General features: G+C 37.9%; 8 protein-coding genes, 1 long non-coding RNA gene and 1 pseudogene across 12 annotated transcripts; 7 read left to right on the top strand and 3 right to left on the bottom strand.

The window, feature by feature from the left end:
- Positions 1–1,405: 1,405 nt before the first annotated feature.
- drd2l (dopamine receptor D2 like) lies at positions 1,406–25,850 on the bottom strand. 2 transcript variants are annotated; one of them, XM_044357963.1, is made up of 9 exons: positions 25,481–25,850; positions 24,711–24,974; positions 13,061–13,465; positions 11,103–11,212; positions 8,786–8,922; positions 5,020–5,237; positions 3,781–3,864; positions 3,203–3,557; positions 1,406–2,481 (listed from the first exon to the last, which is right to left on the bottom strand). In XM_044357963.1, the coding sequence occupies exons 3-9, from the start codon at positions 13,436–13,438 to the stop codon at positions 2,285–2,287; spliced, it is 1,479 nt and encodes a 492-aa protein (XP_044213898.1). In that variant the 5' UTR covers positions 13,439–13,465; positions 24,711–24,974; positions 25,481–25,850; the 3' UTR covers positions 1,406–2,284. The 2 variants fall into 2 exon arrangements, with proteins under 2 accessions (XP_044213898.1, XP_044213897.1); XM_044357962.1 differs by lacking the exon at positions 25,481–25,850 and having other exon boundaries at positions 24,711–25,038.
- A 4,535-nt stretch (positions 25,851–30,385) lies between these two features.
- LOC122987310 lies at positions 30,386–32,399 on the top strand (annotated as a pseudogene).
- Positions 32,400–34,411: 2,012 nt separating this feature from the next.
- xrcc1 (X-ray repair complementing defective repair in Chinese hamster cells 1) lies at positions 34,412–56,328 on the bottom strand. Of its 3 annotated transcripts, none has more exons than XM_044359683.1 (18): positions 56,246–56,328; positions 55,808–55,962; positions 55,151–55,243; positions 52,634–52,741; positions 52,365–52,523; positions 51,875–51,952; positions 51,051–51,174; positions 50,696–50,802; positions 50,138–50,300; positions 49,799–50,042; positions 48,927–49,043; positions 42,136–42,217; positions 41,352–41,460; positions 38,180–38,228; positions 36,738–36,874; positions 36,350–36,440; positions 36,135–36,210; positions 34,412–35,568 (listed from the first exon to the last, which is right to left on the bottom strand). In XM_044359683.1, the coding sequence occupies exons 2-18, from the start codon at positions 55,856–55,858 to the stop codon at positions 35,461–35,463; spliced, it is 1,896 nt and encodes a 631-aa protein (XP_044215618.1). In that variant the 5' UTR covers positions 55,859–55,962; positions 56,246–56,328; the 3' UTR covers positions 34,412–35,460. The 3 variants fall into 3 exon arrangements, with proteins under 3 accessions (XP_044215618.1, XP_044215617.1, XP_044215616.1); XM_044359682.1 differs by having other exon boundaries at positions 56,154–56,307; XM_044359681.1 differs by having other exon boundaries at positions 55,808–56,307.
- Positions 56,329–57,412: 1,084 nt separating this feature from the next.
- LOC122987463 (sialic acid-binding Ig-like lectin 5) lies at positions 57,413–62,409 on the bottom strand. The gene is made up of 8 exons (XM_044359358.1): positions 62,176–62,409; positions 60,925–61,323; positions 60,050–60,361; positions 59,696–59,959; positions 58,599–58,871; positions 58,109–58,211; positions 57,849–58,011; positions 57,413–57,716 (listed from the first exon to the last, which is right to left on the bottom strand). The coding sequence occupies exons 1-8, from the start codon at positions 62,216–62,218 to the stop codon at positions 57,546–57,548; spliced, it is 1,728 nt and encodes a 575-aa protein (XP_044215293.1). The 5' UTR covers positions 62,219–62,409; the 3' UTR covers positions 57,413–57,545.
- A 747-nt stretch (positions 62,410–63,156) lies between these two features.
- On the top strand, positions 63,157–68,128 carry LOC122987465 (NLR family CARD domain-containing protein 3-like). The gene is made up of 8 exons (XM_044359360.1): positions 63,157–63,250; positions 63,452–63,801; positions 64,231–64,308; positions 64,447–64,497; positions 64,624–66,433; positions 66,692–66,778; positions 66,972–67,139; positions 67,277–68,128. The coding sequence occupies exons 2-8, from the start codon at positions 63,474–63,476 to the stop codon at positions 67,596–67,598; spliced, it is 2,844 nt and encodes a 947-aa protein (XP_044215295.1). The 5' UTR covers positions 63,157–63,250; positions 63,452–63,473; the 3' UTR covers positions 67,599–68,128.
- Positions 68,129–81,767: 13,639 nt separating this feature from the next.
- LOC122987302 (neural cell adhesion molecule 1-like) lies at positions 81,768–84,524 on the top strand. Its single transcript, XM_044359096.1, has 2 exons — positions 81,768–82,182; positions 84,202–84,524. Exons 1-2 carry the CDS (start codon positions 81,882–81,884, stop codon positions 84,522–84,524), a joined length of 624 nt encoding a protein of 207 aa, XP_044215031.1. The 5' UTR covers positions 81,768–81,881.
- A 9,256-nt stretch (positions 84,525–93,780) lies between these two features.
- LOC122987301 (B-cell receptor CD22-like) lies at positions 93,781–95,693 on the top strand. The gene is made up of 3 exons (XM_044359094.1): positions 93,781–93,961; positions 94,098–94,409; positions 95,398–95,693. The coding sequence occupies exons 1-3, from the start codon at positions 93,865–93,867 to the stop codon at positions 95,691–95,693; spliced, it is 705 nt and encodes a 234-aa protein (XP_044215029.1). The 5' UTR covers positions 93,781–93,864.
- Positions 95,694–98,118: 2,425 nt separating this feature from the next.
- Positions 98,119–99,165, top strand: LOC122987726. Its single transcript, XR_006404574.1, has 3 exons — positions 98,119–98,184; positions 98,894–98,966; positions 99,076–99,165. It is a non-coding gene; the product is annotated as an uncharacterized LOC122987726 (long non-coding RNA).
- Positions 99,166–107,027: 7,862 nt separating this feature from the next.
- LOC122987300 (myelin-associated glycoprotein-like) lies at positions 107,028–111,364 on the top strand. The gene is made up of 5 exons (XM_044359093.1): positions 107,028–107,076; positions 107,314–107,661; positions 107,762–108,109; positions 109,028–109,142; positions 111,337–111,364. The coding sequence occupies exons 1-5, from the start codon at positions 107,031–107,033 to the stop codon at positions 111,362–111,364; spliced, it is 885 nt and encodes a 294-aa protein (XP_044215028.1). The 5' UTR covers positions 107,028–107,030.
- On the top strand, positions 111,343–116,214 carry LOC122987639. Its single transcript, XM_044359626.1, has 4 exons — positions 111,343–111,639; positions 112,348–112,426; positions 113,199–113,298; positions 113,400–116,214. Exons 1-4 carry the CDS (start codon positions 111,408–111,410, stop codon positions 113,820–113,822), a joined length of 834 nt encoding a protein of 277 aa, XP_044215561.1. The 5' UTR covers positions 111,343–111,407; the 3' UTR covers positions 113,823–116,214.
- Positions 116,215–116,833: the final 619 nt, after the last annotated feature.

Genomic DNA, 116,833 nt, shown 5'->3' with positions numbered 1-116,833 from the left:
GTGCCTCTTAAACTAATCAACATATCTCATTTGTTTAATCCAAACACAAAAACTAAGGTGTAAAACTGACAAGTTGTAGTTTCACAGGGTTGTTAATGCTGCATTCACATCTCCTTGGGAACTGTAAATACGGGCAACTGTTTTGGAAAAACCTGAGAGTCAACAATCAAGTTGTACTGTAATTCTGAGGCTGAGGTTTCTGGGATTTCTGACGGTTATGATATCTCCCATTTGCTGAAAAGAACTACACACATGTCAATAAACCATTGGCAAAATGCTGCAAAATCCAATATTAACACTATAATTAATTCAAGCCAGGCAACCAGTGAAGACTCCAGGAGGTCACTGCTCCCAGTCAACTACACTACACTACAATTTTTTTGTTTTTACACTTCAGTATTTTTTTTTTTTTTTTGGTATTAAACAAACTAGATATAATGTGTTAATTAGTGAGCTTTTGCGATGCTGGTGAGCTTTTCGTTTTTTTTTGGATGGTGCCTAGCTAGCTGTTTCCTGTTTTTCACCCTGTTTAAAGTCTTTATGCCAAGCTAAGCTAATCAGCTGCTGGTTATGGCTTCATATTTAAAAGACAGTTAAATATGGCAGTTATATCTACACAAAATCCAATATAATCATGATTCAGGCCAGGCAACCAGTGGAGACTCCAGGAGGTCACTGCTCTCCCCCTGTAAAACTACATTTATTTTTATTTTTTTATTATTATTGAACAAACTAGGTATAATGTGGTGGTGCAGATGCTTTGGACAGAGCCAAGCTACCTGTTTCTAATCCTAACCCTGTTTCCACTCTTTATGCTAAGCTAAGCTAATTAGCTGCTGGCTGTATCTTCATATTAAACAGACATACAGTACATGAGAGTGGTTATGGATCCTATTATAAATTATGTTTTGGCTGAAATTCTTTTAATAGTATCAAATGGCATTACAGCATAAAAACTATTGTAACATGAATTACAGCAATCAAACCAATGTTCTAGCCATGCTCAGTGACAGGAGGTGTTTTTAGATAATCAGTGAGAGGAAATCAAATTATGAAGCACAACTTACCTAAAGGTTTTGGGAAAAGATACATAAAAACACACATACAAGCACAACTCCTCCAATCTCAGTATTGAAAAACAGGAGAAAATCCCTGTGGCCCTGTGGCCAGGGAAGGATGGAGAAGGTTTTGAATAGAAGGCTTGCCCAAAATCCGCGTGTGTGGAGTCCTGTCTGAATTTCCTTTACTAAAAATACTACATATATTGAGCAATACTGAGGGTAAAAAAACACCCTTTGGAATGAATAAAGTTGCATCTTATCTCATATTTTAATTATGATGATGATTATTTCAAAATGAAACAAGCAATGACAGAAAATGTTTTATTATCATCATTATTCGTTAACCACTAAGATGATTATTTACAACACCAAAATTTACATGTATTCACACTTATTTAATGCAAAAAAAATGTACACATTACATTGGATGAAAGCTATCTTCACTCTCTACTTTTTTTGAATATTCCATCAATATGCCATCAATCACCAAATCAATAACTCTACCTTAATGTAACAGTGGGTTGTTAAAAAATGTGAAAAATGTTCGGAGCCTTGGGCATGAGAATAAAAATAAAAGTTTTGTGCTGGATCCTTATGTTAACTTATTCCAGTCCTCTGAGAACAATGAGCACATACAAAGAAGAAACAGGACGTTGCTTGTCTAGATTACAAGAAAATACAACAGCCAGAGTCCAACACAAAACAAATCTTCAAATAAATTGGAAAAACAGTCACGTCTCAGCGAGTCTCACATATGTGCAGCGGGCTCTCAGTTGGGATGCTGCGGAGAGATCCTCAATCCTAACATATTCCCTTTTCAGAGTGTATGTACATAACACAGTGCATGTCTCCTTTTCCATACATATCTCTAGCTTGTTTGTGTTTCTTGTAGCTGTCTTTTACTTGTCTCACATTCTGGACTCCTTCTTTTGTGATCATCTATGTGTTTTCATTCCTCCCATATCGCATGTTCTCTCTTTCTTCAGCCCTGTCTGAGCTGCTCGTTACATTTCACTTGTCTCTAATATTCACCCAGCTGGCTTGAACCACTTTGACTCAAAAGTCTTCCCTGTGCATTGTCTCATCTTCCTCTTCCTGTGTATAAAAAACTGCTCCTACTTATTTCTACTTTCTCCACTACTCTCTCTCTCTTACCTCTGCTCTCAAACAAACGTCAGGCTTTATGTTTTCTTGACAGTTGACGTTTCTCATCTCTCTGACTCTCAGCAATGTAGGATCTTGATGAAGGCTTTGCGAAACTCAATGTTGAAAGTGGTGTAGATGACAGGGTTGACGGCACTGTTGAGGTATCCCAGCCAAGTGACAGCGCTGTACAGCGAGGGTGAGATACAGCAGCTCCTGCAGTGAGCTCTCAGCACGTGGGTCAGGAAGAAGGGCAGCCAGCAGATGATGAACACACCTTGGAAACAGGGACAGAATGTGGATTAGCAAAAAGTTGTTGTTTCCTGCTCCAAGAAGACTCAGAGTTTAATGAAAAATTAACAGGTGATAGAAAGTGAACAGGAAAAACTGGTAGAAAATGCAAGTTAGATTATGCGCCAGTCACTCAAAGTAAGAACGAACAAAACAAATAAGCAAAATTGTTAAACTGAGTGTTTTACACTAAAAAGGGTATTTTACAATCCTACTTTACCAAAGATCTTCATGTTATCGATTTATTTTCTATCTGAATTTATAATCAAAATAAACATGGATAAAATCCTCATCAATGAAAAATAAACATCTAAAAGTCAAAAGAAAAAATAGTTATCTGAACAAAATATGTGAAGTAATTTGAGATGGAATTTCACATTTCACAAATTAAATTATGTCACATTTGCATGGGATTATTGTTCACAGTTGCTGCAACACAACATAATTGCCCCTAATAATATTTGTCTTGTGTGACTAAATCTTAACGAGTACACACAAGTTCATTGTCTCTATCTGATTTGAGAATATATGCAATTATTTTAGTATCTTTACTTATTCATGAACATGAGTTTGTTTGTATATCACTCAGGCAACTCCGAGTGAGCACACACACACACCCAGAGTGACAGACTACAAGTGTACCGAGTATGTGTACATGCTCCGAAGATGAACATCTCATAAGTTAGTCTGCACTTTCCTCCGCTCACCGAGTACAATAGCAAGCATCTGCGTGGCCTTTCTCTCCTTCTGCTGTGACAGCCTCCCTCTCACCCTCTCCTTGCTGATCCCCCATTTCTCTCTGCCTCCGCTGCGCTCCCTCCATCCCTCACGTCCCCTCATGCCATCCTCGAGGGTGGGGGGGCGAGGCGTCAAGGCCGATCGTGTCACGGTTGAGGGAAGAACCGGGGCGGGTCCAACCGAGATGGACAGAGAGATCCTGGCCCGTCCAGAGTGGGAGGAAGTTTGGGGAGCAGGGGCAGGAGCAAGGCTTTGCTCAGTCTGTGGCAGGAACTGACCCGGCTCCACCTCGAGGGGATGGACCACTGCTTCCTTCACTAGCGTCTGACTCACAGAGAAGGAGGAAGATGGGTGAGGGGGGTAGGAATGAGGGGCCAAACAATGTTGTGGATGCTTGGTTGTAAAGATGAAATGAGGAGGAGGAAATGTAACTCGGAGGGACATTTATGGATGTGAAAGGTAGAATGGGAAACAGGGAGCAAGCAGAGCATCACTGTAGATGCAGCAGATTTGTGTGTTGCTGAATTGATTCGGTTAAAAGACTCACCACTTTCTTGCGCTGGGGTGCAGCGGTGGCGGGCCTCAGGATCAGGGCGCACAGCTTCACATCCTCCGGTTGTGTACACTTATTCTGAGAGCGAAGGTGGCAGCACATAGAAAAAAGAGAAAATATACTAAAGAAGATACCAACTGATACCGGATATTTGAGGTTGATGCTTTTAGCTTAAACATAAACAAACATTTTTGATAAGAAACACTTAAATTTGGTTAGATTTTTTGTTACATATCAGCCAAAATTTACACTGATAGAGATTTGCGATATGTTAAAATCATACAATATATTGACCATGCCAGTGTATTGATTGGGCTCTGTTTTAAAGTACATATATAGTACACACTGTATACTGTAAAAGAAGACAGCAGATAAAATACATGTCAAGAAATCCCAGAGTAGTACTCTTCCTGCTTTTACTGGCCAGATGAACAGTGGCCTCGGTTTGCCCTCTAGTCAGCTCTAGAGCTGAACAATCATTTCTGATTTTCTTTTGTAATTTAGTTTCAACTACTTTAAATGTCAAGTTTAAAAAATGTCTCTTACTGTGGAGACGATTACCTGATATTGTTGTTTTAGCCTTCAACCTGACTTACTCAACAAAAAATACAAACAGGCTCATCAGGCCAGTCATTACAAATTCAATTTGTGCAGCCAGACATTGTTCAAAACAAAAGATATGTATTTTAAATTATAGTGGAGATCCCAAAGTCTCCAAAGATACCAAATATTCCAGGCTGAATTTGAGGGAAATGTTTACAAAATTGTGCATATGACTTTAGGTATATTTCTATTTAATGGACTGGTGCAGCCATAAAAACACTTGGGTTTGTATATTTCATTGAGTGTAAATGTCATGTAGGTTCAATGAAGAGCTGGAACAGGCTGATACAGAATATTTGATGGTTCCAGTGTGTCAGTGGTAGCAACAAAGATTTTTAAAATACAATATGATGGCAAAGCAACCTTACACTTAAAACAGCTTTTGAAGTTTCAGAACTGATATCAGAAAGTTATTTAGCTCCATTTTTCAAAATTATTATAGTCTTCATCACAACTTTTCTGATGATACAATCAATGTTGATTTAGGCCAGTGGGTCAACATCCATCAATGGCAAAATGATTGCTGGACAAGAGAAGGGAGAACACACACAGTCTGTGGAGTGAAGTGCTTAAAATTAATCAAGAGATTTGTTCTAAGTCAATTTGTTTTCAGCTGATTTACCACTCTACCTTCCTGTGTCGATGACCTTCTCCGGCTTCAGTCCCGCCTTGAGCATGGAGGCCATGTCTGCGCGGCGGTGCGGTGCGTCTGCCTCGTTTGCGCAGCACCACACAGATCTGCGCATACACCAGCAAAGTTACAATGAAGGGAACGTAGAAGGAGGCAACAGATGAGTACACGACAAAGGCTGGGTCTGCAAAGGAGCATGTGGTGCCTTCGCGGCTAGCTGGAGGAGAGAAAGAAAAAGAGGGAAATTACGAGAAAATGTACAGAAATAATACTAGACTATTAGAGACTATTATAGAATACTACAAGATGTCAGTGCTTTTTATGGCAAAAGATCTTGTTTTAATCAGAAATATGTCAAATTATAAAAGCAAAACAATGGAAATGTTGAGGTTGAAAGTCCATTATTGACCTTGGAAACAGCAGCTGAGAAAACAAATTCACCACATGGTCCATTTAATAGCTGTCCTGGAGCTTTTGATCGTATCACACAATCTTCTGCAACAGATGGAGTTTGCCCAGTTGTCAGAGAATTGCAGATGTTTAACCCGCCCTCTGGCTTTTGATGGATGAAGTTGACACATTTATTTATTTCATGTTGCAGCAAGTTACACTATGGATAAATAAATAAATAAATAAATAAAATTATAAATAGATAAATGTGTGAATAAATAGATAAGTATATAAATATATATATATATATGTGTGTGTGTGTGTGTGTGTGTGTGTGTGTGTGTGTATGTAAAATGAATGAATAAATAAATGAATAAATACACAAATAATTTTAACATTTATATACTTAATGTCTCATTTAATTTGTGATTTATTTATTTCCAGTGACAATTAAGTATTAAATTCCATAATTTTTTATTGATTCATTTATTTAAGAATTTAATTATATAATTATTAATGAATTTATATTAGTTTCAGCCCTTAAAAGAACAGCTATTAAACTGACCTCGTGGTGAGATTGTTTTCTCAGCACCTGAAACACAGTTTTTATGTGATATAAACTTTCATACACATATTTGAAATGCAATTTGATCATTTTAACCCTTACACACCGTTCAGGTCAAATTTAACCAAGAACATATAAGAACATATAAGAATTAAAATATTTTAACTTCTTTTTGTGCAGCTGATGCACATTTTTGTACATAGAGTGTATTCCAGGTTAAATTTGACTGATATTTATTTAAAAAAATGTAAAAATCACCATTCAAAAATATTGTTGCATTCTTCACATTCAATAAACATTCATTGAAATCATGATGGCTGTTATGTTCTCCTGTTTTAGGTAACATAGGACCATAATATAGTGTTTTCCTCCATAAACAAATCTCTCTCTGCTCCCGGAAAGCTTCATTAAAGATTAATACCAAATTTGTTAAGGACTGATAAGGTAATTATGAATGAAAAACATATTTGTGGTTCAGAAGTTTGGTGTAGAGACTAATTATGAGGGGGTGCTGTGAAGGGTCAGATTATGAACAGTATGTATGGGTTAAGTACACTGACACGGAAATTTAAGAAACAGTTTGATTTGACATCATACAAAATCCTGCTGTATTTGGACCCACAAGTGAGGCCACTGGATGTCAACTCTCACATTACAGCTTGTTTCCTGCTAGCTCTCAAGTGCTTTCCTTTGAGTTCAATGCAAGCACATTCAAAGCTTAAGTCCCTGCTCAAAGCTGCCTTCATTAAGGCAGAGGTTAGCAGCTGAGCATCTTCACTCTTGATCCTTTTGTGAGTCAACGAACAAATCGAGGATTATGTGTGCCCACTTGTTTGCCGGGCAGATGTCGCCTGTCACTGCCTCAATGAATACAACATATGGAAATCTTACTGATTGGTCTGTGTCTGTGCTAATGGATATTTAAGTATAAAGCATGCCAATTTGCTGTGTGCTAAGGTTTGTTGGTCGAGCAGACGTACGGGATTTGTTTACTCTCTCGTCAAAGGTTGATAATCAAATTCAGGGACAGATGGACCAGGATATTGCAGAGGCTGTGTGTGCATAAGAAAGTGTGCACGGTGCTCTATTAGTGACTTGAGTCTTTCCTTTAAGACTCTAAATGACACCTCAGAGGATGATGAAGCATGAAGACACAACACTACTAAGTTTTGAAAAACCTGTTAACAGCTGTGGGCTAAAGTAACTATGAAGGACCCAATCTTCAATTTTACATGAGCATAAGTTAAAAGAGGAGGCATTTCTTAACATGCACTGGTGTAGAACAGGCCATGTATGACCAAGCAGCAATCACTTTATCTACATTTCTTCCAGTGGTCTCTACAGTAGATACTGGACTCGCAACCATAAAAATGGAGGATCCCCTACCCCCCCAAAGAAGTTTATTTAAACCACTTTGATGTGATGTGTGATAATGTACCTTGATTATGGATGTGACATGGTTTCTCTACTGAAGTTTGAAAAGTTTTATTGTCCACCTACTGTTCTCTGTAAACTTCAGAAGTGCTTTTCACAGTAAATAACATTGTTAAATATCAATATATCATAGGTAAATTATAGTAACAGTAATGGTCTCGACACTCAGTTGTCTTGGAGACTTGACCAATGGAATTTCTATCATGTCTTAAAACTGGTCACAGTGTCAACTAGGAAAATGTTAAAGTCATTAACCAAGATGAAAACAAGATGTGGCTAAAAGCTCTAGAAGATTTCCAGTGTCCTAAAAAAATTTCACTAAACCATGTTTCCTATATATGCTGTTTATTCCTGTCACAGACCTCCAGATTACCAAAGCTTCTCTCTGTCATTTCCCTGAACAGTTTGTTGCCATCAAACTCTCATTTGTCCTGCTATTTAAAGGACAGGTTCACAATTTTAACGACAGTCAAGTGCCCATATGGGTTCATTGCTAGCTATAATCATTCCTCCTGTTCATACTGGCAATTAAAAGATCCCCTTCAAATGCACTTTCAATGTAATGGGGTGATAGTGATGTGGGCTAAAATCCACAAGCCTCCTTCTGTGCAAAAATGCAGTTCAAAGTTTATCTGAGGCTTATATGAGTCTGAGTTACTCATATCAAGTAGATATCTGCCATATTTACAGTCTTTTTAGCATCAAATTCCCTCTTTGTGTTTCCTCAGACAGTTTCCCTGATGAGCTGTTGTGGCAGTATAGTAACAAAAAGAGGGACTTAAAACATTAAAAGACTGTAATGTTGAAATGTATCTACCTGACTCATTTGGATGAAGATTCATATTAGCTTCAGATACATTTTTAAATACATTTTTGCACGGAAGGAGGCTTGTGGATTTTGTCCCCCATCACTTACACTGTAAGTGCATTATTAAGGGATCTTCTAATGGTCAGTATGAGCAAGAGGAATGATTATGGCAAGAAAAACTTATTTCAATGTTAATTTGGGAAACTGACTACTGAGGCATTTCATTCTATGACATTTATTACAGCTACAGCTATCTAGGCCTCTAGAGCCCTTCTGGTGACAAAAGCTCCTGCTAAATTAACACGAACATGATTATATGAACATGAATAAACCTATCTGGAACAATTCTGACATAGTTTTAAGTTATTTCACTGCCGGTGTGCACAAAAAGGGGTCCTGGCTTTAGGGAAAACACTGTTTACACTTCCAGTACCACCTGTTTTGTAGAAATGCATGACTGAATTTCACTGTCCCACTTTCTAGACTGTACAGGCCTGGATTTTTCTGACAACACCTAAATGAATAAGTGTGGAGTAACTTGAGAGGAGGGATCAGATGGTGCTGTTACCAGTGTTGTTGAGTCCAAACAGTAAAGGACAGGAGATGGCAAAAGAGAGGAACCACACCACAGCAATCATCACCGCCACCCTTCTCCTGGAACTGTATCTAGTGTTGTAGAGCATCGGCATGGCCACTGCTGTGTATCTGCAATAGTACATACACACAGACACATAAACAAACAGATAACACATTAAAATGCCTCTCACAAACTCATGCAGTTGGACACATTCGTCAATACAGAATAAACACATATATGTGCATCTTCATGTTCACACATACTGTATTTTAAACCAAATTCAGGCAGTTGATAAAGAGCACAGACAAACAAATTCCCAGTTTCCCCTTAAACAGACAAAAGCTGTCAATGCCTGTTTCACAGCCACAAGGACACAAAACACACAACTGCCAGCATGTCAAAACCAATTAAAAGTCATCTGCTGTAAGTGGAGGTGTCAGCAGTCATCTTCAGTGAGCTGCTGTAATCCAGGCTGTGGGCAGAGGGTCACGGACACAAACACAGAGCTTTAGTTACCCAAGACTCTACAGATGAAACTCAGTTTTCGATAGATTTAATTTTCAGGAAGTCTTTGTTGTTTTAGGTGTTCAAATCTGCAATATATTATCTAGGAGTGTTAGAGCTATACTTGTGTTTTTAAAGTCTCTCCCAGCTGGAGGGCAATAGGGACAATAATGCATTTTAACTGAATTTTGTTGCAACATTAATTATTAAGAATTAAAAATGTGTAAATCTTGATGAAGAGGAAACTGTGCATGTCTGCCTTGCTTTGCCATACATAAGCAAAATTAAGAGTCTGCAGCCGAGCTAGCAGCTCTGTGAGGCTGCACCTAGGCACAGCTTTGAGCTAAATGCTGACATGAGCATGCTAATATGCTCACAATGACAATGATAAAATGCTGATGCCATACATAATGTTAACATGTTCACCATCTTAGTTTAGCCTGTTAGCATGCTAACATTTGCTTATTAAAGCCAAACACAAAGTACAGCTGAGGTTGATGGGAATGTCAGTAGTTTTCCTGATGTTTGGTCATGAACCAAAGTATTGGACAAATTGAAATTGTAACCACCGAAGTTATTAGAATTTATCCCGCAGGGGGAAGTGACGTCTGTACCTGTAAGTTTAATGGCTATCCATCCAATAGTTGTTGAGATATTTGACTAAAAAACAAAAATGTCAACCTCATGGTGGCGCTAGAGGAAAAGTCAGGAGAAACCAAAATAAATAAGGATTCATCCTCTGCGGACCATGAATTTTTGTACAAAGGTTCACGGCACCCGACTGACCGAACAACATGGTCATCCCTGGAGCAATGCCACTAGCATTGGCTAAAATCAGCCTAATTACACACTAATTAGAGACACTAAATATGATTACTTTTTTAGCATTTATGCAAATTTTTGTAATGACTTTATATCTCCCAGTATTGGAGGACTATGTATAAAAAGAGCTACATTTCCTTGATTCTTCAACTGATGTGAATATAAGCACCCTCAAATTAAACATGTCAGAAATTCCCTTCAACATGCTGGAGCATAAAGTCCAGACAGCTTTCTGCCTGCAGCATATATTTAAAGCTTCGACAAAGCAATTAGACTCTATCCTTAGATATTGCAACAAATTACAGTCTAAACTGCTGCAGCCTCAATGTGTCACTTTGTCAGAGGAATTAGGACGCAGCTGCAGACAGCCTGCCCGCTGGGTGTCTGGTCCCATGAAGAGGGCATCAAGTAGGATGCCAAATCATTGAACATAGTGTCCTTGATCCAAGAAAAACAAAATGAACACTAATGACAGCAGACATTGTAAAAGTCGTAGTACAACCCTGTTATTGCGTGCTGAAAGACAAACAGATGACTACAGTATGCAAGGCCTCTGTCCTGCTGCTTGATGACAACTGGATGATGGATGCATCTTTAAAGTTTTTAGTGGACGCCTATGTATATGTGTGTGTGTGTGTGTGTGTGTGTGTGTGTGTGTGAATACAGGGATGTGCGTTGCCTGCTCTTTGTTTAGCCCCCCTTTGTTGGGCCCCACCTGCACCAATCAAGATCAAGTTTAGGGGAGAATACACGGTAAAGAAATGGTCTTGGTTCTGGATACAAATATTTCTCATCAACTAACTTCTTCTCTTGCTACAAGGGAATTTTGGAGAGAAATATTAATTGTGATAGAGAAAGAAAGAAGATGAGAGTGTGTGTTAAAAGTCCAATAAACAAGACGATACACATCAAGTAAAGAGAAATACACCCCGCAAAGTAAACTAAAGAGCAAAGTAAGAGTAAAGTTAAAGGAAGAATGCACCTGTCGATGCTGATGGCACAGAGGTTGAGGATACTGGCGGTGCACATCATGACGTCCAGGGTGAGCAGGATGTCACAGTGGATGAGACTGAAGCGCCACTCCCCGACCACCTTCAAGCAAAAAAAAAACAACAACTGAACTTTCATTTTAAAGTTCTGCACGTTTCAAGGACTTAAATTTCTTCTCTCATTTTGTAAATTTTATTCAGTGTTCAATAAAATGTGTTAGAGCAGCATTAATATTAACAAGGCTGGATCTCTCAGTGGTATATTTAGTATTTAATTAGACTTTTTCTTTACTGTAAGCCAACATGATTCACTTCTGAAGTGACCCACTTTACCCACAAAGAATGCTGTAATTATTGCTTTCCCCCTGAACATTAATTGTTCATCATATGTGAGACATTTTTTCGTAATTCTCAGACTGAATCCATTATTTAAGGATTTTTATTCTATTCATTTAGGTTTATGAGCCTCAGTTGAAACAACTGCATTGATTATTGGCACTGATAGTAGAGACTAATGGATTAGGGAATGAACCTACAACTATTTTGATAACTGATTTATGGTTTGAGTCACTTTTCAGCCAGAATGCCAAAGATTTTTCTGGTTTCAGCCTCTCAAATGTGATTATTTGCTACTTTTTTTCTCTAATGTGAAAATAAAGTGATAATCTTTGGATTTTTTGACTGTTTATTAGACAAAACGTAATTTGAAGATGTCACCTTAGGCTGTGCAATTATGATGAACAGTTTTTACTATTTTATGATATTTTATAGACAAATTGATTAGTCTAGCATTCAAAAAAATAATCCTAAATGTTAGTTGCAACCCCGGTAGAAACTGTGATGTAGTGAGTGGAGCGGTATCTTGCAGGAGCTAATATGAATGTTACAGACACTGGAAAAATTTGCTATAATGCAGGCAGAAAGTGGACAGCTGCCATCATTACTGTAGTATGAAATTGAATACAAGAAAATATGGTAAATTATTATGGGCTTAACCTTGCATGTAAATGCATCATCTTCTCATACACCATATGCCATATAAATACAGTACTAGATAATGTTAATATTCCGGTTTGTCAGCTTCATGTCTTTTGTCTGTTCTCTGTATTTGGGCAAGCTGTATAGTTGGTTACAGAGCTGAACACAATAGTCAATTAATCAGTTAGACAGTTGACAGAAATTAAATTGACAGCTATCTTAATGATCAATTAATAATTTTTAAGCAAAAATACCAAACATTCTCCAGTTCCAACTTCTCAGCTGGGAAAATTTGCTACTTTTTCTTTGTCTTAAGTGATAGTAAACAAGCAATTTGATGAGCACCTTGGACTGTAGGAAACTGAGATGGACATTTTTAGCAATTTTCTGACATTTTATAGACCATAATTGAGAAAATAATTGGCAGATTATTTGATAACAAAAATTATTGTTACTTGCAGACCCAGCTGGTTACATAAATTTTGTGAAAACATGAAAACACTAAATTGCCACACTTAATACAAATCTGTTCTGTAGCTGCGGCTCTGAAAGCTGATATTCCTGCATCTGTTTCTATGGCAAATTACATAAACTTAGAGAAAACAGGGACTCAACAACATTTTTATCCAATTTTTTTCTGACTGCATCAAGTTTTTTTCTTGCTCAAAAAATCGAAAACAGAAACATAAACAAAATACAGTAAAAATAAAGGAACAATCAATTTCATGTACAATTACACTGAATATTACAAATTATGTTTACATCTAATTTTGTATTTTTATCTTCTAAATTCTGTGTATATTGTGTTTATAGTTTTTATATTTAATTCTCAACTGTTTGGTTATCTATGGTGGCCGGGAGGGAACACAAAGTGAGAATTTTATTGTACAGTGCAGTGTTCTCTGTGCATATGACAATAAAGATTTGATTTGATTTAAAAACACACCATGTACACAAACAAGCACTCACACACCTCCATGTAGACGCCCCAGGGCATGACCAGCGTGGCCAGCAGCAGGTCGGACACAGCCAGGGAGACAATGAGGTAGTTAGTGGTGGTCTGGAGAGCACGCTCCCGCGACACCGCCACACACACCAGCACGTTACCAAACACCACGCAGAAGATCAGGAGCACCAGCAGCACCGCGTAGAAGTTGTATGGAGGAGAGGAGGCTGATGGCGAGCTGGTACAGTTAGAGGAAGTCAGTGAGGAGGAGGAGGAGGAGGTGGTGGGGAAGGATATGGGGGAGTACGAAGGGTCATGGGTGACAAGGATGGAGAAATTGTGCTCAAAGGACAAGAGAGGAAAGGAGGGACGGGAGGTCTCATCTGACTCATTCAGTAAAGTCATGATCTCGCTCCAGTGGACATGGCCAGTCTGAAAATTGATCACAGAAAGAGAGGAAGAAAAGAATAATGACACTGGGACCCTTCATGGATCATTGTGCACTCAATTCAGCGTTTCACAATAGATCCAACAAAGATTAGCTTCCAAGTGTGACAGCAGAGGAAAATGAAAGAAAAGGTTATTGTGGCACCAGTATCTTTGGTTTCTTAGCAGGACATGCATACAGACATTACAACACTAATTCTGTCAAGGTTACCTGATTTAGTCTAAACCACTGACTGACAGAAATAAAAGATCTCAGATCTCAACAGGTTCCTTTTCACCTCTGGTGCTCTTAAAAGGTCAACTGAAAGGAAGTAACTCAAATTCATGGAGAGGGGAACAACTGTCACTACACATAAATTCTGTAAAACTTGTAAAACTCAGTTAAAGTTCTGCAGTACTTCAAACAGTCAACAGACTCAACAGGTTGGTTACACAAAGCAACTTCTTCTTCTCGCAAGATTTTATGTTTCAACCAGTTGCCTGGCATCTTCTCATTTTTTTCTGCTGACATTGACACTAAAGGTGCCCTGTGTTTCTTGTAAACAAACAAAAGTTATCTATACATTAACTACTTCTCACCAAAATGCACCGTATGCATCCTTGAGGACTAACAAATGTGTAGAATGCCTTTCCTTCTTCATAAAACATTTGCAACACCAACTTTAAAAAAAGTATTTTAAATTGTGCATGTTTACATCCATGTTTGCGTTCTAGCAGTCTCGTTCTTCTCTATGTTTGTTGGTGCATTACTGCCACCAACTGTGGATCAGTGGAACAGCATGAACCCAAAGGCAGGATATGAAGTGCATTACTAATGGTAAAAACTACAAAGGGTACCATTAATCTGCGTACTTCTTTGTATCAATTATAATTTTAATTCACTGCTATGTGCTTTTTGCATTTATTATTCACTGACTATTATCTTTAAGCCAAATTGCCCCTCTGGAACATAAAAGCTCTACTCCACTCTAATCTAGAGCACAAATGTGGCTATTGCTGGTGAATAATTGATTTAGAGTGAGTTAAACCTGAATTAACAGATTTTTTTTTGTTTTTGTTTTTTTTTTCTTGGCCACTTGGGGGCAGTTGTGAACAGCATTGACATTTCATAAACTTTTAAGGTGATACATTGAATTAGTTAGCAAACAGTTGCTCATTTACACATCCAGCAGTTACAGAGCAACATTATCATTTGGATCATTTGAAGTCTTTCTCTGTCCACCTGGTGAAAATAAGTCCAATAATCACTCTTCATTAGCTCTGTTTTTGATGTCTACCAACTCCTGAGGGAAATATCTGGCTCTTTAGCTGCTAAATGCTCCACTATGTTCACCAGCTAGTTCTTAACTGTGTTCTTTTGGCATTTGGTGTTGAGCAGATGGTTTTTTAGAGCTTTTTCTCTGAAAACAGCTGCGTCCTACAGCTGAAAATGACACTATGATAGCGTTGAAAATGAACCAAAACAGTAAAGTTGCAGCTGAACAGCAAAACAATGAGCTGAAACTCACTATCCGAATAGCCGAGAACTGCAGAGTCGCTGATAGTTCTCTGTAGGTTCACTACGAGCAACGCCCCTCACATTACACACTGTCATTTGATAGATTAAGGACAGAATTTAGAGAGCAGTTCTCATGACCAATGACAAAGCAGAAGGCAAGTGACATTTGCAAACTCTCTCTCTCTCTCTCACACACACACACACACACACACCTGTTTGGAAGCTTGGCCAGGTCGTGCATGAGAATAGAGACAAACAAGTCTATTCATACTTTGGGGGGGTGTGGGGGAGGGGGTTATTGCTTCAGCATACAGATAGACCGTGGAGAAGTGGATTATGCTGTAGCAGTGGTGGTCTTTGGGTGTTTTAATACTTTCTTTTCACCATAAAAACCTGTCAGTATTTGATTCCATTGGAACTGCCAAATCCAAGCTGACTGCAGCCTCTGTTCTGCATGAAAGAGCAAACATTTTACAGCAACATTTGAAGAGAACATAGAAGAGAGGGGATTGCTTGATACTCAAAAGACTCATTTTAAATACATTCAGAAACTGATTTCTGTGTATAATTTAAGGAAAGAAATTTGACATTTATAGAACTGTCACCTTATTATTCTGAGTTAAAAATCAAAAGCTAAAACCAATGAACGAAAAAAGCCACAAATTTGTGGGCTGGCTTTGCGATGCAACATTTGCAAAGATCACCATTAGTGACCCGCTGCTGAAGGTTTTTTTATGTTTCGGCAGAGGAGACGTGACGAGGATATCATAACTTTTCTTCCCTCTCTCTTATCTCTCTTTCCTTCTGTTCTGACACACTCGAACAACTGGGCTGTATAATAGCATGCAAAAAGCTGAATTAAATATTTATCAGAGACAGGAAGTTGAAACAGATGACTGACTCACAGCATCTCTCCTGTATGAACTTTCCTGTCAGTGCCAAGGTCGTGAATGAATTCAGTGAGATTTTCGCCACCTTAACACCACCTACACACCACCTACACACCATCATGTCTTACAGTATATATCGCTTGTCTTTCTCTGACCCTGTAATCTGCATTTCTAATCACTACATATCCAAGATGGGTTGACAAATCAATAAACTATCCCACCTGTTGACCACCACCGGCCACAGTCCCTGAAGAAGACATTATTCTTTGTGGCACATGTATTGATTTCACACTGTTAGGCATTGATTTGACTCAGTGGAGGACTTGATGTGGAGTAGCAAAGACATCATTATTGTGGTGGAGGTCAGTCCAATCATTACAGGGGGCAGCAGTGTGCAGAAGTGAAGGGCAAGACCTGCGTTCAGCTGGAGAAGCTCATTTCAAGCCTCCATGAAGGCAAGTGTCCAACCGCTGAAGTGTCCTTCAGTAAATGGCTAGCTGGCTAATTTCAGCTGGTTAAAAACTAAAATAAAAACATTAACAACAAGAAGGCACCAAGAGTTGTCAACGCTCTGCCAAAAGCTGCACAATTGTGTAAATGTGTTATTTTAACAAAAGACAATATTTAAATAATTTAAATCATCAGGATGGGCATCAAACTTCTACTACAAGATGTTTTTTGTTGTTGTCATTCATGGGAAAAAAGCAAAAATCTTCAGACCATGTTAAAAAATGCAAAATTACAAAAAGTCAGATTCTGTCTGTTGATTAATCAATTTATTAGTTTGTAACTATTTTGGAAGTCTTCTTTGTCTGACATGGAAGTTGAAGTCCCCCTCCACTGAAAAAGTGTTTTGCTTATTGTTAGTTCAGTTGGATGTTTGAGCTTCACTGTGCAGAATGATGCATGTGCAGAGTTTGACACCAGAAGGCTGTTTACACATTCATCTGCTGAAGGGGGAAGTTTATTTATTTATTTATCAGAGTTTGAGCCACGCATCTCATTTTCATGAATTTTAACAAGGTTATTGTACTTGTGTGTGTAAAAACCAAACCAGACACAAATTTCTATTCAAAGCAGAGTATCTTTTACTCTTTTTTTAATTTTTTTTTATTAAAACATGTCTGGAGGGACTCTTTAACAATATCTCTTTGGATTTTGCGCTTTTTTCACTGTATTAATATATATTTTTACTTTTTATAGACAAAACAAAAATTGATTGATTAATTGAGAAAAAAGTTGATAGATTAATCAATAAGGACAATAATTAGCAGTTGCAGTCCTAAACTGAATCACTTGGTCCTTGGCAAAAAGCAAAACTTTCAGCTTGGGCTGCAACAAATTGTTATATTCACATTAAATTAAACCGCTGATTGTTTTCTCAATCTCGGTTAATCAATTAATTGTCTATAAAATATCAGAAAAGAGTGAAAAATGTCCATCACAACTTACTTGTTTTGTCTGACCAACACATCAAAACCCAAAGATATTGAATTTACTATCACATAAGAGAAAGAAAAGCAACAAATCGTCATGAATGACAGCTGTACCGAGGGAAAGTTTGGCATTTTTGCTTGAAAATGATAATTAATCAATTATCAAAATAGCTGCTGATTATTTTTCTGTTGGTCATCTAATTGATTAATCAACTAATCATTGCACTGATTGTTTCACTGAAATTTGTTAACATGTTTTTGAGATATCACACTCAATAGCGAAAAGTTAAAAAAAACAAACAAAAAAAAAAAAAACCCAAAACAAATAAGACCAAAAATTCATTTTTTGGCAGAATTTCTTTTCTTTTCTCTTCTTTCTTTCTTTTTTTAACAAAAAGAAAACTTGAGCTATACTAAACTAATTTCACCTCAGTTAACTTCATAAATGAGTTCAAAGATGTCAAAGATGAAGAGAAAGATGCCCCAAAGACAGAGTACCAGACCAGGAAAAGGCCGTGTGCTAACAGAGTATTGTGCTTCACTAAAGAAGTCAGTAGTAATCAGCAGAGGAGAGGATGAAGTCTTCAAACTGTACTGGGTCACGCTTTACCGAAAAGCAAATTAGTTTGTTAGTATAAAATAAAACCTATCAGAAAAAAAAGATCAGATTTGGAGCTAATATAATATTACGATTAATTTGATCATAAAAAAACTCTCTTATACAAAATTCTCCACACATTCTCTTTATAATCCAAAATAAACAAAGTAATCTCAGCTAAGGAATAGACCTTGTGGTGACATTAATTTGCCAACAAAGAAATCTCTTTCTTGCATTACAACTAAAGTCAAACACTGTAAGCAAACTGGAAAGTCCAAAGACTGAGAGATCAGAACAGAGAGGAGCATCAGCTGTGTTTAGTTTTGTTTGTGACCTTCAGAAGTGACACATTAATGAAGTGGGCGGTGAAAATCACCATGTGTGACAGAAAAACCAAGATCAATGTTTGAAATGTCTCACTGATGTACAAACTGGAACTGTCTCATCCCAACAATAATGACTTAAGGATAAAAACAGTCAAAAGTAATGTGTTGGTTGTGAAAGTGATTAAAAATGCTATCAAAGTGTGTTATGTCCAAATGGATGGTACATCATTTAACAGCCTTAGAAAAAAACAATTTATTCCAAATAAGGAAAAGTAGAATGATTCCTATAAATATCCCTGGAGCTTATTTCATTCATCTCATAACATTGCAGTCATGCCAACACACGCAATATAAATGCTGCTATTGTTTGTCAAATTCATGCATAACATTGTAGCATGTCCTCCAAGATACATTCATTTTGTCGTAGGACAAACTAACAAGATGCTGTAGGGAATGCCGAGGCTCAAATTTACCAGTACTGATTTATTAATACTGGGTCACTGAAGACCAAACCTGTAAACTGTAAATCAATTAAACTTTACAATCTTTTTCTAAATCAGTATGGGCTTTTCTATTTGGCTGATTTACAGCTGTGTGATTTACTTTTGGTTCTGCTGACACGGTTCAAACAGGTCTGTGGTGTGAACTCACCGGAAAAATGACAACGCTGGTTTGTTTGCTTCAACGCTTAAAGTGACATATGTTTACATTTTCCTAACAAGTGACATCATGGAGGAGGTTGGAGGGGGTGGAGGGGGTTACATGTAAATATTGCCTGATTTTGACACTGGAGACCACAGTTCACAGCCTGTTTCCTGACAGTCAATGTTGGTTTCTTTGAACCATTCTCATAACCTGCCTTATAGTTGCAGCGATAGATGCATAAGAAAACACTCTTATGAATGATTTTTGTTACTCATATATGTCGTTTTCTGCACCAACAAACGACCTATTTTGTTGTTTAGGTATGCATACATGTTGGTCAGGGATCATTTTACAGCATATTCATTTACTAAATAGATTAGACTCCATAAAAGTTTGCTGCATCCGAGTAACAACACTGCTTTTTAAGTTTCTTGACTCAACCTCAACATGTATAATTTCTACTGGAAGAAATATGCAAGCAGAAAGTAAAGTGAGTGTTCAGATAATAAATAGGTCACCCTGTTTGGCTCTGACAAGCATTAGGGTGACACCATGAGCAGTTTTTATTGATTGTAAAGGGAAGGCCATTATATCGGTTTATCGGTTTCCTTTCAAAACAAGGTGCAATGATCACTGATCTGAGACGTCAATTCAATTTCACACATGGCCACTAAAGCAAAGCTGCATAACTGCATGTTACCGCATGCCGTGTCATGTCTGACACTGTGCATACACAAGTGCAACAGCCGGGTCTCTGAGATCATGGCTACAAATGTCATTAGATTTATTTTGGTGTAATTCTTAACGTCAGATTTTATGGGATCATATTGCTGTTTGGACAGAGAACAGCACTTAAGGAGAAGTTTTCACTGCATCTGCATTATTTTTTCCCCTTTCAATGCAAGCATCAACACTTTCATGTCTGTTTTTTAGCCATGCTAGTGGCTCTAAGGGTGGCAGACCACCACTGACATGAATCTTTTACACACCCTCATGGTTTGGTTCTGAAACAATTAATCCTAACGACTTTTTCTCTGTCACCATTTGTTAACATTTTGGTTTTCATTTACATGTCTTGCCATAAAAATTGGCACTGACATTAATGGTCCCCCTCAGGAATAACTCCCTTTACTTTTCATCTGCAGTACATTTGTAATAGTACTTCATTTCTCCAGTACTTTGATTTATGTTCTGCAAAACAACAACAACAATGTATAATTTTGCGAGCTCCTACTGAAACGATTTCTTTAATTGAAAACATAAATCCCACATATCCTATTTGCTCCCTGTGCTGCATTTTTTTTCTGATTGCCCTTCATACTTTCAGTCACCATGAATATTGCTTCTCATTCTTGCTCATGCCTCATTAAGGACATAGAAGTTTCTGAGTTATGTGAATGAGCAATGACCTCAGAACTATGTCCCCCAAACTTCTGTGGAATGAGCTTGATGTGTATAATGCAAAAGTAGAAAAAGACAAAACTTTCTCTGTGGGGTAATTAAGTCAGAATCAGGCTGGAAACTTGTCCAATTAATTTACAATTAATTAATTTTCAGTTACCAGTGAAGCTTTAACCAAATAAAAGACAGATTTACCATAACCTTAACCAAAGTTGTTCATTGTTAGATAACTGTTAAGGAAAAGCTTAAAGTTTTACGAGACTGTGTTGTCCAAACAACAACCAGTGAGACACTGCCCAGATGTATTCCAAGGTATAGATTGTTGTGTAATTAAATCAGCTCTTCTGATGCAACTTATTTGACGCTGTTGCTCATTAGAACCTTAATTTACTTTGCACAGATTCACATTTATTATGGGTAGAGCAAAGTCTCATTTGAGTCTGAGCTACATGGAGCCATGACATCACTCAAGAATTCATGGAGACAGATATAAAATGTAATGAGAGAGCAATGCTGCATGCAAAAGTTGCATCTTATTCAGAATAAACCAGCGGAGACAACGTGTTTGCAGATAAAAAGGTGTGATGATACAAAGGTAGAGCTCTTTAATGATACAAATATGCTTCTTCTTTTATTTTTAATAGAAGCGATCTATTAAAAATAAGTGGAAGTGAAAAATATCTTAGTTTACATAACAATATTTGGTGGTACATTAGTTTGATGTTATGTGGGGAACATGACTCAGTATACACTTTAATAAGTCTTTGTTTTTTTCATTAAGACATTTGCCTTCAAACAAAGAACTGAGACAAAGTCAATTTACCACTTTTACTTCACCTGCCCCCACTACTGCTTCAGGCTACACCGCGAGTCCATCATTTGTTTTTCTAGCCTGCACATTTAAAATGCATTGGGTTAAACACATGATGAAACAAGGATTGTCTTTGTTGGAAAACCGTTTTGCAATATTTTGCACTACTGCACAGAACAAATACATCAAGGGGTGCATAATATGCCAAATGGAAATTCTGTAAATTGAAAACGCTGAGCACTCTGGCCCTGATTAAAAAGAAAATGCAGAAACGAAGCAGCTGTAGTTGATATCGATATCATGCCTTGTGCTTTTTCAATGTTAAAAAATAATAATCTCTTATTTACCCTTCAAGAGTCAAGCTTGTGATTTCTTTTTGTGCTTTGTAATTACTCTACAATTTCCTGTTTTGATTTCATTTTCTTATACAAATGACCCCACACTCCAATCCTGTGTTATCCGGTGCCCTTTTTTTTTTTTTTGGGCGTCATCCAGAAATCCTGTTCTGAATCTCCCTTCAATAACCTCCTCCAGCCACCCTCCCTCCATCCTCTCCTCTTATCTCCTTCTCCTGTTTAATCTCCTGTTTCTCCTCCTCTGTAGCTCCTCTCTGGAGACACTTGACAGGTCTATTACGTTGTTGGCCTTGTCTGCCCCCAATACCATAGGAAGAAAAAAAAAAAAAAAATACAGAACACTCCTTCAAATTTTACCCCGGCTCTGCTAAGGCTATGAGCTGGCCTACAATAAATCTTTCATTTCTTTCATGGAGAGGCAGGAATGAGTCGCGGCCATTGGGAATGATGCGGATGTGCGGCTGCAGTATAATAAGCTCTCTGCTGAGTTCAGGGCAGAAAATATTTACTGTTGTCTCACACTTTGCAACCTCATTTCTTCTCTCGATCACTCCCAGAACTCTTGGTGATACCTTTAACAAGCACCCGGCCACTTTTGGAAACAAATAAAACTACAGGATGCCGTATTTAGTTGTTCTATATCAATGTGATATATCAATATATCACATGAAAAATTCATAAGTGTAAAAATACACCTGTTTTTTTTCAATCAATCAAACAAGACAGCATTGTTTCCTCTCAACTGAGTTGCTTTGAGCAACTGCAGCAATTCAGAAGTACACCTGTGATATTATGTGTTTTTCCCTGAGCTGCTCTAAAACTGCACATCCCCCATATGGTTATATACACTCAATCAGCAACCTGTGAAGCACCATAGCTCCAATTATGATGAAATGACACCTTATACTACACCCACAGTACATGACTTCCAGTGTTAATGAAGGAGAAGGATAGATAAAAAGAAGAGTCACACCTTCTCATCACAAAACTGATTGAAGAAAAGGTTGACTGTGTGTTTCAACTATTACGGTAAAGTGCAGGCAAGCTATTGAGACAGTTATAAATAAAATATTAGTTTGCTTCATCTAAATCGCTCCTGCAATAGATAATCTGCCAAAAAAATGATCAGAGAGATGAAATGAGCTCCAGAGCAGAGAGGGAGTGAGGATCCAGTCTGTGACATATGATGAATGTTTTCTGGTGTTATAAACTAATAGAATCTGTCTCGTGATTTGAGTATCTCATTGACTGATTAACAAAATATAGAGGAAATCACTTCAGCACCGACTCACATGAGGAGACCTCAACCCCGGGGGGTGGTGCTCCAAAACCAACCGCTAACATATTTTATTCAGGAAGCAATTTTGCATTTTCTCCATCTTTTATTTAAAATGAGAGAGACTGCAGATTTTGGGATTCAGCTCCAAATGGTGTGTTCTTGACGTGTGCAGCTTTGATATTAAAGTCAAGTTAAACTAACACGCTATCACACACCAGCTGTTGAGGAGAAAGTGTTTCAGTGTGGCATGTGATAATAGAAAGAAAACTGCAAAAGCCAGTTTGATTCACCCTATCTGCTGCTGGACAATTACCTATAGATTCAGAATGACTACTTCTAGTAACAATTTGGATCAAGATACAGATGGTATACACATTAAAAGTCAGGGTTGGCTGCTTCTACAAAGTAGAACATGGATATCAGTGCCAAATATGTTTACCTTGCCTGTTTAAATTCTACAGTTCAGTCTTTTTTCCTTCAATTGAGCTTTATTATCTTGCGAGAAAACGTCCAAACTACACATAAGGGCAATTAGGAGATTTGTGGCCACCAGAGGGTATCACAAATGAGAACTATATTAAAGGTAATATACCTGTGTCCTCAATCCAAATTGATGAAAGGTGATTTTATTATTTCATCAATGCATCATTACTCTGAATCTTCAGTGGACAACTATGCAATGTACACAATACAATGTGAACCATATGAATGTTTGTGCAAAGGGGAATTGTGCATGTTTCTGGAGTATCTCCACAGAAACGTAACCAGACCAAGGGGAGTAATGAAATTCAAACTTTTTAGGACCTCTAAGGGACAGAGGTGATATAAAAAAAAAAAAACAAAACAAAACATTTTGATTCTTGGGTCTAACAATAAATGTGTCCTTCTCACAACCTCTCAACATATACGGGCAGAAAATTAAAGTGCACTACTCATACTGAACAATATTGGACTTGAGTCTAATGATATATTTTTGTAAAGTGTATATTTCATAAATTTGTGGTCCATACTACTGTTTTTTCTGTGGAGTGTAGTTTTATGTTGTTTTTATTTATGGGTATTTATTTCTTAAGTTTTTTGTGATCAGTATTAGGATGGGATGGACACTGCAGTTTCCATGTTTTTATCAATGAATAAATTGAACCTCGAACCCCTTACATGTCTGTTTTACACCGTATGTTGTATTTAATTTTGGATTTGTTGTGTTTTTTTTTTTAACTGAGAGTGTCTTAAAATTTTCACTGTAAGCTTCATGTTGTTCTTACAAACATAATGATAAAACTAACTGTTTTGTACCTGTTGTTAAGTCCTCAGTATTAGAGCAACAATTAATCGATAAATTGATTAGTCGATCAACAGAAAATGAATTGTCAGTTGTTTTGACAATTTAATTATCATTTAAAGTAATTTTTTAAGCAAAAATGCCAAACATTTGCTGATTCCAGCTTATCAAATGTGACGATTTAATGCTTTTCTTTGTCATATATGACAGTAAATTTAATATATATGGGTTTTTGGACAGGTCTGGTCAGACAAAACAAGACATTTGCGAAGGTCACCTTTGACTCTGGGAAATTATAACATTTTTATAGCATTTTATAATATTTTCTGACATTTGATTAATCGATTAATTGAGAATAATTGACAGATTAATCAATAATAAAAGTTGTAGTATAGTATCTATAAGAATTGAATTCTTTACAAATACATTTGCCAAAAAATATTTTTTCAAACACAGAGCTGTCACTTAAGCATCACATTTACAAAGTCTCATTTTTTGTTTAACTACAGCAGAAAGTTGTCGATTCATCCATCACCAGAAAAAAAGTCAAATAATCATTAAAACGTTAAAAAAAAAAAACCACAGTAACAAGTTCCTCACAGTGAGTGTAGGCTACATGCTCAGGGATTCATTTAAATTGACAGAGATCCTACTATAGCACCAAAAATCTGTTTTTCAACCACTTTGAAGATTTTCATCATCACTTACCCTCTCCTGGCAGAGCTGCTTACATCCAGGTCCGCTCTCCTCTCAGGGACACCAGGGGAGAAACCAGCGGTCAGGCTGCAGCATCCCATCCACAAATTTACAGCCGAGCCACCCACTTTGACCTCAGTGAGTGAGTGTGAGGTCCACACGCCGCTGCTCAGTCATATAGTTCCCTTCCTATGTGGTGTCGGTGTCGGCGAAAGAGGCCGAGTCGGCGCGGCGGGAGTCTGATAGATGAGCCGCGGAGGAAGACGATGGAAATAGCTGAAGGAGCAGAGAAGAGGAGGAGGAGGTTTCACGCAGAGTTTCGGTACACTATAGGAGAAAAAAAAAATATCCAGAGCTGCCGCTGAGACAGCCCCGTAGCCAGAACAAATTGAACGGGATAGCATTCAGGTTTTACTGGGGGCCGGGCTTTAAACATAGTTGGAAACGTATAGCCTACTTTTACAGGGGAAAAATGCCAATACCAAAAGAGAACCCCTCATATTAAGATAATGCTTAACAACGCGTGCTTTAATACAAAAACACATTACAAACTTGCTAATTACATACTTAACAGAAATAGGATTCACGTGAATCGCGATGCATTTTCTAATACAAACATAATGAACAAAAACAAGAATTTTGCTGGGCAAAAGCTGATTAATTTGACCAAAATACCACATCATAACAAGCCTGAACACTGTTGGCCTAAATTTGAACCACAGCTCAGTGAACTCGACCTCACAGCGAGGTCACAGTTTCTAAACGCACTCCTCAACACTCACCTACAGTTTTTTGAACCACCGGTGTGGGATCTCCTGAGGACCTTCTTCCATTCATTCAGGCATTTGCATGTGACGTCTCTCTCCAAGGCCAGCTGCGCCCTGCGCTCATGGCGCATGGACCGACGGTGGTCAGTGGAGACATTCCTCAGGAATATTCACACATGGCAGTAAACGCACAAGTGTTAATCCAAGTTAATCCAAAATCATAGCAGCCACTACAATTGGCATGGCTTCCAGCGTTTTGTGGTAGGCTATTTTTAGAGGAGTTTTTGTGTTGTCCATCTCTCTTTTGCCTCCAAACCAAACATTCTGTTTCAATGATGGTTGACTTTACTTGATCAGGTCTCTCGTTTCCAAGATTATCTAGAGGCTGAAGTAGTGGTCCACTGACAGTTACACCCGAACTGACAACAGCGGTTAGGCTCCAGCCGCAGGGTTTACATTAAATGGGACATATCAAGCCTATGCTTTTCCTTATTTTCAGTCATATAATGTTATAATGTCTGATTTTCATATTAAACAAAGCCCAAGTGTCAAATAATGAAATAAACTTATGTAGAAGTAATCCTTGTGTTCAAAAAGCATTAGCTTCAGACTGCTCTGAAGGCTTGGTTTCCAACTGTTTTTTCTACTTTCAGCTGGAGCTGACGTCTGCTCGTCACGGATTTCTTCATATGGTTATATGGTCATCTGCCCCACACACCAGTTCACTACTCCTCCCCTAACAATAAAAAATTCTTCACAATAAAAGTCTCCCCTTATTTAGTCATTTAAAAGCTTTTAATATTAAGCAGTAAAGCGGGAAATGTTGGGTTTGCATCAGCGGTAACTTACCACGACTTTGATACAGCTGCCCCTCGGCAGGCCTCAGTGTAGGCTCATCAGAAGGGCAGCCTTAAAGAGACAGGAGCTAAGACTGCCTGTTAAGAGACAGAGGCTGAACTGAAGGGCTGCATAAAGGGCCAGTATAAGATAAATAAGGAGTTTTCTGAACTGTGAATCATGCAAAGCTACTCTAGTGGAGTTCAGAAATAACAATATAGAGCTAGAAATGAGCATTATAGGTCCCCTTTAATGTTAGCTTGGCAAACTAACAATTAGCTTTAGTTTGTTTGTTTCCCACAAATCATCCAGTTGTTTAACTGTTCCAACAATTTAGTTATTCATATCCTTCAAATACCTGATTTAATTTAGTCATCATGCTCTTGAACTAATAAATTGTCCTCTCAAATTAAATTCTTAATTCTCTGTCTCTCACCAAAGCACATTGTGGCAAAGTTAATTTGTAATATATCTAAGATCCTATATTGTTTACATCCCTGCTTGCTTGCAAGCAGTCTTCTTCTTCCTCCCTTGTTATGTTTGTTGGCATTTGTTGCCAACTGCTAACTTGATCAGCAGAATGGCATGAAACCAAGGCAGGATGCTTGGTTGTGCGTGCACACAATACAAACTAGTGATTACTACTAGTGGTTTTTTTTTAACCACTAGTAGGGCCAGTATAAGATAATTGATACAGCTGCCGAGGGGCAGCTGTATCAAAGTCGTGGTAAGTTACCGCCGATGCAAACCCAACATTTCCCGCTTTACTGCTTAATATTAAAAGCTTTTAAATGACTAAATAAGGGGAGACTTTTATTGTGAAGAATTTTTTATTGTTAGGGGAGGAGTAGTGAACTGGTGTGTGGGGCAGATGACCATATAACCATATGAAGAAATCCGTGACGAGCAGACGTCAGCTCCAGCTGAAAGTAGAAAAAACAGTTGGAAACCAAGCCTTCAGAGCAGTCTGAAGCTAATGCTTTTTGCACACAAGGATTACTTCTACATAAGTTTATTCCATTATTTGACACTTGGGCTTTGTTTAATATGAAAAAAACTCCACAGGGCACCCTTAATTTGTCCCCTCCCATCTCTCTTGTGCATGGCACTGTCAATGCACCTTTGCAAAGGTTGTCAAAGACAGTAAAAACCTAAAGTATATTCAGGTGTCTGAGTCTAAGATCAAAATAAAACTGCATTAAATGTAGATCTGAAACATTTAAGTCAACTAACTGATTTGAGGAAGTTAACCAGAAACTATTTTGGAATCATATGGAATCACTTTTCCCCAGGCAAAACTACCAAATATTACCTGTCCAGCTTCTTAATTGTCTTTTCTTTGTCTTATGTGATACTAAATTGAATATCTTTGAGTTTTGGACTGTTGGTGGAACAAAAACAAACAATTTGTAGATGTTGCCTTGAGCTTCAGAAAATTATAAAAGGCATTTATCAATATTCTATGACATTCTATGAGATTTTATAGACCACACGATTAATAAAGAAAATAATTGTTAGTTGCCCTAACGAAATATAAATTATTGATGACAAGGGAGTGGAGAGGACAATTAAGGACATGCTTAAAGCCATTACTCTGAGGAAATGACGAGTGATTTAGTAGTATGGATTACTTAAGTGAGGGAACAAAATTGTGCTGAATGCACTTGTTTGAGGGGATAATTTACTAATTAATAAAAACACTGGACACTGGGCCCCATACAAGCCAGCTTCTCATCACAGTCATTCTTAGTTTATACCTGAAAATCAATCAAACCTCATAAAACTCCTCTTCATTAATGACAAAAAAAGCAAAAAACACAAGTAAGTTATTGCACACTGAGAGGCAAGTGTTTTTTTCTTTTACGTGATTATCCAATCTATTTACAGTACATTTCTGGTAAATGTTGGCTTTATACTGTACAAAATATAATTTTAATAATCATTTCTTTATATAAACATTATTTGACAGTAATTACACGCAACTCTCCAATATATTTACAGGCTTTTAACAAAAAACACTGTCAGGGCAGCATCTCACAAATATAACAAATGAAATTGTCAGCACTCACAAATAAGTGTATATCACTTTTTTAATGATGCACAGCAGAAAAAAACAGAAAGGTTCCAGCCCTCGGCTTTCCTCAGCATTAGGATGGAACATAGGATACAACAAACATACATTTTATGACCATTTGGTTTTGACATGTAGCCCCAACACCAATATGTTGTGCATCAAGACCTAAATACAATAGCTCTCTTTAGCCTCAAATAGCCTATACGTGGCAAGTTCTGAGGAATGATGGCAGTGTACACACAATATATAAAAAATATACCTCTGAAAAAGAATGTCAGACGGATGTATTGGATAGTTGCTTGTAATTACTGTCATATACTCCTTTTATACAGTAAATCTCATACATTAATTGGAAAAGTCTGTAGATATATTGGATAGTTGCTTATAATTACTTTCAAATAATGTTTATATAAAGTAATGATTATTAAAATTGTGTTTTTGTAATTTACTGAAAATAGATGAGATAATCACATACAATTAAAGCCTAAAGCTCTCAAGATAGCTTTAATGTTTAATGTTAAAGGAGGGTAATTTAAATATAATTTTACATACTTTTTGTGTTTTACATCCAGAAATTTGTGCTTTGATTGGGCAGCCTTAAGGATAAACTGGATAATTCTATGAATTTCTTCAATATTTTTCATTTTTTGGGCAGATTTATACATTTGTTTAATATTCTAGCAATATTTTATAATGAAGGCTCGAGTGGGCATGGCTGGGGACCCTGGGCCAGGGGCCTCGACGGGGCCCCTCAAGAGCCTGTAAGTCTCGGGTCTGTTGTTGTTGTTGTTGTTGTTGTTGCTTCTTCTTCGGCCGTTTCAGCCAATAAAGTGTAGACTTACATGCAAGTGACTTGACTTTAAAGGGTATTCAGTAGCTGTTGTTAATTGAAACTGACTGTAGTCCTCACTATTAGTAGTCACTTACACAATAGTGTGTTGACCAGTATGTCATCCATTTTGCAGTTTACAATAAAAATCTGTAAATATGCCACATGTGAAAATTCTGCTAAAAGCACTGTAAAATAACAGTAATGTGTATTACCGTTAATTTGCACTTTTCACAAGTAGCTTTTGTGCATTGCATTGTGGGAGAATATTATCCATCAATAGCACAAACAAAAATCAACCAAAAGTCAATTTTCTCACATTTCCATTATGAACACAATAAACACTTAAACCTGCTATATACTGAATGAATGATCCAACTGTGGTGAATGAGGAATGAGCAGAATACGCTGAATGAAACTTGTTGACTCTTTTGTCCCCACAAGGGAGCTACAGTAATCAAAGCTGGACAAAATGAAAAGTAATAGTGGACTGTGGTGAGACAGCTCCAGGAACATCTAAACACAAAATAATTAAATTTTTGAAATAAATACTGTAAAACAATATGGACATTGTTTTCTTGTATGAAAGCAGTATACTATAAAGATCAGAAGATACTGTATTATATGCTGATATAGAATAGACTGGTTCAACTAAGGTCTTTTCTCAATCAATGCACCATACAGTAAGCTCAAATGTCATACACAGTAGATTGCACAGTCCCAGGCTAAATCAGTCCACTGCATTGTAAAAATGCTCAATTTTCAAGTGCAACAATGTAATTAATTGCATAGTCTCATTTCCTTTTAAGTGCAACTGCGTGTTTTATCCTATAACACCAAAGGGTCAAAGTCTGCACAGTGTAACTCAAACATCTAAGTGAAGGAATGAGAAGAAAAAAATATTTAAAGTGGATGGGGACTTAATTATAACTTAATGGTGTCTCAAAATCATACAGTCAAGTGCATGAAAGTGTATTTCAGTATATTTGTAATTGCACTAATTATATACTAATTATATATTATCAATAGGTTAAGTGTATTGTTAGTATGTTCAGCACACTTTAAACTTTTTGGGGGGTGGGGGGTATTGGTAAATATTAAATGAGAATTTTATTTAAGTATATGGTAACTTTTAAAATTACTTTCTGTACCATAATATTAGGGTTGACTATATTTCTACATGATAACCTCATATGGTAATGAGTCATATTTTGGTCTTTTAATTTTCTGATTAATTTGTCTAACTCAATATTGTCAAACTTTTCATCCTTTCACAATTCTGTTTTTAAGCCCTTGACCATTTCAGATGCAATCACAAATCTTAAGATGTTTTGCGACAGGTTGAAAAGCAAATTTCAATGAGTTTCAGCCAAACAATATGACCACACGGGCAGTGTGACATTGCTTACACAAGTCTTGATGTGAAATAAAATGAGAAATGAAAAACACCTCTTCATTTCTAAATTGAAATGAACAGAAATTATATATTTCCATGGTAACAAACAGCTTAGTGACAATGAATCATTAATGTAGCATTCTTTAATGTTTTTGTTTGTTTGTATGTTTTGAAATGAATTGCAAACATCCATAAATATGATACAGATGAACCCTCCACCCAACCAACTTGTTTTTCAGAAATTGATCTTTTTGCCCTGGCGATGAACATGATGATGAAGTCAACTGAGCCAGGGTGTTGGGGCCCCTGAACCCAATCAGGGATCAGCCAGCCACCAATCAGGGCCTTTATGGACGACCTGACAGTCACTACGGAGTCTGTACCAGGATGTAGATGGATCCTGCAAGGGCTGGAAAAGCTTATCCAGTGGGCATGGATGAGTTTTAAACCAGCCAAGTCCAGATCACTAGTGGTGAAGAAGGGCAAGGTCACCGACAGCTTCTGATTTAACATCGAAGGGAAGCAAATACCAACCATCTCTGAGAAGCTGGTGAAGAGCTTGGGCAAGGTGTTTGACAGCAGCCTCAAGGACTCTTCATCGGCTCAGTCCACCTGCCAGCAACTGGATAGCTGGCTAAGAGCAGATGACAGATCCGGCCTCCCAGGCAAGTTTAAAGCGTGGATTTACCAGCATGGCATTCGGCCAAGAATACTATGGCCGCTACTTGTTTATGAGGTCCCCATGTCCACTGTGGAGACCTTGGAGAGGAAGGTCGGCAGCTGCCTCAGGAGATGGTTGGGGTTGCCCAGAAGTCTCAGCAGCATCACCCTCTACGGGAACAGCACAAAGCTCTGGTCGCCCTTGAAGTCTCTGGAAGAAGAATTCATGGTCACATGGACTTGAGACGTGCTGATGTACAGAGACTCAAGAGACCCAAAGGTGGCCCAGGCTGGAGTGGTGGTGAAGACAGGAAGGAATTGGAGAGCTAAGGCTGCTGTGCTGGATGCTGAGTCCCGGCTGCACCAAAAAGATCTGGTGGGCATGGTGACTCATGGCAGAGCGGGCTTGGGGCTGTTCCCAACACCTCGGCAAAGGGAATGCGACGGGAAGGAGAAGCGGAGGCAGATTCAGGAGGAGGTGAGGGCTGCAGAGACAACAGGGGGCCTGGACAAGGTGGGAGGAGGCAATGGACAGGAAAGTCACCTGGACAGACCTCTGACAGGCAGAGCCACATCGCATCACCTTCCTGATTCGGGCAGTGTATGATGTCCTGCCCAGCCCGGCAAACCTCTTCACCTGGAGAAAGGTGGAGACCCCAAACTGCTCGCTGTGCTCAGAAAGGGGTACGTTGGAGCACATCCTGAGCTCCTGCCTAAAAGCTCTTGGTGAGGGCCGTTACACCTGGCGCTATAATCAGGTGCAGAAACCGATTGCAGAAGCCATCAGCAAGGGTATCAGCAGCTGCAGCTGAATGCGAAACACCACCAGCGCAATAGCTTTTGTCAAGGCAGGAGTGCAACCAAGGCCAGGACACAAGACTGAGGCAGCAGGGATCCTGTCAACAGCCCGGACTGGCAGCTCTTCGTGGACCTGGAGAAACAGCTGAGGTTCTTGCAACACATCATCAGCACCACCTTGAGGCCAGATATACTTCTGGTCTCCAAGGCTACTAAGAACATCCTCATAATGGAGCTGACGGTGCCTTGGGAAGACTGTTTGGGGGAGGATCATGAAAGGAAGAGGACCAAATACAAACATCTAGTCATTCAAGATGTAACATTCAAGACCATTAAGTAATTCAATAATCCTGTTAAAAAAACTATAATATTCCATTATATGATTTTACAAATTACAGCCTTTATTTTACAGTGAATGTTTTTCATAAAAATAGTTTACTGTGTTTTTATTTATACTTTATACTATTTATTTATACTACATTTACACTTAATGTAGAAAAAACAAAAAAAATGTAAAATAATACAGTAAATTTCTGTGAAATAACTTTTTTTTAACTACATATCAACAAACTTACTGATGAAAACAATGCCAAGCCAAACTGTATTTGACTGACATGAAGATGGCTCTGGCTCCATTCATCGAGGTTCATCTCTTAAAATGAGATTTTTTTGAGGCTCACAATCATCAGATGCTTGTATTCACACACTGGAACTGTCCTGATAAAGCCCATTAAGACAAAAGGTGCTAAATACAAAATGAAGTAACTCCAAAAAATTATTTTACTTTGCATCAAAGGTGGGAATTCACATTTATATCTATACATTTATCAAATATGCTAATTTTAGGTTTTTTCCATTCTTAAAAATCTGTCATTTTAAATACTTTTCTCCCACTGCAGTAAAGTTATCAAAATTTGACTTTAAGTAAGAGTCAAACTTCTTCCATTCAAGCAGGTTTGCAGTGTTTGACCTGGCACACCCCCTGAAACACCGACAGCCAGCAGGTTGCCTTCATTTGAAATTGCAGGAGCATCTGACCCTTCCGAGGGAAAATATTTCAGCTCTCAGAGGCACAATTCATCAACTGAACTGACATAGAAATCCTGGCTATGCATAAGGTGGCTATTCATTAATACTACACTGACATGAATATCCAGCATGAATAACCTTCCACTTGTTTTTTGACATCACATGGTATCGGCATGATGTCAAGTGAAAGATACCTAGAAATATAGCTCCAGCACAAATGTAAATTTGAACCCAGTATAAGGCTGATTTCACATAAACTGTTTTCTGGTAACAAGTGCAGTTGCAGTCCATTGCTTTATGTATCGTGCTAATATGAGTGTCTTACAACACTGGATCAAAGTAGATGAAAACACATCTCTATAAAAATGATCTTAATTAATTACAAACATAAAATACAAAATAAATCTTCACACCATCCAAGTCAGTGCTGTGGGACACACAAAATGATGAAGGGAAACAAACTGTCAGAGAGAACATATAACTAAAATCTTAGGATAATTAAAGAAACACATGATTAGACACATTGACTGTGTGCCAGTGATAATGAGGATTAAAGCTAGAGTCTAATGCTGTTTGGCTATCTTAGCAAGGTTATTGTCAGGCAAGGTCATTGCCAAGATTCACTGGAGACATAAAAATGCTAAAAGCAAAGAATAAATCAGACTGGAAGAGATCAAGGTGACAAGAATAAGGTAGAAACTCTGCTGTTTGAACAAAGCCAGCTTGTCAAATGATACAATTTCAGATGCAGCCCATCCCCCCTGTCATCTTGAGGACAGATATGCATTGAAATGAAATATGACATATCAGTATATCACTGTTATCTGCCATAAATTTTCCTGCCTCCATAGCTAAGTGGATTTGACCTTGCTCTCACGTTTATGAAGAACAAATCAGTGCCTGATATAAGGTTTCAGGAAGCACTACTGACTCATACTTGCTTGTGTGTGCATGAATTTACCTCACACAAGAAGTACAATAACACACTTCAATGCTTGGCTACTAATGCATCCTTGCTGAGAATCCAAACCTTTTCATCTTCCCCGCAGCCTCTCTCCCCTGTAACCACTCCTCCTTCCCCTGTCTCTCGTCCACATTCCATCTTTCTAATCCCCTTGACTGAAGAACAGAAGACACAGTGACTCCAGGGTGCAAAACAGGAGAAGTAAATTAGAGAGAGAGAGAGAGGGCTAGAGATGAAGAAGGAATGAAAAGGATGAGAGTGCCTCTCAAGCTGCAAACAGAGAGTAAGGTATAGGAAGGGATGAGGGCAGCAGAGTACACAGATAGCTTAATGAATAAAAATGAAAGCAACAACATTAATTAAAAATCTATTTTTTTTATTTAGACAAAATAATTAAGAACTGTAAGAAAAAAAGAAAGAGACTTAAACAAACTGCTTTTATACAAGCAAGCAGACAAAACAGACAAAAAGCCCAACATTTCCTCGTGACTTAAATAGGCAATTTGGAAAATTTGAGTTACGCAAAACACTGACATCTGTTTTACGTCCTCTCATTTGTCGAGCCAGTTCATCTCTTGCAGTACTTATTCCACAGACATGAATAAAATCAAATCATAAACTCAGATTTATCAAACTTATACACACAGAAATCCATCACTTTACCACTCACAGCAGTTAATAAAATAAAAAGGAGAAAAAAAAAACAAAAACAGTTCCGCCGCATTTGCTTTCATTTCTTGAATTAAGCTGTCCTGATTTTTCAAATTTGTTGGCTGCAGCCTTAAATAACTGGCACCTTTCACCTGACTTTGGGCTGGTCTCATAAAACTCTGCCGCTCCACTTACACAAGTCAGAGTCTTATCAGCACCGCTGGCAGTCAGGACATGGTGATAACTCATTTCCAGACAGAGCCTGAGGTAGCCGAGGTGAGTGGCTGCAAACTGCAGCGCAGGAACTGAGAAATTCAAACAAGTCCTGAATCAGAGAGAGAGAGTGTGTGCTTTGTTCAAAAGGCCGGCTGGCTGAGCGGCACACTGATGAGGATGTTACTTTGTGGCCAAGCTAAGACTAACAACCTTCAGGTAAAAAGCTAATCATAAATCCAAACCTAATCCTAACAATAACTTTAACACACACCATTTAAATAGACATGTTTCTCTAGCTTGGCCAAAAGGTAGGAACATCTGTAATGAAAGCATCAAGGACTCAAGACATTTCATGAATAGCAAGTCTAAAGTCAACATAATATAGTCGGGTTATTGCTTCTTCTACGTGAAGTGGTGAATCTGAAGGAAAAAAAAAACAAACAAAAAATATGTCTATGGCTTTACCCGTTGCTTCTTCATCAGGATGTCAAGTGTGTCTGTGTGTCTGCACACAACCCTGTGTATAAATACAGTATATTGTTCAGGGGACGACAGAGTAGGGTTGATAGGGAAGCATCTTTTGTCGCTCATTGATTGCGTAAATCCAAGCAGGTTTGACAAAGTTCAGATTGCTGTTCTCCATCAGCGCCTGTGATGGAAATGAGAGTGAAAGCGACAAGAGCAGACAGAGGTCATCAAGTGTTCTTGTTGAATCACAAATAGACAGGAAAAAGTATGAAGCCTTTCAAAAAACTGAAAGCTGAGATTTTATAACCAAAAATACTAATTCAGTTGCTCACAAGGCCCTTGAATGTCTGCAAACTCATTCTGACCCACAATTTCAAACACTCGAAGGCCACTTGGTCCCAATTCTGCTGCATTTTCACTGTGGGTGCTCAGGTTTTCAAATTGCTTCATTACTTTTATTTGATTATACCTTTCAAAATGATAGTAAGTACTTACTGATAAAAAGAAAATGACTAAGTCATCCAAGTGCTGGTAGTGTTTGGTGTGACCTGTACAAAGAGTTTTTTTCTTCTGAAAGATATTTTCAGCTGTACAGTTGGTATATTTGAGAAACACAAGTTTCCTGAAGCCATAACCTTCACAAAATCGACTTCTCTTTATAGCTTGTTGTTAGACATCATTATTTGTCTGTGGCTGCCAAAGAAATGCTGACGCAACAAAAGAGAGAAAGAAAAGACGTCAACTCACGTCTTCAAAGGAGTCATGCCACCCTTCGCTGGTCACCACAAACTGCACCTTCTCCGTCATGTAGTCCTCCATCACTCTGGAGCAGAGACAACAGTGTGTTTTACAGAGAATGAATTGCAAAGATTTGCTTTTCATGCTACTTTTTTTTCCACAGTGCATTCCCATGACCGATTAAAGCTGTAGTGTTATTTCCAGGATTGATAAGTCTTTCTCACCCGTTAAAGGCAACGATGTACCGCAACAGTAGGCGCCTCTCATTGTTGGGGAATTTACCATAGAGGAAAAAGTGCTTTCCGGTCAGGAAGTCTGGAAGAAAACAGGAAGAGAAAGAAGAAGAGTGCAATTGATGACTACACAATTTGTAGAGGTAGTAATTATAGGCACTCTTTGATAAAAGGGCAAAGCATCCAAGAAAACAAAGAAAAACAACACACACTTTGAGCATAGTGTGAGTCATTCCTTAAAAGCAGAACACTATCCAATTAGTTTTTGTCACTGTGTGCAAGGTCTGAAATAGAAGGGAGGACATCTCTTCCTGTGACGGGAACAGGAACAGACAAAAGAGACAGGAGGACACACAGATAAGAACAAAGAGAGACGTACCTGGTAGATCAGGGATGGGATGATCCTCTTCAGCTTCAGCGTCTGTGTTTTCATCTGTCGACCCCCCATATGGATCCTCCTCTTTCACCACCTTCCCCTGTGCTGCTGCTTTCTTCTGTCTGCTCTCATTCTCCACCCTATCACAAGTACAGAGAAGGTCTCTTGAATGAATTCATTACATCTTTTATGGGACATTATGTACTCATGTTCATCAGGCCTGGAATTAAGTCATTTTTAGGGCAAGGCCACTTTGCCCTTTGATAAACACAAATTTATTGGGGCATCACGGCCAAAACGTAGGGCACCAAGGCCATACATGCCTGCCTCTTAAAAGAAGAAACCTCCCTGCTTGTCTCCTTTTTTTTGGTCTTGTCCTAGTGCTTCTTTGAACAGTGATCACAGTTACATTGGAACGAAACTAGAGATCTCCTTTCTATGGCGATAATGAACCTTTGTCAAAGGAAGAATTAATTATTGTTGCACTGTTATAAAGCACTATACAGGGCGTCAGCTAAATGCCTCAAATGCAAAAAATGTTTAGTTTTGTTGCTGTTATTATGCAGTAAAGGCTTAATATGACTAATAAGAGTGGAGTAATTAACTAAATCCTCATCAAGTAGAAGTAAGATTAACAAATTAAGATCATACACCAAACAAACAAATCATAGATCATCGTACACTGAGAGGCTTATGCCAATACTCATTAGGAGTTTGTTATTAAATCATCAATGCGACTATGTGAACGACTCATTTTGCCACAGGCTTCAACATCGTCTTGCTTGAGCATCAAGATAATCTAATTGTTGTTCTTTATTTATCTCACTTGTGACTTAAACTTTTGCAGAATATTCACAAAAGCCTCTCAGTGTGTGATAATCTACTTTTGTTTTTGTATAAGTAAGGTTACTTCTACAGCTTACATTACAAACTACTTTAAACCTGCATTAATTGATTTACTTCACTTGGAGGCAGCGCAACAATCTGTGAACACAACACTGACAAATGATCCCCTTATAAAGCTGAGTGTGTTAGCAAACAGTTTCCTATTTACACAAAAAGGAGACACATTCTCCTTCTAGCTCTGTTTTGCTTTCCACAAACTGTCTCTTTAGCTACTAGATGCTGCACTACGTTCATCAGCTAGTCAATAACTTCAGTCAGTCTGGTGCTGGGCAAGTAGTGTACCATTTTTTTTTTTTTTACAGCATGAAAGCTGTGAATAAAAACAGTTAAGGGCTGTAAAACCAACACAAAGCGCTGAAAGATGCTAAAACGCACTGTAGAGCGGAAAGGAATTGTGAGTCCGGTAATTATTCTCTGCAGGACTCAACACTGGACTCACATTACATTACTACTGGAATGACAAGAGAAAGGAGATGGAGTGAATGACCACAGCGATCAATATTACAAACAGCATCATTGACATCATTTGTTCTGTTTACCTCTGAAGCTCGTCTTCTGTGTCTACAGCAGAATCATCATCGTCACCTCCTGTGAAATGAAGTGTTTATTTGTCAATACAGTGAAATGTAACAAGGAAACTGAGAGGTCAGACTTATTTCGACAATAAAAAAGGCCTTTCAGGAAGGCCTTTCTCTGAAATTACCATCATTGCACTCTGGCCCTAATCTTAAAACTAATTAAGTGTGATCCTATAATGTCAGAGAATTATAGTTTTATCATGTTCTCTACAAAACGCCTTGAATCTTCATTTTTGTTATGCATATTGTAATGAGAAAAATGCCAGGTGAATCTGCATTACTATGAAACATATCAGCAGTTCAAAGGATGTAACCTCGTTACAAACACTTTCCATTATCATACATCCTGTGCAGTTGTGGGGGGGGGGGGAGAAGCAACTCTTATTAAAATGCCGTCTCCCTGTATGCGTTAGGTAGGTCAGTGTTTGTTGTGTCTCCTCACTGATGCACTCCGCCACTTTACTCTTGGCCTCACATTAACATAGAAATGAGAATCATGCACAAGTCCCTTCACATTGATTATGTCTTGCCTCCATTCTTCCTTCTCCTTCGTACCGCATCTACAGTATGTTGTTCCTTGTCCTTTTCACGGTGGCATTGTCAGCTCATCCATTTCCAAGTGCTTCATAAAAGGTGATTCCTTTTGTCTAATCCCTGGGCTCTCACATTGTCGCCTTGCCCCTCTCAATTCATTCAGTCCTCTTCAGCTCCAGTACTACCCTCTCTCCCTGTCCAGTTATTTGACCCAATTGCAATGGATGCAGACACTTCCCATGAGTCATATATATATATATATATATATATAAAGCCATTTGGTTTGTGATTTCTTTCTCTGTGACTGAGAAATGATGTTCTCCTGTCTCTCCTAATTTACTCTCATTGCATTTTATTTGTGGTTGGTAACCACAGGCTGTATTTAAGTACAGGGGTGCTTTGAGCTAAATGCTAAAATGAGAATGTTACATTGCTGATGTTTAGTAGGTATAATGTTATTCATGTTTACCATGCTCACCTTCTTAATTTAGCGCAGTACCATCTGCTAATAAGCACTTAACTTAACTCTGGTGGAGCCAGATGAAAAGTGAGGGGTTCACCAAAGGCGTGAGGGTGGGGGGTGGCAACAGAGTGATGAATAGGACAACATTACTAATTGAGATCGTTTTGTGGAAAGCTACATTTTATGCATAAATTATATATTCATTTCCAATGTGCTCCACTGCAGCCCAAGCACTCTTCCCTCCTCCCCCTTTCTACACAGTCTTTTCTGGGTCTGGCTTTTTATTTATTTATTTACAGACTGTACCCTATATTTGGCTATTATTTGTATACCAGCCTTTATTAGAGAATTTACCATACACAACCTAGGATGTCAATCTTAAATTCAACCTCACTTTTAAGTGAAAAAGCACAGAAATAAATAAGAAGCCCTACACGACTTACAAAAGAATGTCTGCAACCTTCTACAACCATGATAATTTAATTTTCTTTGTTTGTTCCTTTCCATTTGCACCGCATCCTCTCCAGCTCAAAGTGCCTCTTTGATCTTAGCTGCTATTCCTCCATTTCCTCTACTTCACCTTTTCAGTGGACTGACTGCCTACTTCTTCCCCTATCATTTCACCCTGTCTGTCTGCCTGTCTCAGGTGAACTTTGGCTATAAGTTTATTGACCGACACAGTTTAAGACTTTGTAAGGCTGTCACCTTGTAAATCACTTTTTAGAAGAATTATGTGCTTTGTCTCTAACACTCAGAGGCCACTGTATTAGGTGCACCCTCTCATTAATGCAAACATCTAATCTGCCAATCAACTGGCAACAACTCAATGCATAAAAACATGCAGACATGGTCAAGGGGTTCAGATGTTATTGTTCAGACCAAACATCAGAACAGGGAAGACAAATGTGACTTTGACCGTGGAATGATTGTTGGTGCCAGACAGGGAGAATCTACCTGGATTTTCACGCACAACAGTCTCCAGAGTTTACAGAGAATGGTGCAAAAAACAAAAAACATCCAGTGACCAGCAGTTCTGTGGCTGAAAATGACTTGTTAAAGAGGGATTTCAGAGACAAAAGACCAGACTAGTTCAAGCTGACAGAAAGATCACAGTCTCTCAAATAACCACGTCTGGCAACCATGCTATGCAGCTTAACCCCGTGTCTAGAGAGCAGGTGTCAGATGTGTGTTTCACACACACATCACACGCAACAGATAGGCTCTGATTGTAATCTATGCAGCTGTGCGTATCGGCTCCGTGCAGGCTCGTGTCTCAGCCGGATCTCACAGGTCTAACCGCAACCTCAAGTGTTCATTTATTCTTCAAGTCAATTTTACACACGTCACTACAGTCATGTGTCTTGGGCTCTGAGTGCTTCCACCACGTGGGTGACCTACGCTCAACACTGCACTTGAATGCCTCCAGTGTAGACACACAGAGGGAGCAGTCGCCGCCGCTGCTGCTGCTGCTGCTGCTGCTGCTCTGCTGACATGCTGCTCATGCAATGTTTGCTGTCTAGACGTTGGGTAAGACTCTTGCACTTACTAGGCCCCTTATTACCAACTGAGCATTGTCTAAATGCCACAGCCTGTATGAACACTGTTGCTGACAATGTGCATACCTTTATGCTCACAGTCTACCCATCTTTCACTGGCTACTTCCGCACTATGTCACAAGGTACACATTGTCAGAAATTTGTTCCACGAACATGACAATGAGTTCAGTGTATTCCAGCGGCCTCCACAGTCACCAGCTCTTAAACTAAAAGAGCACTTTTGGGATGAAGTGGAATGGGAGATTCACAGCATGAATGTGCAGCTGACAAATCTGCAGCTACTGCATAATGCTATCACGTCAACATGGACCAGAATATCTAAGAAATGTTTCCAACACCTTGTTGAATCCATGCAATGATGAATTCAGGCTATTATGGAGGGCAATCCAGATTTGAAAGGTGTATTTAATAAAGTGGCCACTTAGTGCATCTCAACAAAAGTTTGTTTAGTACACAAATAAATAAAGAAAAGTCCCGGTCACGGAGTATTTTTGGCTGAATATTAAACTGAGCTTCAGGTAACGTTCAGTTAATCGTTTTCCATAGTGAGACTTTCTATTAAACTACATTTGATGCAAACCTGGTTCATCTACATCAGTGGAGCCGGCATACTCATCATCTTCATTCCTCTTTTCTGGTGTCTTTTTGGGGGTGACTTTTTGGGGTTGTCTCTCCTGTTTCTGTGGAGTCTGCAAGAACAGTAATCACAGCACGGACAGAGTGATCAAAGCTAATTGACTTACAAACTGGAAAAAGGATTTTTCATTTGATAATTTTATAAGCTCAGTTAAAGTCAAACTATGCAGGATTGTATATGTATAGACTCCTACAAAAATAATCCCTCTCAATCAGCACTTATGACTCACTAGAAGTGTGTGGCAGTGTATATATCTACAGAGACTCTGCCCTCTGCCTGTATTTTCTTATTATTTTGCTGTGTTCGGGAACGTTTCTGGGTGTCAACCTTTTGGCAGTGAGCGTGTATCACACAGCCAATAACAGCATTCAGGGTGTGAGGTCGGGACTCGTAGTGTCATGACCAGGTTATATTGCTGTCTTTGTCTCTCTCCTCTGCTCTCTGTTTGTGCCTGTTTGACCGAGGACAGGGTTGACCTCCACACACACACACACGTCGAGCAGAGAGGCCACAGCGGACAAGATGAAGTGTGCGCTTCGCAGAGGGCTGTGTGTGGGTGTGGGTGTGTTTATTTGTGCTTCAGAACGCAACCACCAACGCTGTTCTCTCTCTCTCTCTCTCTCTCTGGTGTCGTTTAGCCGGGGAGGAGGGGCCAACTTTGACTGTTCTGTTTACAAAGTCAAACCAACAAATCCTGCATAGTATGCCTTTAAAAAAACAAATTTACCTTTGTGTACATTTCCTCTTCACTTTGGTCGTCCTCCTCCATTTCGCTCTCTGAGCTTGACTCTGCTCCATCCATCAAATACCTGGAGGAAGACAAAAAAGGGGTGAACAAAAGTGTCAGGATGATTAAAAACTGGAGGGAAAAGAACGCCTGCACATTATATCTTGCTCCTGTGAGAGAAAATTGAATAATAGGTTATCATTTGATATATTTCTTGTATATATATCATACATGTAACAGATAGTGTTTTAAGTTCAGTTTAGTGTTAGTTTCTCTGTGCTGTGTCTATTCTAAACTTAGTTCTTTGCTGTGTCAGATGAGGCAGTTGAGTGTTTAACAGTTAGTTTATTCTGTTGTGCTTTTATCTGGGCCAATGATAAGATAAACCATAGTTATGTAGATGTTTATACGTTCATCCGATAAGCTTTTAGAGGATAGTGTGGTTTATTGTTAATTTAATATGGTAGTGAGGTTATTTTGTGATGATACTTGGTGCATGCTTGAGTGCTGTCATATATGGTTGTGAAGACAGACTGTTCCTACCTTAGTTGAACTTTTGACTTGTGTTTCTATCTGAGGGTTATTTGCTGACTTGTAAGGTTAATGAACAGCTGTTTTCAATTCTGTACAAGTAGTATTTAAGGGACTGGCTAAGTGCCAACTTTTCAGACAAAGAAAAGATAGCTAGGTGGTATGTATCTTTGTCTCCAGGAATACGATGCATCATACTTGTGATTGTATTATTTGATTACATTATTTCATAACCTGACAATGCTCTCTTTGTGTGTTTATTGAGTAATCAGCGATTTTCCATTACACTCCCAATCAGCTTTACATGTGTAATGTTTCAAACTACAGTGGACCTTTGTCAGAGAATAGTGGAACGAAAACAAGGTTCAGAGGGAAGTTAATATTTTTCACCAATATCCTGACATTTAATATCCTGATGTTTAAAACATTACCACTGATTGTATATTAAATACTTTGAAGCTTGCATGCTGGGAGACAAGTCTAATCTACTGCAGGGTGGAGAAAATAAATAACAAAACCAACCATATTCCTGAACAGTTTGGCAAAAAAAAAAAAAAAAATAGGGACACTTAAAGCATGACATGTCAAAAGTGTTTATAGCTGTTCTGAACAACCTCACTCGAAGGCAGAGTGAAAAGCCAGCCAAAAATGAAATGGGCAAGATACGATAATCATTTAAATGTGGGGATAATGGTGCACACTTTCAGACAATCAGTCCTGGAAGGCAATCACACTGTTGCACTCAAAGACTGACAGAATAAGTTATGTTAATAATGAAAAACAATAAAACCATGTGTACTTCCTCTCCTCCATACATCTGGCTAATCACTGCATTAAGTGGGTTTGAATATCAGATTGTTGGTTTCAGAAATTTGCAGAAATCGTTAGATTCAGTTCCCTCTAATTCTGAAGTTGGAGAGGTGTTTGCAAGCCCTTTGGTTGAAGTCTACCTTAAAACTTGGTTTTTAAAGCACCACTAAGTGATCTATCTATTCTGTAAAAAAAAAAAAAACAGATATCAGGAAATCATATAAGTTGATCAAGGCTGAAAATATTTTCCAAGCTTAGTATACATTTTAATCAACATACATCTGCTTCGTAGTGCTTCATAAGGGATTCACTATTCACCGCCATCTTTCACAACTAGTTGACCTTCCTTTTAGGCTAAATACATATCCCTCCTCTTTGACTGGTGAAAGAAAACTCTAAACCCAAACATGACTCCTAATGTAACCTACCCAACTCAAAATGTATATGTCTTTCCTACAACATCTGTTTAGTAGATCATGTCTAGTTGGGCTCATATTTGAGACAACTGAAGCAATGAAAGAAAAAAGAAATTTGCAGAGAACTTTTAAGTGAGTGTCAGTAAAGTCCAGTGTACTGGTCATTTTAGAGAGCAAGACATTGCAAATTAATGCTTCATGTCTTCAAATCTATGCTTTTAGTGACTCTATTAACTAAAAAAGCACTCATGCACAGTATAAGATCCAATACCTCTGTCAAGGCTACACAATCCCTCCAATTTGATATTTTAATAATAAAAACTTTTGGAAATTCTTAATTTGCATCTAGACACAGACCTGCATCAAAACAGAGTGATAGATAATTTTGACTTAAGTAGATGCAATATTTAATGAGAAAATAAGAAAACCCACACCAAAAACCAATCACTTCTTCTTCGTCAAAGGAACATCAAGCGATGACTTGATTAGACAATCAAATAAAAATCAGTGAAAGGAAGAACAGAAGAAGCAGAAAAAAAACCCATAAAAGATGAAGGGACTATGCGGTTAGAAAAGAGACCGTGACTGAATCAGTAATGTTCGTTGCAAAGGTTAAGAGAGTGTGGGGAGAGATAAAAAGCTAAATGTCCCTATAAATTCCAGAGAGAATACATAACAGTGGTGATAATCATACAGGAAATGGATCACACATGCGGAAGTAACAAGGTTCAATGAAAATGTGACATTTCTCCCCACCCTCTCCATATATTCCTTCAACTCACTATAAAGTCACCTGGACATAAGTGCAGAGAGTTGAAATACCAAATACCAGTAATCATTTCCGCTGACACTGTGGCGAGACATTTTACTGACATATGCTTACTTGTTTCATTAAACTCAGTGCCCAGGAAATTGGAAAATGAAAAGGCCACGGTGGTTAAGGGGAGTATTACAGAATCTATTGCTTTTAAGTGCCCTTTCCTCAAAAGCAGACCTACAAGTTCAATCTACTCTGCTTTAGAGTGTACTGGAGACACATTTGATTTGTTTGAGCGGGTAAAATCAAATAGCACAAAGACGTTGTTTTAACAGTGTTGACAAAATAATCAATGTAAGTGATGAAAATCTACTGTTCTAGTATTTATGACTGAAGCAGATATTTTATGGCATTTTTTTCATGTTGAAGCCTCTAAACTAGAAGTCACACATACTTAAAATGCTACTTATATTATCTGTTGATGGTTTGTTTTAGGTTTTTTTGTCTTTTCTTCCTCCTCTCAGGTTTCTGTTAGTTGCGCTTCACTTCTAGATCAGATAAACCTGTTGGGATTTTGTGTGAAATCAGTATAATCATGTCTGCTTTTACTTCAATGTACAGATGATAATGTAAAGTCTTTCAACACAACATAAATGTTGTATGTTAACTACTGTAGGCCACAACTAATTATCATTTGTCATTGTTGATTTATCTATTGACTTTTTTTTGGATTCATCTAAAAATGTCAAAAATATTGACAAACATCTATCACACATTCCCACGGTGACATCTTCAAATTGATTTTTACTGTCTGGCCTTTAGTTCTATTCAAAAATTAATTAATTTGCAAAGCAAACAAAATCACTTTCATTTGGAAATATTGCCTAAATTATTGATTCTCAAAACAGACAATATTGAAAATCAACTGATCATTTCAGCTCTTATCTTCACTGTGATAGATCAACTATCTGCTGCATAATTAAACCAGACTATAAATACAGACCTAGAAATGTGTGTGATATATTCCCTTTAAGTTTGTAGACAGAAAAAACACTGAAAAAAAAAAAAAACTGGAGTGATGCCAACTAAGGTGTATATATACACATTTAGTTATAAGCACCTATGAGACCTTTTTAATTGTTCATTAATGTACAGTATTTGTCAACAATTAAAACTTCTCCTATGAACATATTTTATATGATTACAACTGCATTTTACTATATTGTCATTCATCATTGTGTATACACCAGCCTACTCTTGAGGAGTTATACAGAAATAGTTGACAAATAAATTAATAAATATTTGTATCTGCCAAAAACTACATTATAGTGTGTTATAAACCATATTTGAAATGTTTTAAATAGGTAGTCGCATGTTATCAGTTTGGGAATATTACACCAGCTGCTTACTGCCAATCATTGCTCATCAAATTTAAAAAGTATTGTGTTTTTTTTTAGATGTTCTGTTTACTACTGATGATGATGTCAGCCCTTAAAACACTTTAGGCGTAGTACACCTACAGACTAAAACTTGCAAGTTTTATGTGCTATAGATTCTTTACTATGTGATTGTGCTGATATTTCAGCTCTAACACTGAGACTCTTTCCCGAGTCCCTGTGGGATGCTGAAACAGAGACTGTGTTTTAATGAGAAATGTGTTTACTTATTCAGGTCTATTGTGATGGGACGTTGTAGAGCTGCTTGAGTGGTTTCTGCTCTCCTCTCTTTCTGTCTGTCTCTGGATCCTCACTGATTGGGTAATGACTACGGAGAAAGCATTTCTGGGGTGCTTGGCTAATGTCACAGTCTCATGAATATATACACAACTACACAGTACACGCTTGAATGGCGTTAGTGAAGCTGTGCATTTGTCTCCAAATGCTCGGTGACAAAGTGTGTGTGTGTGCGTGATGGAGCAACAGTTTGAGAGAGTGAGTGTGTGTGTGTGTGTGTGTGTATTTGTTTGGGCACTTGTCATCATCAAAGTAAGTGGTCCTTTTAATTACCCATAGCAGATGCAGCTTTTAAATAAAGGGTACATCATCAAAGCTGCACACTCCACGCACCGCACAATAGCGGTGCCGGGCAGGGGAATGGATTATTCTGACAACAAGAGAGAGGGGGGAGCAGAGAGGGAGGATAGGGATGAGGGATCCTCTGCGCAATCAGATATTGACTGAGAAAGGCGAGCGTGAGGGAGAATGACGACACAGGCCGTAGTGAACTTCTGCACTCCTTGAGACTCTGAAAGAAAGGACCTGATTATATAAGATCATAGTGTAATGTGCCATTGTCCTTAAGCTGTATTTATTTAAAAAGCTTTACAAGCCTCATATGCACACTGTGGCTGTCCACAGTAATCCCATCAAAACATAAATCTGACTGCTTTCATTTCTGGTTTTGAAGACTAATGTGAGCAAAAATTGATTTCTGTGCCCTCGGTCTCATTACCAGATGTGTCCTGCTGGAACTGGATGACGATTATCTCTTTTAAATGACAGTCACATCAAAAAGGAAAGAACACTAATGACATATTTGTGACATCCGTATCTATACTTGTAACTCAAATAGGGCTGGAACCTAAAGATTATTTTCATAATCGATATAGATGATATCTAGATTATTGACATCAGCACAGGCCAATGTCAGGTCCATGCACTTCATTCTGAAAATGAGGAGTCGTTTTCAAAGCTGATGTCATGTTTTTAGACCGCTTGTTTTGTCCTGTAAAAGTCACGTTGGCAATGTGATTGTTTTGGGCCAATTAATAAGTCAAAATTGAACTTAATCACATTTCTTTTTAAGAATAAGGAAATAAAACCGGTTTTAACTTCTAGTGCAGGACAATAGAGGAAAAACTTCACAGTAAGGATCACACTATCTGCCACTGAAGCCCAGCTAAATACTTAACATCAGGACTGGGACTAACGATTATTTTAATTATGGATTAATCTGTTGAATATTTTCTTGATTGACTGATTAGTTGTTTGGTCTATAAAATGTCAGAAAATGGTGAAAAATGTCAATAATCATTTCCTGAAATGTCATCTTTTGCCCCAACCAACGGTAAAAATATTCAGTTTACATTATTATATTCAGTTTCGGGGTGAGCCTTCCTCAAGGGCCAGCAACCATCATCATCGTTCATGCAGATACGCTATCAATCAACTACAAGATACACTTTAAAATCCACCGCTGAAGCCGCCTGTTAGAGAACTGTGAACACTCTCTTTCCTCGATGTCATTACTTTCCAAATCACAGCGGTGAGAAGAAACAACGATATTTAAAGCTCCCTCTCGTTTGCTCGGTGTTAATATCACGTGAGCGTTGCAGCTCTAGCCCGGTCCTGCTTAAACAAAGTCATTATGGAACATTTTTGCAACATTTGTGTGAAAAACCAAGAGCCTTTACTTTTTGCCAGTTGAGGCCAGCAATTTTTCTGATTCTATGTTTGCTTAAGAACAATATAAACTGATTCATTTTATTACAGTCAAAACATTTACAGATAATGTCGAATCTACCACAAAACCAGTTCTTCAAACTATTTAAATTGTCTGAATTCAACAGAAGCCTGAAACTAACAAGTTCAGTAACACTGGAGTGTGGGAGCCTGCTCCCAAATTGATTCATCTTCATGCCAGACACAATTATTACGGAAGCGACACAAATGAAGGAATTCCTTAAATGATAAAGCAAAGCCTCATACAGTATAAGACAAGTACAATATTAATCCAATTAATTAGGACCTTTCCTTCGCCCGAGATGAGTATCCTGCTCTACATTATTCAATAGACGCAGATTCATGTGGAGCGATGACAGAAGACCTTGATGTTGCGAAAGCTCCCCCTGTAATGAGGCATATAATTAGACAGCTGCTGGAGCTGTCTGGGCTGAATTTGTGATCACAGCAGGCATCAGCTGCTCAAGGTTACAATGTTCTGCGTAGCAAGTGGGCATCACTGCTGTGAGGGGTGTATTTTTGGGAGGTTTCAATCAGAGTGAGTGCTGTGCACAGATTGCGCTGTGTAGAGGTACAGACGTGGCTTAAGAGAAGTTATTAATCAGATATGAATTCATACACTGGACATACGACCCACACTGAAACCAGGCTGTCATCCTGTGGAAGTGTCCTTTAACAATGCCAACCAAGCAGCCTGCAGGCCCTCCTACAGGTATAAATCCTATACAAGCATACTCTATACAGTTTCAATTTGCTATTGCTGCCGTAAAACCATCTCTTTTCACTTGTTTGTTTTATATTCCAGCCCTCTCTTACCGCTTGTAGGAGATCTTCTGTTTCCTCTTATGGCAGTCCATCACCCATTCCTTCCGTACGATGATGCCCCCTGCTGATTTCACCTGGCTGTACTTGGGGGTGTTAGCGAAGGCACAGCTGGAGATTAATGGGCCAAAAGAGACATGCACGCACACACACACACACACACACACACACAAACACACACACACACACGGCACATATGGTTACATCACTAAAGAGACGCTAACAAGGACATAATTCTGCTCTGATAGTAGAGATCAAGATGCAATCAAACTAAATTACTGTGAGTGCTAACAGGGGCTGTTACACAATCCTGTAATCTGCTTCAAAGATAAAAATGAACTACGAATAAAAATCTCTGTTGGAGGACATCTCTAGAACAACTATGAGAATCATTTGAAAAGCATTTGTTGTTCTTCATATTAATGTAAGTGATTTGGTTATTTATCAAAACTATTTCCTACGCTCATTGTGATATTTATTTTGTCCATAACACGCAGCTGTCTTAAGTGAAAGTAACTGAAAAAGTGTATATTGGTGCATTAGGGTCAGAGGTCCCGCAACTTAAAATATCTTTATACCTCAGAAATGAACAGGATTTTATCTTTATGTTTTTTATTTCTACTGAAAATTATTTTCCCTGAAGAGACCTGTAAACAATCTACTTCATCCACTACATAAAGTTGCCTTTCTACTAATCTCTTTTTAATCTTATAGTCTGCCTTCATCCTGCAGTTTCACCATTTATTGATCTTTTGGCTTATCTGCAGCTCTTTTGCATTTGCATCCCATTTATCTCTTCTTGAGTAAACAGTGTGCCCTTGCAGCAACAAACTTGTGATGTGGTGGGAATGAAAAACACGGCTTACATAAGGTGTGTTGAGTCGGGTGTCCAGTCAGGCCGGTATTTGGCTCCCATGTCCAGAGCCTTTTCCCTGAGCTCCCCTCTGAAGGGGTTTTGGAAGCCGCTAAGGACAAACACCACCCCCTCCATCATCCGGTTGAATGGAACTTGCTGTGCACTCTGGGATTTGGATTTCTGTTGTTTGGGTTTGGGCTCAGGTTTGGACTGACTCTCCCTCTTCTTGTCAGCGGACTTCTGTGCTGGTGAGGCTGGCGAGATCAAACGGAAAGTCAAAGAAGTTTTCAGTTAAGGAATCATCTGTAAGCCGAGATTCAGACAGTAAGAGTGAGTTTGTGGGTGTCACCTTTTGAGGTGCTGGGGCTGGGAGTGCTCGCTGGGTTGGGTTTGGGTTTGGGTGTCACAGCTTTGCCCTCAGGTGAAACAGCTGGGCTTGTTTTCTTCAAGGGAGGAGGGCCGGAGGCAGACTGCCGCTCTTTGCTGAACTCAAATTTCCTCTTTGCTGGTCGCTATGAGGAAACAATTAAAGTAAGCGAGTAAAAATATGCACAATGGGCGCCTGTAAATTTAGAATAGATGCATTGGAGGAGATACTGTTGGATGAAAAGTGGCACAAACAGTCCACACTTTCATTTAATGCTAGGAGAAAGTCATCTAAAAAAAAATTACATTTAATAAACCTCCCTCGAGCACAGACAAAGTGTGGAAGACAAGTTTTTCCATTTGTAAAATAAACCTGAAACTTTGCAGACTTGGTGTTGTAGTTAAAACTCTCAATAACTATAAATCACATGCTGCAACAAGCTGCCAGCGTGTCACCTTCTATAAGTTTCTCTCAGCCTTCCTGTTGTCTGAATAAAGCAAAAAAACATTAAGTGAGGAAAATGATGGTGATGTTTAGCACCTGTGGTGAGTCAGAGCTGGGGGAGGAAGCTTGACCTGACGTGTGGGAGCTGCCACCAGCCTGCAGGGCAGCAGCAGCGTAACTCAACTTGTCACTCTGAGGAGACACTAAAGAGAGAAAAGTGCAGAGTGGTGATGAGTGGACACAGGAGATTTATTCCTACAAAGTAGCATAATCATAAAGAATGTCTTTGAAATCACCTCGTCTTGTCTCCTGGCACACTTAAGAAGCTTTAAATATAAATCCAATAAGTGGTCTGGTGGTTTTATTATTATTCACAGTTATTACCACTTTATTATTATAAGGACTTGGAAGAATTTAAGTGGGCTTCAGCAGCTGGTAAATTTAAATTCACCTTTGAGTGAAGAACTGGACTTTGTTGCATTATCCCGATTGAAGAAAAGACTGCCAGGTTGTAGGCTGGACCCGGATGAAGCAGATTCATCCTTCAACCTGAACTGCCCCAGCTTTGTCAGTTTCTGACAAGGGAGAAGGAGGACAAGTTTAGTGCTGAAAAAAAAGATATACTGGAGTGATCTGTCTCTTTATTAAAGATTAGAGTTTTCAACAAGATGAAGGATTTCATAAGTTGTTAAAAAAATGTGTGGAGTTTAAGAGTAGATTAAGGTTTCAGACACCCTATAGTGACATGCCGGGCCAGGTCTCAGCACTGGATGTTAACCGAAGCTTTAATGAAAGTAAAACATATAAATACTACATAAGTTCATATTAAAAGGTAGCATCATGTTTAATCTTCTACTATTATGCTCACACTTTTTATTACGATTGCTGGTGGTCTGTCTGGTTTCTCCAACTGGTTTGTTCTGTAAGTGGTAGGAGCATCTGGGTATCGAACCTCAAAGACAGTGTTTGCACCTGAACAAAATGTGTCGTAACACCTTTAAAGTGTCAAGTCGGCACCTAATGTCTGGTCAGATCTGTAGTCTAATTTACATATTTTTTGATCAGGTAGTTTCTAAATTAAAATCATAACTCTGCCAGTTTTAGACTATTTATGCAGAATTCCTGTATGGCTTCTTTTGTTCAGACAACAATTAACACTGAGGATTTTGGGGGTTTTTTTTTATAGAAAAATATGTTTTATTTCTCAAAGTAAGGTATAGTATCAGTGTTAACAATATCCTTATGGTCACTTGAACAAGACAGTGCATTACTTACTGGGGAAGCTGTTGGAGGAGGATCGTTTTTGTCAGGCGGTGAATGGAACTTGACAAAGGCCAGTCCGTATGCTATATTCTATTAAGTACACAAAAAAAATTCATCTCATACTTCATTTCACAAGCAGCAATGGAGATGTGCTTATTAGTGCACTGTTTATGTTCTTTTCACAGAATTTACCATTAATTCAGTAGTTAACGGAACCACAAAACATGAACAGTATTTGCTCTACAGGTACAACCATGAAGCTTGAGTACACATAGTTTGTACAGCAACCGTTTGAACTGTATGTAATGTCATTTGCAACAGTGCTGTGATTTATAAAGATCTCAATTTTAAATACATATATTGTACTTGCTGGTAATTCTGTTGATTAGGAGTTAGATGGAGTCATGATTTACACAAAGCTGAATTAAGTTTTTATTTTAATGGGCAAAGTTTTTTACTAAATGCAGATACAACTACAATTCCTGGGTGATCAGGTCCTTACTTTGCTGTATGGCTGGCTGCATACAATCTTCACTCTGTCCCACTTCTCCTGTGCCGTGCTCTTCTGCAGCTGGTTGGGCCCAAAGAAACGCACCCGGTTCATGTTGGTGCCGTTACGGCTCTCCGTGGGGGACATAAAGGAAGACGTAACCAACAGAACCTAAAACAAAGAGGGAGAGATTGAAGAATAAGTCGAAAAATACGGAGTAATGAACAAATGAGGATGCCTATGAAGTGAGATATTTTCATTGGTTTGGTTTACAAAAATACCTCATAGTCCTGGTCTTTGACAGCCGAAGAGTTCCCGACTAACACCTCAATGAAAGCTGAGCCTTCATTTCCGATATCGATGCTGTGCACCTGCTCCTCCTTCTCGAACTGAGAGAAAAAGGACAACAGTTAAAATAGCTTACACAACGTATGAAAAAGATTTAACAGAGTAGCTGCAAGAAGTGACAGTATCCAACTAGTCCCTCTTTTGAACATGTTTGTGCAAAGGAAATAAAAGAGCAAAGAACAACTGTTCCTAAATGATAGTACATTGTAATACACAATATAATGCTCATGCAGTTTTAAAGCTGAACACCTGGGGCAGAGAAGGCACAGTTACTCTTCATTATATGAACAATCAGCAAACAACTAGCAGCACCAGCAAGCAGAGGTCTAATATCTCAAATGTAACCAAATATAATGTAGATGAGCATAGTATGTTCTTGTCTCCTAGGAGCTAAAAGCCTCACAGCAGCCTTTTGAATAAGCTAGAAGCAGGAAACTGACTAAGCTATATCTTATCTCCAAATAATAAAGACAACCGCAACTGTATTCAAAATCAGCTGTGTTCAAAAAGAGGAAATAAAATTACAACCAAAACCAAATCAAAGCGGAGGAAGGTCTGCGCAGTAAGATAATGCAGACAAGGGGGTTCCCAAAAGGATAAAAATATATCTACAAAGGAGAAGTGGGAAGCAACTTACGTAAATGCCAACGTTTGTAATTACGTTACATTACCACACAAATGCGCTATGAGTGCAACTGGCTTCACACAAATAACAGAAAAACATGACTGCACAACCATTACCACTTTGCTATCAAAAGGCAGGTTAGAGGTTAGAGAGTAGAGTTAGAGAACACAGTGGTAGGCAAATAGTGGCCCGCAGACCCAAATTGGGCCCTCCAACTAAAAAATATTTAACGACAGCTGATGTTTTTCCCTTTTATAGATTAAAATCTTTTACATGACTCTTCAGAAATCTACAACAGATAACAATGTAAACACAAGGCTCATGTAAATACCAATAAATATGACCTGTTAACCTCTTATAAATTTACAAGATGAATAACACATGTACATAACATGGCCTCTCTGAACAGAACAGATTTGTGTCAGTATTTTCCTTCCACCACGAATTAAGCAGGCCACTGTGAGGAAAAGCAATTAATAATAATCAATTACATTTCTAACCTCATGTATGTTCATGATGTTTATGTACATAAGATGCTGTCTCTCTGTTTGCTCTCACTTACTAAAGGAAATTATGACATCTGTCCTCAGAAATAACCCTAAAGCTGTTCTTAAAATTAATGTTATTCTTGAATTAATTAATATAAACAAATGAACAAAACATATTAGGCCGTGTTTTCACTGTGCCTGTAAAACGTCGGCCCCCAATAAATAGTGAACAACTTCTTGTTTTATATTCTGTCAATCAGCCATTACTAGCCATCTTACTTTGAATACATAACTTATGTAATAAGCTAATACATAACTTAATAACTCACTTAATAAGTGAACAAAAATCCCTGTTAAGAGTGCGGGGAATGAGCAGAATACTTGGGGCGACAAAGAAGAAGCTAAGATGAATGAATGAATGAAAGAAAACATTATGTTGTAAGCACCTAAAATCTGAGAGACACCAGCATTTCCCATACATAGGCTCTACTTAGGCAATCAAACAGAATAGGTTTGCAATCAAAAATAGATTTGAGAGTAAAACTATCAACACTGCAATCAAAAAATGTTTTATTGCAAGTAAAATACATTTGTGATTAAAATGCAAATCAAAAACTTTTGTTTGCAAATCCAGATGTTTTGTTTAGACCCTGGTCCCTCTGGTGGAAACGCAGGTTGAGGAACTGAGTTCATCAAAAGGTTCTTAGTCCCTGGTGAAAGTTCCTGCAGTCGAAACGCAGCTGCAGTGGGACTCCCTTTTATTGCTAAACTGTCAGAACATCTAACCAGTCTCAAGTCTCAAGGAGTCAGCATTTATCACCATCCGTTCAACACCTTAACATCTCTATTGGTACTCTAAAGACAGAACCCTCCTGAGAGGAAGACTGGAGTGGTATATGACATCATCATGACATCACATGTGACAGCTGTGGGGAACACTACATCAGTGAAACAGCAAGGACCCTGAACAAGAGGCTGAATCAACACCAGAAACAGACATCAGCTGTCTGAACAAACTCCATCCACTGATGAAGGCCAAAAGATGTGGGTGAAAGCTCTAAAAACCTTCCCAATAAGAGAATAAATAAAAATAAATCTTTACTTGACTAGTTTATTACTGAACCCACCCATCACACGCCGCGCCACCCACTACCAGAAGTAAATTCTCAACCTGTGGGAAACACTATTTGATTAGGCTTAGCTGGATCACTGGGTTTTCAGGAAACTCAAAAGCTTGATTAAATGCAATCAAATAAACTAAATAACACCCAAACAACACTTTGTGTAACCACTGAAACCTATGATTTGTGTGAGTATGAGGGGGAAAAAAAACATACCTGTAAAATTACTGATGTTTGCTTCTCCCCGGATCTTGCTGCTTTCCACTTTCTGTAGGTGTCAGAGCTCAGCAGGTTGTCTGCTTTGTGAGTCTGTTTGACATTACAACAAACAAAAGTGAGTGAACACTAAAAAAAATCACTTGGTTGAAATCTTACCCGGTTTGGGTCAATATAGCACCAACACAATACTGGGTTAATGTTACCCAGAAAGCCACTCAAGACAGGGGGTTGTTTTGACACAGTTTTGATGTTATTTTTTATTTTACTGTTGGGTTATTTACACAAACTAAAGCTCTACCCTACTCTTTTAAACGTAAATTGCACTGTTAATTATTGATTGTCAATCATTTGTGTATCATTTTAATGTCATATGCACATTGTTTAGTACAAGAAACAATACATTTGTGACAGTTTTAGCTTAAGCTTTGTGTGTTGAACACTTAGTCAAAATAACAGATCGGTTAAGTTAACCTAATGTTATAGTGCTATATTGACCCAGACTGGGTAGAAAAAATGGACCCAGTGATTTTAAGTGTGTGTAAGGAAGGCTCACATTTCAAAAAATAGCTTGAATCAGACCAAAAGGACACAAGGATGGCACGTATTTCTGCATATTATGTCTACAATGTCAATACAAGTGACAAATGAACTTACAGTGTCCTCGGTGGTGCAAGACACAACGTGCTTGAGTTTGATTTCTGGCATGTTGTTGTGGACTCCTGACTGGTTTAACACTGGTGTATCAGCTTATGTGAAGTCAAATAAAACAACCAACCGCTTGGCTTTCCGCAAAGCGTTATCGTAACGACCTAGCACGACAAAACTGTTAAATACTTTCAATGGCAGTGACTGTAGCAAAAATATTACTTTGTTGCAAGTCAACGTCCGACAAACTGCTGGCTAACGTGATAGCATGCTAGCAAACAATAGGCAGAGTGAACAAAGGGCTGTTACGCATAAATCTTTCACACAGTTATGTACTTGACACATAGCCGCTTACTTTGGGATTATAGCAAACACCAGAAAGTACATATCAATGCTTTTACAGTAATTTTAAGTTAAATGTACGTGGATGCGAACTCATTTTCCCACCAAAAGCCTGATGTATGTATCGTCCTGTGACGCAACTTCCACATGACGTCAGTTCCTATAATATAAGAGCTGCTTCTTCTTCGTTTTCTTCTTCTTCTACTTCGTTTTCTTCTTCTTCTTCTTCTGCGATTCAATCAGCGCGTTACCGGGGTAAGGTCTCCACCAACCGTATGCACTTGTAAAAAATCCTATAAATGAGGCCAGCTTGAACAGTATTTGAAGATATGATTTAAACACGTACTTAAAAAGTAGAAATACAGCAATGAAAAAAAATACTCCATTACAAGAAAACGTCTTTAAGTAAAAGTACAGAAGTATTACCAGGTAAATTTCAGTAAGTATTAAAAGTAGCTGTTTTGCAGAAAATGGGCTGTGGCTATATTAAATACGTTTAATAAAGTAAGTTAAATTATTATCACTGATGAATCAGTGCATAGGCACCATAGATAGATAGATAGATAGATAGATAGATAGATAGATAGATAGATAGAAACATTCCATTTATGTTTTCCAGTTCCAACATTTAACATTCTTGATGCTTTCTCCCTCCAGAGGAACTTAAAACACTTTCTGAAAATCACTTTATGTTAGACAGACTTCATCTTCTGTCACAAAAGCAATGAGAGCAGCCGACTGGTTAGACTGAATCAGATCTGAGGGTCGATGCATGTGTGCGTCATAGAACAGACACAAGATGAAGCCCCTTTTTAAAAAAACATTTTCATCTTTTATTTTAAAAAAAAAAAAAAAAGAAATTGTTCAATATGGAGATTATGAGAAAGATACACTACTACTAGATTACATAGTGCATTGCTGTGAAATGCTGGTGTCATATATATGTACAGTATAAACTGAGCAACATAAATTAATGTAAAACCATTAGGGCTGCAACTAACTATCATTTTCATTATCAATTAATCTATCGATCGTTTTCTCGATTAATCAATTAGTTGTTTGGTCCATAAAATGTCAGAAAATTGTGAAAAATGTCAATCACTGTTTTCTAAAGGCCAGGGTGAGGTCTTGTTTTGTCCACAATCCAAAGATATTCTGTTTGATGTCATAGAAGACTAGAGAAACATTTCAAATTTGAGAGGCTGAAATCAGAGAATTTGGACATTTTTTTCTAAAAAAATGATACAAATGATTTATCGATTATCTCAGTAGTTGGCGATTAATTTAATAGTTGGCAACTCATCGATTAATTAACTAATCGTTGCAGCTCTAAAAAACATTAATTCATCATCAGTATGAGAATGAATCATATAAAAGTGAATCACTTGACTTCTCCACAATGATTTTAGAGGATCTCCAGGTAGATGGCTGTCTCAGCATCAGCCGCAGAAGTACCCTGCACCTCCCTTGTGCCTCTGACTCCCAAAGCACCTCGTCTGTCTATACGTCCAACCTCTCCACCTCTTCTTCTCTCCCCGACTCGCCTCTCCCCACCTCTTCTGCCCATGGGACGGATCTGAAAAAGGGACAGCTTTTGTTAATCCTCAAATCTGGGAATTAAGAGATTTAGAGATTTTTATCTACAGTATGCAATACCCTCTCTTTCCAAGGACATGACTGCCACTCAAAAATTATGTTAATCAAATACCTGCTTAGTACGGACGAAAAGAGGTGTGCAGTTCTGGTATACAAGTTGGTAGCTGCCATTGGCGTAGATATGGGTCACCTCTGTGCAGTTAATGTAGAGGGGCATCCGGTCCTGATAAATTCCCATTCCTCCAGGGTACACGGCTGGACGTCTCAGAACATGTCTGAGAAGATCAGAACAGAGACTGTATGTGAATCACATGGTAAACATTTGTGACAAGATTAAATGTTAAATTAAAAGGGCTGATTTGCTTCACGTACCTTCCAGCTCTCTTACGGCAGCAGTAGAAAATAAGAGATATAAGGAATATGACCAGGCAAATGGCCACAGCAGGTACCACCGACCACAACAGAGCTGCTGTCTCTGTATATGGACAAAAGAGCAGCAGAGCATTAGTATATGATGTGAAATTATAATGTTTGTTGCTCAAGCTCGAAGGCTTCACTTACTGTACAGATATTTCATGATAATAATCTTTATTCTTTTTACAAAATTTAACATCATAAGAAATACAATATACAGGAATATGAAAAATATGAAAAAGCTGCACTCATAGTTCAAGAAAGGCAAAACATAAGGTTTTCTTTGCAGTGTTTCCTAATTCACTCTTCAGCGTATTCTCTTCTACTTAATTTTTCAAGCTGCAGACATGTTGCACAGAGGTTTCAGCACCAGCCCTACATCTGAGTGAATAAACAAGAGGCAGAGCTGTTGTGTTCTTTGTTAAAAAAAACAGCACTTTGAACACACCGTCTCCTCCCTGCACCAAAATCAGGGAGTCGTTTCCAAGTGCATTGAAAGCGAAGCAGATCACTGTCTGAGGTTTGTCCATGTGGCCCCTCAGAGTGGCTGTTAGCGTGTCAGACTCTGATGTTACCGACACGTTGTAATCACGAGGTGGAACAGTTCCATTAACGCTCCAGGTGACTGCAGGTCTTGGGTTGGAGTCAACCAAACAGCGACAAAGCACCTCCAACTCCTCTACAACACAGGTGGAAGACAGCCGGAGGATGACTGGCTTATCTGGAGGAGAGAAGAAGCACTTTGCCTGAAACTCTTTAAATTTATTTACTTGATACTATAATTCATAGTTTATTTTTTATTCACAGACTATTGTAGCTCTGTTTCACGATAAAGTGTTTACTCTGTACGTATGGGACCATTTCTCTGTTAGTTGGGTATTTTCTGAGTGTTAAGATTTTCCTTATCCAGAGCTGAAGTTCAAAGGAAGTGTTGTATATTGGACACACTGTAAAAAATGACTTGACTTTACAAGGATAGTACGAATAGTAAGGAAAACATTTATATTACTGACACATTAAATGACATAGCTTGACATTGTGGGAAATTTTCTTATTTGCTTCCTTGCTGAGATGAAAAGATAGTATTCATGATTGTGTGGTAAATACAAAGCTACCAGTTGGATTAGCTTAGTTTAAGGACTGGAAAGAGGGGGAAACAACCAGCTGGGCTCCATCCAAGAAGCCAGGCTGTTTCCCCCTGTTTCCAGTCTTTGTGCTAAGCTAAGCTAACTAAGCTGGTGGTAACTTCATATTTAATATAAAGATGTGAGGCCGGTATTAATTTTCTCATTTAACTCCTTGAAAGAAAGTGAATAAGCATATTTTCCAAAATGTCAAACTAATCCTTTAAAGCTCTTCTCCAGTTACATTTTGGCTCCATTTACAGGAAAAAAATAGGAACACAGAAATTTTTTTTTTTTTTCAAAAATCTCTTATAACACCTTAACAGCCTTGAATATCCAACATAAACAGGCTAAGTGTGTTGTCAAACAGTCCAAATGTATGTGTGGTCATTGGAGGAAGGTCTACAGAAAGTAGGATTACATTGTATGTTCAACGGTGTGGGCCGGGATTCTCCTCGCCCAATCAGGTTCTGAGCTGAGCAGCGGACCTTCATGTCTCGGGTCACATTGTACACACGGACTGTCTGTGTGCGCTTGTGGAGGTGCACCGTATGGCCGTATTGGCTGTAGGACCAGTGGTACTCTGATGCTGGTGGGTCAGCTTTACATGAGCAGACCAGCAAAGCACTGCCCCCCTCCTGCACTGTCAAGGACTGCACCTGAACCTTCACATCTTTTGGTGGAACTACAGAGCATAAACAAAAAAAAAAAAAAGTGAGTTTTAAGTGTAAACTGAGCCAAGAAGCACAAAGATACATGTCAAAACTATGCTTACATGTGACATGCAGATCCTTTGACGTGGCCATTAATTTGGCTCCTGGGTAGCTGACCTCACATCTGACTCTGGGTTTCACCCGGTGTGACACAGTAAAGGACATAGAAGCCAGTAACATCGGCCTGTGGGCCTGGGGGTAGAGAGTCTGTACTTCGCCGGGCTCACTGCTGTTCAGCTGCGCTCCCCTCTCCCAGCGCCACCTGAGGGCAGGAGGTCTTGAGGGGCAGTGGTAGCTAACGGTGCAGTTTAGGGTGACCAGCTGTCCCTCTGTGGCTGACAACGTGCCGCTGACGACAGGAGCCTCAGGAGTGTCTGTCAGTGAGGAAAACATCTGTAATCACTGTGTTTCATTACTGTTGTGTATTTCATAAAAGACAGTGGAAAGGCCACATGTCCCAGATTATGTAGGTACAGAAACTATTTGATCAATCAGCCCATATGTGATTGTACTTACTACTCTTTTTTGTCTTCTTTATTACATTTTTAATGACTGTTTCTATTTTTTTTAAATTTAATTTACTTTTTTGGACAAAATGCAAAAGGTAGTTGTTGACTATTATTGCTCATTCAATCTGAAAAGTGTTCAGCTTTAGTTATTTATTGCTCTGTTAGGCAGACACATCTGTACTCCATGCACTTCTGCACTTTGCACGTTGCACATTGACAAGTAATAAATATTATTGACTAGAACCTTCATCTAAGCTTTTTTTTTTTGGCTGTTGTGTGCCACTCAGTATCATGTGTCGGATATTCTCCACTGTGTGTGTTTTGTACTATTTATTATGTACTATTGGATACTCATACATTATCTAGCTGATAAATATTCAAATATTTATAAAAGGAGAAATAGGAAGTACAGGGACTCCCCCACTTACCCACAACATCTAGATTGAAGCTCCTTGGCTTCCCCCAAAGTAAGTCATCACCTCTCTTTAGAGCGATCTCAAAGACCCGCGAGTCATCCAGGCTGATCCTTTCGATCTTCACAGAGCAGTCCCCATCTACGATTCGCCCAATGAGGGATGTCCGGCCTTGGAAATCCCTGCTCACTTGATCTCTGTCCTCGCTGTTAAAAGCAGTGCTGCGGAGAGGGAAGAAGTGGCCACCACCTCTGAACCTCAGCCGGACATCCACCCTCTCCCTCCTGCCCTTGTGAGGATGAGGAGCTGCAGGAGTGAAGGAGCAAGGAATCACCACGCAGGAGCCCACCAGAGCATGGACACGCTCAGGGACTGAGGGTTCAGGAGATAAAGCCTGGACCCCCCTCCACAAGGCTGTTGTTGTGATGGAGAACAGAAAATGATTAATAACAGGATCTGATGTAACTGGCGCATTGTTAATGGGAGACAGAGGGTTTGTTATTGAGCTATTCTGCCATAAAATTGTGCCTCATAATTGTGCTATTAACGTTCTTTGCATTTATATTTTTTCAGTTTGAATTTGACCACTGTGAAGCCAAAGACAATTTCCCAAATGCATGGACAATTAAAAAGTTTCTATTCTAAGCTATAGGGCTCTCACTTTCAGTCATGGAGATCTTTTACAAAGAAGAAAGAAAGAATCATTAAGAATAAATTTCGAGTCATATTAGACGTTAGATGCTGAAGTTCATGACGTGTGGCATTTAAATGCACTGTCTCGCAAGTATTTCGCAATATAAATATTTTTAGAAAAGGGAAGAGGGCAACTGCACTTTTGGCTCTGGAACTATCGCACTACTACAAGCTTTTTACTCAGTAGATATTATGTGGTTAAAAACTGAAATAAGAAAGATCGATTGTTATGTTACTTTAGGCACATTTGTGTGTCTAAATATATTTGCACATTTTCATCAACCTCATGGATAAAATACATTACCATCTGATGAAAAACAAGCAACAAAACTCTTATACAGTTCTTATGTTGCAGAAAACAGAAGAAAGGACAACAGAGAAAAAAAACAACCTCTCTTACAGTAATAATTATGGGAATAACAGTGGTATCCATGGTAACAAGTCATAACTTATTGACATCAGTCAATGTTGAATGTCCATGAAATACATACAAAAATCTGAAGCAAATGCGTTTAAAAAAAACAAAACAACAACAACAACAAACAAACATACATAATGGATTGTGTTACTCACCAAAAATCAGAGGACACACGAGAAAGACAGTGTCCGCATGCATGACTGCAACCCTGCTCTGCCAGCACAGACAGAGGGGAGATGAACAGTGGAAAGAAGAGGGGGAAGTTGTATTGTTTCATTGCGCTCCTGGTGCAATGTACTTCACTTTGATGCCTCCTCTTAACCATCCAATATCTTAGTATTCATTATATCCCATATTATATCCCAAGTACCCCGCTGCCTCATAATGTAATTTCACAATCAATAACGATAGGCAACTTTTTAGTCATTTAAACATTTTAAAAGACTCAAATTATCGCTCATATGGTCAAACTAGGAATTGTTTGCTAGGGAAAGAAAGACCTCAGCAAGTATCTGTGAGACAACACATGACAATGGGTGAGTCACCCTCATGCTGTTAGCCATTTCCTCAAAGGCTCCCTGATTCCTTTTGTCTGTACGAACCGACCTCACCAAACCACTGCAGTGTGATAAAAGTGATGGTGACATAAGTTCAAAAGAAAGCTGAATAAAACAGATTAATGATTAACTTTTCTGCCTGATACTGATTCATTGCTGTTCTGTTGATGATAACTGTCCCTCAACATAAGTGCTGTAAGTCATCAGTGGTGAAAATGATGAAAGTACAAGGGAAAAGTCTCATGCTAAAACATTTGTATTTCAACAAGCGATTGTATAGAATAGTTTACTGGTCAAACAATCTGTTTAAATACACAAAATACATAAATATCATAAATATATGGTTGTTATATGACAGACAATTTCATTTTTCAGGAAAGTTTGTCTTGAATATGTGTATTTTTCTTCATATTGTGTGTTATCTCCAACATGACACCTTGGGATTGGCATGTTTCTGCAAGATCAAACAAACCGTGTAATCAGAGACAGGGACAAAGACTTTTTTTCTTTGAACTATGGACCCTTTGAATTGCTACCTAAGTCATGCCACTCCTCCTCCCTGCACCTTAAGAGAGAACACACACAGCTTTCCTGCCAACACTCATGACTGCAATGGCAAAACAAGACGAGAGGGAAAGCAATACAGTATGCAGAGATAAAATATCCAGTTAAGGTAAGTATTAAAATTCAATTTGCTGTTTGTTCAGAATTCGTTATTGTTTCTCTTTTAGTTTTCTGTGTGCGGGCGTGAGAACTGTAAAGTCAGCAGTATTCAAAGTTACAGTCTGCTCTTAAGACAGTGTGGTAATCCTTCATTTAAAGCTCTAATCATTATTAGAATAACATCTTGTACTGATTTTATTCTTCTGCACAGTCTAGCAGCATTTTCTGAAGCCATGAAATCAGCTCAGCAGCTGCTCCGGTCTCAGAGAGACTTGCTGCTGAACTGGACTTGCGACCACCCAGCACCCTTGCTGCGGTGGCTGCGTGATGCTGAGGTGCTTTCCTTTGACCACTACTTGTCTCTGCTGGAGAGGTCACCTTCCAATGCTGTGGCCCAGGCTCTGGAAACAGTGTGTGCCACTGAGGAGAGCAGCCAAAAATTCCTGCAGGTGCTGAGGGAAGTGCAGGATTATTACTGCAGGGATCTGCAGGTCTGGGTGGAGAGACACTGCATGAATGATACTGTCAGTAAGCCAAAGCCTGCACCTGTAAAAGTTGAAGGTGAGGCTGTTTTCATATGCTGGTGATGACTGTGCCTGATTAGATTAAGTTTTTATATAACCAGATGCAATTGCAGTTAAACTGGAAGGTGAATAACATTATATTTCAAACCCTGCATGTCCACACTGCACTGAAGACAACGAAATTTTACTGCTTGAGTAACAGGAACATACAGAAGATCATTAACAGGGTTCAATTAAGTTACACAGTTACACTGTGATACCATGCCAAGTAATTTTTGCTGACTTTGGCTATGAAGCAGTATAAACACTAAAAGAATAAAAAATGCTCAGGCAACCTGTGAATAATTTTAAACAGTTTTAATTAAATGCATGGTCTCTGAATTTGTGTCTAAACAAAACTACACTGTGTATTATCACATATATTATATAATATGTTTTTACTTTACAAATCCAATGATATCCACAGACAAGAAGCCTAAAGGCCCCTTTGCTAAACTGTTCAAAGGAAAGAACAAGGGATTCACGGTGACTGCAGAGGTCACAGGTATGACTTTATTAAGTTGTCAAAAGCTGGGTTTTAAAACTTTTCTTTTCTAATGGGTTAACTTTCTATAATAAAAATACTTAAAATTTATGAAGGCAACTGTGTACCCAAATAAGTCATGTTTTCATCATTATCCAGCTAAAGAAGAACTTAAACATTGCAGGAGTGTAAAGTTTTCCAACACTCGAGGTATGTAAATATCTTATTTGAACTGACAGAAAAAGGTCAAAATATTTATTTTAGACAAAATTGAAGAATGATTAAATTCCATTTTTCTGATATGTTACTGTATCATCTTCTTGTCTTTCATTGCAGTTCCCATTTCTGCCCATAAAACCACCTTGCTGAAACGCACAGAGCAGTTAAAGTGTTACTCAGAGGGTGAAGGGGTGGCTTCAAACTCAGCCTCTCACATCGAGATCCGCTACACTGACCTTTTTGTGACAGAAGATGATGACTTAATCGGCAGCAGCCAACATGAGTACTTTGATCTGGCAAGCAGACGAGCTCGCATCTATGTCCACCAGGCTTGCCAACGCATCCGCCCTTGCGATCTACTGAGCTCCCAAGGAACATCGGCACGGCCACTGAAAAGGGTCAAAGTGAAGGGTATTGCTGGTATCGGAAAGAGTGTAGCAGTACAGAGACTGGTATATGAGTGGGCGATTGGGAAGAACATGCGTGAATTCACCTGTGTTTTTGACCTGCGCTTCAGAGAGCTCAATCTGATTGAAGCACCACTGAGTTTATTGGAGCTGCTTGAAGACCGGTTCCGGTACCTGAAGGAAGTTTTACCTGACCTTTTCGCATCCCCAAGCTCTTTGCTCTTCATCTTAGATGGACTGGATGAATTCAAATTCCCCTTAAACTGGAACAGTCTTGGCAAAGACATTGATGTGGGTTCGAAAGTGCCAGTGTCAGAGCTGATGGTGGCTTTGATAAAGGGAAGCCTTCTTCCAGAGGCCTCACTTATTCTCACAACAAGACCATCGACTGAAGCTCCAAAGCGTTTCTTCCAGAGATGCTGTGTGGTGCTGGGCTTTGAGGAGGACCAAGTGAAGGAATATACCACCAAATTCTACAAAGACAGTAATGTTGCAGGAAAAGTCTATGATTACATCTTGAACAACGACAACCTCTTTGTGCTGTCCTTCATCCCTCTTTATTGCTACATCATCTGTACCGCTATGGCCGAGTTCTTCTCTTCAGGGCCTCAAGAAATTGGTGACTTAAAGTCTCTGGAGCTCAATCCACCCAGAACAGTCAGCGAGGTTTACTTCTGCTACCTGTTTACAGCAGTTAAGCACCATGCACTGAGGGGGAGAGCAGAAAGAAGCACCCCTAGATCTGAGGTTCTCTCACTAGCTAAGCAGCAACTGACCAACCTGGGAAAACTGGCTTATGAAAACCTTCTAAAGAAAAAGATCATGTTCAACAGAGGTGATTTGGAGAACTACGGCGTTACACCCGCTGATATTCAGAGCACCTTTCTCTGTCACATCCTCCAGTCTGTCAAAGAGGAGACAGTGGAGATGTTTTCTTTTTTCCACTTGACTGTTCAAGAACATCTGGCTGCCCTCTACTGTGCAATCAATCTCTTCAGCCAGGAGGACATAATCCAGGCTCTGGATTTCTGGTGCTTTGGAGTACATCCACCATCCTCTACTGCTGTACCCCTGCAGAACATAGACCTCAGCATGGACAAACTGGAGAGCCTCCAGATGTTCACACGCTTCTTCATGGGAATGCTTCGAGCACGGCTGGCAGGTCAGCTGGATGGCCTTGTTCTTCAGCCCATGGAGCAAGAGGATGACATCCCTGCCAGGCTGGGTTTGTGGTTCCAAGACCAGTTTAAACACAGGGAGCTGGAAAACCAGACAGCCCTGAATCTTCTACACTGCTTGATGGAGTTCCACATGGACGAAGCCACCAGCATCGTAGCACCAGAGATCAAGAAACTCAACCTGTTTAAAATGAAGCTGAGTGTTGTGGACTGTGCAGCGATACACTATGTACTGCAGTTCTCTCCACACAAGTTGCAGGAGCTCAACTTAGGCTACTCAAACATTGGCAACAGAGGACTCAACAGGCTGGGGCCAATCCTACATCGCTGTGAATCTCTCTAGTGAGTAACTGATTTGATCATGGACTGTCTAGATAAATAGGTAAGGATTACTATCTGACTACTGATGAAGTCAAAAATCGACTTGGGCTGATGCCTCTCTGTGTGGGGTTTGCATCTTCTCCCCTGTCTACATGTTTGTATGTCTGTAAAGACTGGTCTCTGTCTTCTGCCCAATGCTCCCTCATAAGCTTGATTGAAAATTAATGAATGGACTGCCAAAAACAAAGTCAACCTAATCTTTCTTCGATTCTCTTTCAGTCTGAGATACAACTGCCTGGATAGGCAAGCAGCTATTTTAGAATCTGCAGTTCTGAAATCAAACGAGTGCCATGTGAAGCAGCTCTTGTAAGTCACTACAAGTATTTATTAAGATGATCATAATATCACTTTTAAAAATATACATTAAAGGCTAAGAACTATGAGGGCATAAGTGCCATAAAATGCAAAAAGTAGCACAAAAAACTTGTAACTTATGCACTTACACAACTACCACTACTTGTATTTTACTGCAACATAATTCCTCTACTCATTTATGCAGTATGTGTGGCAATAACCTTGGTCCAGAGGGGGGTTTGGAACTATGGAATGCTCTGGAGCAAAATAACACTGTGGAGGAGCTCTATCTGGACATTACCGGCATCACAGAGAGAGGAACAGAGAACATTGTCAAATGCCTCAGCAAAAACACTGCTCTGAAAACTCTGACGTAAGATTAAAACACACTAACTTCTGCTCAGTGTCCTCAGAGTTATAATGTATGAAAACACTGCCATCTAGTGTGACCTACTGTCCTGTCCTAATAAAAAAGAATTACTCCTAACTGCTTATTTTTTCCTTCCTCAGTATTGTTGGAAATGACATCGGAGAGGTGGGAAGGAGGAGGCTGAGGGAACTGGAGCAATGCCGACCGGGACTCCGGATTATTACAAACTTTGTGGATGACCTTGGGTTACTTCAGGCCTACCTGGACTGGGTGGAGGAGATCCAGGCTGACCGGGACCAGATGGAATCTGTGAAGAACGTAGACGCCCTGCAGTCGGTGCTAAAGGGGCTCAAAGTCGCAGGAAAGGTGGAGAAAGGAGAGAACGCAGAGAAAGCCAAGGAGCTTCAGACAAAGATTGAGGAGTTGCTGAAGTCTTCCACAGATCTGATTGGAGGAAGATGACCACAAGTTACTTGGCTTTTTTTTTGTTAGGGTATGGCACCATCTGAAGATGCAAATGGTTTCCCAGCATCCACCATGAGTCGACTAACATTTTGACTTCAATCTAAAAAAGTGGAATTCACATTAACCCTGATGTTCTATTTGGATTCCTGAAGACCAGAGTCCTTTTTCACAACTCAAAAAACATACTTACAATTGTTTTATCATCTTGATGTTTCATGACTTTGCTTACTTTCATGTAAATTGCTGCTACATAAAACTACGAATCACTTCTGTTTGTAACCTCAGCTGTAAAACATGGTTAAATACAATTGATTTTCATATTCTATATATGTGCCATTGGTGTTGGCAGTACTTTTCATGCAGTAGTATCTCTCACAAATCCCAAATAAGTCTATAGATTCATGTTATTAGAATTTTTCACCCTTTTTCATGTGAGGTCTACAGGGATCTAAGTGATCCCAAACTTAACTAACATCACTATGTAGAATAGCATACTGTATGTCTTTTATGCGTGAATGGCTTTTTGGTAAAAAAAGATACATATACAGTATATATGTGTACCTTTGTTCATGCATACCCCATATAACATGGAAAATGTGAAATACTGTATATACTTTATGTGCAAGCCTAATTTGTGGCAAAGGGAAGGGTTACCATTACAATTCTTTTTTTTTTTTTAAATAATGGGATTTAATAAAGTCACAAGAAGAAAAACATATGTCCGATGTCAAAATCATTGTAACACACCTAGTCGCGCTTGTGCAATCTTTTCAAAACAATTCCTGTAAGCTATATGCAACCTCACTTCTGAGGAACTTTACTTCTCTTTGCGCCTTTCATCTAACAGCTCAACAGACCTGATGAAAATGTAAGTCATTGAATTTCAATATTGATAGCATTCATTTATTAAAATATGACAGCAAAACACTGATTCATTACGCTTTAAATGATTATACTGTATATTTGCAAAATAAACTTTTACATCCTCAGTAGATTGTGGTTTTGAAAATGTAACTCCTAAATACTGTATGTTTGTTACCTAAAATAATTATAGATTTCAAACACAACAGTAAATAAAATAAATATACAGTAATACTTGTCACCTTTTTTTTTTAAGCAAATTTCTTCCTGTTTTCATCTTGTCGCCATGATCAAATCTTTTAGGAAAAGTCTGTCAAATCTGCAAGAATGTTTTAAAATTAGCACTTGTTAATTTCATTGTTGTTGTTTTTCCACCTTGGTAAAATCTTGATGTGTGAGTTCAACAAAAGGATTTTCCATCTGAGACCCTACTCTGAAAATCATGTTACTTAAAGGATATTTGTCTTTATTTAAACTCGAAAATCACGGAGGGCAAAGCCCCCCTTTACAATGACATCGAGCAAGAAAGAAGACAATCAATAAAACAAACATATAAATAATAGAGTGACAACAAAATCAATTAAAAACAGGTACAAACAGAAGTTAAAAGGTTTGAGACTGTGGATTTAAAATGACCAAGAGTTACCAATGAATTCTTTTTTTTTTTGAAAATTGTTTTTTTTTTGATGAAATGTACCACACACAGACTGTTCCATCTGTAATCTCCAGACTGTTTTAAACTTGAGTTTCTGCCTCTCCTGAACAACAAAAATGGCCAGAGCTCCGAATCTCTTTCTAATTGGCTACCTGCTGCAAGGTGAGTTGACATTCATTCACTTATGGACTAATAAAAATCAAAACTCTAAACTGTTGCTCAACCATGCAAACTACAGTACAAAATAATTCTGTGATAAGTTTCTCAGTAAATGAACACATCTAAGGACCTCTGAGATTGAAGGCCATAATAGTTACAGTTATCACTTCCTATGATTTTATGGATATTCTATTGGGCCAAGATTTTAGAAAGCTATTGCAGAAGTGCTATCACTAGTGTTAAGTTGTACATACTCTTCTTCATCAAGATTTGTTTTTTATGTTTCAGGTGCCCTGTGTCAGGTGTTTAAGGTCATTGTTCCACAGTCAATAGAGGTTCTGAGCGCATCCTGTGTGACCATCCCTTGCTCCTTTGACATAGAAAGCAGAGTTGAAAACGATTTAGATAACACATGTAAAGCAATATGGAGAAATCAAGAAAGGGATGTCGTGTTTGATAGTAGTGAACAAACTACAATTAATGGAAAATTGAGGGGAATACTGACAGAAAAAGACTGCACCACAACCCTGAATAACATTGGTCCTGGTAAAAGTGGCATACATTTCTTCAGACTGGAATGTGACAAACTGGGATATAATTTTGAAGACCATGGCGTAGATATTGTGGTCAAAGGTATGTTTTAATATCTGTGTACTGTGTGTGCTGACTGTTTATGTTCTATGTTTTTAATCCTGTTTTTGAATTTACTGGGATTTTCAAATCAAATAATGAAGCATAAAGTAATGACTGTATATTTACATGTGCCCTCGCCAGCTGATCCTCCCAATCCGACTCTGACTCCGTCCACACTGGAGATGAAGGAGAGAACCTCAGTGAGTTTGACATGCTCTGCTCCAGCTCCCTGTCTGTCTCATCCTCCAACTCTGATATGGACCCCCAGACTGGGTGACAGTCTGGACACACTGCAGGAGAATGATGACAAAACTAAAGTCAAAACCTCTGTTCTGACCTTCACCGCTTCTCACCTCCATCACGGAAAGGAAATCTACTGCACTGCTGCATACAGTAAATCAGATGGTAGCACTCAGTCAACCAATAGTGGGAATTTAACCCTCAATATTTCATGTGAGTTAATTTGTCATCAGTGACAATTTGTGATATCAAGATTGTTCTGTAGGGTTGTGAAATTTATTTTTTACTTGTCTAATTTGTCTGTTTGGGAAACAGCAATCTACATGTCAATATGCCCACAGTAAATTATGAAAAGTAAAATCACTCATTGTGAAGAATGGATGTGTAAGCAGTACTTTACTGCTGCAGATGGTCTTTAGGTGATACCATTTCAACTTGACTAACTTTTATGATAGCAGGGAATATTCATGTATTATATGTGGTTACTGAAAATTTCTGATTTGCATGTCTGAATGACCACAGGCAACATGGTAAGATTTTTCAGGTCCATTTTATAATACTCACATACCAATATGTAATTTGAAAGAGCATTGTTCATTGTACTCATTCCCTCTGTTAGCCATATTAAGTGGGTTATTTCCAAAGTATTTCTAGTATCTTTGAGTTTTGATAACCTGTTTCCTTACCAAGCTGTGGCAGATGAACAGCAACAAAACAAGTCTACAGCCATGCTAGCGGCTCTGCATTAGTTTTAACTATTAACTTTACATTTCTGACAGTTGCTCCACAGATCCTGCCATCCTTCGGTTGCACAAAAGCTGCATCCCAAGTCAACTGTTCCTGTGAGACTGTGGGAAACCCTTTTCCCATATTGGAGTGGGATTTGGATGGGTTACCTGTCAACCACTCTGAAAAGTTTGTCGTGAGCTATGAGACTCTGATTCAGAATGTCACAAGTCTGAGGAGCATCATCTCTATGAAACAACCACAGGAGAGGGATCTTCACATCTTGGTCTGTCGCAGCTTCAGCTCTCTGGGATCTGACAGTCAGCAATTTTATTTCTACAGACTTGAGCCTAAAACATCTGCAGAATATCAAGGTTTGTCTTTGTGCTGAATGCACATTTAATTTATTAGTTGGAAACCATCAGGAGTTCTTGAAATTGTTGAACATCTTTGTCTACTGACTGTCCTGTAAGCCCCAAGCAGTGACATATTTGCATATTTTATGTAATATGTAGGCTAGTTTTAACACACTAATTTCAGCATCTTAAAGTTAGCATTTGTTCGTGATGGACTTGTCAAACTTTGATGCTACAACATGATTAGACAAGTTCTGAGTGACAGGGAAACACCACCAGTCACTATAGGATTATTAAAATATTGTATTGATTTTAAACATTTCATGTCCATAAAGGCATTTGAAATATAATAAAGTCAGTTTAGAGTCAGTCCACCCCAATCAGCCCCATTTTTTTGCCATTAAAATCACTGCTTTGTTTTAAAACCCCTCATGACTTATAATGTCATCTTTGGCTACATTTTTTAAATATTCACATCATGAAAATGTATAAATATATTTAAAAAATGTTTAACATTTTCTTTTGTTTAAAAACTTTCTTTTCAAATCAAACATTTTTTAAGACATTATTGTGTGATTGTGTATGAATGTCTGGTATGATGGAGGAGGCCATTCATCAAGTAATCTCTTAACCATGACGAATTACCTAAAATACAGATCCATCATATTTATGTATTGTGTTTAACAACATGCACAAACCACCAAGTTACTTGAATGTCCAAACCTAAACCCCAAAATACCAAATATATTTCTGATTCTGATTAACCAATGTTACCTTCTATTCTCTCTTGTTCAGGTGGAGTGACGTTGCCAATCTTAATCGCCACAGTCGCTGTTCTAACAGCAGCTCTAGTGTCTGCTCTGCTGTTTGCCATCTGGTAGGGTAACAGCTTAGGAATGTTCAGACTACACATACACAGTAAAATTAATGTTGTTAATTTAACTCTATGTAGTGTTTGCCAGAACAAATGCTCTGTCAGTGGACCACAGTGGTCTCACAACAAGTCAGCTACATTAAACTGGCCCTGCAAAATTAACAGTTTACCAGAGAAACGCACCGTGTATAAACAAAATAATTAATATAAACACCTCATGAAAAAGAACAAAAAAAAATCACAATCAATGTTTGACATTGCTTTCCATCAAGACTAGTTCATAAATGATCGCGCCTTTTTAGAGGTAATGTCAGGTGTAAAAATAATGAGCTGTATTTAATCAGTCCTAACTAGAAATTCACCTATTATAACCACATTTGGACTTCAAGATGTGCTGATTGGAGTCTGTCTACCCTCAGTTTTGACTTCCTTACTGATCACACTTATTCATTCTGTCAACTAATACATGAATAGGCTGAAAACCAAAGTTGAAATGAATATGTCTGTGTAAGTTGAATGGGGCTTCCTGCTGTATTTTTGTCAGGGCTCAGAGGACCTACTGCACAGGTGACGCCAGCATTGCTGTGATAAACCAAGGCCTGACAAGTGAAGAGGGAAATGAGGTACAGACAGATTTTTTTCATTTAGGTGTATTAAAAAAAAATAATCTGGCAGAATATATGTGCCGCTAATGTTTATTTTTCAATTTCAGGTGTCTGACAAACCAGAAGAGGACATTTATGACAACACAGATGTGCTGGAAAAGGCAAATGAGCTAAATACCCATCAAGAACATGTACAAGTCACCAGTAAAAGCTCCAAGAAGGAGAATGAGGAGGAAGGTGATGATTTGACTTACTCTAGTGTGATTTGGAAGAGCAAGAGAAAGGGAGAACGCTGTGGGAACAGGAATCTGTCTGGTAGCTCCTTTCTAGAGGAGGAGAGGTGCATAGAGGGAGGCACATGTAGAAATTCTGTGACCAGCACCCAGGAGATGGCCAGCCTATATGGTAACATGGGGCCAAGAAATGACACAAACGAGGCAGTGGATACTGTATATGCCCAGGTTAAATTTAGAGATGAAAATACTATGCAATAATAGATAACGGATCTGTATTCTAATACTGTAGCTTCTTATAGATTAAACAGTAGCTTAAAGGATAGGTTCACAATTTTTCAAGTCTGTCTTGAAACAATAGTCCGGTGATCACATGGACATTGAAACAGGTTTTTGCTTGCTGTAATCATTCCTCCTGTTCATACTGACCATTTGACGGTCTCCTCAAATGTGTTCACAATGTAAGTGATGGGGGACAAAATTCACAGTCCTCATTTTGAGTAAAAATTTATTTAAAAATTTATCGGAAGATAACATGATACTTCAGCAGTCTGAGCTACTCATGTAAAGTGGATATCGGCCACAGTTATACTCTTTTTAATAAAAAAAATCCCTCTTTGTGCCTCAACAGACAGTGTTTTCCTGTTTAGCTACAGCTGCAACAAAAAGAGGGAATTTGGCAATGACAAGACTGTAGGTCAAAGCCTATATGGCTGGACTGTGTATGAAACGCTAGAGGGTTTTTATTTTGAAACGATAAATACAGGAAGTGGTGACAATGAAGTGACGACAATGAAGTTACACCACTGGTCGGCTGACCAGTGGTGTAACTTCATTACACCATAACTTCATCAGTTACACCATCATCGCTCAGTCTGTCACTCAGTCAGTCAGGGACAGACTTAAATTTAGTCCGCTGCGGTCCAGCCAGACAGACAGTGACGTAGTTTGTGTAGTTCACCTTACTCTGCATTTTTAAACTTTGTTTTATTTGAAGATCTTTGAAAAAAACAATTTCCCACAATCTTAGTTATAATATATAAGTTATAATTCACACAAACATTAAAATATTGTTTAAGTTAAATTATTTATTTAAAACTGAGTCAACTTAAAAAACACATCTGAATCATGCTTTTTTTCAATATTGTATTGACTTCATTGAACTTTGGAAATTTTTCATAAGAAGATGAATGTCTTTGGACTGTGGGAGGAACCCACGTAGACACGAGAAGAACATACAATATACAACTCCACACAGACCTTAGCTGTGAGGCAGCAGTGCTTACCATTGAGCCACTGTTTGAGAGAGATTTAAACTGTAGTTATCATTTGATATATTTCTTGTATTATATATTTTTATCTATATTTGTTGAGGCAGCAAAGTTATTTGTATTTGTATTTGAATAAAAGTGGAAAGAGACTTAAAAATCCTATTTTTGTTTTTGTTACACTTTTTATTCTAGAATATTAAAGTGTTACAAGAAGTGTTCATGAATAAACTACCTTACGAAGGAGCGAGAGTCTCCCAGATCATAGATGACTGCGCTGATTACTGAGCTAAAACTTTACTCATCGCCTCAATGCAGGCAGACCTCTACCTATTTATACACCCATAACACAGAGACAGTGCACCGTGTAACGCGTAGGGAAGAACTTCAAAGGTGATTCTTGCTTTGCATTTTTCATTTATTGCCTATTTTTTACAACCTGATTTTGTGGAAAGGAGAAGGGGAGCAACAGCTCAGCTTTATCTCTGGAGAAAAGCCCCAACTCCGGGAGTGATGTCCAAATTAGGAAATGTGCGTCATGCAGCAGGTGGATGTGACACCCCTCGTTGAGACCCGCTGATAGACATAACAGTGGAGCAGAGGAGAGAGACTGAGATACAGAACAAATCATTTTTAAAATATTTGCATGAAACAAATATTCATAAAAAACCCACTATTTGCGGTTTGCTGAATAATGTATTTGTATATGCCCCTATTATATATGTTACAAATGTTGTATGTTTGCCTGAGCCAGTGGTAGGACAGATTATAGTTATGTACATACAGATTCTATGTCTCTTTAATGCCTTGATTTGACAAGCCTTTAGAGGATAGTGTTTGTTCTGCAATTCAATGTGCCAGCAATGTCTCTTTGTTATCCGATGTTGCTTTGGTCCACATTGTGTGCTGTCATTCTGGCATACATGGTTGAGAAGAAATCTTACTCCTAAACTAGTTGCACTCTTGACCCTTGTTTCTATCTGAGGGTTGTTCATTGACCTTTAGGTTAGCTATATTTATTTTTGATCCTGTACAGGGGCATTTAAGAACCGGCTGAGTGCCAACTCACCGGGGATAAAAGGTAATTCTAGGTGGTATGCGCTCTCTCTCAGAAATATGATGCATTGTACTTCTGATTGTATTATTTGATTACATTGTTTCAAAATCAGACAATGCTATTTTTGTGTGTTTATTAATTCTATTCCTCCACAGGCAATGGTAGAGTAGCTGCGAATTTTAGAAAAAAATAACAGCAATCACTGCTCCCACCTGTAAAAAAAACCCAACAATTCTTACCCTGGCGTTGGAATAAAGAGCTGCTGTTCTTGCTGGCACCATGGAAAAAACAGATGCAATACTTGCTCAGACCCTGGAAAAAGCTGCTGCAACCTGAAGAAGATTTGAATAGCTGTGATATAACAATACAGAGCTAGAAGCAGACCCAGCTCTGGGGTTAGTTCCTGCGCCAGGGCAAGAAGAGCTATTATCTCGCTGGTCATAGTGGAAAAAAAAAATGCAATTCTCACTCGGGCCCTGGAAAAAGCTATTGCAGTTCTTGCTTGGGCTAGGTCAAAAGAAGTGTAAATCCTTTCTCTGGGCCAGAGGATAAAGGTGAATGTTGCTGCCCTGCTTATGGAAATAACAGTTGATTTGGCTATGAAATAAAAAGCTGCAATCTTTGCCTGAGCAGTGGACAGAACAGCTGTGGTTGCTCTTGACACTCTGTCTGCAGAATCTGGCTCAGGACTTCTGATATTTCCTTTGGTTCTCTCATACACGGAATTGGCACAAGACTGGCGCTGGAGTAGAGACAGGTTGCCAGAATCACTCCTGCTGAATATTGAATGGTTGCATACAGAGGTGCTGTCCTGCATTTCATCATTCAGACAGTCTAAACCTAAAGAATGGCTTTTGGCATCCTGATGCAGCAACCTGAGATTAGTGTAGCTTCCAACCTCAGAGCCTGACTGTGCTGTTGACACACACTCATGATATGCACCCGGTCTGTCGCTTTCCTGATGGCAAAATGTCCCACTGTGGCTATCTAGCTGTAATCGTTAATGTGGTCTTGTCACTTAAACAAAATATTCATATTTCCTTTGATTTCGCATGGCCCACTCAAGTTGTTCGGTACTGCGTGCTGTCTGTACACCGACACAATCAATACCATGGACAGAGCTCACCAGGAGCCATGAACTAAACTGTATGTGCCCCAATTGTACTTTTTACTGTGTTATGGTCTTGTATTTTGCTTGTTTGATTCATTTTCATCATTAGCTCCACTGAAAGAGACCATTTCAAACCAATAAAGATGTGACATAACACACGTAAATGACACCATTGTCTTTATATAGCTTTTGACCTAACTCAATTATCATTTCCTGTATTCTTATGCCATCATTTCAAAATCTAAAACATTGGTGCTGAATGAAGGCTAATATATCAGACATTGTCAATGGAAAGTCCTTAAATGGACTCTTTTTATATTTTGTTGACTTACAATGAATGTCAATATAATTTAATGAAACTGATCAAGACAAGAACAACTTAACTATCCAAGTAAAAACAAATTAAATTTAATACATATAAGGTCCAAAAAGTGATGATAAAAAATGTGCATATCAGTGACAAAAAGACTTTCCAGACTAATCAGTGACAAGTTTATTGCAAAGTACCATTCTTGGGAGGAATGCAAGGCACCAAACATCCCTCAGAATACAATGACTTAAATGACAAAGTAGCAGTAAATCTGCCTGAAGCAAGTTGTCTTGTCACATCACAATGTAACGTGATGTCATGAAGGAGGCCACCATGAAGACTATTGCAACAGGGCAGGGTTTTGTGGCTAAGATGGGAGATTCTTTACTGACAACAACTGTTACCCAAGTGCTTCAGTTGCAGGTTTATGGCTGTTGAAAGAAAGTCAAATGACATCTGAGTTAGAGTTTGCCAAAAGGCTTGTGGGAGACTGAAACAAAGTAGAAGAAATAAGGTTATAAGGTCTGATGAGACTGAAGATGAGACTGAAATGATTGAGAGCCATGTTGTCTGTCACTAATTTTAAGGATTACTGCCATCACAGAGAGAGGAACAGAAAACACTGTAAACCTCCCGATTCAGCAAAACCACCTCTCAGAGGACACTGGCATAAGAGAAAAACACATCACCTTCTACTTAGCATTAAAACATTAAGACATCGCCATCTAGAGTGACTGAATGGTTATTTCCTCCTTTATTAGCACTGTTAGAATAACCTCACAGAGGTGGGAGGGAAGAGGCTGAGAGAGCTAGAGCAATGCTGACCAGGTCTCTGGTTTTAACAAACTAAGTGGATGACCTTGAATTATTTCAGGCCTACCTGTGCTGGGTGGAGGAGAATTAGTTTCTGTCAGTGGAACTGTCAATTCAGTTTTAACATTGACTAAAAGGCATGTGATGGCAAATCTTGATGTGTACTACTAATCCATTTGATTATCTGTTCTTAATGTGATGGAAACAAAGTAGCATCATCAGTTATTCAATTCTAAAACAAAGCCAAACAGTTTTAACTGTATGATTATGAACAGAGATATAAGTGCAGTAAGAACCACACGTGTTGTGGTTCTGTTTAGTAATATCTAGCAAAAATTCTCACATACTTTCTACTTTTGCGTGTTCCTCATTTTCAAGTCAGTTCTCAAAGATTATTTGAAAATACAGCCACACAACTTCTCTTTGCATCTTCGATCCATCTGCTCAACAAAGCTGATGAAAATGTAGGCTACATCAAAACTTAAATATGACACAACTTCATTAGAATTTAACAGATTCTATATAGGCCAAAACATTGAAAAATAATAAATTCAGAGCAGTATAAAAATGTATTTATTTTATGGCACACACACACACACACACACGCACACACGCCCAAACACACAAGAAATTTTGAGCAATAGAGTTTAAGAGAATGACTGGTTCAAATGTGCCTTCCTACCAGCTGATCCTCCCACATTCAATTTTCACTCAGGCTTTAAATGGATGTAAAACAGATTAGTTCAGCAATTTATAATTATTTTCAACATTGACTAATTTGTCAGTGATTTTTCAATTAATGGAGTTACTATTTTTAAATGAAGTGATTATTTGTTTAAACTATATGTCAGAAAATAGAATGTAAAAATAGTGAAAAATGCCCTTTACAATTGATTGCTTTACAGTTGAAAATTTAAAAGATATTCAGTTTACAATGATAGAAAACTGAGAAAAGGAGAAAAGCCTCATACTTGAGCAGAGAATGCACCTGAAATGACTTGAAGAATCAGTCAATTACAAACTTAATGATTCAGTTTTCGATCAGCACTAAAACACAATTCAGAAAGGAAGATTAAGTTTTCATAAACATTGATAGAAATTTAATTTCATAGAATATCTCTATGTGTACAATTAGACTGATTATCAGTCAGTTTTAATGTGGTAGAAACACCATCAATTATTTCAACTCCACAAAAAAAGCCAAAACATTTTTCTTGCATGCTATTATTAAATGACTACAGTAACTTTGACAGCATATTTAAGAAAAACTCTGCGATACAGTTCAGCTCTGGGGTGTAATATGAGCTGCAGAGATCAAAGTAAGATATAGTGATTCGAGAGTTCCTCATTTTCAAGTCTAGTTGTGCAGGCTTTTTTTAAAACGTAACTTCACTTCTGAGGAACTTGACTTCTTTGCAGACATCAAGAAAACGTAAGTCATGACTTCAATATGGCAAAACTAACTATTAACACTGAACATGAAGACAATATGATTTTCTCTAGACATAAACTTTAATTCATAACTTTAAATATACTCCTCTGAGTATATTATTTACCTAAAACAAAGACAGGCTTCAAAACAGTTTGAGTGTAATGTTCATCAAATGTCTCTCACTTTGTTGCATATCACTTCCCATTTTCCTCTCTTTTGTCATTTCATGCTCTGCATCTTGTTAAGTATAACAGATGTTTTTCCATATGTCATGAATGTTTTTTTCCATTCTATTTTATAAATATTACATATTTAAATAGCTGAACGTTTATCTCTATGTTAGGATTAGATGGCAACATTGGCCTTCTCTCGAAACTCACCATGACCACAGTTACTAAATTAATCCGTCAATATGTCACATCAGCACTTGTAAACTAATATTTACAGTGTTCATTTTAAAAGCAGTAATGTACCAGTGTTTTCTCCAGTGAGTGAACAATTAGTTTGCTGTATCATTAAGTTTTCAAGATATGCATAACCACTAAATTTAAATTCATGACATTCAGTTGAGAATTTTGAGAGTCCAATAAAATGCTCTGTGGAAAAACTTTATTATGGTGGATATTTATTTCCTTTAAAGCTATTGAAGATCAGTAATATATAAATAAAAAAAATTTTCTGTGACCAACTTGCTGTCATTCATTTTCACACAGAGCAGCACAGCAAACATCTATACACTAACCAATGTTTCAAAATGTGACATTTGATACTGAGCTTTAAATTAACCCTGCTCTAAGATTCAGAGGAAGTTAAACAGATGAAAAAATTCATATATTTGGTTCATTTCATCCCTGTGTCTCCAGACTCCATCTCTCCAAACAAAGATGGTTCGAGCTCTGAATCTCCTTCTCACTGGCTGTCTGCTGCAAGGTGGGTTGAAATTCATTCACATCTAAAATTGGCAGCTATTTTATAAGAAACTGAATTTAATGATTTTTTTTACTGTTATTTCTGTATCTAAAAATCACTCTGAAATCAAAGCAAGGTATAGCTTCATTCATTAACTTGTGTTGTTGTTGATAAACTGTATTGCCAAGATTTCAGAAGGCAGCAGTAGAGCACTAAAACTGCCTTGCTGTGATAAAGTATTTCCTTGTTTTGTTTTTCAGGTGCCCTGTGTAGGGAATTTGAGGTGTTCATGCCAAAAACTATAAATGTTTTGAGTGGATCCTGTGTGACCATCCCCTGCTCCTTTGACATAAAGGATGAATATGACAAAAACTTAGACAGCACATGTAAAGCTATATGGAAAAATAACAATGAAATCATATTTGATAGCAGCACTCCACAACAACGTACCATCAAGGGAAATTTGACAGGAAATTTACTAAAGAAAGACTGCAGCACAACCCTCAATAACATGCATCCTGATTACAACGGCAACTATAGATTTAGACTGGAGTGTAACAATGGTTTGAGATTGACTTTTAATAACAAACAAATGAATGTCACAGGTAGGTTTGATACCAATCTACTCATGTAGAGCTGCTTTGACCTCATTGTATTTACTGCAGCTTGCAAATCAAATGGTGAAGCTTAAAAAAATGTATGTAATGACTAATGTAGTGTTCAAATGTGCCTTCGAATCAGCTGATCCTCCCACACTAGCTCTGACTCCATCCACACTGAAAGGGAAGGAGGGAACCTCAGTGAGTTTGACATGCCGTGCTCCAGCCCCCTGTCTGTCTCATCCACCAGCTCTGACATGGACCCCCAGCCTGGGTCACAGTCGGGAGACACTGCAGGAGAATGAGAACAAAACTAAAATCATGACCTCTGTTCTGACCTTCACTGCCTCTCACCTCCATCATGGAAAGGAAATCTCCTGCACTGCTGCATACAACAAACAAGACGGCAGCACTGGACCATCTATTAGCAGAAGTGTAACAGCTGATATTTCATGTGAGTTGTTTCCTCCTTTGTCAAATTGTTACATTACAACTGACTAGAACTATTGATTCAGTTTAAAGTCTAATTCATCAGTTTTAAACAGGAACCAGGAACCAAGCACATAATACCCAGCAGTAAACTGTAATCCAGGGTCTAAAGAAAGTGTACTCATTGTAAAGAATTGTTCCTTCCAGACCGTTACATTACTAATGATTTTATGTGGACACAGTAATTTAATGTTATATATATATGTATATATATATATATTTATATATATATATATATATATTTTAATCCATGTTGGTAGACATAAAATGCATCACTACCAGTGCACCAGTGTGGCAAAGTCACTACACACACCAGATTTAAAAACTTGAAATACAGAGAGATTTACCTGGTGGTGATAGGCTTAATCAGCATTTTGTGAACTTGTTTGATAAGGGCTTGAATGTAACAGACGTTCATATGTAAAAGTCCCGCACTCCAGCTCTAAAGGTTCTAAAGTCAGTGGCTTGTTTTTCTGCAAGGCTGAAAATAATCTTGGAGTTGGACGATCCAACAACAGTCAAAATGATGTTCAATGTATGTATCATGTATCTGAATATATTTCTATCTGAATAGGACCTTGCCTGAATTTACCACTATTATGCACTTTGTTGGCCATTTTAGGTCACCTACCTATTGATTTTTATTTTATTTTTGGACTTAATGAGTTGACATGAACAACATTATTAGCTTTGGTCTTTGTGAGGCTAAACCATTTCCATAGCAGACACAAATTGAGTATAGACCCTGCATTAATGACATGCATGCAAATTTACAGGTGGGAGGACGTGCAGAAACATACAAGCAATAAGTCTAGCTGTTGTTGTTTACTGTAACCCCTGTGAAATTCTAGTATCATGTTGGTTAACATTACTTGACTCTAAAGCTTTACTCGGACAAATGCTGTATAGGGACAGATATCAGAAAATGCAATGTAACACTAACCAATAACATGAATTATTCATATAACATACTATTCATTATCCGTGTTTCAGATTTGCCCCAAGACATCACAGTGTCAGTCATTCCCTCTGGTTCAGTACCAGAGGACAGCAATGTGACACTGACATGCAGTAGTAATGCCAACCCAGCAGTGAGGAACTATACCTGGTATAGTGCTGACGGAGGCCAGGAGATTTTCATGGGGACTGGAAGTTTTTTAAAGATTAAAGCTCCTAAAGCTTCTTTTTTCTGCAAGGCTGAAAATGATCTTGGAGCTGGACGATCCAAGAACAGTCAAATAGATTTTCAATGTATGTATCACATGATTCAAAAGTTTTATTTTACGTAAAGCCAGGCTTATTTATTTATTATGTAAATTGATTTACAAATTCTACAATTAATATATAAATATGTCCATTAAATGTTTTATTTAGTTTTTTTTATAGATCTCTTGATTTGATATACTTAATCATAGATTAATTTGTAAATTATATAAATCAATCTCTTACAAGTTACAAGGGCTACAATGGGAATCATCATTACACTCAAAATCAAGATCACAATTTTCTCCCACGATTCTTAAGGACAGTATTTTCTTAAGACAATATAAATAAATATAAATAATAAATATAATAAATAAATAATAATAAATATAAATATGATCATTGGTCACCGGTAAAGGACATGCTGCTTTTTACTTAAAACAGACAGCTCAACTTCTCGTTAACTCTTTAGAACACTTTTCTATTGTGTTTAAAAAATAAGAAAAATTGTAACTAATAAACAGCTCACCTGTGGCCAGACATAGCTTGTGCTTGGAACATGGAAGTCTAGTCCAGATATGAAGAGAGACTGTTTTCACCGTAGGGCTGGGCAGTATATCGAATTAATTTGATTCATTCATGTTGTTTTTGCACAATGTGTAAAATGTCTACAATGTGACGAGTTATTGCTATGTACAAAAAGGTTATTTTTAGTCAAACATAGATGGTAGCTGGCTACATTAGCTGTTTTAAGTCACAACATTCCTGTAAACTGTGACCTGATTAGTTACACTACATCACGTAGGTCTATTGGAGGACTCGCAGTATCTACACGACACAACCATTTTAGTACATGACACACTCAGTTTGCAGGACTGTCGTGATTCAAGGTGGCTAGTTGTCTCTGGCTATCTCGTAGTGAATTTAACACTCACATATACAAGAGGGACAGACTGAAAATGACTCTTCACAGTGGTTTATCTCAGTTTGTGTTTGTTGAGGAGGTATCATCTCTGGTTACAAGAGTTGAAGCACTGGGAGTCAACTGACCAGTTTCCAGTTTCTTCTTAGCAGACTGCAGATATCAGGCTGATGTCTAGAAACACAAACAGTAACAGATCAATTAGTGAGTGGGCTTTTCTGCCCTGTCTGTGCTGAAACTGATTATTAAAGTTGATGCCCATGCTCTACTTAGTTGAAGCATCTGGTACTGACAATCTATAGCTGTATGGGATAACCTGTATTTTATGTATAATGATGATAGCCTTGCAGGTGGTGCAGGTCTTTTATTATTCCTGCACAACTATGTGAAAAAATATGATGTTTCAATCCTGTGTTTTGTAGGCAAACAAAAATCAAGAAACAAAAATTGATTGAAATTATGAAGTGTGACCCCAAGCTTAAAAAAAACAACAAAAATCAAGATTTTATAGTTTGGCCATATCGCCCATCCCATATTTCACAGTATTTCACTGCACTGAGTAGCATTTCTTTAGCAAAGCATTAATCCCTTGTTTTGCAATGGTGACCAGAACCATATCTGTGGCTGAGTTTAGGTGATGAGTCATAGCCTCTGTAGTCCTTTTATGCTAAGTGGGATGTTTAAGACATGCATTTTCTGCCTACATTTTCCTAGACTTTTTAAGACATTTCAGGTGGTTGTGCAAATTTGTGATGGTACTTTTGGTTGAAAAGTAATGTTCTTTCCTTGCTAATACAAACAGAATTGTTGTCACATAAAATGAGATAACATAGAAGCCTGAATCAAAATTGTGATAATATTTCAATTAATAGTGTAGCCTACTAGTTACAAGTTAACCTACTTGTAAAACTAACCTAACTCTGGCTACAATCAATGTCTTAATTCCTGGTGTACAGGGTTATGGTATGAGCACAATGATGCCCCCCAGGGTGTCCCAACAAGAAAATTATGGACTTGGAGAAAACAGCCCTTTGCTTTGACACCCTCACCTGTAACTACCAGTACGCCTTGTAATTTATTTTTGTAAACTTGATTAAACATGACTTCACTTGACTCTTAACTTGTCTTTTATATTTTCATTGCAGTTGCTCCAAAGATCCTACCCTCATCTGATTGTGCCAAACCTACAGGCCAGATCAACTGTTCCTGTGAGAGTATGGGAAACCCCTCTCCCAAGTTACATTGGTATTTGGATGGGTTACTAGTCAATAACTCTGATAAGTTTACTATCAGCATTAATCTTGTGAATGGTGCTCTGGTGAGAAGCATCATTATTGTGAATAAACCGCAGAAGAAGGATCTTTCCAACTTGGTCTGCCGTAGCACCAACTCTCTGGGATCTGCCAGTCAGAAATTTAGTGTCCACAGTGCTGAGCATCATGAAGGTGTGTGTTTAGCAGTTGTTTGAAATATGACTGAAACCAAATTACATTAGAGACTTTTGATTAATATGTAAATGAGCCAACACAAATGTTTTTTGGATTTTTTTTTCTTTAAAGGTGCAGTGTGTAGAATTTAGTGGCGTCTAGCAGTGAGGTTGCAGGTTAGAACAAACTGAATACGCCAACCCCCATCCCCCTCCCCTTCCAAACATGTAGGAGAATCTAGGGTGGCCATGAAACTCGCAAAAAACGTAAAAGGCCCTATCTAGAGCCAGTGTTTGGTTTGTCCATTCTGGGCTACTGTAGAAACATGGCAGTGCAACATGACAGGCTCTGTGGAAGAGGACCCACTCCCTATGTAGATATAAAGGGCTCATTCTAAGCTAACGAAAACACTTTTTTACTTTTTTTATTGCCAAGCTTAATACTTTATATAATATGTCTAAACATTAACCAGTAAAATGAATTATTTCTATATCCTAAACTCCCATTCAACTGATGCAAATCTTTGTGTGTTCTGTCTCCTTATTGTACAATAATATTTTTTAATCTTCAACCCAGCAGTGTTTTGTGTATTATTTCTTATGCGTGTTTAGTGTTTTCAGACAATATCCACAACAGGGATTTGTAGTGTAAACACAACAGTTAATGATGGATATGATCTATATTATTTTGCTTCTTCTGACAAATCATTATGGACCTTATTTTACAGTCCTTCCCTGGGCTGTTGCTGGTGTATCTCTGACTGGGAATGTCTTCTGCATTATCTACATGATGTTGCTTTGGTATGTTGATACAATTTTATGATATCAATATACATTTATGCTATTAAAGCTATATAGTACATGTTTTAGGAATGAGAATTTCACATGATTTTCTCTGTCTTCTTAAAAGCAAAGCAAGAAAGAATGTGAAGCCAAAAGAAGAGGACAGAACTTACATGTCATTGGATAGAAGAGACATGTCTCCAGAGTATGATGTTATAGGACAAACTCCATGCTGATGATGGCTTCTGGCTGAAACACATTAGTTTCTCTCGTTTCTGTCCACAATAAAAAACAATAAGTAGATGGATCAGTGAGTGCCAGTGTTTTGTTTTGTTTCATCACTACTGTGCACCTGATACTCTACTCAAGATTTGGAGCTGTGAGCTGTGCGCCGCTTTGAAATAGGCCAAACTTCAAAATGACTGTTCCGATTTCTCTTTGTCATTCTCTATTTATACTACATCCAAAAATACTATTTAAAATTTCCACTTGTTTAGATCAGCTTTTCATGATGATTATTCGCAACATGGTGTGAGTAAAATGACATGAACAAGTACACAATGCAAAGCAAAACAGCACTGCAATAGATACTTCAATTCAGGAGGTTTCAGTGAAATTACTGTTGAAACTGAATTGTAGAATTTTACTGTATGGTAATCTTTAGTCACAAGTGTATGTGTCCACATTATTGTGTAGTGCAGGTCTGTGCTATCGTTACGTTTGTATTAATACCTGCCTTAAATGCTCTTATGGATGCTCTTCAATCATGTTCATGTGTTTTCATTAATTGTTGTTGTTGTATTTCCAAACTTTTAAAGATGAATGTGATGTTTATGTAGTTGTTGCATTTTTATGTCTAGCAAATTAGAAAACTGTGGTGTGACCTCTATTTCTATTATTCTGTGATTCTGCTGTTAATTATCCAGGGTAAATTGGTTGAGCATTTGACAATGTTACTGTGTACAATGTGTCACAATAAATGCTAATTCTGCTGGCCATCATGGCTTCTCAAGCTATTATTTCCTGCTGTTTGTTTTCAAAGATCACCTGGACAATTTAAGACTACAGCTCAGATGAGTTTTGAAAAGTCTTCATTACCACCTAATAAGTCCATTTGTTGTTGTTTCACAACTGCTAGATGTCACATGGCCGATGTCAGTAATTGCAATATATTTCTCAGGTCTCAAAGGGCATGAAGACCTATCTTTTTGTTATATTGTAATTATTTTCAGGTACTGTACATGTATTCATATCTATAACTGAGATTGTATGGTGTATTGTGTAAACTCAGGCATGTTGGCAGTAATTGACTTGGTACCAGCACTAGTAGTTACTTGATAGGCTTTGGTCTTTGTGCTCATGCTAAATGCTCATATCAACTCCTACTTAGAATTATAACATGAAGACATTGCCATCTAGATAGAAGTGAATGGTTATTTCCTCCTTTATCAGCATTGTTGGAATAAGCTCACAGAGGTGAGAGGGAAGAGGCTGAGAGAGCTGTTGAAATATTCTTTTGAAAAATTTAGAGGATTACTTTGGATTATATCAGGCCTACCTGGACTGAGTGGAGAAGATCCAGTTTAAGAAGCAAGCACAAGTATAACAAATAAGAAAAAATACCTATGAAAATGTAAAAAAGAGAATTATGTATCTAAGAAAACATAGTTTCTTTGTTTTCAATTCTGGTCAGGGCAGTTATTTGCAATTATTTATTATATTTATTATATGGTTGGCTTCTCCTGCCAAGTAAAGCAAAAATGCCATGAAAAAAATTACATCCTAGCAAGAATGAAAATAATTTACCCTAATGTTACGAAAAACTGTGCTTCTCAAAAACACCAAATTTCTATGAGAGCATGTTAATACATCAAGTAAAACGTGACATCTGATTGAATAAATCTGCTGTGAGGTTCTTGCTAAGTTATTATGAATATCTAACCTATGTAACGACTCAGAACCTCAGAACCCAAAAGCACGATACCAGAGACAGGAGCAGAGTCCAAAATACTTTAATCAGTCCAAAAAAAACAAGCAGGGTCACAAACCAGGCAGACAACTCCAAGGGACTAAGGCAATTCTCAAGAACGGGAAACAGGCAGGATCTAAGGTAACAGGCAAGCAAACAGGTAGGTATAGAAATGCTGGAAGGCTAGGTAAACACGCTAGACAATCTGGCGAGGGGCATGTGAATATGGACCAGTATATAGGGAATGACTGATGAGCCAAATGGGATACAGGTGAGGAGATGGGTGGGGAAACTCAGGTGAGGGGAATGAGGTGATTGCAGGGCAGATGGGTGTGGCAGGATCTGCAATGACAGGAGATTTAGAGATCAGGCAGGTGAGCAACATGAATAGTCACTAAGACGGTGAACCCGTGACAACCTAGTCGAATTGATATAAGGGTTGGGCAGCTGGGCGATGCCATCGTGTATTGCTTATGGCTGACAGTCATCAACCACTGAGCCTCCACCATCGTAACATTGTGATAGAGGCCCCCCCCCCCCAAAAAAGATAGTCGTCTGACTATCTTTTACACGGATTGAACTCTTATTGGCTTTTGATTCACAAAGCTTTCATTGCACTTACAGTAACGCAATGAGTGTAGTTAGTTGTGGTCAAGTCGGCCTTATTAACTTTCTCTTCTCTGCTCCTCTCAGAGGACAGACACTCACACATGCACAGAGCACTCAGCCCTGTTCGCAGTGAAACGGAGGAGAGGAGAGAAACTTAGCCCGACCATAAATGAAAGCAAAATGCAACAGACGCCCACCCTGAGCTGAAATGAGACAAGTGCACATAAAGGTAACTAACATGTATAAACAGTGTCTACTGTGTTTTGCTCTCATTTATCGTCATCCTCTGTTTCACCGCGGGTGCGGCTGAGCGCTCTGTGTGTGTGTGGGTGTGTGTCCTCTGAGCGGAGCAGAAGAGAGACAACGAACCACGTGAAGTACTCGAGTTGACAACAACTACACTCGTTATGTTACTGTAAGTGTAATAAAAGCTTTGCAAATAAAAAGCCAATAAGAGTAATTTATTTTTAATGTGATGGAAACAAATTAGCATCATCAGTTATTCAATTCTAAAACAAAGCCAAAGAGTTTTAACTGTATGATCATGAACAGAGATATAAGTGCAGTAAGAACCAAAAATGTTGTGGTGCTGTTTCGTCATTTGTGGTAATGATTTACACATACTTTCCACTTTTGCAAGTTCCTCATTTTCAAGTCAGTTTTAGCAGGTTGTTTGAAAATACAGCCACACAACTTCTCTTTGCATCTTTGATGCATCTGCCCAACGAACCTGATGAAAACATACCTACACCATACCTTAAATATGGCACAACTTCATTAGAATTTCACAAACATGTCATATGGGCCTAAACACTGCTTCACTGGACCTTAGATTTACAATAATGAGATTGCCAGGTGCAAAGTAAATGGACAAAGTACCCAATGATTGGGGATGGATTTTCATATTTAGCAGTTACTAACTTAGTACTTACTTAATAGGTTTTCCTCTTTGTGCTCTTGCTAAATGGTCATGTTATTTTACATTAAATCTCTAGCAAGGCTGCATCAGGATTTGTCTTGGAGAACTCAAGGCATTTGCAACTGCACATGTCCAACTGTGTACATTTAGTGCAATCAGTTGTCTATTTATTCCAACTATCTTGAGTCTATGTATGGCTGCTATACTATAAATGGCATTATTTTAAAATCTCACATATCAATCATTGTTTTTCTTTTACCATGCAATTGCAGAAGTATAATTCTTGCATTTCTAGATCAGGGTGATGTGGCAATCATTTTTGCCAACACTTGGTGCTGTTATTGGTGTTGGATACAGTATATGACAAGCAGACCTTGGCACAAGCATAGTAAACAAATAGTCCCAGTGCACTCCAACTTCAAGCCCTCATTAGCCTTTTTAATAGCAATTACTCATCAGTGTTAAGCGTGTGGTGTGCCGCAAGAAAAAACACAACCCAAAAAAGGAAAATATAAAATAGAACAGCTCTGTAGTAACCCACTGTCTCTACTTTGGAAGTAATCTTTTGCAGTAATTCAAATAATTACTGAATTTAAACTCTATTTTTTCTTTCTCTCCTTATCCTAAAGAAAAAAAACTAGTGCAAGCATGTCCAATATGTTATCACATCATCATCTCGTGATAGCCATAGGCTTTGTTGCTAAGGTTGTCGCTGTCCCATGGGTTGTTCAGCCTGTCCACTCGCACATTTCAGATCGGATTCGGGCTTGAAAATATTCAGATGTATTTGAGAAGTTTCCATTTTGAGTAAAGAACGAGAAAAAGAAGTGAAATCCTTCTACTACTGTTTGTTTACGTAGCCTCCAGGTCTGCTGGAAGTCTGCCAAAGGGTTGTTTTCGGGAGCTGGCCGATTAGAACAGAGTGGGCTCATTGAGAAGGGACCCTTACAGAGACAGGAGCTAAAACAGCCTGTTTCAGACAGAGGCTGAACTGAGGGGCTGCACTAAGGGCCAGTAGATAAATAAGAAGCTTTTTGAACTGTAAATCATGCAATGATATACCAGTAGAGCCCCAGAATATCTGGACATTTGCGTGAAGTCCCCTTTAAAGCGAAACTCCACTGATTTTACACATCAGAGTCTGTTTAGCCTACAGGTCTTTTATGTAAAAGAAAATGTTTAAAGCCTACAGAGTGCAGAGAAGCAAAGTGGACAGCCATCACCTACTCTGTGGAGGTAGGCTACAAAGGCTTCATTGGAACATCTACACAGTGCCTCCTGAAGACTTTGGGAGTGACTGGGATCAAGGTAAAGTTGGCACTCAGGGAGCTGACCAAGGAAGCAGAGCAAGCAAGCCTCTGTCTTGAGCTGAGAAGAAAAGATAGGACATGGAGAAGACAATGATCTCTGAAATTATTTGCAAAGGAACTTTGTCTTTCACTCATTTAAGGGGTTACTGCTATCATAGAGAGAAAAACAGAGAACACTGTAAACCTCACCAGCAAAATCACCTCTCAGAGGACATAAAAGGAAAACATATTAAACTTCTACTTAGAATTATAAAATGAAGACATTGCTATGTAGACAGGAGTGAATGATTATTTTCTCCTTTATCAGCATTGTAAGAATAACTTCACAGAGGTAGTGGGGAAGAGGCTGAGAGAGCTGAAGCTATGGCGACCAGGTCTCAGGGATTTTAAAAACCTAAAGGGATTACCTTGGATTATTTCAGATCTACCTGGACAGGGTGAAGAAGCCAGTTCGACAAGCAAGCACAAGTTTAACAAATAAAAGAAAATACCTATGAAAATGTAACATGGAGAACATGTATCTTAAAGAAAACATGGTTTCTTTGTTGTCAGTTCCTGGTCAGGACAGTATTTTGCAATTATTTATTATATTTATTATTATCCAGTAGGCTTCTTACAGCCAAGTGAGCAAAACTGTTATGAAAAAATGATATCCTAGCAATAATGAAAATAATTTACCACAATGTTACAAAAAACACATTCAATATCATTCATTATTCATGGTGTATATTGAATGTGTGTCATTCTTAAAAACACCAGATTTCTGTGAGAACATGTTAAAGTGAAAAGTGACATCTGATTGAACAAATCTGCTGTGAGGTTCTTGCTAAGTTGTGGAAGTGAAATTGATATTAAACATTATTAACTTAATTGATTTACCGCTAAATTTGCTTGAAGGAGGCCACCAAAGGCCACTTCTGTCAGAATGTTTTTCTTGAGCTTGACTTCTGTTTTGGGTGTGAACAACACTGAATACTAAAGACACCTAAAAGGAGAATTGGTTTCTGTAAGTGGAACTGCCAATTCAGTTTTAACATTCACTAATAAAGACATGTGATGGCAAATCTTGATGTGTACTACTAATCCATTTGATTATCTGTTCTTAATGTGATGGAAACAAAGTAGCATCATCAGTTATTCAATTCTAAAACAAAGCCAAACAGTTTTAACTGTATGATTATGAACAGAGATATAAGTGCAGTAAGAACCACACATGTTGTGGTTCTGTTTAGTAATATCTAGCAAAAATTCTCACATACTTTCCACTTTTGCAAGTTCCTCATTTTCAAGTCAGTTGTCAAAGGTTATTTGAAAATACAGCCACACAACTTCTCTTTGCATCTTCGATCCATCTGCTCAACAAACCTGATGAAAATGTAGGCTACATCATAACTTAAATATGGCACAACTTCATTAGAATTTAACAGATTCTATATAGGCCAAAACACTGAAAAATAATAAATTCAGAGCAGTATAAGAATATATTTATTTTATGGCACACACACACACACACACACACTCGCACATGCGTGTGTACAAACACACAAGAAATTTTGAGCAATAGAGTTTAAGAGAATGACTGGTTCAAATGTGCCTTCCTACCAGCTGATCCTCCCACACTCATTTTTTCACTTAGGCTTTAAATGGATGTTGAACAGATTATAGCAGCAATTCAAAATTATTTTCATCACTGACTAATTTGTCAATCATTTTTCAATTAATGGAGTAACTATTTTTAAATGAAGTGATTATTTGTTTAAACTATATTAAATGTCAGAAAATAGAATGTAAAAATAGTGAAAAATGCCCTTTACAATTGATTGCTTTATAGTTGAAAATTTTGATGATATTCAGTTTACAATGATAGAAAAATGAAAAAAGGAGAAAAGCCTCATACTTGAGCAGAGAATGCACCTGAAATGACTTGAAGAATCAGTCAATTACAAACTTAATGATTTAATTTTCGATCAGCACTAAAACACAATTCAGAAAGGAAGATTAAGTTTTCATAAACATTGATAGAAATTTAATTTCATAGAATATCTCTATGTGTACAATTAGACTGATTATCAGTCAGTTTTAATGTGGTAGAAACATCATCAATTATTTCAACTCTACAAAAAAAAGCCAAAACATTTTTCTTGCATGCTATTATTAAATGACTACAGTAACTTTGACAGCATATTTAAGAAAAACTCTGCGATACAGTTCAGCTCTGGGGTGTAATATGAGCTGCAGAGATCAAGGGAAGATATAGTGATTCGAGAGTTCCTCATTTTCAATTCCAGTTGTGCAGGCTTTTTTTAAAACATAACTTCACTTCTGAGGAACTTGACTTCTTTACAGACATCAAGAAAACGTAAGTCATGACTTCAATATGGCAAAACTAACTATTAACACTGAACATGAAGACAATATGATTTTCTCTAGACATAAACTTTAATTCATAACTTTAAATATACTCCTCTGAGTATATTATTTACCTAAAACAAAGACAGGCTTCAAAACAGTTTGAATCTAATGTTCATCAAATGTCTCTCACTTTGTTGCATATCACTTCCCATTTTCCTCTTTTGTCATTTCATGCTCTGCATCTTGTTAAGTATAACAGATGTTTTTCCGTATGTCATGAATGTTTTTTTCCATTCTATTTTATAAATATTACATATTAAAATAGCTGAACATTTATCTCTATGTTAGGATTAGATGGCAACATTGGTCTTCTCTTGAAACTCACCATGACCACAGTTACTAAATTAATCTTTCAATATGTCACATCAACACTTGTAAACTAATATTTACAGTGTTCATTTTAAAAGCAGTAATGTACCAGTGTTTTCTCCAGTGAGTGAACAATTAGTTTGCTGTATCATTAAGTTTTCAAGATCTGCATAACCACTAAATTTAAATTCATGGGATTCAGTTGAGAATTTTGAGAGTCCAATAAAATGCTCTGTGGAAAAACTTCAATATGGTGGATATTTATTTCTTTTAAAGCTACTGAAGATCAGTAATATATAAATATAAATTATTTTTCTGTGACCAACTTTCTTTCATTCATTTTCACACAGAACAGCACAGCAAACATCTATACACTAACCAATGTTTCAAAATGTGACATTTGATACTGAGCTTTAAATTAACCCTGCTCTAAGATTCAGAGGAAGTTAAACAGATGAAAAGATTCATATATTTGGTTCATTTCATCCCTGTGTCCCCAGACTCCATCTCTCCCAACAAAGATGGTTCGAGCTCTGAATCTCCTTCTCACTGGCTGTCTGCTGCAAGGTGGGTTGAAATTCATTCACATCTAAAATTGACAGCTATTTTATAAGAAACTGAATTTAATGATTTTTTTTACTGTTATTTCTGCATCTAAAAATCACTCTGAAATCAAAGCAAGGTATAGCTTCATTCATTATTGTTGTTGTTGATAAACTGTATTGCCAAGATTTCAGAAGGCAGCAGTAGAGCACTAAAACTGCCTTGCTGTGATAAAGTATTTCCTTGTTTTGTTTTTCAGGTGCCCTGTGTAGGAAATTGGAGGTGTTCATGCCAGATACTATATATGTTCCGAGTGGATCCTGTGTGACCATCCCCTGCTCCTTTGACATAGAGGCTGAATATGACAAAAACTTAGACAGCACATGTAAAGCTATATGGTTTAAGGATAATAATAATAATAATAACAAAGAAATCATATTTGATAGCAGCACTCCACAACAACGTACCATCAAGGGAAAATTGACAGGAAATTTACTAAAGAAAGACTGCAGCACAACCCTCAATAACATGCATCCTGATTACAACGGCAACTATGAATTTAGACTGGAGTGTAACAATGGTCTGAAATATAATTTTCCGAAACAACTGAAAATTAATGTCACAGGTAGGTTTGATACCAATCTACTCCTGTAGAGCTGCTTTTACCTCATTGTATTTACTGCAGCTTGCAAATCAAATGGTGAAGCTTAAAAAAATGTATGTAGTGACTAATGTAGTGTTCAAATGTGCCTTCGAATCAGCTGATCCTCCCACACTAGCTCTGACTCCGTCCACACTGAAAGGGAAGGAGGGAACCTCAGTGAGTTTGACATGCCGTGCTCCAGCCCCCTGTCTGTCTCATCCACCAGCTCTGACATGGACCCCCAGCCTGGGTCACAGTCGGGAGACACTGCAGGAGAAGGAGGACAAAACTAAAGTCATGACCTCTGTTCTGACCTTCACTGCATCTCACCTCCATCATGGAAAGGAAATCTCCTGCACTGCTGCATACAACAAACAAGATGGCAGCACTGGACCATCTGTAAGCAGAAGTGTAACAGCTAATATTTCATGTGAGTTGTTTCCTCCTTTGTCAAATTGTTACATTACAACTGACTTGATCTATTGATTCAGTTTAAAGTCTAATTCATCAGTTATGAACAGGAACCTCCAAGCACATAATACCATGCAGTAAACTGTAATCCAGGGTCTAAAGAAAGTGTACTCATTGTAAAGAATTGTTCCTTCCAGACTGTTACATTACTAATGATTTTATGTGGACACAGTAATTTAATGTTAGATATATATATTTTAATCCTTGTTGGTAGACATAAAATGCATCACTACCAGTGTGCCAGCGTGGCAAAGTCACCACACGCACCAGATTTAAAAACTTGAAATACAGAGAGATTTACCTGGTGGTGATAGGCTTAATCAGCATTTTGTGAACTTGTTTGATAAGGGCTTGAATGTAACAGACGTTCATATGTAAAAGTCCCACACTCCAGCTCTAAAAGTTCTAAAGTCAGTGGCTCGTTTTTCTGCAAGGCTGAAAATAATCTGGAGTTGGACAATCCAACAACAGTCAAAATGATGTTCAATGTATGTATCATGTATCTGAATATATTTCTATCTGAATAGGACCTTGCCTGAATTTACCACTATTATGCACTTTGTTGGCCATTTTAGGTCACCTACCTATTGATTTTCATTTTATTTTTGGACTTAATAAGTTGACAAGAACGACATTATTAGTTTTGGTCTTTGTGAGGCTAAACCATTTCCATAGCAGACACAAATTGAGTATAGGCGCTGTATTAATGACATGCATGCAAATTTACAGGTGGGACGACGTGCAGAAACATATAAGCAATAAGTCTAGCTGTTGTTGTTTACTGTAACCCTTGTGAAATTCTAGTATCATGTTGGTTAACATGACTTGACTCTAAAGCTTTACTAGGACAAATGCTGTAATGGTGACAGATATCAGAAAATGCAATGTAACACTAACCAATAACATGAATTATTCATATAACATACTATTCAGTATACGTGTTTCAGATTTGCCCCAAGACATCACAGTGTCAGACAGTCCCTCTCGTTCAGTACCAGAGGACAGCAATGTGACACTGACATGCAGTAGTAATGCCAACCCAGCAGTGAGGAACTATACCTGGTATAGTGCTGACGGAGGCCAGGAGATTTTCATGGGGACTGGAACTTTTTTAAAGATTAAAGCTCCTAAAGCTTCTTTTTTCTGCAAGGCTAAAAACGATCTTGGAGCTGGACGATCCAACAACAGTCAAATAGATTTTCAATGTATGTATCACATGAGTCAAACGTTTTATGTTACGTAAAGCCAGGCTTATTTATTTATTATGTAAATTGATTTACAAATTCTACAATTGTTACGGACTAGTCAAGTCTAGGGGATTCAGTATCAATGAACCAATACTAGTCCTAACCTGGAGGGTGTAGAAAAGGAGAAAACGTGGAAGAATACAGAGAAAGACGGACTGGTTTCCAGTGTTGGAGATAGACAGTCTGGAGGTGGGTTACCTTATCGGGTTGCCACGCCGACTAGCATTTCCAGTCCCTCCGACTCGGCCTCGCCAGCTCTGGCGTTGCTCTCGTGAGCCGCGAGCTCCTTCTGGCGGTTCAGTTCAGTTTTTGGTGGTTGGGGGATGGGTCCCCGAAGAACAAAACTGGTTTTACTCAAGGGTCCGGGTGCAGGAAAGGTGTAAAGCTGTACGGTCTCGAACGCTTCTCAAAAGGACGTCTCTCTGGGCTTTAACTCAACTCGTATCACTTTCAATATTCGCGCTTTCCCAGCTGAGCTGCCTCACATTACTCCAGTGGCTGCGCGCGCACCTCACCGTGGCGTCCTTTTATCCACCCGCAGCTTAACCACACCCCCTTGTTATCTTCTCAATGAAAACCAGTCCAGTTTAGAAAAGGGAAAGGAAGAAAGAGGAACTATAAACCCCGCCCCCTTTACTCCTAACACAATGAATATATAAATATGTCCATTAAATGTTTTATTTAGTTTTTTTTTATAGATCTCTTAATTTGATATACTTAATCATAGATTAATTTAAAAATTATATAAATCAATCTCTTACAAGTTACAAGGGCTACAATGGGAATCATCATTCCACTCAAAATCAAGATCACAATTTTCTCCCACGATACTTAAGGACAGTATTTTTCTAAGAAAATATAAATAAATATAAATAATAAATATAATAAATATATATATGATCATTGGCCACCGGTAAAGGACACGCTGCTTTTTACTTAAAACAGACAGCTCAACTTCTCGTTAACTCTTTAGAACACTTTTCAGTTTGCAGGACTGTTGTGATTCAAGGTGGCTAGTTGTCTCTGGCTATCTCGTAGTGAATTTAACGGTCACATCTACAAGAGGGACAGACTGAAAATGACTCTTCACACTGGTTTATCTCAGTTTGTGTTTGTTGAGGAGGTATCATCTCTGGTTACAAGAGTTGAAGCACTGGGAGTCAACTGACCAGTTTCCAGTTTCTTCTTAGCAGACTGCAGATATCAGGCTGATGTCTAGAAACACAAACAGTAGCAGATCAATTAGTGAGTGGGCTTTTCTGCCCTGTCTGTGCTGAAACTGATTATTAAAGTTGATGTCCATGCTCTACTTAGTTGAAGCATCTGGTACTGACAGTCTATAGCTGTATGGGATAACCTGTATTTTATGTATAATAATGACAGCCTTGCAGGTGGTGCAGGTCTTTTATTATTCCTGGACAACTATGTGAAAAAATATGATGTTTCAATCCTGTATTTTGTAGGCAAACAAAAATCAAGAAACAGAAATTGATTGAAATTATGAAGTGTGACCCCAAGCTTAAAAAAAAACAACAAAAGTCAAGATTTTATAGTTTGGCCATATTGCCCAGCCCATATTTCACAGTATTTCACTGCACTGAGTAGCATTTCTTTAGCAAAGCATTAATCCCTTGTTTTGCAATGGTGACCAGAACCATATCTGTGGCTGAGTTTAGGTGATGAGTCATAGCCTCTGTAGTCCTTTTATGCTAAGTGGGATGTTTAAGACATGCATTTTCTGCCTACTTTTTCCTAGACTTTTTAAGACATTTCAGGTGGTTGTGCAAATTTGTGATGGTACTTTTGGTTGAAAAGTAATGTTCTTTCCTTGCTAATACAAACAGAATTGTTGTCACATAAAATGAGATAACATAGAAGCCTGAATCAAAATTGTGATAATATTTCAATTAATAGTGTAGCCTACTAGTTACAAGTTAACCTACTTGTAAAACTAACCTAACCCTGGCTACAATCAATGTCTTAATTCCTGGTGTACAGGGTTATGGTATGAGCACAATGATGCCCCCCAGGGTGTCCCAACAAGAAAATTATGGACTTGGAGAAAACAGCCCTTTGCTTTGACACCCTCACCTGTAACTACCAGTACGCCTTGTAATTTATTTTTGTAAACTTGATTAAACATGACGTCACTTGACTCTTAACTTGTCTTTTATATTTTCATTGCAGTTGCTCCAAAGATCCTACCCTCATCTGATTGTGCCAAACCTACAGGCCAGATCAACTGTTCCTGTGAGAGTATGGGAAACCCCTCTCCCAAGTTACGTTGGTATTTGGATGGGTTACCAGTCAATAACTCTGATAAGTTTACTATCAGCATTAATCTTGTGAATGGTGCTCTGGTGAGAAGCATCATTATTCTGAATAAACCGCAGAAGAAGGAGCTTTCCAACTTGGTCTGCCGTAGCACCAACTCTCTGGGATCTGCCAGTCAGAAATTTAGTGTCCACAGTGCTGAGTATCATGAAGGTGTGTGTTTAGCAGTTGTTTGAAATATGACTGAAACCAAATTACATTAGAGACTTTTGATTAATATGTAAATGAGCCCACATAAATGTTTCTTGGATTTTTTTTTCTTTAAAGGTGCAGTGTGTAGGATTTAGTGGCGTCTAGCAGTGAGGTTGCAGGTTAGAACAAACTGAATACGCCGACCCCCATCCCCCTCCCCTTCCAAACATGTAGGAGAATCTAGGGTGGCCATGAAACTCGCAAAAAACGTAAAAGGCCCTATCTAGAGCCAGTGTTTGGTTTGTCCATTCTGGGCTACTGTAGAAACATGGCAGTGCAACATGACAGGCTCTGTGGAAGAGGACCCGCTCCCTATGTAGATATAAAGGGCTCATTCTAAGCTAACGAAAACACTTTTTTACTTTTTTTATTGCCAAGCTTAATACTTTATATAATATGTCTAAACATTAACCAGTAAAATGAATTATTTCTATATCCTAAACTCCCATTCAACTGATGCAAATCTTTGTGTGTTCTGTCTCCTTATTGTACAATAATATTTTTTAATCTTCAACCCAGCAGTGTTTTGTGTATTATTTCTTATGTGTGTTTAGTGTTTTCAGACAATATCCACAACAGGGATTTGTAGTGTAAACACAACAGTTAATGATGGATATGATCTATATTATTTTGCTTCTTCTGACAAATCATTATGGACCTTATTTTACAGTCCTTCCCTGGGCTGTTGCTGGTGTATCTCTGACTGGGAATGTCTTCTGCATTATCTACATGATGTTGCTTTGGTATGTTGATACAATTTTATGATATCAATATACATTTATGCTATTAAAGCTATATAGTACATGTTTTAGGAATGAGAATTTTACATGATTTTCTCTGTCTTCTTAAAAGCAAAGCAAGAAAGAATGTGAAGCCAAAAGAAGAGGACAGAACTTACATGTCATTGGATAGAAGAGACATGTCTCCAGAGTATGATGTTATAGGCCAAACTCCACGCCGATGATGGCTTCTGGCTGAAACACATTAGTTTCTCTCGTTTCTGTCCACAATAAAAAACAATAAGTAGATGGATCAGTGAGTGCCAGTGTTTTGTTTTGTTTCATCACTACTGTGCACCTGATACTCTACTCAAGATTTGGAGCTGTGAGCTGTGCGCCGCTTTGAAATAGGCCAAACTTCAAAATGACTGTTCCGATTTCTCTTTGTCATTCTCTATTTATACTACATCCAAAAATACTATTTAAAATTTCCACTTGTTTAGATCAGCTTTTCATGATGATTATTCGCAACATGGTGTGGGTAAAATGACATGAACAAGTACACAATGCAAGGCAAAACAGCACTGCAATAGATACTTCAATTCAGGAGGTTTCAGTGAAATTACTGTTGAAACTGAATTGTAGAATTTTACTGTATGGTCATCTTTAGTCACAAGTGTATGTCTCCACATTATTGTGTAGTGCAGGTCTGTGCTATCGTTACGTTTGTATTAATACCTGCCTTAAATGCTCTTATGGATGCTCTTCAATCATGTTCATGTGTTTTCATTAATTGTTGTTGTTGTATTTCCAAACTTTTAAAGATGAATGTGATGTTTATGTAGTTGTTGCATTTTTATGTCTAGCAAATTAGAAAACTGTGGTGTGACCTCTATTTCTATTATTCTGTGATTCTGCTGTTAATTATCCAGGGTAAATTGGTTGAGCATTTGACAATGTTACTGTGTACAATGTGTCACAATAAATGCTAATTCTGCTGGCCATCATGGCTTCTCAAGCTATTATTTCCTGCTGTTTGTTTTCAAAGATCACCTGGACAATTTAAGACTACAGCTCTCAGATGAGTTTTGAAAAGTCTTCATTACCACCTAATAAGTCCATTTGTTGTTGTTTCACAACTGCTAGATGTCACATGGCCGATGTCAGTAATTGCAATATATTTCTCAGGTCTCAAAGGGCATGAGGACCTATCTTTTTGTTATATTATAATTATTTTCAGGTACTGTACATGTATTCATATCTATAACTGAGATTGTATGGTGTATTGTGTAAACTCAGGCATGTTGGCAGTAATTGACTTGGTACCAGCACTAGTAGTTACTTGATAGGCTTTGGTCTTTGTGCTCATGCTAAATGCTCATATCAACTCCTACTTAGAATTATAACATGAAGACATTGCCATCTAGATTGAAGTGAATGGTTATTTCCTCCTTTATCAGCATTGTTGGAATAAGCTCACAGAGGTGAGAGGGAAGAGGCTGAGAGAGCTGTTGAAATATTCTTTTGAAAAATTTAGAGGATTACTTTGGATTATATCAGGCCTACCTGGACTGAGTGGAGAAGATCCAGTTTAAGAAGCAAGCACAAGTATAACAAATAAGAAAAAATACCTATGAAAATGTAAAAAAGAGAATTATGTATCTAAGAAAACATAGTTTCTTTGTTTTCAATTCTGGTCAGGGCAGTTATTTGCAATTATTTATTATATTTATTATATGGTTGGCTTCTCCCGCCAAGTAAAGCAAAAATGCCATGAAAAAAATTACATCCTAGCAAGAATGAAAATAATTTACCCTAATGTTACGAAAAACTTCTCAAAAACACCAAATTTCTATGAGAGCATGTTAATACATCAAGTAAAACGTGACATCTGATTGAATAAATCTGCTGTGAGGTTCTTGCTAAGTTATTATGAATATCTAACCTATGTAACGACTCAGAACCTCAGAACCCAAAAGCACGATACCAGAGACAGGAGCAGAGTCCAAAATACTTTAATCAGTCCAAAAAAACAAGCAGGGTCACAAACCAGGCAGACAACTCCAAGGGACTAAGGCAATTCTCAAGAACAGGAAACAGGCAGGATCTAAGGTAACAGGCAAGCAAACAGGTAGGTATAGAAATGCTGGAAGGCTAGGTAAACACGCTAGACAATCTGGCGAGGGGCATGTGAACATGGACCAGTATATAGGGAATGACTGATGAGCCAAATGGGATCCAGGTGAGGAGATGGGTGGGGAAACTCAGGTGAGGGGAATGATGTGATTGCAGGGCAGATGGGTGTGGCAGGATCTGCAATGACAGGAGAGTTAGAGATCAGGCAGGTGAGCAACATGAATAGTCACTAAGACGGTGAACCCGTGACAACCTAGTCGAATTGCTATAAGGGTTGGGCAGCTGGGCGATGCCATCGTGTATCGCTTATGGCTGACAGTCATTGACCACTGAGCCTCCACCATCGTAACATTGTGATAGAGCCCCCCCCCCCAAAAAAAGATAGTCGTCTGACTATCTTTTACATGGATTGAACTCTTATTGGCTTTTGATTCACAAAGCTTTCATTGCACTTACAGTAACGCAATGAGTGTAGTTAGTTGTGGTCAAGTCGGCCTTATTAACTTTCTCTTCTCTGCTCCTCTCAGAGGACAGACACTCACACATGCACAGAACACTCAGCCCTGTTCGCAGTGAAACGGAGGACAGGAGAGAAACTTAGCCCGACCATAAATGAAAGCAAAATGCAGCAGACGCCCACCCTGAGCTGAAATGAGACAAGTGCACATAAAGGTAACTAACATGTATAAACAGTGTCTACTGTGTTTTGCTCTCATTTATCGTCATCCTCTGTTTCACCGCGGGTGCGGCTGAGCGCTCTGTGTGTGTGTGGGTGTGTGTCCTCTGAGCGGAGCAGAAGAGAGACAACGAACCACGTGAAGTACTCGAGTTGACAACAACTACACTCGTTATGTTACTGTAAGTGTAATAAAAGCTTTGCAAATAAAAAGCCAATAAGAGTAATTTATTTTTAATGTGATGGAAACAAATTAGCATCATCGGTTATTCAATTCTAAAACAAAGCCAAAGAGTTTTAACTGTATGATCATGAACAGAGATATAAGTGCAGTAAGAACCAAAAATGTTGTGGTGCTGTTTCGTCATTTGTGGTAATGATTTACACATACTTTCCACTTTTGCAAGTTCCTCATTTTCAAGTCAGTTTTAGCAGGTTGTTTGAAAATACAGCCACACAACTTCTCTTTGCATCTTTGATGCATCTGCCCAACGAACCTGATGAAAACATACCTACACCATACCTTAAATATGGCACAACTTCATTAGAATTTCACAAACATGTCATATGGGCCTAAACACTGCTTCACTGGACCTTAGATTTACAATAATGAGATTGCCAGGTGCAAAGTAAATGGACAAAGTACCCAATGATTGGGGATGGATTTTCATATTTAGCAGTTACTAACTTAGTACTTACTTGATAGGTTTTCCTCTTTGTGCTCTTGCTAAATGGTCATGTTATTTTACATTAAATCTCTAGCAAGGCTGCATCAGGATTTGTCTTGGAGAACTCAAGGCATTTGCAACTGCACATGTCCAACTGTGTACATTTAGTGCAATCAGTTGTCTATTTATTCCAACTATCTTGAGTCTATGTATGGCTGCTATACTATAAAATGGCATTATTTTAAAATCTCACGTATCAATCATTGTTTTTCTTTTACCATGCAATTGCAGAAGTATATTTCTTGCATTTCTAGATCAGGGTGATGTGGCAATCATTTTTGCCAACACTTGGTGCTGTTATTGGTGTTGGATACAGTATATGACAAGCAGACCTTGGCACAAGCATAGTAAACAAATAGTCCCAGTGCACTCCAACTTCAAGCCCTCATTAGCCTTTTTAATAGCAATTACTCATCAGTGTTAAGCGTGTGGTGTGCCGCAAGAAAAAACACAACCCAAAAAAGGAAAATATAAAATAGAACAGCTCTGTAGTAACCCACTGTCTCTACTTTGGAAGTAATCTTTTGCAGTAATTCAAATAATTACTGAATTTAAACTCTATTTTTTCTTTCTCTCCTTATCCTAAAGAAAAAAAACTAGTGCAAGCATGTCCAATATGTTATCACATCATCATCTCGTGATAGCCATAGCCTTTGTTGCTAAGGTTGTCGCTGTCCCATGGGTTGTTCACCCTGTCCACTCGCACATTTCAGATCGGATTCGGGCTTGAAAATATTCAGATGTATTTGAGAAGTTTCCATTTTGAGTAAAGAACGAGAAAAAGAAGTGAAATCCTTCTACTACTGTTTGTTTACGTAGCCTCCAGGTCTGCTGGAAGTCTGCCAAAGAGTTGTTTTCGGGAGCTGGCCGATTAGAACAGAGTGGGCTCATTGAGAAGGGACCCTTACAGAGACAGGAGCTAAAACAGCCTGTTTCAGACAGAGGCTGAACTGAGGGGCTGCACTAAGGGCCAGTAGATAAATAAAAAGCTTTTTGAACTGTAAAATGCAATGATATACCAGTAGAGCCCCAGAATATCTGGACATTTGCGTGAAGTCCCCTTTAAAGCGAAACTCCACTGATTTTACACATCAGAGTCTGTTTAGCCTACAGGTCTTTTATGTAAAAGAAAATGTTTAAAGCCTACAGAGTGCAGAGAAGCAGGGTGGACAGCCATCACCTACTTTTTGGAGGTAGGCTACAGAGGCTTCATTGGAACATCTACACAGTGCCTCCTGAAGACTTTGGGAGTGACTGGGATCAAGGTAAAGTTGGCAATCAGGGAGCTGACCAAGGAAGCAGAGCAAGCAAGCCTCTGTCTTGAGCTGAGAAGAAAACATAGGGCATGTGGAAGACAATGATCTCTGAAATTATTTGCAAAGGAACTTTTGTCTGTCACTCATTTAAGGGGTTACTGCTATCATAGAGAGAAAAACAGAAAACACTGTAAACCTCACCAGCAAAATCACCTCTCAGAGGACATAAAAGGAAAACATATTAACTTCTACTTAGAGTTATAACATGAAGACATTGCTATGTAGACAGGAGTGAATGATTATTTTCTCCTTTATCAGCATTGTAAGAATAACTTCACAGAGGTAGTGGGGAAGAGGCTGAGAGAGCTGAAGCTATGGCGACCAGGTCTCAGGGATTTTAAAAACCTAAAGGGATTACCTTGGATTATTTCAGATCTACCTGGACAGGGTGAAGAAGCCAGTTCGACAAGCAAGCACAAGTTTAACAAATAAAAGAAAATACCTATGAAAATGTAACATGGAGAACATGTATCTTAAAGAAAACATGGTTTCTTTGTTGTCAATACCTGGTCAGGACAGTATTTTGCAATTATTTATTATATTTATTATTATCCAGTAGGCTTCTTACAGCCAAGTGAGCAAAACTGTTATGAAAAAATGATATCCTAGCAATAATGAAAATAATTTACCACAATGTTACAAAAAACACATTCAATATCATTCATTATTCATGGTGTATATTGAATGTGTGTCATTCTTAAAAACACCAGATTTCTGTGAGACCATGTTAAAGTGAAAAGTGACATCTGATTGAACAAATCTGCTGTGAGGTTCTTGCTAAGTTGTGGAAGTGAAATTGATATTAAACATTATTAACTTAATTGATTTACCGCTAAATTTGCTTGAAGGAGGCCACCAAAGGCCACTTCTGTCAGAATGTTTTTCTTGAGCTTGACTTCTGTTTTGGGTGTGAACAACACTGAATACTAAAGACACCTAAAAGGAGAATTGGTTTCTGTAAGTGGAACTGCCAATTCAGTTTTAACATTCACTAATAAAGACATGTGATGGCAAATCTTGATGTGTACTACTAATCCATTTGATTATCTGTTCTTAATGTGATGGAAACAAAGTAGCATCATCAGTTATTCAATTCTAAAACAAAGCCAAACAGTTTTAACTGTATGATTATGAACAGAGATATAAGTGCAGTAAGAACCACACATGTTGTGGTTCTGTTTAGTAATATCTAGCAAAAATTCTCACATACTTTCCACTTTTGCAAGTTCCTCATTTTCAAGTCAGTTCTCAAAGGTTATTTGAAAATACAGCCACACAACTTCTCTTTGCATCTTCGATCCATCTGCTCAACAAACCTGATGAAAATGTAGGCTACATCATAACTTAAATATGACACAACTTCATTAGAATTTAACAGATTCTATATAGGCCAAAACACTGAAAAATAATAAATTCAGAGCAGTATAAGAATATATTTATTTTATGACACACACACACACACACACTCACACACACACACACACACACACACACACACACACACTCGCGCACATGCGTGTGTACAAACACACAAGAAATTTTGAGCAATAGAGTTTAAGAGAATGACTGGTTCAAATGTGCCTTCCTACCAGCTGATCCTCCCACACTCATTTTTTCACTTAGGCTTTAAATGGATGTTGAACATCCATTTTTATAGCAGCAATTCAAAATTATTTTCATCACTGACTAATTTGTCAATCATTTTTCAATTAATGGAGTAACTATTTTTAAATGAAGTGATTATTTGTTTAAACTATATTAAATGTCAGAAAATAGAATGTAAAAATAGTGAAAAATGCCCTTTACAATTGATTGCTTTACAGTTGAAAATTTAAAAGATATTCAGTTTAAAATGAATATGAAAATGAGAAAAGGAGAAAAGCCTCATACTTGAGCAGAGAATGCACCTGAAATGACTTGAAGAATCAGAGTCAATTACAAACTTAATGATTTGATTTTCGATCAGCACTAAAACACAATTCAGAAAGGAAGATTAAGTTTTCATAAACATTGATAAAAATTTAATTTCATAGAATATCTCTATGTGTACAATTAGACTGATTATCAGTAAGTTTTAATGTGGTAGAAACATCATCAATTATTTCAACTCTACAAAAAAAGCCAAGACATTTTTCTTGCATGCTATTATTAAATGACTACAGTAACTTTGACAGCATATTTAAGAAAAACTCTGCGATACAGTTCAGCTCTGGGGTGTAATATGAGCTGCAGAGATCAAGGTAAGATATAGTGATTCGAGAGTTCCTCATTTTCAAGTCTAGTTGTGCAGGCTTTTTCAAAACATAACTTCACTTCCGAGGAACTCGACTTCTTTACAGACATCAAGAAAACGTAAGTCATGACTTCAATATGGCAAAACTAACTATTAAAACTGAACATGAAGACAATATGATTTTCTCTAGACATAAACTTTAATTCATGACTTTAAATATACTCCTCTGAGTATATTATTTACCTAAAACAAAAACAGGCCTCAAAACAGTTTGAACGTAATGTGTCATCAAATGTCTCTCACTTTGTTGCATATCACTTCCCATTTTCCTCTCTTTTGTCATTTCATGCTCTGCATCTTGTTAAGTATAACAGATGTTTTTCCGTATGTCATGAATGTTTTTTTCCATTCTATTTTATAAATATTACATATTTAAATAGCTGAACGTTTATCTTTATGTTAGGATTAGATGGCAACATTGGCCCTCTCTTGAAACTCACCATGACCACAGTTACCAAATTAATCCGTCAATATGTCACATCAGCACTTGTAGACTAATATTTACAGTGTTCATTTTAAAAGCAGTAATGTACCAATGTTTTCTCCAGTGAGTGAACAATTAGTTTGCTGTATCATTAAGTTTTCAAGATCTGCATAACCACTAAATTTAAATTCATGAGATTCAGTTGAGAATATTGAGAGTCCAATAAAATGCTCTGTGGAAAAACTTCAATATGGTGGATATTTATTTCCTTTAAAGCTACTGAAGATCAGTAATATATAGATAAAAATTATTTTTCTGTGACCAACTTTCTTTCATTCATTTTCACACAGAACAGCATAGCAAACATCTATACACTAACCAATGTTTCAAAATGTGACATTTGATACTGAGCTTTAAATTAACCCTGCTCTAAGATTCAGAGAAAGTTAAACAGATGAAAAGGCTCATATATTTAATTAATTTCATCCCTGTGTCCCCAGACTCTCCAAACAAAGATGGTTCGAGCTCTGAATCTCCTTCTCACTGGCTGTCTGCTGCAAGGTGGGTTGAAATCCATTCACATCTAAAATTGGCAGCTATTTCATAAGAAACTGAATTTAATGAATTTTTTACTGTTAGTTCTGCATCTAAAAATCACTCTGAAATCAAAGCAAGGTATAGCTTCATTCATTAACTTGTGTTGTTGTTGATAAACTGTATTGCCAAGATTTCAGAAGGCAGCAGTAGAGCACTAAAACTGCCTTGCTGTAATAAAGTATTTCCTTGCTTGTTTTTCAGGTGCCCTGTGTAGGCAATTTGAGGTGTTCATGCCAGAAACTATAAATGTTCTGAGTGGATCCTGTGTGACCATCCCCTGCTCCTTTGAAATAGAGGAAAAACATGACAAAAACTTAGACAGCACATGTAAAGCTATATGGAAAAATAACAATGAAATCATATTTGATAGCAGCACTCCACAACAAAGTACCATTAAGGGAAATTTGACAGGAAATTTACTAAAGAAAGACTGCAGCACAACCCTCAATAACATGCATCCTAATTACAATGGCAACTATGAATTTAGACTGGAGTGTAACAATGGTCTGAGATGGACTTTTAAAAATAAACTGGGAATTAATGTCACAGGTAGGTTTGATACCAATCTACTCCTGTAGAGCTGCTTTGACCTCATTGTATTTACTGCAGCTTGCAAATCAAATGGTGAAGCTTAAAAAAATGTATGTAGTGACTAATGTAGTGTTCAAATGTACCTTCGTATCAGCTGTTCCTCCCACACTAGCTCTGACTCCGTCCACACTGAAGGGGAAGGAGGGAACCTCAGTGAATTTGTCATGCTCTGCTCCAGCCCCCTGTCTGTCTCATCCACCAGCTCTGACATGGACCCCCAGCCTGGGTCACAGTCAGGAGACACTGCAGGAGAATGAGAACAAAACTAAAGACATGATCTCTGTTCTGACCTTCACTGCCTCTCACCTCCATCATGGAAAGGAAATCTCCTGCACTGCTGCATACAACAAACAAGATGGCAGCACTGGACCATCTGTTAGCAGAAGTGTAACAGCTGATATTTCATGTGAGTTGTTTCCTCATCTGTCAAATTGTTACATTACAACTGACTTGATCTATTGATTCAGTTTAAAGTCTAATTCATCAGTTATAAACAGGAACCTCCAAGCACATAATACCCAGCAGTAAACTGTAATCCAGGGTCTAAAGAAAGTGTACTCTTGGTAAAGAATGGTTCCTTCCTTGTTGGTAGACATAAAATGCATCACTACCGGTGCACCAGCATGTCAAAGTCACCACACGCACCAGATTTAAAAACTTGAAATACAGAGAGATTTACCTGGTGGTGATAGGCGTAATAGCATTTTGTGAACTTGTTTGATAAGGGCTTGAATGTAACAGACGTTCATATGTAAAAGTCCCGCATTCCAGCTCTAAAGGTTCTAAAGTCAGTGGCTCGTTTTTCTGCAAGGCTGAAAATAATCTTGGAGTTGGACGATCCAACAACAGTCAAAATGATGTTCAATGTATGTATCATGTATCTGAATATATTTCTATCTGAATAGGACCTTGCCTGAATTTACCAATATTATGCACTTTGTTGGCCATTATAGGTCACCTACCTATTGATTTTTATCTTATTTTTGGACTTAATAAGTTGACAAGAACAACATTATTAGCTTTGGTCTTTTTGAGGCTAAACCATTTCCATAGCAGACACAAATTGAGTATAGGCCCTGTATTAATGACATGCATGCAAATTTACAGGTGGGAGGACGTGCAGAAACAGATAAGCAATGAGTCTAGCTGTTGTTGTTTACTGTAACCCCTGTGAAATTCTAGTATCATGTTGGTTAACATGACTTGACTCTAAAGCTTTACTAGGACAAATGCTGTATAGGGACAGATATCAGAAAATGCAATGTAACACTAACCAATAACATGAATTATTCATATAACATACTATTCAGTATACGTGTTTCAGATTTGCCCCAAGACATCACAGTGTCAGTCAGTCCCTCTCGTTCAGTACCAGAGGACAGCAATGTGACACTGACATGCAGTAGTAATGCCAACCCAGCAGTGAGGAACTACACCTGGTATAGTGCTGATGGAGGCCAGGAGATTTTCATGGGGACTGGAAATTCTTTAAAGATTAAAGCTCCTAAAGCTTCTTTTTTCTGCAAGGCTGAAAATGATCTTGGAACTGGACGATCCAACAACAGTCAAATAGATATTCAATGTATGTATTACATAATTCAAACGTTTTATGTTATGTAAAGCCAGGCTTATTTATTTATTATGTAAATTCATTTACAAATTCTACAATTAATATATAAATATGTCCATAAAATGTTTTATTTAGTTTTTTTTATAGATCTCTTAATTTGATATACTTAATCATAGATTAATTTATAAATTATATAAATCAATCTCTTACAAGTTACAAGAGTTACAATGGGAATCATCATTCCACTCAAAATCAAGATCACAATTTTCTCCCACGATTCTTAAGAACAGTATTTTTCTAAGAAAATATAAATATATATAAATAATATATAAATAAATATAAATAATAAATATAATAAATAAATAATAATAAATATAAATATGATCATTGGTCACCGGTAAAGGACACGCTGCTTTTTACTTAAAACAGACAGCTCAACTTCTCGTTAACTCTTTAGAACACTTTTCTATTGTGTTTAAAAAATAAGAAAAATTGTAACTAATAAACAGCTCACCTGTGGCCAGACATAGCTTGTGCTCCAAAACATGGAAGCCTAGTCCAGATATGAAGAGAGACTGTTTTCACCGTAGGGCTGGGCAGTATATCGAATTAATTTGATTCATTCATGTTGTTTTTGCACAATGTGTAAAATGTCTACAATGTGACGAGTTATTGCTATATACAAAAAGGTTATTTTTAGTCAAACGTAGATGGTAGCTGGCTACATTAGCTGTTTTAAGTCACAACATTCCTGTAAACTGTGACGTGATTAGTTACATTACATCACCTAGGTCTATTGGAGGACTCGCAGTATCTACACGACACAACCATTTTAGTACATGACACACTCAGTTTGCAGGACTGTCGTGATTCAAGGTGGCTAGTTGTCTCTGGTTATCTCGTAGTGAATTTAACACTCACATCTACAAGAGGGACAGACTGAAAATGACTCTTCACACTGGTTTATCTCAGTTTGTGTTTGTTGAGGAGGTATCATCTCTGGTTACAAGAGTTGAAACACTAGGAGTCAACTGACCAGTTTCCAGTTTCTTCTTAGCAGACTGCAGATATCAGGCTGATGTCTAGAAACACAAACAGTAGCAGATCAATTAGTGAGTGGGCTTTTCTGCCCTGTCTGTGCTGAAACTGATTATTAAAGTTGATGCCCGTGCTCTACTTAGTTGAAGCATCTGGTACTGACAGTCTATAGCTGTATGGGATAACCTGTATTTTATGTATAATAATGACAGCCTTGCAGGTGGTGCAGGTCTTTTATTATTCCTGCACAACTATGTGAAAAAATATGATGTTTCAATCCTGTATTTTGTAGGCAAACAAAAATCAAGAAACAAAACTTGATTAAAATTATGAAGTGTGAACCCAAGCTTAAAAAAACCCAACAAATGTCAAGATTTTATAGTTTGGCCATATTGCCCAGCCCATATTTCACAGTATTTCACTGCACTGAGTAGCATTTCTTTAGCAAAGCATTAATCCCTTGTTTTGCAATGGTGACCAGAACCATATCTGTGGCTGAGTTTAGGTGATGAGTCATAGCCTCTGTAGTCCTTTTATGCTAAGTGGGATTTTTAAGACATGTATTTTCTGCCTACATTTTCCTAGACTTTTTAAGACATTTCAGGTGGTTGTACAAATTTGTGATGGTACTTTTGGTTGAAAAGTAATGTTCTTTCCTTGCTTATACAAACAGAATTGTTGTCACATAAAATGAGATAACATAGAAGCCTGAATCAAAATTGTGATAATATTTCAATTAATAGTGTAGCCTACTAGTTACAAGTTAACCCACTTGTAAAACTAACCTAACCCTGGCTACAAACAGTGTCTTAATTCCTGGTGTACAGGGTTATGGTATGAGCACAATGATGCCCCCCAGGGTGTCCCAACAAGAAAATTATGGACTTGGAGAAAACAGCCCTTTGCTTTGACCAAAAACACCCTCACCTGTAACTACCAGTACCAGCCTTGTAATTTATTTTTGTAAACTTGATTAAACATGACTTCACTTTACTCTTAACTTGTCTTTTATACTTTCGTTGCAGTTACTCCAAAGATCCTACCCTCATCTGATTGTGCCAAACCTACAGGCCAGATCCACTGTTCCTGTGAGAGTATGGGAAACCCCTCTCCCAAGTTACGTTGGTATTTGGATGGGTTACCAGTCAATAACTCTGACAAGTTTACCATCAGCATTAATCTTGTGAATGGCACAGCTCTGGTGAGAAGCATCATTATTGTGAATAAACCACAGAAGAAGGAGCTTTCCAACTTGGTCTGCCGTAGCACCAACTCTCTGGGATCTGCCAGTCAGAAATTTTGTGTCCACAGTGCTGAGCATCGTGAAGGTGTGTGTTTAGCAGTTGTTTGAAATATGACTGAAACCAAATTACATTAGAGATACTTTTGATTAATATGTAAATGAGCCAACACAAATGTTACTTGGATTTTTTTTTCTTTAAAGGTGCAGTGTGTAGGATTTAGTGACATCTAGCAGTGAGGTTGCAGATTAGAACAAACTGAATACGCCGACCCCCATCCCCCTCCCCTTCCAAGCATGTAAGAGAATCTAGGGTGGCCACAAAACTTGCAAAAAACGTAAAAGGCCCTATCTAGAGCCAGTGTTTGGTTTGTCCATTCTGGGCTACTGTAGAAACATGGCAGTGCAACAGAGATATAAAGTATATATAAAGGGCTCATTCTAAGCTAACGTAAACACAGTTCTTATTTTCAAGTGATTATACACTAAGTAAAACATACTTATGAGTATTATATTATATTTCTGCCAAGTCCTTCTGCTAGTTGGTTCTAAGTTCTATTCACTGCACCTTTAATACCAACAACTTACACATATGGTATGGCTCTTTCCTGATAAATGAAAGAGGTATATATAAGGAGGTAGTAATAAAAAAAATACTTTTTTTATTGTTTTAATATGACCTCAAGTAACAACTCACCTAGCTTGATTGTTTATACAATATGTCTAAACATTAACCAGTAAAATGAATTATTTCTATATCCTAAACTGCCATTGTACCTTGTATGTTTATGTTCAGGTCAAGTGAAGTTGCCAGTCTTCATCACTACAGTTGTTGCTCTACTAGTACTAGTATGTGCTCTGCTGTTTGTTATCAGGTAGGGTAACATCTTGAGATAACTAAATGTTCACATAACAGTTTTTGTGTTACTCTTTGACATATTTTTAATTCTGAGTTTAAATACTGTCTATGCAGTGTTTTTTGGGGTCCACATCCATCAGAATAAATTTAACACTTTACATTTTTGAGCTATTGTATATCACTTCTTTGAGTAGTTAATTTCATCAAATTGTCACAGCAAAATCAACATTTATTAACACTGATAATGTATAATTGTGTTTAGCCAAATGATGTCAAGACTATCAAGAGAACTTTGCCTTTATATTAAGTAAATTACTACTCCCAACACTGGTGGGTAAATTAGGTTTCATGTAAATCAGCACTATTCATCAACCCCCTACATAAGGAATGCCGATCATAACCCTGTTGGTTAATTTCAACTTTTGACCACTGCTCCTCTTTGCAGATGCAGTTTGTGTTTGCCATATGTTGTTTTGATTTTCCAGACTATCTCCTGCTACCATATTAGAGGATTTGGGAGTTGTTGTTTTTTTTTAAACCAATGCACATGCAACTTGACAACACATGATTCAGTCTCTTAAAAGCTGTCAAGTTGTCTCATTTCACTTCAAAAATTCAAATATTAAAGTACTGACTAACAACCTAATGACCCACCTTTGTACCAGTGTTTGTAATCAATTTTAACTTTCTTAGTGATGTCATACTGTTGACTTATAAATGAGCTGTGGGAAATATGAGGATGAATCAAATAAACTCATGTATGTTGAATATTCTACTGTATTTTTCAGGGCTCAGAGGATTCGCCATAACCTTCCAAACTTTCAGTGCAAAGGTGACACCAGCACAGTTGCTATGAGCCAACTTCTAACAAGTGAAGAGGGAAATGAGGTACTTTGACTTAGAACTAGGCAGTTATCTACTTTGGGTAATTAAATTAAATAGGGGTTAGCAGAATGTCTGTACCACTGACGTATTCTCTTTAATTGTAGGTACCCAACACAGCAGATGAGGACATTTATGCCAACGTCAGTGTACTGGGACAGTCAAATACAACCATCTCTGAGACAAACAGCACTAACTTGCCACGCTCAGAGATAAAAAATGCAGACGGAGACGATGAAAGCTCAGTGGAGAAGGAGAAAGAAGAAGAACGCAGCAGTGTGATTTACTCCAGTGTGAACTGGAAGAGGGAGAAGAAGAAGGGGAAAGACTCTGGGGACATGGATCAGCCTGGGAGGTCCTATCTGGAGGAGGAGAGGTGCATGGCGGGAGGCATGTGCAGAGATTTTGTAAGCAACGCAGTGGAGATGGGAAACTTATATGATGAGGTGGTGCCAAAAATTGTGAAAAAGGAAGCGGAATGTGAATATGCCGAGGTTAAATTTAAAGACAAGAATGCTATGCACAAATAGTTTCCAGGTCTATATTGTTGTGCTTAACTCTGAAAAATAATTTTCAGAATGTCTTGCTCTCTTGTATGCATGGATTTTTCTTCTGTTTTTTTGTTGTTGTAGTTTTTAACCAAACTACAACATGGTATCCATTCTTTTTCTTGACTGATTTCAGATTTTTGGCTGGAGTGACTCAGGCACCGAGTAACTGATGAACAAAAGCATTTAAAAAGTCTTGCAGGAAAAACATGCAACTCATGTAGGTGTTATATCAGGTTAGTTCAGGGCAGCTGCTCTGCATGTGCGCTTGATTTTACTGTAAATTTCAGCAACAGGATGGAGATAAGCCTCTTGAATTTACACCCACAATGCTGTCAAAGCTTTCACTTACAATTTCCACTGAAGCCTCCATAATCATCGACTAGGAAAGAGGCAGAAAAAAGGTGCATATAGGTATGAGGGAAAGCACACAATAAAACTACCCCAAATAACAATCACTCAGAGTGAAAAATTAGACATCCACAGATAGAAACAGATGAAAGAGCAGACATAATTAAAAGATAGGTAATTAGAATAGTCATAATTAGAATTAAAATAAGTTTTTTTTTTTCAAATCAAACATCCCAAGATATGAGTGGAAAGTATTGTTCTTGCAACTGCATTTATAACCTTTTTTTTTTTTTGACTAGAACATAGCTTAACCATGTTATGCAATATGCTACTTCAGCACACTTTTACAGTAAATATTACTGGGACCACTACAGAAAATTGCAGATGAACATTTAATATCCAGAAATTCACTTTATAGACACCACTGACTATCCATGTCACAAATTTGCCACAATTTTACACATTGACCATATCCAGTCCAGCCATATACTAGGTTTTGACCTAGTCTTGTTTGTCACATAAGTGGAAAACTCACATGATAATTTAAACAATAATAAACATTTTTAGCTATTTCTAATATGTTAATGCGAAATACTATAAAACAAATATTCACATTTATTTTTCACTTATATGAACTGGTGTTCAGCATGTGTAAATGAAAAGAGAGTTAGTTAGTTTTTGCTTGTGCAAAAGTAAAAGGTTCCTGGTTCCTTGCATAGTGTTTTAAATGTACGGTACAATAACTGGTGGAGTGTTTAGCATTTCCCTTTTTTAGGCTTTCTCTGTGGTTTTCTGTCGTCAGGCTCACTGCTTTAAGTCAGTTCAGCAAGTTTCCTGTTTGAGACTAAATAGAGGAGAGGGTTGTAGGGGGCATTAGGCGGTGATAAAGTGGTGGACTTGAGCATGTTAGCTGATCGATGAGCCATCACAGACACATTAATTGAGCAGCTCATCTGGCAAGGTATGAACTCTTGTCCATAACACTCCAAGAAAAACATTATTTTTTTCTTAAATACATAAGTTTTAATGTACATGCAGTGACTTAATAATATATGACCCATATGGGTCACTGTTAGAAATCTGCTCAGCATTTTCAACACTTCAACACTCTTGTGCCACTGTAAAAGAGCATTGTGAAGAAATGATGCAATACAAAATTATCATATTCTAACTATAGAAACATTGTTACAGCTGCGGTGTTTCCAAAATTAAAAGGTCAAAAGGTCAATTACTGAATGGTGTATAGCTTCTTACTTTCTTCACGGGGATTTCTTATCTGCTTAGACTGATAAGCTTGTTTACTGGTAGAATTACGCTTTATCTGTTTGTATCTCTGGTTCTGTTGCTGAGTAACATTTGAAACATAAAAATGTTATCACAGGATGTGTCTAATATGTCTAATACAAGCGTCATCTTAAAAGGTTACACCAACCTTTTGTGAATTTGGCCTAGAAAAGAAAGAAATATCCATACTGTAGATTTAAAAACAGCTTCAAACTTGCATTACTCACTCTCATAATCAAAATACCATATCATATCACTGTAATATACAACAGAATACAGCAATTACTGCTGCTTTTTAATAATTATTAAAATTATTATCATAGCCTTGTTGTATATTTCTTCTTCTTCTTGTTTTATTTGTTTCTGGGTCAACACATGGATGAGCTTAATTTTTTTTCTCACAAAGTCATTATTGTGTAACCATGAAGATATACATTTTTGCGATATTAGATTTTAAAAATTAGTATGGCTTTCTTGATATTGTAAAAAGTTTTGAAATACATTTTCTATTAACATTATTTGCAATTTAGTGTATCTGCATATGAGAAAAAAAAGGGTGATGTATGGTCATTATATGTTGTAACATAACTGACAATACTGTATCTGTGGCTTTCACTACAATAATATCTCAGTCTTCTTTATTATTACTGAAGTCAATTACAAGGAATTATTTTATTATAAAATTTTGCATCTTTCACAATGTTCAATGTTCACAATTGGACATGGGCGTTACACCAGCAACAAGCACACACTGGAAAATTCAATATGGTACATTAAAGCAATATTTTAACTTGGTTTCAGAGGAGTCCATTTTTTCTCCAGTTGCATTGGTATGAATTCCATCTGAGATTGTAATGAAATTGGTGAAAACATACACAGATCCACATACTGCAATGTAATTCTGAACAAAATAAATAGAGAAAGTCATCAACTTAGTACTTAGTACAACTTGCGTGAGATGTGGGGGACATTGTCGACGTTATCATAACCCAGCTCCTAGGCCATGACAAATATGGGAATGGACACAATGGATGGCAAAAAAGTAAAGATATTCATTATAACAAAGTAAACGACTGAAGCAGTAATTTGCAAATATGGAGTGTGTCAGTCAATAACATCAGTCGTCTAAGTGTGGGTGTGTGAGTAATGAAGTGTAAGGTGTTGTGGAGCAAAAACAAAACCAGAATCAAACAAAACAAAAGGCCTGCGGCTGCTGGCTGGTAAGAGAGTCAAGGTGAGAGAGAGCCCGAACATCGCTGGGAATTGGCATTTTATCCTTTATGGCAGCATTAGGCACAGGTGCTCCAAATTCGGCTGGCTGCCACACCCACACTCTCCCAGGTACCTTTATAGACAAA

This window comes from Thunnus albacares, chromosome 8, assembly GCF_914725855.1.
Source record: "Thunnus albacares chromosome 8, fThuAlb1.1, whole genome shotgun sequence".
NCBI lineage: Eukaryota > Metazoa > Chordata > Actinopteri > Scombriformes > Scombridae > Thunnus > Thunnus albacares.
The sequence above is the reverse complement of the archived record's forward strand: the minus strand, read 5'-3'. Positions and strand labels throughout refer to the sequence as shown.

Excerpts from the sequence above, each read along its gene's own strand:
- xrcc1 (XM_044359683.1), bottom strand. The coding sequence starts at position 55,858 with ATGCCAGAAATCAAACTCAAGCACGTTGTGTCTTGCACCACCGAGGAC. Across the intron at positions 52,742-55,150 it reads AAACATCAGTAATTTTACAG|TTCGAGAAGGAGGAGCAGGT; the intron begins GTATGTTTTTTT and ends TTTTTCTCTCAG. Across the intron at positions 51,175-51,874 it reads CTCCTCCAACAGCTTCCCCA|AAACTGACAAAGCTGGGGCA; the intron begins GTAAGTAATGCA and ends CTCCCTTGTCAG.
- LOC122987639 (XM_044359626.1), top strand. The coding sequence starts at position 111,408 with ATGGGAAACCCCTCTCCCAAGTTACGTTGGTATTTGGATGGGTTACCA. Across the intron at positions 112,427-113,198 it reads GCTCTGCTGTTTGTTATCAG|GGCTCAGAGGATTCGCCATA; the intron begins GTAGGGTAACAT and ends TGTATTTTTCAG. Across the intron at positions 113,299-113,399 it reads CAAGTGAAGAGGGAAATGAG|GTACCCAACACAGCAGATGA; the intron begins GTACTTTGACTT and ends CTTTAATTGTAG.
- drd2l (XM_044357963.1), bottom strand. The coding sequence starts at position 13,438 with ATGACTTTACTGAATGAGTCAGATGAGACCTCCCGTCCCTCCTTTCCT. Across the intron at positions 8,923-11,102 it reads TGTGCCATCAGCATCGACAG|ATACACAGCAGTGGCCATGC; the intron begins GTGCATTCTTCC and ends GTACTATTGCAG. Across the intron at positions 5,238-8,785 it reads GTTTGGACTCAACAACACTG|CTAGCCGCGAAGGCACCACA; the intron begins GTAACAGCACCA and ends TCTCTCCTCCAG.
- LOC122987465 (XM_044359360.1), top strand. The coding sequence starts at position 63,474 with ATGAAATCAGCTCAGCAGCTGCTCCGGTCTCAGAGAGACTTGCTGCTG. Across the intron at positions 63,802-64,230 it reads TGCACCTGTAAAAGTTGAAG|ACAAGAAGCCTAAAGGCCCC; the intron begins GTGAGGCTGTTT and ends TGATATCCACAG. Across the intron at positions 64,498-64,623 it reads AAAGTTTTCCAACACTCGAG|TTCCCATTTCTGCCCATAAA; the intron begins GTATGTAAATAT and ends CTTTCATTGCAG.
- LOC122987300 (XM_044359093.1), top strand. The coding sequence starts at position 107,031 with ATGGTTCGAGCTCTGAATCTCCTTCTCACTGGCTGTCTGCTGCAAG. Across the intron at positions 108,110-109,027 it reads TGTAACAGCTGATATTTCAT|ATTTGCCCCAAGACATCACA; the intron begins GTGAGTTGTTTC and ends TACGTGTTTCAG. Across the intron at positions 109,143-111,336 it reads GCAGTGAGGAACTACACCTG|TTACTCCAAAGATCCTACCC; the intron begins GTATAGTGCTGA and ends CTTTCGTTGCAG.
- LOC122987302 (XM_044359096.1), top strand. The coding sequence starts at position 81,882 with ATGAATTATTCATATAACATACTATTCATTATCCGTGTTTCAGATTTG. Across the intron at positions 82,183-84,201 it reads CAGTCAAATAGATTTTCAAT|TTGCTCCAAAGATCCTACCC; the intron begins GTATGTATCACA and ends TTTTCATTGCAG.
- LOC122987463 (XM_044359358.1), bottom strand. The coding sequence starts at position 62,218 with ATGCATGCGGACACTGTCTTTCTCGTGTGTCCTCTGATTTTTG. Across the intron at positions 60,362-60,924 it reads CTTCAATCTAGATGTTGTGG|ACACTCCTGAGGCTCCTGTC; the intron begins GTAAGTGGGGGA and ends CCTCACTGACAG. Across the intron at positions 57,717-57,848 it reads TTTTCGTCCGTACTAAGCAG|ATCCGTCCCATGGGCAGAAG; the intron begins GTATTTGATTAA and ends TCCCTTTTTCAG.
- LOC122987301 (XM_044359094.1), top strand. The coding sequence starts at position 93,865 with ATGCATCCTGATTACAACGGCAACTATGAATTTAGACTGGAGTGTAAC. Across the intron at positions 93,962-94,097 it reads ACTGAAAATTAATGTCACAG|CTGATCCTCCCACACTAGCT; the intron begins GTAGGTTTGATA and ends CCTTCGAATCAG. Across the intron at positions 94,410-95,397 it reads TGTAACAGCTAATATTTCAT|ATTTGCCCCAAGACATCACA; the intron begins GTGAGTTGTTTC and ends TACGTGTTTCAG.